A 144,179-nucleotide genomic window follows, 5' to 3' on the forward strand; every position below is an offset into this window, starting at 1 on the left:
GAGTTAATGACTTGCTTCTAAGAGATGCCACTTCCAAGATTAGGTTGTAAAAGTCAGTGACTTCTGTTTTGCTCACATTCTGTGTCTCTCTTGTTTGCTCATTCTGGAAGCCAGCTGCTGTGTTCTGAGCCACCCCATGGAGAGCCCACAAGGACAGCCTCCAGGCAACAGACTGCAAGGAATTGAGGCCTTCACTCCAATAGCCAGCGAGGAACAGAATCCTGCCAACACCCATATGAGCTTGGAAGTGGATCCACTCTCAACTGAACACTGGGGCTTCTGCAATTTTCTCCTAGTAAGTAAACCAGAGCCAGAGGACCCAGAGAAGCCACAAGGAATTGTGAGATAGTAAATGCTATTCTGTTAAGCCACTAAGTTTTGGAATAATTTTTTATGCAGCAATAAATAATATATCTAAGCTGAAATCTCAGCTTCATTCCTTTGGAGTAGTATGATTGTTTATAGGTTATTCAAGCTTTTTATACCTTCATTGAATAATCTGTAGGCTTTGGAATAAAAGTAGTACTTACCTTATAAGGATATTGTTAGAACCAGGTCAAAATAGAAGCAGCACAATGCATGTTAATTTTCATTTACACTATCTCAGGAACTGTGTGGAATTACAGGGACTACTGCCTGCAAGGTGATTGGCAATGGGGTCTTCCAAGCGGAGACTGAGTTATTTCTTCAATGACAGCATCTAATGAAACTATCAGTTGGATCTGATGTTATGCAAATGACTAATTCAGATAATTTGGGGGGATAAAAGAGCTATACTGCAATTGAGTACTCAGTTTTCCTATTTTGCACCAATGATTTAAATAATTACAAAACCAAATATTTAAATATTTAGCACCAAAATATTTAAAGTATAATTGTGAAATCTGATAAACATATTAAGCTCTTAAGGTGTTGGCATCTCATTTTGAATATAGGCTGAAGTCAGAGGTCAGTATTAGTGGTAATTACAAAATGTATAGAAAGGCACTTCATATTCTCCCCCTCTTGTTAGTTTTGTACCATGGACTAGTTGGTATCTAAGAGCTGTGAATTAGGATTGATCTTTTTCACAAAAGCAAATGAAATAACCATATTGAATTTATCAGATTTTCTTCTTACTCTAACACATTATTTAAATATTAGCTATTACATATTTGTGTCTATAATTACTATCCAGTAAGTATTAAATCAAATCTGATGTTCTTGCAAATCGAACTATATGATCCATATGATCCAAGTATATTTGTACCTTCAATTTTTTTTTCTGGCCATTTGTCTTTTTCTTTTAATCATACCTTTTCTTTGGAATTGTAAAAAGAGCAAAGTCATACATTTGAGTAAAGTGCAGATGGCCAAGACTAAGAAAACATTCAGGCTAGGGTCCCTCCAACATAATTTAATTTGGAGGTTCGAGAGTTCCAGAAATCTTTCTGCTGGGATGGAAAGGCATTTTAGGAGGACGTGATTGACTGGCAGCCCTTGCCGAAGTAATTTGTATTCTCTTCCAGCCAACTGCAATAACATCAACTTCAAGTGATAAGGATACTGCTAAATTTGCTTTAATTAATGTCAGGTTCCTGAGTAATAAATCACCATTAATTCTTGAGTTAGTTTTTTGGAAATGGCTTAGTCTTTTTGGCTGTCACTGAAATTTGGCTGGGAAAGTCTTCCACTTATGGAGGCCTATCTGCTCAATCATTTTCTTTACTGTTCTTAGCTTTTCAAGGTGAGGATTTCATCCGGGTTGAAGGTCCATGAGATTACTCTCATTTTCTTTTGCAATTTTCATAAACCTATATGTTAAAGTGATTCTTAAAAAAAAATCCCAAAGGGTAGAATTTCATAACCTAATGTGGATTTCAAAAAAGGAAAACATCTATACGATAGAAAATAACTGAACTTCTGAATTCATGTTTCAATGTTTTCTGGAGGTGACACGTAGGATACACAAAGCCTGTGTTTTCCTTCTCTCTTCTCCCTATAATTTAGAGATGCATATCTGAGTTGCATATTTTCTAAAAAAGAATGTGTGTGTGTGTGTGTGTGTAAGTTCTCCTAGCTATAATTCAACTTTGAGCTGGTTGGTCTCATCTAGCCAAACCTTGCAAAGAATCCCCTTCTCAACTAAGAATCCATCTTGTGCAATAGCTTCTTGCTTCTGAGGCTTCCTAGAGTTCCATTTTCAGTTCAATTTTTACTTGTATTTCTTGCATCCATTGGGTGATTTTATTCTTCTTTGTTGTGTACACTGTCACAGGCACGCGGGAAATATACAAAGGTAAAAGGAGTCTGGGCTGATCCTATGAATGTTTGATATGTTGTGTAATTATTCCCCCTTGATACATAACCACAGGCCATTTCAAATTTTGTTAAATTTGAAAGAGACCAAGTAGCATATTGATTAGTTAATCCATGGACATCGTAAATTCTGAAGTCTTAATTGGCATATCTTGTATTGGTTCTTCAAATTCTCAGAGAAATGTGTCTGAACCAGGGTAAGAAAGAAACTACTTTCTTAATGCATTACATTGCGATTCAGTGAATATGCTAAGCTACCACATTAGGAACCTGGCCAAGCTCTTTAGTCAATTTTCAATTAATTTTATGTGCAGGGAGGGGCAGGGGGTGCTGAAAGAGAATCGTGCTGAGAATTAGAGAGCCTGACACTGACATCTGACACTTACCACAGACGATTTACTGAACCTCATTTTCATATCCATTGATTCAGTGAGAGCTGGATGGTTGGGCTAGGGAGTTCCTCATGTCCTTTCCACCACTAACTCTATGAATAATTCTTAATGTCCACCTATAACCAGTCTATTGCTTATCAATTTCTTTATTTCACAGGGAGCAGGAACAAAGTAAGGGTATAAAAATTCAGATTTGTTGTTGTTGTTGTTGTTCTTACAACTTCTGGCATATAAGGTTAGGCTTGGAAAAAAAAATAAACCATTTACAAAAATAGAGAAGGAAATTATCTGTAGATTTGTGAACATACACAGCATCATCTAGTTTAGCATATAAAATTTGAACTGGATTAAAAAGACAAAATCTTTGATAAACAAATGCATATTTTTCTTTCAACTTTTCTTTGGCTACAAAAATTTCTGAGTACTTTTCTCCCCAATCATCACTTATAGTTCTTATGAAGCAACTAGCTTCTTAAAAGCTTTCAGTTTACTCATTTCTCAACAGTGATTATAAGAACCTCATTTGCACTCAATCAAAAAGTATGTCTATTTAAATGTCTTGTTATACTTTTGTGATTTTCTAGCTTCACCTCAGCAATGATTTTCTGGCATAAGAGTGGAAACCACTGGAAAATATAAGACTCAGCAGAATTGTGTAGCATTGTATAAGATAGCATAGGTATGGGTTGTTTCAATGGACTTCTCTTTATCCCATTAGTAAGGAAGGGATTTCCATTCTAGGGCTAAGGTGATGGCCAAATACAAAATACCTAGCAATGGACAGATGGGATAGACATCAATTTATTAGTCACATATACTCACAGTCCAGGAGAGGAGGAGACTGCATGCCAGGGGGAGTATATCCCCAGAAATAGAGTGAACAACCAGGGGCTGTAGGAATAGGCTTAGTAATATCAAGAGGGCATGATGTCCCGGTTCCCACAAGAGGCTGTGATTGGCTTGTCTGAATAATTCCACATGCTAGCTGGGAACTGAAACCCAGTCCTCAGTAATAGGCAGAAATTGTGTCTGGTCCCCTCACTAAGGAGAGTTATTCAGCTATCTAGCTTTATTCACAGGAGCAATGGGAGGAGGGGAATTTGGAATTAGACCATTTGAGACCCTCCATTTTTAGCAGATGTCAAGCAGACAATAATATTGAATTTTAGTTTTAGTTCTAAGGACACACGGATATATGAGGTTATATACTTAAAAAAACAATTTTTATCCTATAGCAAAATTATGACAATTAAGAGAATCATATTTAAATAAACTATGAGAACATTATCAGTGAGAAATAAAGACTAATTTTTTTGGAATAATATGTCAGAAGATGTATTCAAGCTTTAATAAATAACCTCCTGGAGAACATTTTTTGTTTGGATACAAAGAGCTGGGTGAATTTTAGAATCTTCCAATTTTAAGCTTTTATCATCTCTTACCACCTGATTGTTAGTTTGTCTTTCTCAGGGATTTCATTAATAAATATCGTTTTTCTGGTTTTAATTTCCCTTTTGGTTGTAAAGTGTCTCTGCATAGGTAAACTAAGCTTTTTCTGCGCCTTACATGATTGAGGTTGACTTTTCTGGTATTTATTTTCCTTGGCTTTCACAGTGCAAATTTGAATTTATGATTTTAGACTTGCTGAGCTCTTTTGTATATAAGAAAATGCTCTGCAAACAATTCAATAGATTAATTTATATGTAATTTATAAATTGCAACACACTTTTAATGAGAAGAAACTCTTCAGAATAATAATATTAAGGATGAACCTAATGCTATTGAAAGGTTGTTTTTCAATAAACGCTAGTGCAATTTACAATCTTCTATGGTAGGAGATGTATTTACCGTGACCAACTCCTTTCCATTTTCCTGGTACTTGTTTTGGCACTGAAAATGTTGCATCCTAGGAAGCCCTTCAGTTCTGGGTAAACCAAGATGGTTGGTCACTCTAGTCTTATTTCCTTTAGAACTTGTATTTCAGCAGGTCAGAAATAGATACAAGGTGACTGACATGTATCTTTTTAAAAGGATAGTATTTCTTGCTATATGTCTGGCACTTAAAAGATTTCTGGGTGTGCAGCAGGTTTTCCAGAAATATTTGATGGCAGAATGATTGAGAATATAGTCTACTCAGTCAATGTCTAATTAACTCAGAAGGAGAAGGTGCATCACATTGGAATATCACATTTATCTGTTAGGAACCATCTCTTCTAATTCATGTGAGATAAAATCAGTTCTCTGATTGGAGGATACCTGGCGAACTGTGCTGAATCAGTCGAAAGGAACGCGTGTTCCAAAATGTGGATGCCAGTCAGTTTGTAATGAGTATCATTGAAAATCCCAAGTTAAAAAGTCAGATGCTTGTTTATCATCTTACTGAAAGCATCTTTAGTAACGTACTCAAACCTCTAAAATTATCAACTTCACCAAAGCCTTTTGAAAATTGTACATGACCTTTGATGGGATAGGAGAGGCGCAGCGGGAAACCTGCACTTGAGAAAGGACTCTGAGGCTACCTGCGGCGCTCTGTCCAGCAGAGGGCGGTAGTACACCTCTGCAAAGACCACGGCACACACTGGGATGCGCTAGAATGGTCAGCAAGATGCCTAAGGCCTGTCTGCAAGCGCTGAAAACGAAGAGCAGTGGGGAACTCTTCCATGCAGGAAAGCACTGAGGTCACTTGATACAAGCAAAATGCTGTCGTGCACGAGTTGCGGTTTCCCAGTGCGAAGTCTTAATTCACTCACAGGTATATGAAGTCTCAGAATTTTACTTTAACCTAAAATAAAACAAAAACAATAAATTATCATTCCTGAGGGCCAATGCACTAACCACAAAGCCCATTAAAAATAAAATAAAATAAAACCCACTAAGTACTCAAAACCAAGACAAAACACAAATATATAAAGTCTAAAGATGTATCTAAAAAAAATCTTAATTTTTTTGTCTGGCTTCTGATAATATCGAACCCATGAAGTGCCTTAAAGTTTCCCAAACTTACACTGACATTCTTTTAAACAAATAGGCTTGTTGAGATCTTTAGGAATCTATTAGTTTTGTGTTTCCTGCAAAACTCCTGAGGGACAGAGTAGTTAAGTGATTTATTTAAGGACACCTAGCTCGATGGAATAGAGCCAGCTACTTTGAAAACAAGTCTATTTCTGTCTGCACTCACCTATGGCACTCTCCAATTACATATCACATATTAAATAACATTATATTTATCATTAATGATTACACGTGCTTTTAACTGAAGACACATATTTCTTACAAATACTAAGATGCTTTCACCAAGACTAAACTTGACAGATAATCTGATTTGTGTCCTAAAATGTCAACTTGCCCCGTAAATAATAATTCAGAAAAAAAAAAAATGAGCGAAGTGTTACCTTCCAAAGAGCAGGAAATGTTCTGGGTGCAAAAAAGAAACACTATTTCTAGATGTTATTAGGCAATTCTTTGGTACTTTAAGAAAGGACACAGAGAATCTTTGGAAATGAGAAGATAATGGTGAAATGAGGGAGGTTCTGTGCTCGCCAGTGACATTTAATTTTCTTAGCTGAGGATGAAGAGGAAGATGAGGTCTCTGGGGACCGCTCCTAACATGCTCGGGGTGGTGTGACATTGTCGAATGCTTTTTCTGACTTCCATTTTTCAGGGTAGTGACAGCTGTTTGGCTTCTCCCCCTGGAACCTGCAGTCATTTGCTACCCTATAGTGAAATCTGGGTGATCACAGTTAGGGAAAAATAGGTTCCGTGATTTGGCATTTACATCCTGCACTAGCGTTCTTGGGCTATATTATTAAAAAAAAAAAAAAAAAAAAAGACTCTCAGGAGATCCCCTTTCTCTAGCTTGGAAGCTACATGGCAAATCTATAGCAAGGCTATTTGAAGTATATATGTACTTGTAAATGACATGTGGTCCACTCTCCATCAGGAACAGATCTTGTTCAAGCCCAGTCATCTAATGTGAGCTGCTTGGCTTGGCTATCAGGAGCTTAATTAACTGCATGCGCTGTTTGGATTTGTTTGTGTCCAAATGTGTTTAACGGTGATTTTTTTTTTTAAATTGAGACTTCACAACCGCAATAAAGATGATTACTTCAGAATGACCAATCTATAATTTACAATAAACTATGTTTAGTTCATTCTACTATATTTATAAAGCATATCTATGCATACATGTATGAAATGCCCTGAAGCCTTGCTCAGCTTTAACTAAAATGAGATCCTTGTGTTCCCTACTAATCTTTTCTAGCTATGAACAGTTTAGGGGAAAAGTTATCTTCAATTTTTGACCCCAATCCTCTTATTGTGCCATTATTTGCAATTTCTTTTAAAATCGTAGGTTGATTTCCATCTGTGTTCTCTGTCTTTATGTGGATCTGCCTCAGCGTAGTCACTTCCTCGAGTCAAGACAGATGTGCTAATTGGAAGAATTCTCAGTCTCTCTCTGTTTGCAACCATTTAGAGTTCAGACTTGAAATTACCAGCCTTTTTCCGCAGAATTTCCACAGCTTGTATTTCTGTTCTTATTTACTACTATACATAGCCCCGCAAGGGCTGGATATGTGAAACTGCTCCATGTCGGTAAATATGTCTGTTGTAACTCTTGATTACATTATTCCTCTTCATCTCTACTCTAGTAGCCCCTTCAAGTTGGAATTCAGTATCCCTTTGATGTTAGCACATCGTACACTGTACTCGTCCCCTCACCGCGCTTATCAAACTGTCTTCAAATTGTCTATTTATTATCTATTTCCCCAGATGTTACGATCTATTACAATATTTAATATTAAACGAATTTATTACACTAATGCACTAATTATCTCATTATTAAATAGATAACAAATAGGCAATTTATTGTCTATTTCCCCAGATTGTAAGATCTGGGAACAGGAATAGCGTTACCTTTATTTGTTTATTCACGCAGCCAATGAGTTGTTTACTCCTACCTTCATGCCACTAGTGTTTGTTGAGCATCTTCTATGTGCTAGCCATGTCACACCCACATGTTCATGGACAGACACCATGCACATACTCAAACACACTTAGGATTAAAGCAGATATTTTCCTTGCAATCATTATGTAATTATTGAGCTTATAGGCTAATGAGCCAGGCTGAGGTTAATCAAATAATCAAACAGACAACATGAATTATAATTAAATGGAAGAAAGAAGGAGAGGTAGATGATACCAGGAGATTAATAAAATCTAGCTGGAGTGCAGTAGGTGAAGTGACTTCTGAGTTGAAACTTAAAAGACGACTAAGAGTTAACTAGAAGGAAAGGTGGGAAACAGTATTGCAGGCTACAAAGCTGCAGGACGGAAAGGGTAAGTCTGAGAAATGGAAAATAGAAATGTCTATTATCCACTGTGGTTGGATAATAGACAGTGAAGAAGAGACGGGTAGCAGATGAAGCTGGATAAATGGGTATGGAACAAATTATACAGGGTCTCGGAAGCCATATTAGGAGTGTTAGTTTTTATTTTAGGAGCAGGGGAAATCCACTGGACCCTTTTAAGCAGGAGAACCACAAGATCCTGTATGAAATTGTTCTGGCTGCAGTGCAGAAAATGGATTGGATAGGATCAAAGTGAATGTCGAGATTTACCAAAGTGTCTCCTATGGCAGTCCAGCAATAGACGACAGTTTAAACTGACATGGTGGTGGTAGAGAGGGTAGAAATTGCCACGTGGTGGGATGAAACTGAAGTGAACAAAATCTTCCCAGAAGTGACTGGTAATGAGTGCTGGGCATTATTTAGAATTTTCCCGCTGTGTCTTGTTTGCAATTTTATCTCCGGTATCTGACATATGCTGGTGGTTGTGGTTAGTGCTTAATAAGTTTTTTCTTTTTTCAAGAAAAGACAGAGGAGAGTGAGAAAAGAAAGCAAAAAGGAAATACATAATCTTACCAAGCGTTTAGTGGAAATAAAAATATCTCTAGAGAGTTTTCACCACCGTTCAAAATTCAGAAATCCTTTGCTGGTGTTTGATAGAAAGTAGCTCTCAAATTGAGTGCAAAAGTTGATTACTTGTTTATTTATATAGTGGCTACTTCCAGTGTTGGGTTGACGAGGATGCTGAGGCCTAGCCTGAGCTTCATAGAACAGAGAGCTCTGCTCCTTTAACACTGTCTGTCATTGGCAGGCAGTATAGAAGAAGGGATGAAATAAGCCCCACATATTGCTGCTTCTACAGATCACACTATAGCTACTTCCTGTGTTGCTTCATAATGGAAATGGTCACTGAAGGTTTTTTCTGTTTGCCTATTTTATATCTAGTTGTACTTGTGTTGCTCAGATCACACACGTGCATGCACACACACACACATTTTGCTGTTGTTTTGTTTTCACTAGAATTGTCATTAGTAAAAAGAACATGATAGTTCAGTTTATGTGAATAGACCATCTTTTGACCACATTAAATGTTGCACTCATTCTGTATAATGGATTCAAAAGACAGATGGTGCACTCATTATTTCCATGAGAAAAGGATAAATTGGGACAGATTTAAGGACGTATAAACCTATACCATTCTCCAAAAGCACCATTTTATGATTCAGATCAATGTCTGCTTGTCCCACATCCATCCCCTGCTATTGAGCCACTGCCCCTGTTTCCAGAAGCTTTGCTCTTTCCACCTTCTCAGTTAGTACCTGCCTCTCATGTTAGAATCTTCTACTTCACCAATGATCTGACCTTAACTTCTCTTCCTACAATATATAGATTCTCAGACTTCAAAGATCCTCCTATAAACGCTGGAAACATTTTTTTTCTTTAATTCGTACTCTGTAATTTGTGTCTTCAGGGATCTCTAAAGAATTAAGTGTGTATTTAGCTCCAAAAAGTTCAGAAGTTCAGACTGCCATCTGAACCTTTGAGTATGTTCTATCAACATAGCTAACACACAGAGTTAATTTCCTCTGTCATTAGAGATGACATTAATTGCTCCCAAATTCCCACATGCAAGAAGACTAAGTGGGAGCCTGCAAAGCTAATCCCCATCAGTCTCTAGATACCAAAACTCAACAGGAAATCCTAGGAGAAAACATTAAGCCCTTGGCAGGCTTAATTTACCCCCCCGGCAACAATGTTGAGGGTTAATTGATGATATTCCCAGTAAGAACATGGTACCATACTTACCATACTGCCTCTGCCTAGTACTATATTGTGACTTCATGGCCCAGAAGAATTAGTGTGCACGAATATTAATTTGAATAAGAAGCAACAGAAAATACTGTGAAATAAAATAAAAACTGTGTTAGTAACTTTTGGTGCTTATCCCAAGCTGGTTATCCTCATCTTCCTGACAGAATGGGGAAATTGTACTTCTCTGACTTTTAAATTAAGCTTCACTATGCAACCAGTTTCTGGAGAAGTCTTGAGAGAAGCAATGGTATGTGTTGTGTTGTCGCTTTCACTCTAGAGCATTTAGTCGATGCTGTGAGCATTCCCTTTTCCTGCTGCACTGACCAAGAAAGTGCATGCTACAGATGATACAGCTATAGTATGGTGGAAACTAGCTCATCTGGGACCACTGAGCGAACACATGGACAGCAGATACTGGAGCGTCACCAGAAACTCACAGCAGAATTTACATGAGCAAGAAATAAATGTGGACTATGTTACACCACTGAGGTTTGGGGTTTGCTACTTGATATGGTTTGGCTTTGTGTCCCCACCAAAATCTTGCCTTGAATTATAATAATTCCCATATGTCAAGGATAGGACCAGGTGGAGATAATTGAATCACAAGGGCAGTTCTTCCCATGCTGTTCTTATGAAACTGAGTGAATTCTCACAAGATCTGATGGTTTTATAGGGGGCTTCCCCCTTCCCTAACCTCTCGTTCTTCTCTCTCCTGCAGCCTTGTGAGGATGTTTTTGCTTCCCCTTCTGCCATGATTGTAAGTTTCCTGAAGCCTCCCCAGCCCTGCAGAACTGTGAGTAAATTAAACCTCTTTCCTTTATAAACTACCCAGTCTCAGGTATGTCCTTATAGTAGCATTAGGATGGACTAATACACTACTATAGTATACCTGGTCCATCCTGATTAATGCAGTGCCCTTAGGGAATTTTTTAATTTTTTTAAATCAGGTGCAATAGTGCTACCAGGTTTTTGATGATTATACTAAGAACTTTATGGGAAGCCAGAATAAATGATGATAACTTACATCTGTTCTCTGGTCATGGCTTGGTTCTGTGTCAATGAGTTTAGGGTTGGAATGAACTATCTCATGTGTCAGGTTGATGCCAAATCTATTGCATTGATTTTTTCTTGGACTTTATTGAGGTATAATCCACATACAGTAAAATTCACCATTTGTTAAACATGTAGCTTTATAAATCTTGATGAATGTAGATATTTGTATAACCACTACTATTATGAAGATATACATAGAATATTTTCATCACTCCAAAAATTTCCCCTGTAATTCTTTGTAACACATTCTCTTCCCCCATGCCAAACTCCCTGACAATCATGTCTTGGATCTATACCCCTTTAAATGTGCTTTTCTCAGACATTCATGTCACTGGAATCAGACAGTATATAAGCTTTTTGTGTGGCGCTCTATTCAGTTAGCTCAATGTTTTCGAGATTCATCCATGTTATCGCATCAATTGTTCATCTAGTTTTGCTTCTGAGTAGTACTTTGTTTTACAGTTGTCACAGTTTGTTTATCCATTCACTCTATCACGAATGATGAACATTTGTGTTATTTTCAGTTTGAGGTAATTATGAGTAAAAATGCTGTGAGCACTCACTCACATAGAGGCTTTTGTGGGGAGATGGGCTTCGTTACTCTTAGGTAAATACTTAGGGGAGATTTTTCAAAACTATGTTTCAAAGTGATAACATTTGCATTTGCATTACTACTAGAAAAACGTATGAGTTCTAGGCATTCCACATGTTTACCAGTACATTGTATTTTCAGCTTTTAAAGTTTTATCCATCTAGTATAAGTGTGGTAGTATCTTACTTTGATTTTAATTGGCGTTTCCCTAATGACTTATGGTATTGAGTATCTTTTCATGTGCTTACTTACCACCTGGATTTCTTCCTTAGTGAGCTGTTTATTCAAGTCCTTGGTTAATTTTTAAAAATTTGGTTTTGTGTCTTCTCTTATTATTCAGTTATAGTCATTCTAGATATTTTAGTTTATATGTTCTAAACATAACTCCCTTTTAATGAGTGTAAACACGGCATCATTTTAAAAATTAGATAAACTCAAGAACACCGAAGGTTAGAACACTGAAGCACAGTGGTACAGTACAGGGATCATTTTATCCTTTTCCCTCCCTGGAGCCTTGGAGAGAAGAACAATGCGTAGGGACAATATATGTAGCCTCATGCTTTTTATATACAAAAGGTGGAATTTTTCCATTTTCCATTTTCTTTCTTTTCTATATCTTGATCACCATGTTAACATAGCATGCAACCACATGCTTCAAATCTTCAAGACGTTGTCTGAATTCAGGGTAGCTTAAAGATGCTTTATAAGTACTTTTTTGCATAAAAGTATGATTAAAAGATTTCAGCATATTCTCTTACTATGGCATATTTATGTTATTCTGAGATGAAGAGTTTACTAAAAGTATATTTGAACATGATAAATCTTTTAAAATCTACCTAAGGAAATAGAAAGAATTGGGTATATTCCAGAAATTTTGCCTGTGATAATAATTGTCATTGATAGTTTTCCTTAGAGTCAAAGTGGTTCATCACTAAAACAACTTTCTATGGTAATGAGGAAGCAGATCATTTAAGTTCGGTAGATAGAAACCCAGTTAACCAAAATAAGATATAATTCTAAACAAAAATGAGTTCTTGTTGAGATTCAGGATGGCCTTTATTTCAGGTCTAAAATATTTAAAGTGATTGGAGAATGGACAATGGCAGCTTTGAAATTTACTAAATTGTGTAGCTTAATAAGGTGTCTACAACCTTGAAATAACAACTTTTGTTCATGTACTTTCTGATATGTTTTACTAAAACAGACAGTATTAATAGCTCATAGATCTGTGCCTAATATGTTGCTTTAACTCATAAGTGGATTGGATGTTTCTGAACTAATAACAGAACCATTGTTTGAGTGTTCCATGTTGGTCCTAATGGTAATAAAGGTGAATCATTGTTATTTATTCTCTTTGTATAACTAAGTGTTTTTTTCTGCAATTTTACTTTATTTATGGATATCATATGTATTTCTCTGTCAAACCCTGTTATGAACGAATTCAGTTTTGCCTAAATGAGCAGATTTATGTCTGTTTTTGAATAACAGGTAAGTAAATGGGAGAGCCTGCACTAAGCCAGACTCTTTTCTTATCACTTGCTATGTGAGTAGAGCCTGGGCCATTGAAAATTATGTACACCCTGAGGAAATGTTCAATAAACTCATTATTCTGAACTAAAATGAAATAAAACATTTTTATGATATTTTCAGAGCACAAGTTTTAGCCGAAGAAATCAAAGTTATGATTTAGGTGAATTTTAGTGTTTCAGTGTAATTTCTAATAGACCCATCTAGAAATGTGTGAGATAGAATAGTGGTTTCCAACCAAGAACAATTTCCTGATCCCAGGGACATTTGGGAGTTTCTAGAGGCATGTTTTGTTGATGCAACTTGGGGAACGCTACTGGCTTCTAGGGAGAAGAGGCCAGGGATGCTGTTAAACACAATACAATGAACAGCAAATCCTCCCACAAGAAATAATGATCCAGCCCCAAACATCAATCACATCGTGCCTGAGAAACCTTGGTCTAGAAGAGCTATCAATGAAGACAATGAGATAAGTTAAAGTGATAACTTAAAAAAAAAAAAGACACAAAGTTAAGGTAAGAAGAATATTTAAAATATATGCTTAGAGCACCAAATGTAATACCACAAATTATTTAACTCTTCAAATCTGAAGATGAATAACTCGCTGTAGCGAATGGAATGGTGGTCTCCACATAAGACATATCTACCTGGAACCTGGGAATGTGATCTTTGGAAAAAGGATCTTTGCCGGGATAATTAAGTCAAGAATATCAAGATGAGATCATCTGGAATCATCCTAGTTGGCCCTAAATTCAATGCAAAGCATCCTGATACCTAGGAGTGGAGAAAACACAGGGTAGAGATCACGTAAAGACAGAGTGGAAATTGGAGTTACGTGGCTACAAGCCAAGAATCTGGAAGAGACAAAGAAGAATTCTCCCACGGAGTCTTTGAAAAGTGCTTGGTTCTGTTTACACCTTGACTTCACACTCTCGCCTCCACAACTATGAAAGAATGATTTTCTGTGATCTTGAGCCACCAGTTTGTAATTTGTTATGACAGCCCTCGAAAACTAATACACCTGCTAATTATTTCTGCTCAAAAGAACTCGGGAAAAACAAAAGAAAAAAAAAAGTAAGAGAACACTTCAGGGCCACAGGAGGTTGAAAGAGTTGAAAAGATCAGGATATATATGTCTGTACCTTTAACTTTGTCGGCAGAATGGGCCGAAAGGACTTCTCAGCCAAATCAGTCTCCAAGGGAGCTCTCTACTGGAAATGATGTTCAGCCAGATCGAACTGGCTGTGAGGGGTGAACTCTATATAAATGCTTATCCAAAAGCCAAGACCAGAACCAAAATATATCTAAAAGGTCGAGGCCAGAGAAGTGAAGTTTCTTATGATATTTATCTTGTTTCATCTTGAATGTGAAGAACAGTATGGTATGTAGCACACTTAGAAGTAAGCCCTGTCATGAGAGGAGAATTTAAGGATCACTCTTTACTTGTTTTTCTCCATTCAGAACATTAGAAACATGAATCTGGTGTAGAAAACTTTCTAAATCCAAGTTTTATTCATTCAGCAAATATTCATTGGGTCTATAGTTCTAGATGTCTGTCCATCAAACCCTGACAGCAGGTTCTTCAGCTTTGGGTTTTATGAAGAGGACAAATGGATTTGTTAGTAGTGACTGATTCACAATTTGCCATAATTTCTTGGACATGATATGGGCAGATATGGGCATCAGAGTTCAGCTTTCTACTTTCTCTGGGGTAAAAAGCTGGCAGCCATCTTTAACCAGCATTATTGTAGAGAACAGTATTTTTAAAAAATTATTCATTGCCTTAGAAAGTCTGCCTTGGAATGTGTGTTTCTTTTTTTAAAGACCTTGTTACTAATTAGACTTACTGTTCATATGCACTTACTCCAAATGCAGTGGTTAAGTATTTATAGTTTCACTTGATTTTTATGGAGGATTTGTTTTTCTTCACTAGTTCTTAGAGTACCGTGTGAGGCTATGTGATACTCAGTGCTGCATATACTTCACTTCATGGCTGTAGGATCAGCATTGACATCTCTGGAGTAGTTTGTGAAGGGTCCTTAAAGAACCCGTAAGTTACCTGATAGCTGATAGAACAGAGGTCTTACATCTATGGAGCTGATGTTTTGCATGCATTTATCTTTCCTCTGAAAAATAGGTACTACTTATTTTTCTCCATTCTTGGTGAAGAAGAAGTGCTATGACCTCATATCACCTAAAAATAAAGTAGCAGAAGTTACTCCCTGCTCAGAATGTAATTACCAAACAGATTCACTGTTGGTTAGAAACTTGAGTGCCATGTTTCCTGTGTAACATCATTACCTGTCTCCTGAGCAGTGGCATATTGGCCTTCTCAGTTTAGTGGCAACTTGGGCAGGAACGGTACAGTGTAGTCACTTCATAGCCAAAGGTTTTCATGTGAGATGCAAAAAGATGATTTTGTTTAAGGTTTGTGATTTAGGAAGGCTTCACTATCTTTCTTGACATCTTCTTTGAAATACTAGGAAGATATTCTATTATCTCTACTTTTAAAAAACACATTGATCTAGTTATTTAAAAAATAAAAACAATATTTTAAGACTTTTTCTAAAGTTATTTATTAGGCTTACAGCATTACTGCCTCTTACAGTTGAATATTTTAAGCTTGTTACCCAAGGGATGTTTTTCTTTTACAAGCTGAAAGTTGCCCATATTCACCATTAAGTTTAAATGATCCAGGGATTAATCATTTATCTATCGCTTTTTCTTTTATTTTTTTTCCTGATGCCTGCTTTGGACTTACTTTTCTCTCTCTCTCTCTCTCTCTCTCTCTCTCTCTCTCTCTCTGTGTGTGTGTGTGTGTGTGTGTGTGTGTGTGTGAGCGTGTGTGTCCTCAACATTACCTTCAAGGAGCAGAGAAAGAAAGTAGCTGAAAGACAAATCAGGTAATTTTACCATTCTATTTCACTTTTTAAAGAAGTGGAAAAGGAGACGAATTTAATGGCTAAAGTACAAATTTATCTCTTCATTAAGTTACCAAAAGCTTAGCCCTGTTCATCAATACTAACACCCAGGTTGACAGTAGTTTAAAATGGCCCAATGTGCATTTTAATTTTGAATAGCTGCTTTTTAGGGTTAAGGGGCTCTGTTGGAAGGCCCTGGTGGATTTGTGAGAAAGTTGGAAAATCATTTCACAATAATAAGATGGTGGAAAGGCAACACTGTTGTCCCACTTTAAGAATCCCTTCCAAGTTACTAAAATGTGCTTTGAAATCATTCATAAAACAAAAATAATAGCTGATGAATCATCCTATTCATGACTGTTACATGTATCTGCCATAATATCCCTTTTCAGTAATTCATCTATTTCTTTCTGATTCAATAGTCATAGTTTTAACACAAAGATTAATCTGATTCATTTGGAAGAGGGAGAAATGACTGGATTTCATTTACAAGTGCTAATTAGAAAAAGAGTAGAATTTTAAAACCATATTCAGTCCTCCTGTGTAGCACTGAGAAGGGGGGTCTTTATGGAAATTGGTTACAAGGAAAGTAGAGCTTTGGCATTTGTCCTATTTTTATGTATTTGCAAAGATGCACTTGCTTTATAGCTTTATCAGGATGCCATATAAAGCATTACAAATAGGCATCTCTCATTTCTTCTTCTAGGGCTTGTACATGGTCTTATTTTGCAGCCAGTATTTTACAGATGGTATTTCACCTGTACAGTGCAACTCTGAGAAGCAGTGTCCCGTATACTTAGCCCATCATCCTCAATTAACAGATGCAGCCAGATTTCTGAATAAATGATTACAAGTAAGAGAATTCTCAAAATTTCTGTTACTCATTAGTTTAAGCCAAAACTGTAAAAGATGTGAACCATTTCAATAGAAACTTTTCCAGAATAAATCATATTCCTCTGTGTTTTTGAAAATAAAGAATGCAATCTTAATTCTAATTTGTATTGTGGACTTAGAGGAGACTTTTATCCTAGTCAAACAGCAAAGCAGAGCACTCCCCTGGGAGTCTGAGCTGTAGAGAATTCTATGTCTAGATGCCCATAGAAAGACTATGCATTTTGACTTTCATTCCATACTCAACAAATATTTATTGGGCATTGGTGTGCTAGAGATGATGCTGATCTACAAAGGCTACAAGGCTACAAAGACACTAACTCTGCTTTAAAAAGTTACAAGTCAGTAGAGGATAAAGACAAATAAATGCCTGGCATATAATTACCATTTGGAAAATGCTTCTAATAGAGGTGTGAACAGAGTTCTCCTGGGAGAGTCAAGAAACAATTTTCAAATTTTCTTTTATAAAAAATGTATTTATTGCCTCTTCTGATTGTAAACATGCATGTAAGGAGTTAAGCTAATATTTAAAAAGTGTTATAAGAAAATAAGAACATTTGTGAGTTCATTACTGAAAAATAATCACAAATTCCATTTTGGTCTAGTTTCTTCTGAATTTTTATGGAGATTGCTGCATATAGTGGAGTGTGTGTGTGGTTTGTGTGTGTGTCTGTGTGTTGTGCATATATTTTCACTAGATTGTCTGCCACAAGGCACACCCCTAGTCTGCATAGCCACCCTGCCCACTTTGCAATTTTCTGCTTTCTGTCTCTATTGGCTGGGAAATCGGAAAACCAAACTTGTTTGGATGGTGTCTAAAAGAAGAGCAAATTACACTGAGTGCAAGTCTGAGGGCCTCTTCTCGGAGAAAAGAGCATGAGCTTTAGCACATGGTTTCTATTTTCAATCCTCAGAGGCCTTTTTTCCCCTTGCTTCCTGGGTTTCAGCTGTGTTCCTGGTACTTGAGGTTATTGGAGAGATGACCTCTCCATAAGAGAGCCGCTTTTTTCTAAATGTAGTTCCTGACTTTTAGAAACTAATGAGAATTTGGCAATGCCCGGCTATCAATAGCTTGTCACCATTAAGCAGTGAGCAAAAGCGGCCTCAATTTTAAGCCTCTACTTTACCCCAGGAGGAGCCTGCCAATCTGCGCATAAAAGACACGTGGCAATTGGAACCCAATGCTAGTTATATTTGTCCTGCGTGAGCCTTCACCTAGGGTTGCCAGATAAAATATAGGACACCCAGCTAATATGAATTTAAATAAACAATGGGTGATTTTAAAATATAAGTATGTTTTTTGAGTATTCAAAAAATTCATTCAGTATTTGAGATATACTTGTACTAAAAAAGTATGCCTTGTTTATCTGAAATTCAAATTTATCCAAGTGTTCTATATTTTTATTTACTAAATTTGACAATTTCACCCCATCTTTTCCAGGTATCAAATCACCATAATCAAACTCTTCTCCCTCTTTTACTTCTTTTCTCTTTACTCACAAGGCTGGCCAGAGAGGCTCAGTTCAGTTGAATAGAATTCACTTCCCACTTGGCTGTGATCCAGACAGTTTAAACAGAAGGCATGTTTGGTAATGGAATAATCTAGTTTAAATAAATGAAATACCTTAACACAAATGCAAAACCTCATTCTAAGACAATTAAATTGAGGTCAAATATATACATGTGTATGGATGGATAGATAGATAGAATCATTATGATTTTATAAGAAAAATTTAATTCCACCTTAAGTTTATAATCTAAATCATAAGGATTTGAATAGATAGTTTTGGAAGTTTCCAATAAAGGTTAAATTTCAAAATCATGAGGAAATTTACCCAGAAAATAACTTTTTTGAATGCTTTACTAATGATTCTAAAACTGTAGTCAAGGGAATTTATGTATTAATTCCTTTAAAGCTATTGTGAGCACTAAGCCAAGTACATTGAGATGATTGATCTACCTTTCTTCCCCATGATGACAATGATTTTACTGCTTTTTAGAAAACTCTTGTATAGAATTGGAGAATTTAGAGGGTTTTTTTTTCTATTCAATGTATAAAATTCTGAGTTATTCTCTTATCTTAAAGTCAAAGAAGGCATAGATTATAATAGAGTTTGTCCTGGATTAGAATTCAACTTCTGATCCTTATTTTTGAGACTGTACAGAAATCCCTTAAATGCTCTGAGCTCTGGTTCTAGCATCTGAACAAAAGAGTAGTGATACCTGAGGATTTATGAAGATTAAATGAGGTAACATACGCAAAAATATCTGGCCTGACACAGTGGGTACCCAATAAATGTCACTGTAGTTCTTTTGGAGTGTAATTGCTGTTAGACATTAAGATATCTGGCAATTAGAGCAACATACATATGAGCAGTTGATTCTTGCTTGTGGCAAATCCTATACTGTATCATTTACAGTTCCCTCCTTTCCTCCTTTTCTTCCAAGGCATGTTAAGTTACTCTACAGTTCTTAATCTTATAATGTTCCTTTCACTTCTTGCCAAATTCCCAAAGCTGTATATAAAGGATGGTTTTCTCTTCAGTCTCTAATCTCGTAAGTTACCTGATAGCTAATAGAACAGAGGTCTTGCATCCATGGAGCTGATGTTTTACATGCATTTATCTTTCCTCTGAAAAATAGGTATTGCTTATTTTTCTCCATTCTTGTGAAGGAAAAGTATTATGACCTCATATCACCTAAAAATAAACTTTGGCCAATTCTACACAGGCTTTATGTAAGTTCATCTTGAATGAAAGATAAAGTGACTAAATTAAGTAAAATTTCCTGTAAATGTTAAATAAAAGATATGTATAAGCATGGATTGAAATATAGTAGGAGCAACTAACTTAAACAACAACAACAACAAAAAATGCACTTCAAAACGTTACAAAGGTCACCCGTTGCCCTATTTGGAAAATTCTGGGGTTATACTGGAGTAACACCAAATTAATATTTTAAAATGTGTTGCATAAATGTTAATATATAACTATCAACTTGAAACAAAAAAAAGATAAAATAGGTAGATGTACAGCAGCCCTTTTTGCTATTGTTTGAATTTGTCTTCCCCAAAACTCATGTTGAAATTTAATCCCTAACGTGGCAGTGTTGGGAGCTGAAATCTTGTGGGTGGTGTTTGGGTTCTGGGGCTAAATTTCTCATGAATGATTTGGTGTTGTTCTCATGTTAGTGAATGAGTTCTTGCTCTGGCTAGACTAGATTAGTTCCTGTGGGAATGAATTAGTTCCTGTGAGAGTGGGTTGTTAAAAAAGCAAAGATGTCCCTTGGGCTTTGCTGCTTTGTATGTCTTTGCTTCCACTTTGATCTATATCAAGTTATGATGCAGCGCTAAGCCCTCACTAGAACCCAGGGCTTTACATTTGAACTTCCCAGTCTGCAAAACTGTGAGCTAACTGAACCTCCTTTCTTTATAAATTATTCAGACTCAGGTACTCTATTACAGCAACACAAAATGGATGAAGACGCTAAGCCTCCCAGCAACCACTTCTTCTCTGCAATGCAGAGACCACCTGAGATGTATTATGCAGCAAACAGTAGCTTCTGTCACTGAAGTTCTCACCAGCATGTCTGTTCTATTTGAGCAGTCTCAAATCATGGACCTATACATTATAAAGTGTCTTGTGCAGTTTGCTTCATATTTACTTTTAAAATAGCAAAACTCCGGAATTTTATAGTGCATGACTCTCTGTACTGCTATAGCAAAATACCAGATACTGAGTAATTTATAACAACAGAAATTTATATTCTCACATTTTTGTAGGCTGGAAAGCCCAAGATCAAGTTGCCAGCAGAGTTGGTGTCTGCTGAGGGCTTTTTCCATCTATGGCATCATCTCACAGTGGCAGCCTCACATGGTAGAAGGGGAAGAACAACAGTAGCTTCTGTCTGCCTCAGGACTTAATCACCTGTATTAGTCCATTTTCATGCTGCTGAAAAAGACATACCCCAAACTGGGTAAATTATAAAGAAAAAGAGATTTAATGGACTCACAATTCCACATGGCTGGAGAGGCCTCACAATCATGATGGAAGGTAAAAGGCACATCTTTTTTTTTTTTTTTTTTTTTTTTTTTTTGTCTTTTTGTTTTTTTCCTTTTTGTGGAGAACGGGATCTTGCTATATTGCCCAGGCAGGTCTCGAACTGCTGCGCTCAAGCTATTCTCTCACCTCTGCCTCCCTAAGAGCTGGGATTACAGGTGTGAGCCACAGCGCCCGGTGAAAGGCACATCTTACATGGCAGCAGGGAAGAGAAGAATGAGAACTAAGCAAAATGGGTTTCCCCTTATAAAAACCATTAGACCTTGTGAGACATGGTCACTACCATGAGAACAGTATGGCGGAAATGTTCCCATGATTCAGTCATTTCCCAGCAGGTCCCTCCCACAACATGTGGGAATTATGGGAGCTACAATTCAAGATGAGATTTGGGTGAGGACGCAGCCAAACCATATCACTTTCTAAAGATCCCACTTAATACAGTATTATCACACTGATGTTGAAATTCCTATATGAAGTTGGGAGGAGACACAAATATCAAATTATAGTATCTTTTCATTCACCTTTTAAAAATTATTTTAAAGTTATGGGCTAAATGTACAGAATGTGCAGCTTTGTTACATAGGTATATGTGTGTCGTGGTAGTTTGCTGCACCTATCAACTGTCATCCAAGTTTTAACTCCCACATGCATTAACTATTTGTCCTAATGCTATCATTCCCCTTACCCTTTATCCCCTAACAGGCCCCAGTGTGTCGTTCCCCTCGCTGTGTCCATGTGTTCCCATTGTTCAACTTCCACTTATGAATGAGAACATGTGGTGTTTGGTTTTACATTCCTGTGTTAGTTTGTTGAGGATGATGGCTTCTAGCTTCATCCATGTCCCAGCCAAGGACATGCTCTCATTCCTTTTTATGGCTTCATTGTATTCCATGATGTATGTATACAACATTTTCTTTGTCCAGTCTATCACTGATGGGCATTTGGGTTTGTTCCATGTCTTTGCTATTAAAAATAGTGCTGCAATAAACATACATGTACATATGTTTTACAGTAGAATGATTTATATTCCTTTGGGTATGTACCCAGTAATGAGATATATAGGTCAAGTGGTATTTCTGGTTCTAGATCCTTGAGGAATTGCCACATTGTCTTCCACAATGGTCAAACTAATTTACATTACCATGAACAATGTAAAAGTGTTGCTATTTCTCCATAGTCTTGATAGCATTTACTGTTTCTTGACTTTTTAATAATCACCATTCTGACTGGCATAAGATGATATCTCATTGTGGTTTCGACTGCATTTCTCTAATGATCAATGATATTGAGGTTTTTTTTTCCATGTTTGCTGGCTGCATAAATGTCTTCTTTTGCGAAACGTTTGTTCATATTCCTTGCTTCTACCTCTAGTAGCAAGCAGCAAAGACTAACAAGTGCCCCTGGAGATGTTAGAATAGTCGGGTAGGGAAACTACAAAACACTTGACTTCCTACAGTTAAACAGAAGGATAGTTTAGGAAAAATAAATGCAGGATATTAATATCCATGAGACTATCTTACTGGTAGGTGGAGTCCACAACACTTGGACTTATTATAAACACTTATTATGTCATATGTTTATTCATTGACGTATCCAGAAACATTTACTGAACATCTGCTAGATGCTAGACACTGTGCTATCCTCTGGGGACACATTAGAAATAAGGTAGACATGATCTCTCATTTCCCTGGATGGAATTTGCAGTCTAGCTCTTGCATATCTCCAAGGAAACTTCACTATTTTAAAATCATCTTTTCGTTAATTTAAGGCAATGAAATCCAAGGATTTAAAAATAAAAACCTTGCAAATCTGTGTAATAGCTAGGCATAGATACTACTTTTAGTGTGTAGAAATACTGATTGTTGCTATTGTTTCCTAAAATATTGTAGAGAAAAGGTGCAGCTCCTTTTCTATTCTTGACTATAGAATGTTGCGCTTCTCCAAATGGGATGCTCATCTTCTCAATTTTATGTCACCATTTCAGCATCCAGGAATGAATAGGACACCTGGCCAGCAAGCCAGATGAACTAATTCCACCCAGAAATCAATGGATAGCAGATAATGCAGCCAAATGATCCTCACATCCTAAAGGTTGATGTTAGATGTTTCAAATTCAGGAGAGATAGGTCAAATAATCTTTCAGCTTCAGACTCTCAGAAGGAAAAATTGCTATTCCATTTTATGATAAATATGTTTGCTTAAAGTACCACCCACAGTGTGAAATATAGCTTGGTCCTGTAGACCCTCTTTAATGGTATTATGTACATGTCAACACCTGCCATGTCAGGCATTAATAATGAGTCAAATAAAATAAATGGTCATTAGCACTTAAGATGCGTTAGATTTTGCTAGGCAATAAAAATTTTTTTCAGTTCTGCTAAGGGAGAAGTAGATAGTATAGAGTATTGTTCAGACTCTCAAAAAAAGTATAGTCTTGTTGGGAAGGCAAAATTAAAACACATGAAAGAAGACAAACACAAAATATAAAGTGTATAATGAAATGCCAAAGCACTGGCAAGTGGTAAAGGGAATCAGGGAACATCACTGATGATTGTGATAGTCCCAGAAGGCTTTACAAACTAAACTGCACTTATACTGAGTCTTGATGGCTCAGGTGGTGAGGGTGTCATGGGTGACAGTAAACAGGATTTTGCAGGTAGTATAAACAAAGGTGTAGGTAGTGGCATGGACTTTCTATGTTTCTAGGACAATAAGCAGACTGGTCTCACTGGAGGGAGAAATGAAATAAGATCACTAGAAGAGTGGATGTTTTAGGGAGGATTTGAAAGCTAAATAGTGTTTCATTGTGGGTAACGATTAATAAACCATAGAAGATTCTGGTGCAGAGGAAGCGTATGCTTTAATTAGTGGCTAGAGAAGAACTAATCTGAAAAGGGTATGAGGGCCTGAAGTGAGAAAGATGAGTTAGGGAGGCCATCAGTTTACCCAGCCACTGGCCAATGATGTCATCGCTCTGCATATGAAACTTTGGGCTTATTTATAAGGGATTTGTCAGCATGAAAGGATAAGGGTGTTAGTTAGAAAAGAGTGAGAAGTCCGGAGACTGGGCAATACAGGGAGAGTGATTAGTTTGGAAAGTCTGAGTTAGAAGGAGAAGACAATAGGCAGAATGTCATCTGCTATTTGGAAGAAACTGGTAACATAATGCTCTGTGCTGGAAAGATTATCTTGGAAATTCTGTTAATAAGCAATAATTAGAGAGTCTTAAAATAAATTATTAACAGGGCCCTGACTCTGAATGACCTACACCACCCTGATGAAATGTACACATTACAGAGCAATGTTTAGAGAAAAGAAAAATATTAAGGTCAATGTAAACCCCTATATCCACAAACAGGTCATTATCTGAGATCATCTCTAGATCAAAATGTGAAAAATGCACTATGTTCAAATTAGTATGCAAAATAAAGCATCAGCGTGGAGTGAATTTATGTGATTATTTCATGAATAATTCATTAGTACAAGCAGTACAATTAGCTGCTTATAATATAATGATATAACTATTGCATTCATGTACAGTATGCCTGACTCAAACTGTAGTAATAGCAAGAGATATTTTGAAAGCAAAAGAAAGCCCCAAATGTGTCAAATACAAAAGCACACAATGATATGTGTTGCCAGTGAGAAAAAAATAGTAAGAGGACAGAACAAGTTTATGCCTAGAATTTGCTTTTAAAAAGGGTGTGATTGCTTACCTGAGCATTTTATCAAACATCAAATAAAATTGCTTTGCTCAGCATTGTAATCTAATTGATGTGTTTGCTAAATATATCCTGACACATTTAAAAATTACTATATAAAGAATGTAGATAAACAGTTAAATAGCTAGTTATGCTGAATGAAAAGCATTTTAACTATGAAAAAATCCTTTTCAGACTTTCAGTAGATAGAAGCTGTGGGTTAAACAGACACAAGATAATCAATTCATGGGCTGGATCAATAAGTAATGGTATCTGCAGTCTGATTCAACAGAGCCTTTACTTTTCAGAATAGAAGTTCAACTCACTTTAAGTCCTGCTTTAATCATTCTTATGATGAAATTACATCTGTCTTGGAATTCCATTGTGCTGGCTTAGGCTAAGCTTTCCTATTGAATGGACATTCTGTGGCATTCCGTGGGGGTTTCCTTAGAACTTAATTATTCTGCTCTTGTTTAAGAGATGCCATGCTTTTACCTGTAAGAATTCAGGAGAGTAATACCTTTGGATTTGGCTTTAGGTAACTTCTAGCTGATTTTGCTTCAGCACTAATTAATGGACAACAGTAAAATATGTAAATTAAAAATGATAAACTAGAGTGATCATTTTTAAAAGATATACTCAAAATAATACAATGTTCTTATCACTGTTCTTGTAATCCTTCTTAGCAAAGCAAGCCATTTTATGAAGGGAAGCAGTGTTGCAGTGAGGTTTGAGGGACTGCTTTAAGTGAAATCATGCATCTCAAGCAGGAATGCATGCTTATACTGTTTCCCACACTAGCAGCTTCAAGTTACTGATATTTCCCAGTTATAATAACCAGTGATAAATTGTTGGGTATCTCCTGCACATTCTGTGACAATATAATACAGGAGTGAAATGACATCAAATGAGTATTGATGTAACAGGGCTCATCTTATGCTTTTAGCATGTATAGTCTCTCTTAATTCCCATAAATACCCTCTATAAGAGACTTTCATTCTCTGGCAATACAGTGGGACACACATCCTCTAAAATCAATCTACTGAGGAACAAATAACATATTGAAGAAAATATACACATGTGTGCAAAACACAGCCATGCTTATGTTGTGGAGTTGGCAAGAAAGGTCAAGCTAAGCCAAAACATGAGTCTAGAGCAAAGAGTGCTGGCTGAACTAGAGGTGATTTCCAGAATTATCTGAACAGGAGCTTTGATATTGATAGACTACATGTGTTAGGAAGAGATAAAACCTATGGCCCCCAAAGAAAGATAACTGGGTTAGAACTTCAAAGGAAACTATGATTCCAAAAGTATAACCGTTTAAATGGTTAGTAAGAAAAAAATAAAAACAAATAAGTATCTCTTTTAAGGTTATCATCAAAGAAAATTGGCTTTGTTCTTTGTCTTGATGAAGGAAAAAAATAAACACCAAAAGCAAATGTAAACTAATATATTTAGCAAAGTTGCAAGACACAAAATCAACACACAAAAATCAGTTGTATTTTTATATACTAACAATAAATAATCCAAAATTAAACTGAAAATAAATTCTTTTTATAAAACTGTTAAATACTATAAAATACTTGGTGATAAATTTAACAGAGGAGATATAAGACTTGTATACTGAGAACTATAAAATATTTTGGCAAGAAATTAAAGAAGACATAAATAAGTGGAAAGCCATCTGTGTTCATGAATTAAAAGACGATATTGTTAAGATGGCAATACTACTTAAAATAATCTACAGATTCAATACAATACCTATCAAAGTCCCAATGGCATTTTTTTTCTGAAAAAAAGCAAATGGAATTGTAAAGTGCCCTGGATAACCAAAATAATAATAATAAAAGAACAAAGAGTACTTACATTTATTGATTTTAAAACTTATTACAAAATTTTAATAATAAAAACATGGCAGTGGCACAAAGTCGAACTCATAGAATAATGGAATAAAATTGAGATTCCAGAAAAAAATCTACACATCCATGCCCAATTACTTTTCAACAAGGGTGTCAAAACCATTCAATGGGGAAATATAGTTTCTTCAATAAATTGTGTTGGAACAACCAGATATCCACATACCAAAGAATAAAGCTGTTCCTTGATTTCATACATATAAATATTAATTCAAAGCTGATTAATGACCTAAATAGAATAAAAAAACTATCAAACTCTTAGAAGAAAACTTTAGAAGGTTAATCTTCATAATCTTAGGCTTAACAATGTATTGTTAGATATGACAGTGAAAGCACAAGCAACAAAGCAAAAATAGAAATAGATTAGACTTCATCAAAACTAAAAATCCCTTTGTGCATCAGAACACACTACAAAGAGTGAAAATACTACCTACAAAATGGGAGCAAATCATGTATCTAATAAGGATCTATAGGCAGAATTTATAAAGAACTCTTTCAACGCAACAACAAAATGATAAACAACTCCTTTTAAAAAACGAGGAGAGGCTAAAATGGCCAACAGAAACAACTGCAGTTAGAGGCTCCCACCAAGAAGAACAAAAATGGCAAGAGAATCCTGCACTGACAACTGAGGTATCCAGGTTCTCTCAATGGGACTGACTAAGCAGCTGGCCCAACCCATGAAGAGTAAGGAAAAGCAGTGTGGGGCGATGGTCCACTCGGGAGCCACATGGAACAAGGGGAGTCATTGAATGATTGTGCTACCCCGCCTGGGAAACCACACTTTTCCATGGATCTGTGCAACCCGCTGATCAGGAGATCCCCCCACGAGCCCATGCCACCAGGACCTTGGGTCCCAAGAACAGAGACGTGCAGATTCTCAATGGCTGCATGGCTGGAGATTACTTAAGATGACAGAGGTCCCAAAGGGATGGGCGGCCGCCATCACTTCAGCTGCTTGGTGCTTAAGACCACTGAACTCCCAAGGGTTGCGAGCAAGGGGGTTGAGGGGATGGGACGTGGTCACTATGACTGCAGCTGCCTAAGACAACCGAGTGACCAGGGGCCGGGTGGCTGCCGTCACTGCAGCTGTAGTCTGCTGTTTTCCCCTGCAGGTGTGCGTTTTGACCCAGGAGGAATTCCACACAATGCAGCACAGCAGCTGTGGCAGATTGTGGTAACACTGCCTCTTTAGGCTGGACCTTGAACCATGCCTCCTCACCAGGCAGGGCCTCCCTGTGAGTGTATCAGCAACTCCAGCCAGGGATTTATGGACAGAACTCTGATCTTCCTGGTACAGAGCCTCTGGGAGGAGGGGTGGCCACAGTCCCTACAGGTCAGCCAACTTACTCTTTTCCCCTGCTGACTCTCAGGAATCCAGGCAGTCTGGACGACAGGGATTTTCCCTCAGTACAGCGCACCGCCCTTTACCAAGGAGCAGCCAGACTGCTTCTTTAAGTGGGTCGCTGATCCCATGCCTCTTGACTGGGGGAGGTCCCCCAACACAGGTCACCAGACATCTTACTCAGGAGTGTTCCCGCTGGCATCGGGTTGGTGTTCTTCTGGGACAGAGCTCCCAGAGGAAGGGGCAGGTAGCCATCTTTGCTATTCTGCCTCCACTGGTGACATCTCCAGGAATGATGGGAGGGACCCAGGCGAATAGGCTCTGGAGTGAAGTCCCAGCAAATGCCAGCAGCATTATGGAAGAGGGCCTGGCTACTAAAAGAAAAACAAACAGAAAGCAATAATAACAGTGTCAACAAAATGTCTTATAAAAACTCCATCCAAAGATCAGTAGCTTCAAAGATCGAAGCTAAACTCACGAAAATGAGAAAAAAAAATCAACAAAAAATGCTGAAAACTCAAAAACCCAGAGTGCCTCTTCTCCTCCAAGTGATCACAACACCTCCAGAGCAAGGACACAGAACTAGGATGAGGCTAAAATGGATGAACTGACAGAAGTAGGCTTCAGAAAGTAGCTAATAATGAAATTCTCTGAGCTAAGGGAGCATCTTCTAACTCAATGCTCTATTACATAATTCTGTAAGTGAATACTTAATAAGCTTCCATATATATATATATATATATATATGATATATTTAAAATATACATATCATCAGATATATATATATACACACACGAATATATATGTGTATATATATTTGCGTGTGTGTGTGTGTATATTTATATGTGTGTGTGTGTGCGCGTGTGTGTATATATATATATATATATATATATATATATATATATATGGAGGAGTTTATTAAGTATTCACTTACATAATCACAAGGTCCTGCAATAGGCTATCTGCAAACTTGAGAGTCAAGGAGAGCCAGTCCAAGTCTCAAAACAGAAGGACTTGGAGTTCAATGTTTGAGGGCAGGAAGTATCCAGCACAAGAGAAAGACGAAGGCTGGGAGGCTAGGCCAGTCTTGCCTCTTCACGTTTGTCTGCCTGCTTTATATTCACTGGCAGCTGATTAGATGGTGCCCACCTGACTAAGGGGGTGTCTGCCTTCCCCAATCCACTGACTTAAATGTTAATCTCCTTTGGCAACACCCTCACAGACACACCCAGGATCAATACTCTGCATCCTTCAATCCAGTCAAGTTGACATTCAGTATTAATCATCACAGAGAGGACTATACATGACCTGATGGAGCTGAAAAACACAACATGAGAACTTCACAATGCAACTGCAAGCATCAATAGCTGAATAGACCAAGTGGAGGAAATAATTTCAGAGCATGAAGACTGTCTTGGTGAAATAAAACAGGCAGACAAGATTAGAGAAAGACAGATTAAAAAAAAACCCCACAAAACTCCCAGTACTATAGGATTATGTAAAAAGACCAAACTATGACTGATTGGGGTACCTAAAAGAGACAGGGAGAATGGAGGGATCAAGTTGGAAAACATACTTTGGGATATCATTCTGAAGAAGTTTCCTGACCTAGAAATACAGGACAACATTTAAATTCATAAAATGCAGAGAACCTCAGTAAGATATTCCATGAGAAGATCAATCCCCAAACACATAATCATCTGATCTTCAAGGTAAAAATGAAGAAAAAAAATGTTACGGGCAGCCAGAGTGAAGGATCAGGTCACCTACAAAGGGAAGCCGATCAGAATAACAGCAGACCTCTCAGCAGAAACTCTACAAGCCAGAAAAGATTGGGGAGCCAATATTCAACATTCTTAAAGAAAAAAAAATTCAACCCAGAATTTCATATCTGGCCAAACTAAGCTTCATAAATGAAGGAGAAATAAAATCCTTTTTAGACAAGCAAATGCTGAGGAAATTCGTTACCACCAGGTCTGTTTGCAAGAGCTCCTGAAGGAAGCACTAAATATGGAAAGAACAAACTGTTACCAGACACTACAAAACACACTGAAGTACACAGACCAATGACACTATGAAGCAACTACATCAACAAGTCTGCAAAATAACCCCTAGCATCATGATGACAGGATCAAATTCACACATAACAATATTAACCTTAAGTGTAAATGGGCTAAGTGCCACAATTAAAAATCACAGAATGGCAAGCTGGATAAAGAGTCAAGACCCATTGGTGTGCTATATTCAAGACACCCATCTCACATGCAAAGACACTTATAGGCTCAAAATAAAGGGATGGAGGAAACTCTACCAAGCAAATGGAAAGCAGAAAAAGCAGGGGTTGCAATCCTAGTTTCTGGCAAAACAGACTTTAAACAAAGATCAAATAAGACGAAGGGCATTACATGATGATAAAAGATTCAATTCAACAAGAAGAGCTAACTATCCTAAATATATATGCGCCCAGCACAGGAGCACCCAGATTCCTAAAACAAGTTCTTGGAGACCTACAAAAATACTTAGACTCCCACACAATAACAGTGGGAGACTTTAACATCTCGCTGTCGGTATTTGACACATGATTGAGACAGAAATTAATAAAGATATTCAGGACTTCAATTCAGCTCTGGATCGAGTGGACCTGATAGATATCTACATAACTATCTACCCCCCAAAAACCAGAATATACATTTTTCTTGGTGCTACATGGCACTTACTCTAAAATCAATCACATAAATCAATCACATAATTGGAAGTAAAATACTCCTCAGCAAATGCAAAGAACCAAAATCAAAACAGTCTCTCAGATCATGATGCAATTAAATTTGAACTCAAGATTAGGAAACTCACACAAAATCACACAACTACAAGAAAATTTAACAACCTGCTCCTGAATTCCTCCTGAATAAAATGAAGGCAGAAATCAGTAAGTTTTTTTTTTTTAAACCAATAGGAACAGAGATAATGTATCAGAATATAGCTAAAGCAGTGTGAAGAGGGACATTTATGTCATTTAATGCCCATATAAAAAAGTAGAGAGATCTCAAGTTGACATCCTAACATCACAACTAAAAGAACTAAAGAACCAAGAGCAAACAAATCCCAAAGCTAGCAGAAGACAAGAAATAACCAAAATCAGAGCAGAACTGAAAGAGATAAAAACAAGAAAAATCTTTTAAAAAAATCAATGAATCCAAAAGCTGATTTTCTGAAAAAATAAAATAAAATACATAGACCACCAGATAGACTAATAAAGAAGAAAATAGAAAAGAATCAAATAGACACTATAAAAAAGATAAAGGGGATATCACCACTGACACCACGGAAACAAGCAAACATCAGAGAATACTACAAACACCTCTATAGAAGCCAACTAGAAAATCTAGAAGAAATGGATAAATTCCTGGACACATACACCCTTACAAGATTGAACAAGGAAAGAGTTAAATCCCTGAATAAACGAATAACAAGTTCTGAAATTGAGACAGTAATAAATCTTAACAACAACAACAACAACAACAACAACACCCAGGACCAGATAGATTTTACAGCTGAATTCTACCAGAGGTACAAAGAGAAGCTGGTACCATTTATTCTAAAACTATTCCAAACAATTGAAATGGAGAGACTTTTCCCTAACTGATTTTATGAGGCCAGTATATCCTGGTACCAAAACCTCACAGAGATTAAAAAAAAAAAAAAAAAAAAAAAAAAGCAAGCAAACAAAAACTTCAGGCCAATATCTCTGATGAACATCACTGCAAAAATCGTCAATAAAATACTGGCAAACCAAATTCAGCAGGACATCAAAAAGTTTAGCCATCATAATCAAGTTGGTTTCATCCCTGGGATGCAAGGCTGGTTCAATATACACAAATCAATAAATGTAATTCATCATATAAACAGAAGTAAAGGAAAAAACTACACATTATCTCAATAGACACAGAAAGGCCCTTGATAAAATTCAACATTCCCTTCATGTTAAAAATTCTCAAGAAACTAGGTATTGATGGAACATACTTTAAAATAATGAGTCAATTTATGACAAACCCACAGCCAATATTATACTGAATGGGCAGGAGCTGGAAACAAAATCAGCACAAGGATGCGCTCTGTCAACACTCTTATTCAACATAGTATCACAAGTTTTGGCCAGGACATTCAGGCAAGAGAAAGAAATAAAAAGTATTCAAATAGAAAGAGCAGAAGTCAAACTGTCTCTGTTTGCAGATGACATGATCTTATATCTAGAAAACCCCAATTGTCTCTGCCCAAACTCTTCTAAAGTTGATAAGCTACTTCAACCAAGTATCAAAATACAAAATCAATATGCAAAAATTACAGGCATTCCTACACACCAAGAATAGACAAGCAGAAAGCCAAATCATGCATGAATTCCCATTCACAATTGTTATAAAGGAAATAAAATACTTAGGAATATAGCTAACAAGGGAAGTGAAGGGCTGCTTCAAGGAGAAATACAAACCATTTCTCAAGGACATTGGCGAGGACACCAACAAATGGAAAAACATTCCATGCTCATAAATAGGAAGAATCAATATCATGAAAATGACCACACTGCCCAAAGTAATTTATAGATTCAATGTTACTCCTATTAAATTATCATCAACATTCTTCACTGAATTAGAAAAAGGTACTTCAAAATTCATACAGCACCAGAAAAAGAGACTGTACAGCCAAGACAATTCTAATAAAAAAGAACACAGCTGGAGGCATCATGCTACCTGACTTCAACAATAATACAAAGCCACATTAACTGAAACAGCATGGTACTGGCCCAAAAGCAGACACATAGACCAATGGAACATAATGAAGAGCTCAGAAATAATACTGCATGTCTACAACCATCTGAACTTTGATGAACTGACAAAAACAACCATCGGGGAAAGAATTCTTTATTTAATAAATGATTCTGGGAGAATTTGCTAGTCATGTGCAGAAAATTAAAACTGGACGCCTTCCTTACATCTTATACAAAAAATAACTCAAGATGTATTAAATACTTAAATGTAAAACTCAAAACTATAAAAACTCTAGAAGGAAATTCAGGCAATATTCAGGACATAGGCATGGGCAAAGATTTCATGATGAAAATGTCAAAAGCAATTGCAAACAAATGCAAACACTGACAAATGGGATCTAATTAAACTAAAGAGCTCTGTACAACACCAATAACACAACTATCATCATAGTGACCACACAACCTACAAAATGGAAGAATATTTTTGCAATCTATTCATTTGATGTTGGTCTAGTATTCCGAATCTACAAGAAACTTAAAGAAATTTATAAGAACAAACAAACAAACCCATTAAAAAGTGGGTAAAGGACATGAACAGACACTTCTCAAAATAAGACATTTACGTGGCCAACAAACATATGGAAAAAAAGTTGAACATCATTGATCATTAAAGAAATGCAAATCAAAACCACAATGAGATACCATCTCATGTCAGTCAGAATGGTGATTATTAAAAAGTCAAGAAATAATAGATACTGGCAAGGCTATAGAGAAATAGAAACACTTTCACACTGTTGATGGGAATGTAAACTAGCTCCACCACCGTGGAAGACAGTGTGGTGATTCCTCAAAGACATAGAATCAGAAATACTGTTTGACCCAGCAATCCTGTTACTGAGTATATATCCAAAGGAATATAAATCATTCTGTTATAAAGTCGCCTGCATGTTTATGTTCATTGCAGCACTATTCACAATAGCAAAGACATGGAATCAACCCGAATGTCCATCAGTAATAGACTGGATAAAGAAAATGTGGTACATATGCCATGGAATACTATGCAGCCATAAAGAGGAAGGAGGTCATGTCCTTTGCAGGGACATGGATGAAGCTGGAAGCCATTATCCTCAGCAAGCTAATGCAGGAACAGGAAACCAAGGACCATATGTTCTCATTTATAAGTGGGAGCTGAATAATGAAAACACATGGATATACAGAGGACAACAGCACACACTGGGGCCTGTTGAGGAGGGATAAGGGGAGGGAAAACATCAGGAAAAATAGCTGATGCATGCTGGGCTTAATACCTGGGTGATGGGCTGATAGGTGGAGCAAACCACCATGGCTCATGTTTACCTGTGTAACAAGCCTGCAGGTCCTTCACATGAATCCCGGAACTTAAAATAAAATAAAAAATGAAAAAACAACTTAAATGGACATTCCTCCAGAGAAGATATCCAGATGGCCAGTAAGCACATGGAAAGATTCTCGACATCATTATTTATTAAGGAAATGCAAATCAAAACCACAATGAGATACCACTTCATGTCTGCTAGAATGGCTATACACAAACAAAATAAAATGGAAAATAACCACTGTTGACAAGGATGTGGAGAGATTGGAGCCCTCATACATTGCTGCTAGGGATGGAGAATGGCACAACCCATATTGGAAAAGAGTTTTTGGGTTCCTTAAAAAGTTAAACAGGCCAGGCGCAGTGGCTCACGCCTGCAATTTCAGCACTTTGGGAGGCTAAGGCAGGCAGATCACAAAGTCAGGAGTTTGAGACCAGCCTGACCAACATGGTGAAACCCTGTATCTACTAAAAAGTGTTAGCCAAGTGTGGTGGCAGTGCCTGTAATTCCAGCTACTCAGGATGCTGAAGCAGGAGAATCACTTGAATCTGGGAGGCGGAGGGTTCAATGAACCAAGATCATGCCATTGCATTTCAGCCTGGGCAACAGAGCAAGACTCTGTCTCAAAAAAAAAAAGAAAAAAAAAGAAAAAAAAAAAAAAGAAAAATTGATTTACTACATGATCACAGTTCCATTCTTAGGTATATACCTAAAAGAACTGAAAACAGGTATTCAAACAAAGACTTGGACATGAATGTTCACAGCAGTGCTATTCACAGTAGTCAAGAATAAAAAACCCAAATATCAGTCAATGGATGAATGGCCGAACAAAATGTAATATGTGCATACAATGGAAATTAGAAGCTAGACATCAAAAATCACATTTTGTATAAGCCTATTTGTATAACAAATCCAGAATAGGTAAGTGTATAAAGAGAGAAAGAGCACATCTGTGTTTGTCAGGGGATAGGTAGTTAACTAATCGGAATTAACTGTTGAGTGTGTGTGTTAGTCCGTTCTTATGCTGTAATAAAGACATACTTGAGACTGGGTTATTCATAAAGGAAGGAGGTTTAATTGACTCAGTTCTTCATGGCTGACTAGGCCTCGGGAAACTTACAATGATGGCAGAAGTAGAAGCAAATGTGTCCTTCACATGATGGCAGCAAGCAGAAGTACCAAGCCAAAGGAGGAAAAGCCCCTTATGAGACCATCAGATCTCCTGAAAACTCACTCACTGTGATAAGAACAGCATGAGGGTGACTTCCCTCATGATTAATTTACCTTTCTCTTGGTCCCTCACATGGCACATGGGGATTATGGGAACTGTAATTAAAGATGAGATTTGGGTGGGGACACAGCTAAACCATATCAGTGGGTATGGGATTTTATTTTGGGGTGATGAAAACATTTTGAAACTAGATAGAGGTGATGGTTGCATAACATTGTGAAGGTAATAAATGCTACTGAATGTACAGTTTAAAATGGCTAATTTCATGTTACGTAAATTTACCTCATTTTTAAAAACAAAACGAAAAATATCTCCACTGGAATTTATCAACATTAAAAGGGCCTAATATGGGATTGTGCTCTAAATTCATATCACCCCCTGACTGGTAGTGCTAGCTGATGAATGCTATAAGAAAATGCATGTATTTTCTGGAAGAATACACTCTCAGTCTAGGACTCAGAATAGCCTCACAGAAAAAGTTTCATCAAGCCTAAACTCACAACAACAACAAAAATAACAAAACAATGGAAAACAACACACTGAGGCCAAGAAATAGGATAAATGACAAAGAATACACAGAAAAAAATCAGATCCATAAATACTTCAGATGTTGAAATTATTGAATTTAGAGTACAAAAGTTAAGAATGCTCAGTATTTTAAAAGCAAGAAAGAAAGGCATCAAATATATGAGGAAGGCATAAGGGACTGTAGAGATTGATCATCCAGAATTGCTAAACAATTTTAAAAACAGAACTTCCAGAAGTAAAAAATATAATTAATTGAGATTAAATACTCAGTGGTAGAGAGTATCAGACACAGCTGAGGAGAGAATTTAGAATTGTGAAATAAAGCAGAAGAAATGACTCAATATAACATGGGTAAATATTTGGAAAACATGGAATAGAAGTTAAGAGACATTAGAGTAAAGTTAGAAAGAAGGTCTGGCTTGTTGGTTAGAATTTCACAAGAGAATATAGAGAATGAAGAAAAGTCAACATAGAAAAAAAATGGCTAAAGGCTTTCCAATATTGGTGGCAGACTAGAACACATCAGAAGATCTCAGTGAAATCTAAGTAGACAGCAACAAAAAAAGCATACACCTGAACACACCTTAGTGAAATTGCAGTTCACCAAAAACGAAGCAAACCTGAAATAACTACAAAGGAATGACAACAGCTGTTCACGGAAGTCAGAAAATGATGAAAAAATGTCTTCCAAAAGCCGAGAGAAAATGAATATCAAATAATTATTTACTAGGTGAAACTAATTGAAATAAAGCTATTATCAGATAAACAAAAGCTAAGTTTTTAGGAGCAAATTTTTTTTTTTAATTGCATTTTAGGTTTGGGGGTGCATGTGATAAACATGCAAGATTGTTGCATAGGTACACACATGGCAGTGTGGTTTGCTGCCTTCCGTCCCCTCACCTGTATCTGTCATTTCTGCCCATGCTATCTCTTCCCACCTCCCCACCCCCCTGCCCCTCCCCCATTTCCCCCCAACGGACCCCAGTGTGTAGTGCTCCCCTCCCTGTGTCCATGTGTTCTCATTGTTCAACACCCGCCTATGAGTGAGAATATACGGTGTTTGATTTTCTGCTCTTGTGTCAGTTTGCTGAGAATGATGGTTTCCAGGTTCATCCATGTCCCTACAAAGGACGTGAACTCATCGTTTTTGATGGCTGCGTAATATTCCATGGTGTATATGTACCACATTTTCCCTATCCAGTCTATTATCGTTGGGCATTTGGGTTGGTTCCAGGTCTTTGCTATTGTAAACAGTGCTGCAATGAACATTCGTGTGCACGTGTCCTTGTAGTAGAATGATTTATAATCCTTTGGATATATACCCAGTAATGGGATTGCTGGGTCAAATGGGATTTCTATTTTTAGGTCCTTGAGGAATCGCCACACTGTCTTCCACAATGGTTGAATTAATTTACATTCCCACCAACAGTGTAAAAGTGTTCCTATTTCTCCACATCCTCTCCAGCATCTGTTGTTTCCTGATTTTTTAATGATCGCCATTCTAACTGGTGTGAGATGGTATCTCAATGTGGTTTTGATTTGCATTTCTCTGATGACCAGTGATGATGAGCATTTTTTCATATGTTTGTTGGCCTCCCGTATGTCTTCTTTTGTAAAGTATCTTTTCATATCCTTCGCCCATTTTTGAATGGGCTTGTTTGTTTTTTTCTTGTAGATCTGCTTTAGTTCTTTGTAAATTCTGGATATCAACCCCTTGTCAGATGGGTAGGCTGCAAAAATTTTTTCCCATTCTGTTGGTTGCCGATTCACTCTACTGACTGTTTCTTTTGCCGTGCAGAAGCTGTGGAGTTTGATTAGGTCCCATTTGTCTATTTTGACTTTTGTTGCCGTTGCTTTTGGCATTTTGGTCATGAAGTCCTTGCCTACACCTATGTCCTGAATGGTTTTGCCTAGATTTTCTTCTAGGGTTTTTATGGTGTTAGGTCTGATGTTTAAGTCTTTAATCCATCTGGAGTTAATTTTGGTGTAAGGTGTCAGGAAGGGGTCCTGTTTCTGCTTTCTGCACATGGCTAGCCAGTTTTCCCAACACCATTTATTAAACAGGGAGTCCTTTCCCCATTGCTTGTTTTTGTCAGGTTTGTCGAAGATCAGATGGTTGTGGGTATGTTGTATTTCCTCTGAGGCCTCTGAGGAGCAAATTTTTACTAAAGGCTATTGTAAAGAATGTACTTCAGGAATAAAAGAAAATATACTGGAACAATATACAAGAAGAAATGTGATTTTTTAAAAAGCCCAATAATGTAGAAAATACTGTACTTATTTAGGCCCAAAAACTGAAGTTTGTAGTATTTTCCCAAATCTACAACTAGTAATTGAGAGAGTTGGTATTAATATCCTAGTCTATATGACTCAAAGCATGTATTCTCTTATATATGTAATACCTGACCCAGCTGCATTGGTCTGCTTGGGCTGCCATAACAAAATATAATAGACTGGGTGTCTTAAACAACAAAAGTTTATTTTTTCGTGATTCTAGAGATGGGGAAGTCCAAGATCAAGGTGCTGGCTGATTCCATTTTATGTGAAGCCTCTGTTCTTGGCTTGCTGATGACCCCTTGTTGCTGTGTTTTATACTGGGGATTAGAGTTTCAATGCATGAAATTAGAGTGGAAATATTTTAATCCATAGCATCATCCTTTTATATTTTTTAAATTCCTGAAAGTTAGTTATAAACCTGATGATTGAATTCACTCGATTTCTTACATATTTGAAGGGGAAATTTTGTGCAAATTATTTCTAACTCTCCATACCAAATTCCTTTGCAACCCATGTTTTCCCTACTGTGTCTTAGAAAGCTAACCCCTGCAAGTGGATCTTTTTACTGGCAGATTACAGATGATATTTTGCCACAGGATGAACTGGCAGGAGATGACTGAGTTGCAAGGAAGGAAAGCCAGGGTATTTCTTATCTGCTGCCCTGCTGCTTCAGCACCACATCTTGGGCAGCTGCCGCATTTCTTCAAAACTACACCTTCCTCTGAGCTTCCAGTTCTCGCTGGGTTCTGGTAACATTATTTCTTCTCATTGTCCCTTCAACCCAAGAGGTGGAAATGTTGCTAGTCCCTGGGTAAATTATTTATTTGTTCCTGAAACATTGCCTATACCTTTTTAAAGTCCTACCACAAACATATCTTCACTTGAACCATATTATGGGTGAATTCCATTTCTTACTGGGACCCAGGACCTAACAGACCTTGCTTATATATTGCATTTAAATTAAATCTCAGGCTTATGGAATTTACATGCCCTTCTATATTTGTATTTCAGAAAATGTATGTGTACGTAGACATCTATGTCATTTAGGGAGAGGAAGATGAAAAAGATAAAGTAGAATGTCAGAAGGAATGAAAGAGACCTTGCAAAACTACATAAAGAAATTGTCCCACATGCCTTTAGAAAAACCTCACATTGCCAGAGGTGTCTGGCAAAGAAACCACACAGAAAAAAAAAATGTCCTTTTAAATTCTTATGCATAAATTGAACATCATTACCCAAGTATTGTCCATTCCTTTAATGGAAAGGTTATAGGAGGGGATTGTTCATTTGCTTTATGATTTCTTTTCTTTAAGGGACATTAGAGTAAAGTTAGAAAGAAGGTCTGGCTTGTTGGTTAGAATTTCACAAGAGAATATAGAGAATTTTTCCCCTTTGGAATGAGAATAAGTAGACATTTTCAATACTTTAGTTTAAAATAGGTCATTTTCCTTTCATATTGTTGAAAAAGTCTTACTTCTCTAAATTGGGTGATTGGGTATATTCCGGGAGTTTCTCTATGGAGTGTAGCTGAGTTTCAAAATCAATGTCATTCTCGATGTTTGAAATGTATGGTGGAAATCTGTTGGGATTGCTTTGTAAATGCAGAGGTAGGTCAGGTGAAGCCCAAAGGCAGTAGGCCAGAGTGGGCCCCAGGAATACCTCCAGCAGAGAAGCGATTCAAATGGACAATGAGCAGGTGCAGGCAGGTTCAGATGCCGTGATATAAAGGTCAAGAAAGGGTATCTGAAGAGAGGAGAAAAAAGACGGAGAAGGAACTTGTCTGTGGTGGCAGGCCTTGTAGCTGGGACTAGCAATCTGAGAGAAAGTCTTTTTTTCACATACTAGATGAATTAACCAAGAGTATAGGAAAGTGCCTAAGGAAGAAAGGCTCTGAACTTCTGCTAATTCAGTGAAAATAATTTTCTCCTATTCAAATAATATAGGTAGAGTATATGCCTAAATTCTCCAGTGGAATTTTAGATGCCCCACCAATGTGTGCCACTGTGAATAGCCAAAGTCAGAGAGAACAGTGAGTCAGGGAGGGAGGAAATTGGTTTTCACTGAGATAAGTTCTTTGTCCCCTGGGTCTCTAAGGGGTTGATTACCTAAAAGCAAAGCCAAATTTAAAAGCAGGGCCTTCCTGGGTAGAGTGTTCCAAGCCTGGCTTATTCTCTGTTAAACACCTTGAAAATGAAAAGCATGGCTTTGTCACTTGGTATTCCCAATACCCAGAACAAATTTTGTCCTCTAATAGGTAAACAGTGAATGTTTGTTGACTGATTGCAAAAACATTCACAGGCCTGATTGCTTCTTTCCTTGTACTCCCAGACTCACCTTAGCAATAATGGACACAAGGAGACTGGGCCTTGCCTGGACCACCCACCCGGCTTAGGCCATGCCAGCTTCTCTGCTACAGTGTGTGGTTGCTCAAGTTTAGCTACATGGCCACGTAAGAGTCCTTCCTGGAGGAGGATGCGGCAAACTTTCCAGCTAGAGTTTGACCTGAGGAAAGATTTCAAAACTTGTCCCTGCAATGCTTTAACAGCATTAAAGTCAAATGGAAGCTTTTCATGCAGTGAAATCCACAGCAGCTCTCTGTGGTATGTAGGGCTCCCAGCCAGATATACCTGAAAGCAAGCGCTTGCCTTGCTCTCTCTCTGCCACAGAACGATGATACGAGGACAACAAAGGGAAATACCAGGGAATGTCAAGTCAAACAAATCGTAGCTCTTCTCTGGCGGCTTCTTTGACCTTGTTCTGAGGTAAGTCACACCAGCAGGAGGGGCATTCAGGATAAGCATGTTTGTTATTTGAGGCTTCTCTCTGCTCCAAAAGGAACTCTAAATCTTCCTTATGAAGGCACTGACATTTAGTTTGGCACATTTTCAGATACTAGAAAAAGAACCATGACTTGACAAAAAAAAAAAAAAAAGTTTAGTTAATGTAAAGTGAAGAGGCAATTATTTCAAGCCATTTAGAGAATAATTTGAACATAAATGTACAAATACATAAGTTTTTAGGTACTGGGATTTCTTTATTTTCCTGTCAGTAAATACCACATACATCAAGGAAAATAATTACAACTTTTTCAAGTCTTCTAAAATGGAGTAAGTTTTCCTTTTTTGTTTTTTCCTTTGTGGTACCCAGGGCTTTTGTTTGTATATTATTACCATGTATGGTTTCTGTTTCAAGGTCTAAGAGCATCATATGAAGCTATGACATCTGAAGTTGAAGGCAGTAGTTTTTTTCAGACAATCTATGGCATCCATTTAAGAATAGATATAAGTCTTAAATTTGGCACATGTGTATCTGATAAACCTCACTGTATATGTTCCAAGTTCCAGTTAAATCCCGTTTGAGGGAGCAAACCTATTGGTTGATTTGAGGGGGGTTTTATACTCTTTCATGTGACAAAATAACCCAGAGGTTCTCATAACCTAATTGTAAGGGATCCAGAAAGGCTGAGGAGATACAAAAACATTTTCCAAAATAGACATGCAGTTTGTACTTGTTGATATACTTGCTGAATATTCTGCCTTCTTCTTTGTTTTCAAAGGGGCACCTAATTCTACGTTTTCTCCCTTTTCTTTCTTCTCCAACTGGTACATTCTGTAACTTGTATTGTCTTGGCATTTTGAGCAAAATTCCTTCTCTCCAAGTCTTTGATATCATTTTACTCATGAATGAAATCATGAGTTCATGAATGAAATCAAAAGTGGAAAGTTCATTTTTGTAATTCCAGCTGGGAGACACCTTATCACCCAAGTATCAGTTATTCAAAGTCAGATTTAAAAAAAAAAAGGCCTGATGTCAGAAACATTAGTATGTCATGCCCAAGTCATATGGAGTCTCTCGAACTCAAAGGGGAAAAGAAAAAGCAGCCTGCTTTTAGACCTTCTGCTTTTCTTATTAACTTTGACCTTAGCTATTTCTCAATCATCTGCTTACACATCCATTTTATACACTAGAGGTGTAGAAAATTTCATAAGAAAAGCAAGCAGCATAAAAATGACTTTTTAAAGAAAGTTCAGTAACCTCCATATAGATCGAATATGACATGTTCAAGTCACTGACTTCATTTATTAAATGCACTTCCCTGATGTGTTAAATAACTCTTTCTCCTAAGTGCAAAGGGTTTGTGTGGCTCCTCCTGCCCCTTTTCTTCCCATCTCCACGATTTATGATGTTCTCCTGACAGGCTTCATATGCCTAGGGCCCATTAGGTAGGAAGGTAGTTTTGCCTTTGGGTGAGTCTTGCAGTCATCTCTAGGTGAGCATACTGTTTGGCAGCCTCCCTGGAAGTTGATGGAGGAACAAACAAAAAAGAGAATCACCTGGAATAGAGGTTTTAGGGAGAGATGGCCCTTGCTTGTGAAATAAGCTTTAGAGTTTTGTTTCTGTGTGAGTTTTTTTTTTCTTTTTAAGACAGTGTTTCACTCTTGTTGCCTAGGCTGGAGTGCAGTAGTACAATCTCAGCTCACTGCAACCTCTAAGTCCCGAGTTCAAGTAATTGTCCTGCCTCTGCCTCCTGAGTAGCTGAGATTACAGGTTCCCGCTACCACACTTGGCTATGATTTTTGGTGTTTTTAGTAGAGACAGGGTTTCTTCATGTTGGCCAGGCTGGTCTTGAACTCCTGACCTCAGGCAATCCACCCGCCTCAGCCTCCCAAAGTGCAATGATTATAGGTGTGAGTCACGGTGACTGGCCAACTTTCATTATTACTATTTTTGTTGTATAAAACCACAATGTTCTCTTTTTTAAGAGAATGTGGAACTGGGAAAAAGATGATATTAAAAAGCTGGCTCAACTGTTTGAAAAAGATTTGGGGAAAAGTGGAGCTGCCTAAGTTGTAAATTGGGGCCACCTGTCAGAACCCTGGGGACTGAAAAGTACATCTTGAATTAAAATATGGTCTTGTGGCTGTGAATCCGTAAAGGATGTTTATAGATGTGAAATGTTCTAATGTTGTCTGCCAACAACTGCTAATATTGGATGAGTATCAGGTATGTGTGTATAAAATAGACCTCCACACACACAGAATACTGAAGCTGCAAGGACGCATCAACTGTAAGTTAAGTATCTGAATAATTCAAGGTGCCTATCTTTTCTAAACTTCTCTCCCGGAGAGTTTGATGTCTGAAAATACTTGGGAACACTACCACCACTTCACTGAGAATTATTAATTTTAGGGCTGATATTTAAGATGGAAATACTCAGATAGATTAAGATTTAGTCTGCAAGTATTTTGCATGAATTCCTTTAAAATGGGTTTGCAAATTTTTCAGTCTTTTCTCTTTCCTTTGAATGGATTTTATTACTAGATTGAGAGCTGCCAACCGCTAGGCCCAGTGAAATGTGGAAATCACTCATCTTCCTACCTTGTAATAAGCTGAGGTTTCTGAACACCTTTTAGTTAAAATAATAATAATAGTTCTTAAAAACATAAAAATACTGGTTACCGATTGTTACCTGTCCTGAAGCCTAGTTGCTGACACATTGTTGCGATCAAAGAGCTCAGATCAAATCTAAATTTGGTGTTAGAAGTCCATAGCTGTATTAATCATCTGAAATAAAAATGTCACAGTTATGACTCTTTGGAAACTGCTGCACTTAACTTCCAAACTGTTGCTTTTTAAAAGGCTAATTCGGGGTTGGGTACATTAATGTCAACGTCCTATAAAACTGCCAGCTAAAAAAAATGTCAGCAGAGACATTTTTTTCTAGCCGATGTCAGCACAAAAGGGTGCCTCAGTTGTTTCATCTCCAAACAGCTGCATGCTTTCACTGACATTTGGTGACCTTTCTTTGTGCACCCAGCCTAACCTCTTAGGTTATTTCCTGGCCTCCCTTCTGTGACCTTTGACCAAGGCCAACCCTTAGCTGGAGAATGTGACATTTTGTTCTCCTCTGGCTGACATGTGATGCTCTCATTATTCAAAGGTATGTGAAAATAATGACCGCTAGTGACCTTTGAGTTTCCTTTCATTTATTGGTTGTTTTTGGTGCTTGTTCAGCATGTACTCGCCTAGGTGAAGGGGGGTGAGAGTGAGGATTGGGGTAGCCTAAGATGGCCCATATCTTATTTTATTTCATTTCTAATCTCTTCCCTTTCAGACACACTACCTTACTGTTTATGACTAAACTTTACTGTTTTCTGTATATTGATCAAGGGATAAATTTGACCTGTGAATAATGGGTCTTTTTGAAATTTAAGAAATTTGGTTTAGTGAGTGAAGCTGCTTGTTTGTTTCTATCTTCTTTCTACCAACGACATGTCTGTATTTCTGAATCTAATTTTCCATCTAGTAATGACAACTCTTATATTTGGGATATGAATAACATATAATGGTTATAATACGTGACAAATAAAAAATTAGTCATTCATAGTTTATTTATATAATTGAATTGAATATTTGAAAGAGTTTCTTTCAAAAAAATTTGCATATTTCATCACATATTTTTAATAAACTTGGTTCTGCTTACAAATTTAATGTTACATTAATTTAAATATGCGTGCATATTAATATAGAAATGTGGACAGCGGGTACTAACTATGAAGAAGGAAAATTAAGTTTAAGCACTGATAAAATAATGGCTGCAAAATACTTAAGTTAGAGTTGGCATTTCAGAAACAAATTAGAGGACATTTATCCATAAGAAGTTAGAGATATTTAAAATTCGATTTCTCTGAAAATATTTCACTAATTTGTGACATCTGTGACAAAGCACATTTTCATTTGAAAAATGATAAAGCAAGGAATTATCATGCCCTTTATTTAACATGTATCTGGATGTATTTCGCTCACAGTCAATTCTCTTCTCTAAGATAGCTACCTTTAGAATAGATCCAGCTGCTGTAGGAAACTGAGGATAAGAGATTAGATTGCTTGGCCAAAATGTAAGCATGATCATTAACTCTGGGATTTCATAACTTTCCAAGACAAGCTGTTTAGGTGCTGATGATGAGTGACTTGAGAATTATTATAGGCACAGTAACAATTACAGTCTTCAGCAAAACACAGGACCCTTTCAGATAAAGAAAAGGCCATCACTCCTGAACTATGGTATCCTCTAATTTAATCTCCAAATATTTGAAGAAACTGTAATTATACCATTTTACCAAATTGTTATTTATTTTTTAGTACAGAAAAAAAATAAGACCTTTAATCCCATGCCACATTTTCTACTTACAATTCAGTCCATTGTTGAAGCCCGGATTTAAGAAACTTTGACAGAGTGTGTTACTTTCCTACAAAAGCCCTAACAGACAACCATCACTTCTCATTTCTGATTTTATGTGATTAATTTCAAAAAGGACACAAGAGAGGTAGATGCTTTAAGAAACAGGTTGTCTCAAGCCTGAACAATGCCTGCCAATCAACCACCCCTGAGGCAGGGTGCCATTTTTCTGGAGAAAGCATGCTTTTATTTCTAATTTGCAAAAGGGTGGCATATGGGCTCTGCATTCAAAAAATATTTGATGGTTACTTGATAAAGAGAACTCCACTAGACACATGGAGATAATATGAATCAGACATGGATCTGGCCTTCAAGGAAGATGCAATCTGGTAGAAGAAAAAATCTTTATAACACACTGAAACTTCTAAGTGCCACAGGGGAAAAAAAAAAAAACAGTTCTATAGTTCCATAAATAATAAATAACTCCAACTTAAATCAACATGTTTTACCTATTTTTATAGCTCTATTTAAAGCATTCTAAAATTTCAGTCACGGATAAGTTTTCAATGTATCTGTAAAACTCATTTCTCATGTTGTTGTCCTTGTGGCTAATTAGTATACATTGCTTTATCATCCACCAATCATCCAAGCAGATTTTACAAATAATTAGATTTAGGACCATTAACTACTCTAGGCTGAAAGTTGAAGCTAATGCTAAAGCCAAATTTCATATTTCTCAAAAAACGACAATGCATTTCAACTCCTAGATTAGGGTTTTGTTTTGTTTTTTGCTACGGAGAAAACTGTAGATATAATAATTAGAATATGAGATTAAGCTCATTTAAGTAATGTAACCAAGAACACAAAGGAAAAAAAAGTAGAGTAACAGAAAGGCTACCTGTGTACTCCTGAGTTTTATCAATAAACATATTCTGCATGAATATTTGCTTCATAAAATTTTTTTTCTTCTCTACCTAATACTGAAAATTTATTCTTTTATTCCTTTTTCTCTTTGTAACCAATGATATGCTTCAAAGACTTAGAGGGAAACTTTAAAAATTACCCTGAAGAATATTTCCTGTGTGATTTGCTGTGTGTAAACATGATCTCTCTGAGCTGTAGTGGCTACTTTGTTTCCATTCAAATAGGTTTAATTTAATAAAGGAGCAGTTGAAAATATTTCCTGGGTACTGTACTGAACTGAAGAGAGGGTATTGCAATGATTAATAAACAGAGATATATGAAGGGTAGATGTGCTGCCAGGGTAAAAATATTCAGTGAAAGGAAGCTTTAACAAAAAAAAACAGCAAAGGCAAATAATTGATCAATATTTTAATATCTACATACCTTACATTGGAGGGGATATCTTCATTCTGTTATTTTGTAGGGTTTTAAAAATAAATGATTAAATTAGCTTTAAAAATGTCTTGAGTTTCCAATTTGGAAATTCTTGGTGCATTTATCTTCTTTGTTCATTTGTTATTTCATTATTTTTGGAAGCAATGTTAGAAACTTGTTTTCGCTCTTAGCTCATTTTGTTCTCTGTAAAGATTCTAACTTGTGGGGCATTTAATCACTATTAAAGACATGTTTTCGCTTGTTCAAAAAATTTTTCACCTAAGAATAAAATATGACTTGCCACATAAATGTCACCCTTCATGGACAAAGTGCTTTAAAGTGATAACGGGTAACCAAGTTATAAATGTTTAAAAATCGAGTCTGGCAGGAGGCATAAGTTTCCCTCTCCAAATCTCAATAACCTAAAATTGAAGAGAGCCAAGGTCTGCTTCCTGCTTTGTGATACTGCCTTATTGTCATTTAGATGCCTTTAACCACAAAGGCCCCACGCTCCATGTGGTAGATTCCCAAACAGTCATAAATCTACCTCTTGACCAAGTATGGCTTTTCTGCATGTGTTGCGTTAAGCAACAGAAATGTGCACACAAGTACAGTAGGAAAGAATTATTCTTATCTGGGTTCCCCTAACGGAATCCCCAGGTCTTTTGATACCTAAGGCCCCAAACGTGGCAATGATTTTCTAGATTAGTATAAATTCCAAAAGTAACACACCAAACTCTAAGAGTAGAAAAGATATAGAAAATTTCAGTTTTGTGCAGTTTTTAAAAAAAATAATGTTTCATGGGTTGTCTGATTATATATGATAAAATAAATTTCCCTATGGTACTTTATGTAACAGCAACTTTTCTCCTTTTCACCTCCAGAGTGAGACATACTGTAATTCTGGCTGATTTCACTGAAATGTCCTGTTGTTTCTTGAGAAAGAGTCTAGATATCACCAATACTTCTGCATCATTGTTAATTTAAAGGGACATATACTTCTTTTCTCTCCTGGAATGAGGATTTATTTTTATTTTTTTAACCTAAAATATTTAATTGTTAATGGTTGCTTTGTTTTGTATCCATTAATTCCAATATAGAGTATTATTTGACTTTGGGATCACAGAATAAATGATTTATAACTGAAGCTGGAGAGGAACAAATAGATTAATTTTCTAAAGCATTTCCAGTCAAAATGACAATCTTATAAGCTATCAAAATTCACCATATTTTGTTAATAGATTTCTGTTTGTATTTTAAAATAAATAAGAACATATTTTGACTATCAGATTTTTATCCTCTCAGAGTCAACTGATTCCTTATTTTATTGATATGAGTGAGCATATATTCCCTTAAGAGTGTATTTTGAAATATTATTTTTTTAAGTTAACGGTAAAATTCTTTTGATACTGTACTGGAGGCTTTTGTTTCCAAAGATCAATAAATTACTCCATAGGACATAACAACTCAGTGTGTATTCTCAAATGAAATTGAAATACCCTCCATATACATAAAATCTGCAAAGGAATTTATTTCAGTGGGATGATAGTTAATTTATAGTGTTAAGTTCAAAAAGGCAGCAGAAGATAACAACCCAATTTAAGTAAAGATGTAGCACATATAAGCTGGAGGAAAATAAATGTCAAATAGGAAACCATATCTGAAATTCAGATCATATTTAGATGCACAAAAAACTGTTAAGAACAGTAGGGGGGTGATCATATTCCAATTAAATTTCCTTTACTCGCATCAACCAGTCTTGGTTTCGAGTCAATCATATGATTTACAGGGCTCTTGAAAGAGTAAAAAGGAGGCAGCCCATGAAAGGGAGAGGGAACTGATAACGTAACATTTCTATGAAGGCCATGAATTACAAAGTTTGGGCTTAAGGTGGACTTGGGGTAGGTTAAAAGAAAGTCATTTAAAAAAATACATTTTGTTCTTTTTGTGTGAGTGAAATCATTCGCTGGAGATTTTTTTTTCCCCGAAGAAAAGGAAAAGTCAGATAAAGTATTCAAAGTTTCATGCAATTTTTTAAGAGACTGTAACCAGAATTAGAGATTTCCTAAGGCTTGGAGTTGTTCGTCAGGGGTTTTCTGTGAACAGGATCAGGGTGGGCATAGCAGGACATGCATTTATTGCAGTCCAGCACAAATGTCAATATATATTTTTGGTTAGGGGAAGCTCAAAGAAGCTGTCTGCATCAAATTGCCTCTGGGTTTAATTTTGAGGAAATAGTACTGTTACTAGGTAGGCGAACAATGCGGAGAAGTAAGAAAGCATCACAAATGTGGACCTGGAAAAGAAGTAGGTTTTGATATGTGCTTTTTTTCAAAACCTAAAGGATAACACATAATCTGAAGCAGATTATAACCTGGGGACCTGGGGACTGGTCTGATGAGTTATTTGTTGTTCCCAAAGGCCCTTGACATGTGTGCAAGATTGGACTCTTACCAGTTTTATAAAACCGTGATGGCTTATAGTTGACTCTGTAAATATTGAAAGTGCACAGCAGACTCATATGTTCACAGATTCTTGGAAAATTTGGGGTTGCTCTGGTGTCTTTAATTTCTTCTTCAAAATGATGGCTAACAAAACCATGTAAGTTGTATTAACAGACATTTAAGATACTAGGAATCTTTTATTGTAAGCTCTTCTATAATTTTCTTGCACTCACAATTAAGACAATCACAAAAAAGAAGACAACTGAATATCTTTGTTAGAGTGGCATTGTCACAGCCTTAGGTGACTTCCAATGTATTTGCTTATGCAATAATATATCTTTTGATATTCTAAAAGTATTTGTTTATGCAATAATATTTTTTGATATTGTAAAATATTTCTATCATAATGAAGCATAAGATGACATTGGGGACAGAGAGTTATAAATAAATCACTAGAGTTATGCTGTAAATATGTATATAAGATCTTTTCATAATGCAGATTACATAAATTTGAATTAAGTGACTTTTAAGAACATTGATTATTGATCTAATAAACTATTAGAGCCATTAGGGCCTTTTGTGTAAATAACTATTTTCAAAATGCATGTAGCTTTATAATCAAAATTCTTATGAAAAACACTTATGATCTCTTGCATGCTGAATAGCCACTTTTCAACATAAATGCCTTGGCCAAAAATGCATTTTAAAATTGAGAACCATTTTTAATTATACAACTAACAGAAAAAAAAGCCCTTCTGGAGTTATTCAGCATGCACTTCAGCACTATATTGCTTTAAAATGGTCAAGACACACTCTGTTTTAAATCCGTGTAAATATATCTTACATACATTTTTAAGCCATTTTATGTTTTACTGATTACAATATATACTCTGCATATGTGTGTATATATATATATATATGTATATATATACATATATATAAAGAAAATCAAGAAAAAGGTAGCTGAATATCTTTATTCAGTATATATACTGAATATATATATATACTAAATATATATATATATTCTTTTTATTGTTGTGCTAATTCCTATTTTTGAACATTTAGAGTTCTCAAGGAGCCCTATGTAGCAATGGCTGCATTCATAAAAACACATGCATCATAGAAATATATCATCATTGAAACAAAATATATTAAGTCTATAAATGAAAATTGAATCTGATTCTTTGTAGCTCTTCGTGACATCTCATCTTAGTGTGTCAGAGAAAATCAGAAAATGAAGTTCCATTTACAAAATTTTCAATAAGGCCTATTTATGAATTAATGACATATCTTTGTCTAGACTGTAAGCTCCTTAAGGACAGGAATGACAATTTATTTATTGTTAAGTTCCAGCAGTGTTCTGCTTGATAAATTTGTGGTGAATTCATGCACTAAAAGGAAGAAAATATTTTCTCTATGCAAAGGAAAGGATTTCAGGTATCAGAAAGAAAATACATTTTTTTCAAGGAAAGATATTACATACAATGTGTCTTAGAATCATAGACTTTCAGAGTTGGAAGATACTCCTGAAAGTAAAAGTGATTATATACGCACATTCAATGCCATATTCACTCAATTTCTATAAATTAGAGAAGTTTGGAGATTCCCTTTTTTTTTCAGCTTGATTCTGTTGGGCTAGTAGACAGAAATGATACACCAAGGTATGGCACTTTTGCATGCTGAGCACTTTGTGTTGAAGGAAGTTGTGGCCTTAGAAGCTGCCTCAGAATTAAGGTTTCTTTCACCCACCCCCTTAGTTTCTTCCTCCAAGCACAGGCAGGAGCTATCTCTGAAGTTTTCTCATCTGACTGAGGGAAGTTCTTCCAAAAAACACAATCACCTTAAATCCTCTGTTCTGCAATCTCATTAATCAGGGAAGTTTAATCATGGCAAAAAAACTAAGATCATGACCACACCTACCCAAACAGGCTTTTTGTCTATTCTTATGAGTACTGTTACCTGAGAAAGTTTATCTGCATACTAAATCAACCTTTGTTCACAATGCATTCCTGCCCCTTACCTTTCTGTAAACTATATCCATGCACCCAGAGCCCAGAGAAAAATTATCCCAGGCTATTGTCTGTTCTTTAGACCCATTAATCTCCTCTAGAAATCATTTTCCATTCTACTACAATTGCTTATATCTATCACTTTCCACTTTCCTGTAAAGAGGACCTTTTAATCTGCAACTATCCAGCCCTTGAGTTTTATACCTTATATGACTCCCATGCACTTGTACATTATAAATTTGTTTAACTTTTCTCCTTTTAATCTTTCTATTGCCAGTTTACTTTGGCAGATTCAATTATCAAACTTGCAGAGGGAAAGTTTGAGCTTCCCTCCAATTTTCTCCCTCTCTACTAATTTGCTACTTTTCATCATTTAGTGTAAAGGAAAGAGCTATTTTTCTTGTTTACCTTATTTGGCACCAAGTACATAGATAATTTTTACAAATTAACATTACTTGGGCATTGAAAGGGAAATTGTTCCTTTATACCATGTCTCCCTTGTTTTGAGCACTGTGTTAATGAGGACGAAACAAAGTATTCTTTCTCTGTAGCCACTCTTTGGCCTCTTAACACTTTTCAGTGTTCTCAGTGAGAAATCAGGAGAGAACAGAAAAATCTAGTACCACTGAAAAAGCAAGTCACTGCATAGCCCTGCTCTCAGCATTTTATATACCTCACTGTTTTATAGGAAAAGCAGTATGATAATTCCTTGCAGTTCAGTCCTGAGCACTGCAGTGCTACTATTATGGGGTGCATAATGTCAGACTTGGCCTTTTTAGGTGTCCCATCGCTCCATCCTAGTTCCCATTCAATAAATGTTGATGAATATACAGAATGTTAAGGGTGGGGAATTACTATTATAAAATGATCCTAAATAATCACAAATACATCCACGTAGGACAATTTCCACACGCCAACACCCCAAGTTTAAACATGTTTTGAATGTCAGGTGAACTCCGAAAGATGCTTACCTTCCTTTGAAGCCAAGATAAACACTCTGTATTTTGTAAATATTTGCACTGGTATGAGAGTCTTTCTAGAATTTAAACCAGCCCTGGTCCCCCAGCTGGCACAAACCCAGGAGTGGGAAGCATGACTGAGGCAAGCTTGCTCACCACCAATTCTTCTCAGGTTGCTGAGCTCCATAATTACTGAAGAATCAACATTCAGTGTCCATTGTCAGGGTCTCTCTTGCAATTCCTCGGCCATGTGCTATTTTAGTGCCATTTCTCTCTTCCACTTGCTTTACATAGAAGCTGATGTTTTTGTTGTTGTTGCTATTGCTTTTGTTGCTGTTGTCTTTATTAGGCATCGTTTTCTTTCAATAGTCGAATGCTAAAAATAATTTTAAGCCTCTAAGTATCTGAAGTATATTAGATGCTTGATAGAAAATGGGATCTATAACACTGGAGAAAATATCACTTAGTAAGAGCCCAATAGATAGGAATTGCCCTTTAAAAAAGGGATCTAATAGGCAAACACAAAGCATTGCTGCATAGTAGCCCAAAGTAATTTCTTAGCCCAGTGGACTTCAGTAAGACAAACACATCTTAAAAATCATATCGAAGAGGCCATGTGTGTGTTGGGGACTAGACTCTTAAAGGTAAATCTGGTTTTCACTCAGTAGGCCCTAATGGTACAGCTAGACCAGTATTTACAGCTGAACTTCACTGAGATTGCCCACAGCCCAGGCAGTCCTACTTCTTGAATATTTCAAATTATCTGCAGGTCTAAAAGGATTTTTGAAATGAGTGCTTGCCTGTTGTTAAATAATACTATACTAAATACTCACTAGCTCTTTCTTCCTAAAATTTCCCAGCCACACTGGGAAATAAGCAAGCAGGATTCATTATCCCCACCTGAGCTATGAAGAAATAAGATTTAGAGAGATTAGAAAGATTTTGTTTTTGTGTTTTTCCCACTCTAGTAAACCATTATTCCTCACTGTCTGGTGAGAAATTTACAGGTGCATAGCAATGAGCTCACTCCCTGTAGTAGAGCTCTATTTTGTTTACGGGTAAAGCCCAAATGACTCTTCTGAGGCATAGGCACTCTTCTGCACATTAAAAACAAATACCCTGTCTGTGCTGGTGACATCCCTCCTATTCTATGTATGCTTGGGTGAGAGGAGGCAAGAGGGAAGAGCTCAGAGGAGGGGACTGTGTTCTGTCCTCACCAGTTGGGGCTCTGCCTAGGCTCTCTCACTTCTTGGAAACTTGGTCTCCTCATCTGTAAAGTGAGGATATTGCTGATACGGTTTGGATGTCTGTCCTCTCCAAATCTCATGTAGAAATGTGATCTCCAATGTTAGAGGTGGGGCCTAGTGGGAGGTATTTGGGTCATGGGAGTGGATCCCTCAAGAATGACCTGATGCCCTACCCATGGCAATGAGTGAGTCTCACGCCATTAGTTCACTCAAGATCTGATTGTTTAAAGCAGTCTGGCACCTCCTCCTCTCTCTTGCTCCCTCTCTTGCTGCACGACACACCTACTGCCTTTTCAACTTATTCTTCTGCCATAAGTAGAAGCTTCCTGGGGCTTCACCAGAAGCCAATATGCTATTGCCAGGCACATATGGCCTGCAGAACTATAAGCTAAATAAACCTCTTGTTGTCATAAATTACCCAGCCTCAGGTATTCCTTTATAGCAATGCAAAACACACTAACGTAATATAAAACACCCTAAGGAATGGCATTGGTTGATGCCCCACACACCCAAATGCACCATGCTTTTTGGCTTCTGTGACTAATGCCTTCTTGTTTCTTTTAAAGCCTTCTCTGGGAAAGCAAGAAAGCTGTTTCACCAAGAAATAGATAGTGGGTACTACCTTAAAGGGTTACTCCTCAGAAATGTTTGCATTAAAATTAATACTGGGAAGGTGAAAATTTTTTTGCCATCATCAATATGTGTATGGTAAGGAAGAACATTTTTGTAGAGTAACATGGAAGGTGTGTTGGTCACTTAGATGTGCCATCCAGACCCTCCTGTAGGGAGAGATGTGGTGTCCAGCTTCAGGGCAGGTGGTCAGCAGACAGCCTCCAACCAGTGCCCCCTTGAGGTGGGGGGCCTCAGCTGCAGAGTGCAGCCTCCTTCTTCTTAGGTGCCACCCACTCCAGGGCACCTGCATCCACTGATAAGCAAAAGTGTGTGTGAGGGAACATCAAGACCCTGCTACACGGGGGAACCCGACAGGTAATTCCCTCTTTAGAGCTCCCTTTTGGGATGTCTAGCACTGTGGTTCACCTTTATCATTGTAGGTCAGCTTCTCTCCTACCTACCAATAATGGAAGCCCAGGTGGAGCTGGGAGAGCAGGAAACTGGAAAGAGGTGCTACAGAGAAAGAAAAGGCATCTCATTGTTTTCAAAAGCTTCATTTAATGCAGAAGAATGGGGAAACACATGTACAAAGGACCACAGTAAGAAACAGATAAAGCAGGAAAACAAGGACTCATGGATGTTTTCTCAGGAAAGTACCTAATTGTGGAAGTCCCGAGAGACAATGATGTTGTAATGGCTGAGATCCTTCCTGGAGGACTTTGGGAAGTGTCAAGCTCAGAATAGTCTCAGGCTCACTTCCTGTCGTATCGTTTCTGTTTAGGACTCTCCTGAGGAAGGTGCTCAGTTCCACTGAGTCAAATAGTACATTTATGGCCACAGTCCTGACTTCAAAATGACTCCCAGATTTCAGTTTTTCTGCAGATCCTTTCAGGAAATTTTGCAGGCTATGCTTGGCTTTCTGTCCCCTTACATGCATCTGTCATACCAAAAACAGGTAACTTATGTCAGGACAAGGTTAATAAGAGGAATTTGATTTCTTAGGTTTTACAGAGCACATCATGCTATCTGTTCTTGTTTAAGAGTCACAGAATATGAAATGGTACAGTAAAAGGAGTGGTTGATGTCAGTGCTACACCCTGGATGGCCCACAGGAAGATCAGATCTTGGTGTCAGAAGTCATAGAAATGCCACATGGCCTCTTAATGAATGCAGGGTGGGGTATTATCCCTAAGAAATGCTGGTCATCAGAACAAAGGGAGTTTACTATTGTGCAAATGATTGTTGTTTAAAGGATGACTCAATTTTGGTGATTATACTAGTATCATCCAAAAATGGAGCTTTTGAGTTTGCTCCAGATTTTGATAAATTGATTCTTACTGAAGAGGACTAAAATCTCTATGTCAGCAATCAGTGTCTTAACACATTATCTTCTTATCTACAGGCAGCTTAAACCAGTGTTTTAAGTGAAGGGCTGGAGGCCAAGAATTTTGAGACTGGGAATAGCGTAGTAGAAAAAGCATGGGTAGTGGGATACCATTTAAACTTGAATTCCTCTTTGGCACCTATCCAGCCTGAACATGGAGCCACTTCTAAGGTCCTTCTGAGCCCCAGTTTCTAATTCTGCAAAAGAGGAACAATCATTTTTGCCTGGCGGAATTATTGTGAAGTTTACTTTAGATCCTGGATGCTATGCACAGGATGTATGATGATTACAAAAAGCCTTTTCTTACAGCTTCTTGGTGAGGTAGTATGAGTACATATTGCACAAGAGCTCATTATCTGAATCTAACTTACCTTTTTTTTAAAATAAGAAATTGATAATTAAATGCTTGCGACTTTTTTTGTCATTATGACATAGCAGAAAAATACTTAAGAATTGAAGTAACATGGCATTCATCATCAATCTCATTTTGAGTGGGTAGACTCACAAATAGAACTTCTTTTCCTGCTTATGAAATTGATACAGCTATATTCATATTCCTTAAGAATCATGACTTATCTTTTATATTTTTATGTATATTTCATGCTTTATATTTTCAAATATAAATACAGTTAATATACAATCTTCTTTTGCCTTTGAATTTCGTTTCTAGAGACATGTTTCTATTTCCCAATTTTTTTGCTTATCTATAATAAAATTCACCATCCTCTTAAAAATGTGTTATGTCAATGTGCAACCTCAGTATTTTTAATTCTCTGAACACACCCTCTGAGAGAGTGGTAAGAATTCCACGGTGAAACTCTCTACTTTGGGGCACTCATTCCAAATACACATAGACCAAAAGACAACACTTTTCTCACTTCCGTTATGATTTCCCAATAAGCCTCCTGAAAAGCTTCTACAGTTAAATTGATTATGCATGAAATAGAATTTATAAACTTGAATAATCACATTTTTAACATTTTTGTACTGAAATGATATGTCACGTACTGTTACAGGATTATCATCTCCTTTCAAAAATGATCATGCTGTTATAAAGCCATTATCAAGATAGTAAATAAGACCAACATCTTTACTGGCTTTGGAGATCCACTTGGGTTCATATATTTACCCCACAATAAATTGCTTGTATAAATTTGGGAAAATTGTTTGCCATTTTTGAGCCTCAGCTTCCTCATCTGTTAAGATTGGGTTAGTAATGATACTACTTCATGATAATGTTATGAGATGATGAGAGAAAGCACACATGGCAAGTAGTATAGCCTCAACACATAGGAATTGGTCAATTCACAACTACAGTTGTGGCAAATTACCAATTTCCTCATCTTTACAACTGGATGATCACACCACTATAATAGGGTCATGATAAGGACAAAGTGGCAGTTACTGCACGGTGCTATGAGGATGCACAGGAGAGTAGCTCTTCTGAAGAGAAGGCTTTCTAGAAAAATTCTGTCTCATCTGAAATGTGAAAGATGTATAATTTTAGCCAAGCCAAGAAGGTGGACAAATATGTCTTAAAAGAAATGATCAAACTTGTTCAGAATATTCTTTATCGTTTCATCATACCAGTGATGGCATCTCTTGTCATATACATGCATTTAGGTCATAAACTACATTTTATTTAGCATTGAGCATCTACAGTATCCCCCGCCTTTATAGGAATAAGCAACAAAAGATAAGTTGAACTACATTGAAATTAAAAACTTTTGTACTGCAAATGATATTCTCAAGAAAGTGAAACAACCCATAGAATGGAGAAAACATTTGTAAATAATATATGTATAAGGGATTGATATATACACTGTTATAATTGTTACAATAAATCCAATTAGATAATAGAAAGCAAATAATTCAACTTTCAAATGAACAAAGGATTTGAATAGACATTTATCCAAAGAAAATATAGAAATGGCTAACTAGAACATTTTTAAAATGCTCAACATTGTTAGTCATTAAGAATGTGAAAATTGGCCTCGCATGATGGCTCACGCCTATAATCCCAACATTTTGAGAGGTGGAGTTGGGTGGATCACTTGAGATTAGGTGTTTGAGACCAGCCTGGTCAATGTGGTGAAACCTCATCTCTACCAAAAATATAAAAAACTAGCCAGGTGTGGTGGCATCCACCTGTAATCCCAGCCAGTCAGGAGGCTGAAGCAGGAGAATCTTGAATCCAAGAGGTAGAGGTTTCAGTAAGCCAAAATCACGCCACTGTATTCCAGCCTGGGTGACAGAGACTCTGGTCTCAAAAAAAAAAAAAAAAGAAAAAAAAAAAAAACAAACAAATGTGAAAATTAAAACTATGATGAGAAAGCACTCTACACCTACTAGGATGGTTATGTTTTAAAAAGAAAGAAAGATAAGAACAATAAGAAGTGTTGAAGATATAGAAAAATTGAAACCCTCACACATTGCTGGAAGAAATGAAAAATGGTACAGCCACTTTGGAAAACAGTTTGGATGTACCTCATAAAGTTACACACAGAGGCATAAAGATATCTTGTTTAACTTCACTATGACCTAGAAATTTCATTTCTGGGCATATGTCAAGAGAATGAAAATATACATCCACACAATAAACATGTGAAAAATGTTCATAGCAGCATATTCATAATTTCCATGATGTGGAAATAGCCCAAATGTCCATCAACTGATGAAAATAGGCTACGACCATACAACAGAATATTATTTGGCATTTAAAAGGAATGAAGTACTGACATGTGCTGTAACAAGGGTGAACCTTGAAAACATTAAGCTAAGTGAAAGGAGCAAATTACCAAAGATTAGATTTATGTGATTCCATTTATATGAAAGTTCAGAATAGTCATATCTATAGTGACAGAATGTTGATTGGGGTAACTAGGGCTGGAAGGGTAGAAGAGGGAAAATTGGATTAACTGTTAATGAACAGGGAATTTTGGGGGAGAATGATGAAATGTTTTAAACCTAGATTATGACGATAGTTACAGAACTCCCAGAATGCATTAAAACCATTCCATTCAGTGAATTTCCTGGTATATAAATTATGTTTCAATTAAGTGTATTAAAAAAACAAAAACTTGCAGGCATCTATGCACCATTGTCAGAAGATGATGGAAATCCAAAGCTCATTGCATTTCTGGGGTCTTTTTGAAGCTACAGGTATTCTCAAAAAGGCATGTATATATGTATTTGAAACATCCTGATGTATAAAACTAACTACTTTTCAACTTAAGTGAAACTAGATTGAGATAAACTCAAAATAAAGTCTGTCAAAGTGACTTGATACCATTAAAAATTATTTGACATTCACTATTTATCATGCTAAATTTTTACAGCCTCTTCTGAATTGCTCTCTAGGCACGTAGGATTGTGGAACTATTACTGTGGCTAGTACTTAAGTATTAAGGCATAATGTCTAGCACATACAGTAATAAACAATGTCTGATTTATCTGTTTTCCATCTAACTGATAGTAATACATACACTTTCATTAACATAATAAAATATTTCACAATGATTTTAATGCACTAGCTAGACACAGAAACCAAATTTGATTTTGTGTCCAGTGCCCATTTGCCCATTTAAACCTGGCCTGAAAACTTATCCTTTCCTACTGCTTGGATTAAATCTCAAGAATTCACACAATGATAATTCATCCAGACACTCTGAGTTACAAATAAGATCTCATTTTGTCAACTGAAATATCTAGTAAAGAGTCATAATCAGAACTCCAGACCCATGCCTGTTTAATTCTCTTTTCTGACAGCTCAATTCTGCATTATGTCTGAAAGCCCATAGCAGGAAGGGAATGGGCAGATACACCCCCTTCTTGCCCATCCAGGAGGGAATGAATCAGCGACCCAAAACAGGGACTTTGAAATTACTCAGCCAAGGGATTAAGAGGAGACTGGAATTCTGCTCACACTCTGCTCACCAACCCATGTGTCCTTCCACGTCCACCAGGAAGAAGAGATACCATTCAAATCTACACATGCTCATCATCTGTTCACAAGTCTTTTGCCCATGGAGTGGGGCTGCATCTACTTAAAGAATGCACCATTTATTTATTTTAAACTAGCAAAATTTTAACATCGTAAAGATAGAGCTGCCCTGTACCATTTCTCAGCTTAAAAAATTACCAAATCTTAGTGATGCCTTTTCATTTCAAATGAAGTTGTAGGGGTGATGGGAATTTTTTCCTCCCACTCTGCAGTTTCACATCTGCTAAAATAAACTGACAATAGAATTAAAAGAGGAAAGGTATTTATTAACATATAAGTGTTCATGGGAACCATACAAAATATGAGACTCAAAAAAAGGCAAGATGGTAGCAACTTAAATACTCTCTTTATAGGGGAGAGAGAAATGGGATATGTAGGCAACTTTAAGGGGTAGTAAGTGACTTTTAGGGAGACTGACTGGGTCAAATGAACAGCCAATGACCTAGAACAAAGTTTCTCTGATCTCTAAAGGAGTACCAACAAATTGCAGAAAAGTAAGGGACAGGACTCCATAGTGAGCAAAGGTTGTCTTCTTATGTAGGTAAATCTCCCAGGTAATTTCTCAGAGCTAGTCTCAGAAGAATAGATGAAAAGTCTGTCTGGGCATGGTGACAGCATTTTCTCTCCTCCAAGCTTAATCTTTTTTGGTTATTTGATGAGATGCCTAGTGAGGGGTTTTAAGATGGTTGCATTTCTTTTGGAAGAAGTTTTGACAGCCAGACAAGAGAACTTCCAGAGAGAACCTCTCCCTGTGCTTGGTGAGGAGGAGAAACAAGAGATTAGAAAGTCCTTGTTTCTGAGTCTGCTTCTAAGACCTTTTCATTTCCGATAGTTCGAGGTGCTCAGCATGCTGCAGTGCCATACTTCGGGGTACTGTTCTCTGGGACCCAACAAAGGCATCATTCTATGGACTCCTAAAGGTCTTAAGCACACTGCCTGTAAATCTACCTTAGTGACTGCTTCATATGGTGCCTTCCGGCTACATAAACTCTCCGCTCCACAATGCTCGCCACTTGTCTAAACCATACCTGTCTTTTCAGTTTCACCTTTCTTGTGAGATCCTGCCTTGAATGGCCTGGTGTAGCCATTTCTTAATCTACTGAGAATCCAAAGCATTCAGTACCAGTTCACTGGATACTTTTCTAGTGATATGTTATATTCCTTCCCTCCTTTTCTCTCCCTTCACCTTTCTCTCTCCCTCCCTGTCTCTTTCTCTCTTGTTCTTTTTTTCCTTTTTGTCTTTCTTCCTAATCTTTTATTTCCAACGATGCGCCTGGTTTAGACAGTCAAGTGGCACAACTCCTTTAAGTAAAGAGAATAGTGCCTTATTCCAGCCTTCTTACCCACTAGTCCTGTGCCACAGGAGAATCACTTTTTATTGCTTTGCCTGTCTCTTCTGCCCTTTATCTTCATGTTTCTAAATAAAATGCATCTGTTATTTTAGAATTTTTTCAGTGTTGTAAATTGTCTTTTTACTTCCTTCCAGCAAAGGCTAGGATTTAGCTGCCTTACACCAATGCTAACACACACACTTCATCCTTCCACAGTAGTTCCCCGATACATCTTGAAGTCAAGATTTGGTGTTTGCATTGTTATGTTTAAGTTAGATTTTTGTCCATATCGAGTCTTGTAAAAAACATGGTAATATTTATTTTCTTGTATAACTTTTTATTTTTCCTAAATTTAATAATTTCCTCATTTATTTGTTTGTGTCTGTCATGAATGTGTCTATAATCTAAACCCTATAAATGAGGTCATTCAGACTGGTTTTATGGTTTTCTTGGTGATACCCCTCCTGGAACCATCTGTTTTCTATTCTCATCTGAACTGATTGCTCTGCTAGCCTCAGTGTAGTTATTTTCCTGGGACTTTCCTTTATCTTCATTCCGGAAATTCCCTTAGCTTTTCTTCCATGTTGGATCCCAGTTCCTGAATCATTTGTCTTTTTTGATTTGGAGCCTTTGATTGGGAACACAGACACCAGTATCCTCCCAGGAAAGTGGGAATGGGTGGAGGGATGGATGACTGTTTTGAAATTTTGTTGCTTATCTAAAGATATCTTTATTTTACCCACATAGTTGATTTATGATTTGGTTTGACATAGAATTTTATGTTGTTAATCATGTTCCCTCAAATTTCACAAGTTTTCTCCGCTGAATTCTAAGCTTCCAGGGAGGCTTTCTGTAATTCCAAAGCCATTTTAATGCTAGTCTTTCTCTGCAAGCTTTTAAGATACTCTCATTGTCTTAGGCTTTCCCACTGAGGGTTCTTCCATTCATTGCAATGCCTGCAAGTACATTCTTTAGAATTTGTGCTGCAAACTTTTATCAAGTTCTCACTACATGCAGGAACTATCTTAGAACTCATGTCTGGAGTGTTATCAAATTTTCTTTTATTATTTCCTATTCTCTACCCTTCATTTTCTGTCTTCTTAATTCATAGTACTCCTATTATCTGTCTGTTGGATATCAGATTTGATTCTCTAATTTTCTTACTTTTTCTCACCTATTTTTAATTTCAATTTCTTTTGAATAGTTATCCTCTTATTCAAGAGATGTACTGAATTATCTTCTGTTCTTGTTTAAAGAATGCAACTTCTTAACTATCTGATTATATTAATTAAAGTTTTAAAGTTTTTTTTTAATCTTGTTTCACATAAGTTCTTTTTTCTGTTTTGGATTTTACATTTTATAATAGCAGCATGTCTCAAATGACTGGATGTTACTCCACTTTAGAGTATGGCTCTGAGAACTGGTAGTAAGCTGTAAGAGACAAGCCTTGTTGTCTGCAATTATTTTATCTAGGACTAATAAATTCTGTGAAAGCTGGTCCTCCCTTCTCCTGCCAGCCACGATATAAAGCTAGCATCCTTCAATCTGAATCTTCAGGGGAAGGAAAGAGAATGAGTGGACCAGATGTCTCACTATTTAGAATGAAAATGGTCACCCAGTGTCTTCATTTTCAGTGCTGGCTTCCCTTCCAAGGTCAGTGTGTCTTATGTCCACTTACGGAAATCTTGATGATAACGTCTTTCTTCCAGAGTCAAGGACGGACAGCTGCTCAGCTGTGTGGGATGACAGAAGGCATCTGAGGATATAACTGCTCCCTACAAGGTTTCATTCCATTCATTTGGGTCAGTGGCCTCCCACACTGCTCTTTCTGAGCTACCTGGTGCTTCGAGTCTCAATGTTTTCAAGGTTTTGTGGTCTGTTCTTGGCTTCTTTTCATTAGGCATATACATTCCCAGGAAGTTCAAATCCATGTGAGTTATCACTTGGTGATGACTCATCTGCTGTTTTGTCTGCTCTTTGTCTCTATGTTCGTATCATTTGGGGTATTTTGGGAGATAAGTATATATGTTCAATTGGGTGCATTTAATTTCAAGTCTATTTTACTGTTTCTTTCTAGCCATTTTTCCTTTGGTCAAAACATTTTCTTTCCCCTCATTTTATTCTTCCCAGTCTCCAAGTACCCAAAATAATGATCATGGCCTGCCAACAGTTTGTGAAGCAGGCAGCAAAGTCATGGCAGAACTGATTTTCAGGACAGAGGAACTGAGGAAGGTGACCTGACCTCAGCCTGGACTATAGCTATTGAGGGAGACTGTGTAGGGGGTTGCTGGGCTAGGCTGGGGGCAAGAGTCAGCCAGACCAGCCCAGACTGGAATTGCTCCAGACTACTTGGAAAGAAAAATACAAGCATTGTAGGGATCACTTGGACCTGGTCAGAAGATTCTCAGAAACCCTAAGGACATCCTGTAATGACTGAGGTCACCAACAAAAAGGCAAGAATGATTTCAGTCTGCTGCATTCGTATTATAGCTCAATGGTTTTCTTGAGTTGGGCCCCTAGGAAACTTGCTTAATTCTCTGAAACTTAATTTGTTCAACTGCAAAATGGTGTCACTAGCCATACCTTCCTCCTAGAGTTGGGGAGATTAATCCTTTAATATATTAAATGACTAATATAGCTTCATGTAATGACTCAAGAAAAAAACGACTCAAGAAAAAAATGGGCCAGGCATAGTGGCTCATGCCTGTAATCCCAGCACTTTGGGAAGCCAAAGCCAGGGGATCACCTGAGGTCAGGAGATCGAGACCAGCCTGACCAACATGGAGAAACCCCATCTCTACTAAAAACACAAAATTAGCCTGGTGTGGTGACATGTGCCTGTAATCTTAGCTACTCGGGAGGCTGAGGCAGGAGAACCACTTGAACCCAGAGGCAGAGGTTGTGGTGAGCCAAGATCTTGTCATTGCACTCCAGCCTGTGCAACAAGAGAGAAACTTCATCTCAAAACAAACAAACAAAAAAGACTCAAGAAAAAAAAAATGGTGGGAGGACTAGTCTAATCATGCTTCATGTGTGACACATGGTAGGTCCTGTTAATGAACCTTTGTTAACTAGCTGAGTTTAATACGTTTAGAGCTAATCATTCTGAATTGAATTTTATAATCAGTTTTCTATGTTTGGCAAGAAAACTAACAAAAAACTGTTTTAGTTGTTGCTTTTAGCTGGAATAATTAGCCACATAGCACTTCAATTGAAAAGATATATACTTCCAAATCTCTTTCAATAACACCGCCAGGTAGACAAATCATGACTGATTAACCAAGAGCTATGCTTTGTTTTGTCCAGTAACAACTCTGCCTCAGGCACGTTGGCACAGTCTTCCAGGGACTCTGACTGATCAGCAAAGAACCAAATGGCTGGTAATTTCTAATTTATAAACACTGCTTGACGTAGGCAGTTGGGCATTCTGCCACACTGCTATGGCCCGAAATGGCCCAACCACTTTTCAGTGCGCTAAAAGCAATTTCAAGTGACTTAATAACTTTTTACCTAGCCCTCTGTTGGGGTCCACAGACACCATTGGATGGAGATGGCCACCAAGTGGCCTCAGGACAAGGGGCTCAGGTTACTGCTTCACAGGGTTTCCAGCTGAACAATGAGTATATTGTGAAGGTCCCATCTGTCAAAGTAATCAAAGTATAAAGAGGGAAATAATACAATTAGACCTTTAAGACACATACATTTATCTTTGGTTTTTCAAAACTGATCTCAATTTGGCAAGGCTTCCCTTGGCGAAGAAGTCAGAGATTGGCATTCTTTGATACAAACTGAAACCTTGCCTAAAATAAATCTCTGAGTACAAAGGAGAGAATACGGAGAAGCAACTAGTACTATTGAACCAGGCATAGAAAAAATCCTGTATATAAACTAAGTGTTCCAATAAGACAGATAAATAACTAGCTTAGGTCAAGTACTACTTTCTTTTTTTAATGAAACATATCCATCTGCTAATGGCATGGAAGGTCATACACAGGAGAAAAAAAACCGAGATAAGTCCCGATGATAAAAGGATGCTCTCCCCTCTGGTTGCTGTGACCTCTAGCAGTGTCACTGCAGGACTCCTGGTTCCCTCATCAGTTTCTTTCTGTACTCAGGGGTTCATACAGGACTCACTCTCTCACTTTGAGCCTCCTTGGCAGCTACAGTCACGTTCTAGACCCCTGCTCTTTGAAACTGGTGGGATGCTCCTCCTTTCAGATGCTTTCCCTCTGCTCACCGCAAAGTCATTCCTCACCTCTGCCATCAACCATCTATGCAGCAGTTAGACACAAGCCCCACTGCTTCAGAACAGCCATTCTCCCTTAGTGATTTGAGCCCAGACAGCTACATTCAGACTAACCATCTTTGTACCCTGCCTGGAGCCACATGATACTGGTTGCGATTTCCCCACAAAAGTTATTATCCTTCCTGAAGGAGAATGTTGCCTCCTCTCCTATCTTTCCCATTCCCTTAGACCAAGCTGTGCAAGACTCATTATCCAGGTGCTATGGCCTCTTCTTGCTTCTCTGATGAATGAATTATTGGTAATTCGGGGCATTTACAACCTTGTCTGGATCTGAAAGGGCATCAAATCGAAGGCAGGCAGACACCCAGACATCCCTTAACAACTCTGAATGCCATTAGACTGGTGTCCTTCCTCCTGCAAGGTGCCTTAGAGCAAGGGCTCATCACTTGTCTAGACAAAAATCCTGATCTGTTTAATGAGTCCATCCTTACAAGAACCTGAGATACAAGCAAGAGCATCACCCCAGGACCAGGCCTAAGAAATGTGTGTTTATAAACTGAATGAAATTCCTAGGCCATATTTTGTCCTGCCAACACAAGGGCATAATGCTGGACTGAATATTGGTGAAATGTCCCTGAAGATGATCAGAGATAGCAGAAATTTTTGGGGTCCACTGTTGATTACTCCTAACTCGTCCTTCATTTTTCTACCTTGATGATAGAAACAATCTCCTTGGGAAAGAGAAGTGCTTGCCCAGTCCCAGTCACATCTGTGAGCTTTGGGCATCTAAAAACTTGGTTGATATTTACTATAGTCCCAGTCTACTGTACCATACATAATAGAGACACCAAGGCTTCTCATTTTAAAGGAGGAATCCCTTTCCAGCATTGATGTTTTGAGCAAATAATACTGGGGAAAGTCAATTGACTAATGTTAGAGCTGGACTTTTAATGATCAATACCACCTTTGGCCACCTAGACTGCTGCTTTTTACGAGAGCTGAAGCAGACCTAGAAATTCAGACTTCGAGGGATTGGATTGGGTTTCAAGGCATTTCAAGTCCTCATCAGGTAGGAGCAGCCAACCAGGAAAGCATCACATATATCAGGGTGGAATACCCAGGACAAGGGGATTACTCCAATTTTACACATTTTCTGTCCCTACAACTTCAAGCCATGGGTGGATGAAATGACCCAATGAAGCCAGCTCATCATTGAGCTCCTTCCCCAACCCTTTAACTGGTTCACTCATACATCATGGTGCAAAGAGCATTGAATCAAATTGTAAATATCCAACTCATCTCAACTATTTGCCTAACACTCTCAGGTTTGCCACTTGACCTATTATTTCCAGTTCTTCAGTCTTCTGGCTGTTCCAGCTCCCCAAATTTGGCTTTTAATCCTCTTGCTATTTAGCACTCCATTTGAACCTCATTAACTGGTTTTTAACCTCAAACCCCTGCTATACTCTTGGGATCACAACAGGACTGATTCTCTACATGTTTTGGCTTTCCAGAATAGTGACGCTCACTCACACTACACCATTATGGCAAGGTCAGCTCCCTTAGCGCCTTTTCAAATTTTTGTTAAAAGTAAAAATGTGATTATCCATTAAATGCCTGTAGAAACATTGCCATATAAAATATTTTAACTGATTTTTTTTAACTTTTGAGCTATGTGTATCCCCCCTCCAATCCAGGTACACAATGCTGTAAGCCAACCTAACTCATTTTTGAAGATTTCCATTTGATGTGCTGCCATTATGGCCTCCTATCTCTATATCCACAGCTACATCCTCATGTTATTGATGCTGAGCTAAGCAATCCATTAAAATATATAAACATACTCACAAAAAATTAATCCTCCTCCTTTCATCCCTAATTCCTTCTTGCAAATGGATTGTCTGCCATATCTGTGTTTGGATTTGATTCTGATTCTTGGCCATTATTTTTCCTGGATTCAGTTGAAGTCACTTCTTCCCATTTCTGCCATTTTCTCCCACCTGACTATCCAGCCACCTTTACATAGCAATATGTTCTGAGACAATCTTTGGAGTTAATACCAAAAATTCTGTATTTGCTTTAGAGGACAGAACTAAAATAGATAAAGTAGAAGTGTAACAAAAATGTGTCTTAATATAAGGAAAAGCTAGCCATGTGTGGTATCTGGCAATAAAGCTGGCTATCTCAAAAGTGATGAACTCAAAGGCAATTCATATACTTAAGTCAAGGTTAAATGACTAACATAAGAAAATATTATTTTTCGGAAAGAGATGTGCTAGAGAGCACCAAAGAGCCTTTCTGTTTCTAATATTATAGAAAAATAATACATTCAAATAACATTAAACTCAGTTTTGTCTGAGAAATCAAAGGCTGGGAGTAAACGGTGACTCTCACATCCCCAAGTGAGATGAAGGAACAGATTCCCTGCAAAGGATATGCTAACAGGTTGAAACTGGTTCTGCCAGCACAGGGAGCCAACCAAGAAAACAGGATTGTTGAGGAGAAAGGGATAATCCCATAAATGCCTCTGCCATATACAGCTGCTGAACACCATTCCCCCGACTCCTCAAATCAACTCTAAGCTTTGAAGGGGGAGTTCGCCTTGTATCCTTATACCTGGGAAATGTATAGAAATAAAGAATGGGGTCGGACACAAGCTTGAGAAATTTAAAGGTGACAGAAGTCACTAAAGCTGCGTTTCTGACAACAGAGCAAGACGAGACAAGTCATAGAAAGAAAGCTACATTTAACAATAACAGGCTCAGTTTCCCCATGGGGCAAATGAAGCTGTTCTTGAGCCATCCTGAAAGAACCTTCATCCAGGAGGGTTGCCTGAATTGCAACCTTAAAACTGACAATCTCTATGTGATGGAATGCTAGGATCTAGGGCCTGAGGGAGGAATTAGGAAGCCGACCCTGGAAGAAGCATTCAAGTATCGGCTAATACTCAGCCAATTAATGCATACCACTATATGTGGAGGCCCTTGTGTGTTTTGAGGATACATAGAATGGATTGCTTGGAATGATGGGGAGTTTGGGGAACTATCATTGGGGCTTTAGATTAGAACCAGACTTGCAGGTCAGTCTAAATTGTATGATCTAAATCAATACGTGACTTCAGCATAGGTATTAGACTGAGAAAGATCATGATGTCAGATGATTGGGAAATATATTGTTTCTTGGTCCCACTTATTTTCCCATTTTGAAGGAGATTTTTCCCAAATTAAATTAAACCAATGTCTATTGAGGTTTATTTCCTCTTATTTTTCATATTCTTTCCTTTATCCTTGTACTCAGCTTTTTGCTTTCCATGTTTTTTTTTATTCACCTGCATGAAGTCAGATTTAATCTTGTCTTCAGTGCTCAATGCTAATGTTACATTGCTAATATCATTCCTACTTCCTGATATCATTAGACACAAGACACTGATATATTTTATCAGAGTCCCTATTTCAATTCTTATCCACCAAACTCGAACTTTCTGTCTGATGTGATCCTCACATCCTTAGAAATACATCTGATTTGATCATCAAATCATTTTACTTAAGACTTTCAAAATTCAGTTAAAAAATCAATTCATTTGTGATGCATACAATATTTCTATAGATTCAAAGTCATTATTCTAAAGGAAAAATTCCAAATTAATTTTTGAAAACTATATCCATCCTAAAAAATTCCACTGTGCCTCACCGTACTTCCAAATTCTGTTGAATTCTTGTTTAAGCTGAGGCTCTTTCTCGAGATAGGGCTGGGTTTTGCAGAAGCTGTCCACTCTATCAAATGTCTCAGCATTTCAAAATGTTAATTGTAACAGTAATTAGTTGGAAATGTTTTTGGCAACTTTCTAGCTCTGAAAGTGTTTTCTAATAATAATTATTGGTGATATTAATAAACAATCATGGGAAGAATGAACAACTACAGGTATAAAACTATATTTCTCAATACACATTACTATTGTCTCTTAAGACTATTTTGCATATTTTCATTTGTTTACTTAATGCCAAAATCCTGGAACTGCTCTTGTGGGTCATATACAAAGAAAGTGCCTCTGGTTTCTGAGGTCTTTCCTGATTCATCAGAATGTATTAGGAAAGAAAAGTGACTGTCTTGGCAAAGAGCCGCAGTAGTTTGCTGCATTTGTTTGTTTTCATTAACACAACTCATATTTGACATAAAAACACATTTTATACAGTACTATTTAGTCCCTTCATTTTACATAGTATAGCAACTTAAATGCATTTTAAAAATAAGTATATGTAGAAAGGTTTTATTTTTGTTTTCTGACTTTAAGAGTTGTGTGTGTGTGTGTGTGTGTGTGCATGTTTGTGTGTTTTTTAAGACTTCCTTTAAGTCTGTTCAATTGATCTCATATTTTTGTTTGTGTAGCTTAAACTCACTAATTATTTTCTTCTTTAATGTTAAAATAGTTCAAATAAAATGCAAAAGCAGGAAATTGCACCTGATGCTTGAAAGTTGCCATTCCCAACAGCACTGCATCTTTTTTCATGCCCATACTGGCTTTTCTCCCGGCCCATCCATTCCTTAATGTAAGTGTTGTAAATTGCTCTAAAGTGCCGTAAAGCATAATAAACATAAATCAACATTTCTTGGTTAAAAACTTAGAAATTCTGATCCACCCCAGGTTGGTTATAGGTGTCCTGAATCCATCATGTGCCTTGGTTATTTCATCTTACCAGAAGTCACTTCTGGGCACAAGAATGCCTCCCTTTTTGTTTTTCTCTCTGACCCTTGTCCTCTGGACACTTGCAGTGACACATCAGGATGGATTGTGGGGAAGATTTCATCCAGCAGCCTTAGAAAAGCCCCATTCTTTTTCCTTTTGGCCTCTGATCCTGGCAACTTTGGAGGAGTGGAGTGACATTCTCAGACAAAGTCAGACCGCAGGCTGGCAATATGTCAGGCTCATCTGAGGCAAATTCCAGTTTGTCATGGGGAAAAAAATGTTCATTTTCTTCTGGGATTCAATGAATTAAGCAAAAGCCCACTCTTTTCCTTCTGGTTTTTGCAAATGTGTCATCTGATCTAAATGGAACACCTGCAGGCAGCTTAATGACAAAAATGACACGTTTGAATTCTGCTATCTTTGGAATTTTTTAATATGATCATATGCTGCACCCTTGAGTAGAAAACCACATCCTTCTCCTGGAAATGACAGCTTGCCCCCACAGCCAACTGATGCTATTTATGTGGCATTGTTGTTATTTATTCCCCTCTCAAAGGGAATGATTGAAGAGCTTTGTGGTTTCTCCCAAGACATTGTAGAGCTATATAGTATGAAATCTGCAAGCTCAGGTGATCATCTTTCTTGAGAAGATTTTCACAGGTGGCTTTTTGGAAATTGCATGAAAAGGTTGGTAGGACATTAGGCAAAGTGATTTTATTAAGCTTATTGACTCACAGTTCATTTTTTCATACTAATTGTGATCCAGAGCACACAGAAGGCAGACTTCCTTCTCCCTAAAACCTCACTCAGCTCTAGCGGAAAGCAGGTTCTCCCTGGATATTAAGAAGCAGTTTTTACCTGAGGAAGACATAACTACCTAGACTGCGTTTCATGGGAATGGGATGCAGAGAATGAGACAGACTCCAATCCCCCAGTTATCTCCCTCCTACCTGTTCCAGTCTCAAACACTGTCATTGGCATGCATTCCTTAGGATTTGGAAAACTTCTAAATCAATAGGAAAATAAGCGATCCTTAAATATATAAAATGATGCTCAGCTGTACTCATATGGGCAATATAAATAGAAAAGATCCTCAGATATCATTTTTTTACTAATGATCTTGGCCAAACAAAATTTAATACAAGAAGGTTTTGTTACATCATCATTGGTGGTACAAACCTGATGGAGGGGCATTAGAAATAGCTATCAAACTTACAAATGAAATTGCTCTTGCATTTCAGCAGTTCCAATATTGGGCCTTGATCCTATAAAAAATATGCACACATGTGTGATAAATATATAAAATTATTTATTACAGAGCTCTGAAATATCAAACATTCAAAGCAACTTAGATTTCTTCACCAAGGGACTGGTTAAATTAACCATGGTATATCCACACAATGGACTATTATACAGTAGTATAAAAGAAAGAGGCAGCTCTTTACATACTGGAAATGACTCTAGAATGTATCTTTAAAAGGAAAAATAAAGACATAAAACTACATATGTGTTAATATATGTATACACAAAAGAGGCAAAAATATATATTTTCTTGCTTTCTATTTGCATAGATATACTTAAAATATACGTTAAAAACTAGTAACAGAGGTTACCTGTGGGGACTGATGAGAGGAACCAAACTGATAAGATTTGAGAGAAGAGTAAGAATTCTCAGTGTATACTGCTTTGATTTTTGAGCTATGTGAATGTCTAACTGTTCAAAACATTTAAAAAATTATGTCATATTTATTTATTTTGTAAAGTATTTTATTGTAGTAAAACAAGTACAGCAAAATTTGCCTCTGTAACTATTTTTAAGTTGACAATTAAGTGACATTAATTACATCCACAATGTATAATTCTCACAACTTTCTATTTCCAAAAATTTTCACCAACCTAAACAGAAACTCTGTACTCATTAAGCAATAAGTTTCTGTTCTCCACTCTTCCCATCCCCTAGTAAACACTGATGTACTTTCTGTTTCTATTAATCTGCCTACTTTAGAGAGATTTCATATCAGTGGAATCATACAATAGTTGTCATTTTGTGTCTGGCTAATTTCATTTAGCATAATGTCTTCAAGGTTCATCCATGTTGTAGCATGTATCAGGACTTCGTTCCTTTTTGTGACTAATATTTTATGGTATGTACATAAAATATTTTGTTTATCTGTTCATCTGTAGATGGACATTAGGGTTGTTTCCACCTTTTGACTATTAGGAATAATATTTCAATACACATTAGCATATGATTACCTGTTTGAGCCTCTGCTTTCAATTATTTTGGTTATTTTCTTAGGAGTGATTTGCTGGGACACATGGTAATTCCATATATAGCTTTCTGAGGAACTTCCAAATCATTTTCCATAGTAGCTACCCCATTTTACATTTCTACCAGCAATATACAAGGGTTCTAATTTCTCTACACCCTCACCAAACTTGTTATTTTCTGCTATTTTGATTATAGCCATCCTAATGGGTGTGGAGTAATATCTCATTGGGTGGACCTACACAAAATGTTTACATTCATAAGAAAGCTATTCATAAATGTCTTCTATTAAAATGTAATAGACCAAAATTGATGACTCCTGCCTGTAATTCCAGCATTTTGGGAGGCTGAGATGGGAGGATCACTAAAGCTCAGGAATATAAGACCAGCCTCCACCTCCACAAAAAATACAAAAATTAGCCAGGTGTGATGGTGTGCACCTGTGGTCCCAGCTACTTGGGAGGCTGAGGTAGGAGAATTACTTGAACCTAGGTGGTGGAGGTTGCATTGAGCCAAAATTGTACCACTGCACTCCATCCTGGGTGATAAAGTGAGACCCTGTCTCCAAAAAAGAGGTAATACCATGAAGACCATGAAGAAACACCACCTCAAATTTGTTACTAAATCAACAAGTTGGCTGACATTTAGCAAACCCCAAGTTGCTAAGGGGCTGGCCCTGGGCAGGCCCTGTCCTCTGAGTGTACGTAAAAGTCACTCGTAATTACAGTTCTTGTTAGTGAATGTCTATCAAATGCTAGCTACTTTATGCCATTATTTTCCCCTGAAATTTCTCTGAGGGAAATATTTTTGTCCCTATTTTATAGATGAGGAAGCTGAAGGCCAAAGTCAAACTGCTGGTAAATGGTAACGCCAGGTTTTCAGTCAAACTTGTCTTTACCTCTGGACCTTTCTCCACCCAAAACAAGGCCTTTAGGCTCAAGTCTTCTCCTTTCTTTCTGATTTGATACTGTGGCATCTCAGCTCATTTGCACCATTTTCTCTGAAATTTCAGGCTTACGAGACACCACCAAAAAACACAGATTTTTCTATCAGCTTGGCAGCTGGAGCTTTCTCCTTTCTCTGAGACCTGCAGCCAAATGGCAGGTTCCTTCAAAGAAGGAAATAAGCTGTAATGCACAAGAGATAGGCTGACTGCTCTGCTAATCTGAACTGGGATCTGGCAGGAGAAAGGTGAGCAGATCCAATGGTCAGAGCTTTCCATCCATGACCTGACAAGTGGAATGAAGACACTGTGCCCAGACTTAGTCATACCTTACTCATCTGCAAATAGCTGCTGCCAAAATGCTGTATGAAGCGCTTAGTCCACCTAAGAGAGTCTACTGAAAAGCTCACCAGTTACCTCTTCACCAGCTCTATGTGTGAGTGGGGTTGTTAGCCAGACCTGTCTGCACACATGAAAATATGAAGTCCTGGGAAATTCACGATCTTGCCATCTGAGCTGAATTCTTTTCCCATACAAAAACAAAACAGTTCTTTCACCACTTCGATGCAACACAGAGAAGATTTTAATGTAATATATTACAATAAGATATGTGTGTGTGTGTGTATATATATATATATATATATATATATATATATATATATGTTGCATTTTAGGTTTTGGGGTACATGTGAAGAACGTGCAAGATTGTTGCATAGGTACACACATGGCAGTGCGATGTGCTGCCTTCCTCCCCTTCACCTATATCTGGCATTTCTCCCCATGCTATCTCTCCCCATCTCCCCACCCCCCGTCCCTCCCCCATTTCCCCCCAACAGACCCCAGTGTGTAGTGCTCCCCTCTCTGTGTCCATGTGTTCTCATTGTTCAACACCCACCTATGAGTGAGAACATGTGGCGTTTGCTTTTCTGCTTTTGTGTCAGTTTGCTGAGAATGATGGTTTCCAGGTTCATCCGTGTCCACACAAAGAACATGAACTCATTGTTTTTAATGGCTGCATAATATTCCATGGTGTATATTTACCACATTTTCCCTGTCCAGTCTACAATAGGATATATTACAATGGCAACATTTCACCTGGAGAGCAGTGTGTCAAAACTAAAGATCAATTACTCCAAGATGAATTTGCATCCTTTGAATGGTGATGTAAAAATAATCTTAATTTTTTTTGGCCCAATTTATGAGAAAATATCTCTCTCTCTCTCTCTCTCTCTCTCTCTCTCTCTCTATATATATATATATATATATATATATCTGAAAACTACTCATTCAAGGAAAATGCCACAATTATGTTGTATTACTCTGTTCTCACACTGCTAATAAAGACATACCCAAGAGTAGGTAATTTGTGTAGGAAAGGGGTTTAATTAGCTCACAGTTTGGCATGGCTGGGGAGGCCTCAATACACTTACAACCATGGTGGAAGGGGAAGCAAACATGTTCTTCTTCACATGATGGCAGGAAGGAGAAGAATGGGCACCCAGAGAAGGGAGAAGCCCCTTATAAAATCATCAGTTCTCATGAGAACTAACTCACTGTGGTGAGAACAGGATGGGAGAAACCACCCCATAATTCAATTATCTCTACCTGGTCCCTCCCACAACATGTGTTGATTATGGGAACTATAATTCAAGATGAGATTTGGGTGGGGACACAGACAAACTATGTCATCTCTCTTGGTAGACTGTTGATTTGAACTCAAAGGGAAGGTCACAAGGAAGTGATAGCTGGAGCCTATTGGGAAGATCTAGAATATGTGTTCCTCTCTGCTTTGCCCTTTATTCTACTTGGAGCAGTGTGACTATTCACCCAACCCAGGACTCTGCAGGACTCTGCCCTTGCCTCTTTTTTTTTTTTTTTTAGGTTTAATTAGTTTTAAAATTTTATTATAAGTAGTAAAAATAAAATGTGAAATTCTTTTCACTGTAAACTTTCAACAGAGAAAATATGAACTCCTCTTACTTCTCCCCAATCTTTCCTTCCACATAGATTTTTCTTTCTCTCTCTCTCTCCTTCTCTCTCCTTCTTTCTCTCTTTTTGACAGTCTCGCTTTGTTGCTAGGCTGAAGTGTAGTGGTCACATCTCGACTCTGCAGCCTCCGCCTCCAGGATTCAAGTGATTTTCCTACCTCAGCCTCCCAAGTAGCTGGGACTACAGGCACGCACCAACACACACAGCTAATTTTTGTATTTTTAGTAGAGACAGGGTTTCACCATGTTGGCCAGGATGGTCTTGATCTCTTGACCTTGTGATCCACCTGCCTTGGGCTCCTAAAGTGCTGGGATTACAGGTGTGAGCCACCACACCATGCCTGAATATTTTGTATTACTAAATCCTTATGTATTCTTCGAAGTCTTTTAATAAACACATTAATATATTACAACTCAGCTTTTTAATCAGAAAACATCTATTTGACAAATATTTTTTGAGCAATTACTATTTAGAAGGCTTTGGGTTAGGCGCAGATGATATGGAAAGATTAAGTCATAATATATTGAAGACTTTTGCCAGGATGTTTGCCAGGAGTTCATTTTTGGTACTGTATTTAATCTGCACAACAACCCTGAAAAAAATGTACTACTATATCAATGAGAAAGCTGAAACTCGGAGAAGCTAAGTAATTTCCCAAAGGTCGCTTAGGTGATAGAATGTAGAGCCCAGATTCAAACTGAGGGCTGGCTGTCTCGATTACTTTAGTCTTAACAACACAGCACAGCAAGTACTAAAATAATTGTCAGCCTTTTGTCCACTGTGTAAGACCCTCTTCTCAGGACTTCACGTAGATTGGCTCATTTAATGTTCATGGCAACCTGAATGCAGACGATTATGCTCATTGTACAGATGAAGATACTGAGGCACAGTGAGGTTAATTACCGTACCAAGATTATGCTAGCTATAAGTGTCAGAGCTGCTGGGACTGGAATGCTGACAGTCTGGTTCCATAGCTGCCTCTCCTGACTCCTATATTATGCTGTCTATTCCAATGTTATGTGCATAGATGAAGACTCACGCTTGAGTACTCTGCAGCTCTTCATCTCGTTTGCTTAGAGTTTTTAACAACATTGAAAAACACTTAGTTATAATGTAATAAAAATACAGAATTGCATATATAATAATAGTGTAATTATATTAACTATATATGGCAAAAAAAATTTGTGAGAAATTAATTGGTTTTGGTTCTTCCTGACATAGAGTATTTTTTTTTTTTTTTGCTATTTCAATAAAGTCACCCATTTTCTGTGTTTCCATATTTCACTGGATACTTTCATATCTCTTTGTTCTACTTGTCACAGTGTGACTGTCCCCCCAACCCAGGACTCTCTCTTACTTCTTTTTTCTCAGGTTTAATTATTTTTAAAATTTTATCATGACTATAATAAGATTATTATGGGCATAATAATAATGGGAGGGTCCAAAGTAGAAGTGGCCTGACAGTCCACATGCTCACCTCCACCCCAGCCTCCTAGAAGAGACTGTGCTAAGTGGGGGTGTGGAGGGATGACTGGGAGGCAAGAGTTTTTGGAGTGAAAAAGTGGAAACGGGAGAATTAGCAATGGAGAGGTTAGGAGCTTCTCCTATCACTGTGAAGTGGTTGAGACTATTTTTCCCCCTTCAGTTCCCTCAGTTAATAGAGACCAATGTTCTTCTACATGGTGACAGCCAGCTTACTAATAATAGAACTTTTGGAGGAATAGTGCAAGTGTGTGGTGCTCTCTCACAGCTTTTTGGGGGAAATGATAGAATATTAAAAAATCATGGACTGAGAGCCCATATCAAAGGTTACTACACCTGGGTTTAAAAAGTTGGAGAGTTGTGGTGACCAGTGTGGGATGCAGAAGCATGTTCTTTTTCAGAATTCAACTGCAGAAAACCACACACGAGTCTTGAAAGACGTCCTGTGTACTCGATCTCCTTCCAAGATAGGAGTTAATAATTACTGATATTTTCCTACAACTCAGCTGGTAAGGACTTCAATTTAATTTGATCTAAAAACAAGAAGGAATGTGACATTCCACATAGAGAAAAGGCACAGGAAAATCCCAACGACTGTCTTCGGATAGTAGAATGGTGGGTGATTTTTTTTCTTTATAATTTTATATATTTTTAAGTTTTCTATGATTCTCTCTTTCTACTTACAAAATCATAAAACCAATTACTTTATTTAAACTCTTATTAGTTATATCACTTCCCCATCCATCTGGCTTAGTTATGCTTTATTTTCATCTAGACATTTTTACACTGCAAATGTTTGTTACAAGTAGGACAGCTATGATTTTTCTCTAGAATCCAATCCTAGAATTTGCATTTAGATATATGTAAATTAAAACAATTTAGGCCAACATCATTCTATATCCTACTTTTAAAAGAATTTTTGAAAACTAAAGGGGTTTCATCAGTTCGTTCTGTGCCATCCTTTAAATTCAGGATCAGGAACATAACAGGCAGCATGGGCCAAGACAGAGTCATGAAGAAATGAAGCCACACCTTGAACAATGTTCCTCCAAATGGTGATTTTTGGCAACGAATTCAAACTTAAAAAATGGGGGTGGGCCAAATGTACAGGCCTAGAAGAGAACCCCATGAGCTGCTTTCAGAATAACAGCAACCACCTTGCAGTTTCTGCTTGAGCGAGCCACTGGTTTGCAGTTGCAGTTGTTCACTTCAATTAGATGTGAACTGATACCAAAAATAGATACTATGTCAGGTTACTTTATTCCAGACTATAGCAAGTGTACTATAATCCTACATAAAAACTAGTACTATTTAAGGACCATCTTGAGACATATCTATCCTTAAACAGTGCCCCAAGGCTTTAACATCACGGGTGTTAATTTCAGGTACAACTCCTAGGTATTCCCTGTGTTTGTCTCATATATGTGAGACTCTCAGAGGAATTCCAGTTGCTTGATAGCATTTTTTTTCTGTGTCTCCTAGTCCCACCTGTAATTTGCATTTTTTTTTTTTTTTTTTTTAAGAACTCACTGTTTTCCCTTAAGCCATTCCACTGTGCTTTTGAGTTTATTGTCCCATTGTAACCTGGGCTGAGTAAACGCAGCCTGGGTCCTAACACAAAGTCTTGCGTGATTTCTTTGAACCTGTTTGCCAGCCTCCCTCATGTTTCTCGGCACCCCTTAGAGGTATGTTCGGATAAATGCTTGCTACTTATGGCTTTAGATCTGAACCGCCTGTCTCAGCCCATCCCTGCTAACATATGTGCTCTCTGGTCATCATCTCCTCCTAACCCATCTCTCCAAGCAGTGGGAGAAGAGTCCATCCTCTTACCATCTTCCTTACTCTCTGACAAATCAACTTTTTGCGTCTCCATTCTTCACCACTCATAAAGTTCCATAAACATTTATTGAGTAACCAACCACCTTATGTTGTCACTATTTCAGGTACACAGAGGTGAATAAAATGAGACGATTGCCCATAAGGAATCTACTTTAGTGAGTGTATTTGTGGCCTAGGGCTGCAGTAACAAAATGGATGACTTAGAACAATATAAATGTGTTGTCTCATAGTTTTGATGGTTAAAAGTCTGAAAGCAAAAACAAGGCTTCAGTTGGGTTTGTTTTCTCTAAAGGCTGTGAGGGAGAATCTATTCCAGCCCTCTCTCATAGCTTCTGGTAGCCTCAGGCACTCTCTGGCTTGCAGACTGTGTTCTTCCTGCACACTGGGCCTTTACAACATCTTCCTTGTATGAGTGTCTGTGTCCAAATTTCCAGTTAAGGGCCCACCCTACACCACTATGACCTCATCTTAACTAATTACATCAGCAACATCCCTATTTCCAAATAAGGTCATATTCTGAGGTTCTGGGGGTTAACCTCAAAATAGGAACTTTGGGGCAACTCGCTTCAACTCAAAACAGTAGGTGAAAATGCATACACATGTAATTAACTGGAATAAAATATGAAAAACTGAATACTCATGACAAGCACTAACTGCTAGCGAAGCACAAAGAAGGAGTGTTACTTTGTGATTGGGGTAGACATGGCAAAATGAAGCTCTCATTTGAACAGCACTGTCAAGGATTCTCCTGGTGTTGCTGCCACAGAGCAGAGTGTCCGGCTGTTGGCGAGCATGTGAAAGCCTTGCCTTACTCTGGACTCTTTAAGGCACACCTTTAACCCACATCTGAGTTCACCGCAGAGGAAATGGTCTCCCTTCAGCATGAGCCATACATCTAATATCCGAGTTTCAGAGTCTACTGTACTTATCAGATTTATTAGATAAAATCACCTGAGGGCGGAAGTACCAATAAGTATGAGTAATTAAAACACTGAGCAGCAATATTATTAAAGGTATATTAAAATCAATGACATCCATTTGAAAAGATATATTTCACACCCTGTCCTCCACAGTGGGAGACGTGGCTGAGCAGAAACAGGTCAAGCAGGGAGTGTTGTTAATGAAAGTCCTCATGGAAAAGGCTGCCTGAGACAAAATGAGTTAAAATCTTTATTGTGTCTTGACAGCCCACATGAATCTATGATGATGATAAATGTTCTCATTTAGAACTTTTTCTTTTCCCGAGATATTTTACGTGTTATCTCCAATTTGCTTTGAATTTCTCAAAAGACATATGTTCACAGAAGAAAGTCTCTGCTTGCTTTTCATTAAGTAAGATCTTATCAGGCTGTTTGCATGTGGCATCACGTTTGAACTATTAATCTTATGACAGGATATTAAAAAGGGGGGAGGGGAATTCCTTAACAGGTTGAGGGCCATTACACTTGAGAAACAGCCCTCAGCACCCAGGAACAAGAACCAGCCCAGGAATTGCAACTGTGATGACTGATAAGACTTTCCTGAAGCTAATAGTCTAGGCAAAAAGGCTGCTTCTTAGGAGGGCGTACACTGGACAGAGGAAGTTAAAATGACTTGTGCGCTGCTGGGCTGGCTGTGGTGCTGCTGGATCACTGACCTGCAGGATCAGGCGAGGCAGTGGGGAATGATTGTTAATCAGATTTGTGTCAAGCCATTGTTAACTCTCAGTGACATTGAAGCTTCTCTGAAATTGAGGCACAAACTCATGGGGTGAAACACAGATCTAGAGTAAAAGGAAGAATTCTCTATCCCTACTATGTCAAGTGTATAAAGTATGGAAACACAATCACGTGAGTGTACACTCAAACACACAGACAAAGACAGACACAAAAACAACACTCTAAGAAGCCAATAGGAAACTAGCTTAAGAGAAAGCTTTGGGGAGAAGTAAGGTCTTGGTGACTTTCTAGGCCATAAGACTAGAATAAGACTTTGATGTTTGTCCCGACAGTAGTGAGAATCTTTGATAGATTTTAAGCAAAGAAAATACACAATCAGAGTTGCATTTTTCAAAGGCTATCCATACCATGCTCCTTCCAACTAGCATGAGAAATGGCTCCAAATTTTCCTTAATATTATTCCGAATTGCTCTACGAAGTAAATGTCAAGCATTTTATTTCCATTTCCCTAAAATAGAGGATGGGTTGCTGGGGAAAAACGCCTAAGCCAGTCATAAAGCATTTCCAAAGGGAGGACACAGTGAATAAAAATGTTCATTCCTGTCTTGTTGAACAAGCTCTCATGGCAGCTCCAGGGGGGTGGGATAGTAAAATTTATGCTTTTACCAGGACAGCTCTAGAATATGACATCAGCATGGGATGGAAAGCAGCCCTGGGAAACTGAGCATAGTGTAGTTGCCTGCTACCCTTCACTTAGCTGAATAGTTTGTCTCTGTTGTGCCTAGGAGGTTTGCACCTCATGGGGTGGGAGGTGGTGCAATCAGGTAAGAATGCTCTTTACTTACTTCTTTGTCAGAAAAAGGATGACTGTAGTGTGTGGGCTGGAGTGGAGTGGAACTGAGTTTAAAATTTGCAGTAACATGAAATTAAAGACTAGGTATTAACAATGGCTTTGCACTCTGAGTTTCCATGGGCTGAGAGGGACAGCTGGACAGCTAGAGGGATTACAGAGGGACTTGGCAGGAAGAGCAGTGCAAGCTACCTTACTGCCTCGAAGAACACAGACGTCTGTAGTAGCATATCAGACACCAGTAACACAGGATTTATCTCAGTATTCATTTTTTCTGATTCTCAATTTTCTTATCAATGAAATAGATGCAATAATAGATGCCTCATAAAGTTCTTGTGAAGATTAAATGAGATGAAAACTGCAAAATGCTAGAGGAGTGCTTGCAGGAACTCTATACATGAAAAATTGTTGTTATTACTGATAAATGAAAATAAAGGATGCATTAGTGACTTAAGAAATTGTTGCAGAAAATATTTTTATTAGTTGTTGTACAGATAAAGAAAATGATTCTCATGTAAAGGAAATTTTCTATTTAAACTTTGTATTTAAATTTAAATGTTCTATTTAAAATGAAAAAAAAAATTATTATGTTTCTGCCCTTTATAGTGAGAAATAATAAGTTACATTAGTGGAAGAATAAATAAAAAATATTCCCTTACCTACGATAACTGATGAGTGTGGAGGCCACACCTAAGAATTTGTGATCATTGTTTAAGGAAAGTTGACAATGTGAAGACCTTGAACATTGCCTTAGTTTTGCAAAAGACCTTGTGAGGCCTTCCTGGTTAGGTCAAGAAAAGTCCCCAGAGAAGGTCTTAAGAAGGAAGAAAATGTTGACTAGGCCACTGCCTCCAGTGAGGGGACGGAAGGCAGCAAACCACACTGCCATGTGTGTACCTATGCAACAATCTTGCATGTTCATCACATATACCCCAAAACCTAAAATGCAATAAAAAAAATTTTGAAATTTAAAAAAAAAAAAAAGAAGGAAGAAAGAGGACAAGAAAACTGAACATAACCTAAGCCAAAATTTCTACATGGAAATATCCTCATAGAACAAGACAAAACACTATGAGGGGCAGCAGGGTAGACTGCTCTGTGTGATGGTCTTGGTTGCATACTCTCTTCACTTAGGTCAAACAAAACCCAAAAATCTCTTTGTAAACACCTCTCATTTTTATTGTCTATGTGGAGAAGTTCAGAGCCTTCGTTTGGTCTAAGTGACTTCCTAACCACTTTACAGCCTGTTCAAGTCCACTTTATAATATAGCACATGTTGGAAATGGAACTGGTGCTTATGACTCCTAGAAGTAAGAATTTTAATGAAGATTCTAAAAACTTTATCTTGGCCCTGTGATGGTGCAGATTGAAAAAATGTTCAATTCCTGACACGTCTCTACTGAACTTTGTTGCTGTTGTTTTTATTTTTCCTTTTGATAAGAAATTAAAGACTAATGTCCTCTTTACAAAAGAAAATGCCACTTTATTCCTTGCAGACACCTTCTCTCTTAGTAAAACAACTCTGATTTTTATAGCTGGGCATCTTGCCACCCAGTTAAAGATACATTTTTATTGCAGCTAAATAAGGCCAAGTGACTATGCTCTTGCCAATAAGATGTAAACTGAAGTGTAGCATGGTACTTTTGGAAAGTCTCTTTAAAAAGCATAATCTCTTTTGTATTTTTCCCTTTGTCTTCCTGTTACTTGAAATGTGCATTTAATGGCAGGCACTTCTGTAAGGGTTTTGGACCACGAAGTGTCTTTGATGGAAACTAAGGAAAGAAGAGCAACAGAATTAAAGGTTTTGGGATTCCAGATGCTGTAAAACTACTATGCCCATCTTGAACTACAGTGTTAATTATAGTAAAGGTCACACTTCTGTAGAAAAAAAAAGAGTCCCTTGACATGATGGCTCAAACAAGTTAGGAAGACTGTGCTTCTCAAAATCAGCTGGGGATTCAGACTTGCTGAGCCCACTGCCATCCTCAATGCATGGCTTCCAGATTGCTTTAGCTTTTATCATTTGAAGCCAGTAGGAAGCAAACAGTACATCAAAGCACATATTCAACGAACGAAACCATCCATCACTTCTGCTCACATCATTTTGGTAACTTCATAGTCTTCTTGGTCACGCTTGAATGCTGGAGAATCTAAGTGATATAGTCCAACTGGACAATCAGTTACTATGTCCAAGAACTTTATTTAGATAGAAAGTTAGAATGCTTACTCTTGACCAAAGCTGTAAGTCTTCACATTTTATCCATCTGATAAAAAAAAAAAAATCTGCTTTTCTCTTGTTTAGCTTACTACATGTTGGGCCTTTATTATTTATAGTTGAACATAATCTTCATTGATATACCTCTTTGTTTTTTCAATGAGCCTCATCTGTAAATCATTAATTGAATTATTAGCTAAGTGCTAAATAATCTTCCAGCTGTAAAATTCTAAGAATAATTAAAAGTTCCTTTCTTACCATACTTAGTGAGCAACTTAAAGGTTAAAAAACAAACCCAAAGAGATTATTTTCTGCAAAGAGACTTTTGTTGTGGTAGAGCATCCACTTCTAGAAGGTCCATCATAAACTGTCATCTAGTGAAAGTGATGAGAAAGTTAGAGTGGTTGGGAGTCAATCTTATCAGGACCTGGAACAGGTGAAGCCCTCACCAGTGAAAAATCTTGAGAGATGCAGCCACTAAGATTTCCTACAACAAAGAATAGCAGCAGTTAGAAAAGCAGGTTGGAGAGTTTGTTTTGTTCAGCAATAAGTCATTCTCTTACCTATCCCAGAAAAATTTACTCCTGTAGGATAAAAGATTTATAATAGTTGAAATAGTTTTATCTTTGCCAGAGACTGACAACTTAAGCCAAAAAGACTTAAGTATGGCATGTATCTAGAGTTATATTTGCTTGAAGAGAGAGAGCAAGTTGTTTGGGTAAGAGCTTGATTCCTGGTTCAAATAATGTCAACAGATCCATTTCTTGGTTCTGCTTCTGAGTTGGCTCCATTTATAGGTGAGCCAGATTTAGGCCCCAAGCAACACAAAAGAGAGAGTTTGCTTCCCCATTCAGAGTCCCAGAATTATGCCTCATTGTTCTGATTGCACAGACTTGTCATACAACCCTGACATTAAAACCCAAACACGATGACCAGGAAGTGGAACAAGCAGGTTGACTTAACCTTGGTCGCACACCAAACCCCTGTAGATTGAGAGAGAGATAGCTTCATGCTGAGTGCATAAGCTGAATGTGGGGAAGTCAGGACACTGTGTTCTAAAAACAGAGAATAGATAATGAGTGAAACCTCCATATATTCCCTTTGTTTTGTCCAAACTGTGAAACCTCAAAGGGAGACAGTTCAAGGTCTTCTTTAATTAATGTATCCATATTCAAGTCTAAAATCTCTGAGTGATGTGCAACCAGTGAGATTAGGATGCAGGTTCCCATGGTTCACTGACCCATGGCTAATGAGGAAGTTTAACCATCCCTACATATCCGGTGTGCAATGGGGAGAAAGGACTCAGTACCTGTAACCAAAACACACAGAGAAAGGATGAGGGTGGGGGCTGGGAAACAATGCACACTGAATCCTACTTCACAGTATGCACCTATCCCATGGGCAGGAAAAGCAATGACTCACTACCCTGGATAGACAAAATCCTCTGGTCAGTCAGTGTGTCTGACCTTGGCTCTGTCCTCGTAAATTATTGCCCTTTGCCATTTTTTTTTTCCCATAGCTCCTGCTTTTGGTCTGTGGAGTATCCCCTCTGAGTATTACCCTACTTAAGAGACAGGTAGTGAGGATGTCCTTTGGGGGGGCTGTGCCTCTTTTGAAGCCCGCTTCATTCTGGTATATGTCAGGAGCCTGAGAATTATTTTAGATGTTGACCAGAAACCTTTGGTGACTTATCTCCTCATCTCAGAAATTTCACATTCTAGGTTCAAGATTTTGTAATACCACATTCCAGAAGTTAATTTTAATACATTTAGTGCTCTTTTACTTGAAAATAATAAAAAAAGTTCAAATCAATCTGGCTTAAGCAAAAGGCTGATTTTTTTGGATGTAGGTAACCCAGAAGTCCAGGGATAGCACTGGTTTCAGGTAGAACTTGGTTTCAGCTGTGCACCACGCACAGCCTATTGATCTGCTTCCTCCAGGTCTATTTCATTCTCAGACTCCCTATTGTGGTCACTGGTGTCTTCCAGCTCATATCAGAGAAAGGCTTTTTAGGTTTTGCTTCTCTGAATCAAATTAAGGTAATTTTGCTACCAGGAAAGTAAACCTATTCTAGATAGCATGAAACAAAGAAACAAACAAACAAACTCATCCTACAAATCTGGTTAATGTGAGAGCAGAATGGTGGAACTAGCTCATGTTTCCTCACATTCCACATTTGAGATGAAACCTATAAATCTAGATTCCCTGAGATAGAAAACATATAGTTTAGTCTAGCTCTAAACAGCTGAGCAGAGGGTACAGTGCAGGAAAAATATTGCCTGAATAACTTGTATTTATGGCTTTGTTCCTGTGAATACTTTTTGTTCCTGAGAATTGGAAGAAAGAAAATGTACATCGGAGCAGTAAACAACATGGTGTCTGAAATGACAGTAGCTGGGTAGCACCTCTCTGACGTGCTCTGATGGTTAATTTGATAGGTCAATGTGGCCAGGCCACGATACCCAGAAATTTGGTCAAATACTCATCCAGATGTTGTTTGAAGGTATTATTTTTAGATGACATTAACATTTGAGTCAGTAGATGGTCAGTGAAGCAAAGAATCATCTGTAATGTGGATGGGCCTCATCCTATTAACTGAAGGCCTTAAGAGGAAGATACTGAGTGAGGTCCCTCTAGGAAGAGGGAATTCCTCCCCTAGACTGTATTTAAACATGAAATGTAACATCAGTTTTTCCCTAGGTCTCCAGCCTGCTGGTCAACCCTTGCAGATTTTTTTGGACTTGCCTGACTCTATAGTCATGTGAGCCAATTCCTTAAAATAAATATCTCTCAGCCAAGGTGAGGGATCTCGAGGCCAAAAAATCAAGACCATCCTGGCCAACATGGTGAAACCCTGTCTCTAATAAAATACAAAAAAATTAACTGGGCATGGTGGTGCGCACCTGCAGTCCCAGCTACTTGGAAGACTGAGGCAGGGGAATCCCTTGAACCTGGGAGGCGGAGGTTGCAGTGAGCTGAGACTGCACCACTGCACTCCAGCCTAGGGACAGAGTAAGACTCCGTCTCAAAAAATAAAAGTAAAAATAATACCACCCACCTTAGCCTCCCAAAGTTCTGGGATTATAGGTAAGAACCACCATGCCCGACCAGGAATTAGTGTGATGTATTTGAGAAAAAGGTCATGCCAGAGCACCCTAACCAAGGGAAAGCATGGCACAAGATAGTGTCAGAGATGTAGGCAGAGGCATACTATGTAGGATTCTGTTAAAGGATTTGGTGAATATGCTAGCCCATTCTTGCATTACTATAAAGAAATACCTAAGACTGGGTAATTTCTTAACAAAAAAAGAAAGAGAAAGAAAGAAAGAAAAAGGAAGAAAGAAAGAAAGAAGAAAGAAAGAAAGAAAGAAAGAAAGAAAGAAAGAAAGAAAAAGAAAGAAAGAAGGAAGGAAAAGTTTTAATTGGCTTACAATTCTGCAGGCTGTATATGCATGGTGCCTGCATCTGCCTGGCTTCTTGGGAGGCCTCAGGGAGCTTTTACTCTTCGTAGAAAGTGAAACAGAAGCAGGTGTCATTGCAAAAGCAGGAATAAGAGAGAGAAGGAAGAGGTCTCACATTCTTTTAAACAATGAGATCTGTGTCAATGAGAACTCACATGTTACGAAGAGGATGGCACCAAGTCATTCATAAGGGATCAGCCCCCATGATCCAAACACCTCCCACCAGAACACTGGTGATTACATTTCAATGTAATCTCCAACACTGGGGATTACATTTCAATGTGAGATTGCAGGGGACAAATACCCAAACTGTATCAGAGGGCCCATTGTTTTCCCCCCATGAAATGTTCCTTGGTAGATGAAAATTTAATATTAAGAATCTACTCACCACACAAACTGTTGATCATCCTCTTCTGGCTAAGGAATCTTTATTAAGAATCCTCCATTCAGGCCTTGTCCCTGACAGCAGTCTTAAAGTTCCCCCAGAATACTTCCTACCAGACCATCAATTTGTCACAGCCAGTGTGCCTGCAGAATTTCAGCAGTTAGCAAAAATTATTTGAGCTTACATACAAATATCTGGATTTGCTGATCATTTCCAAGTACATTTTGCCATGGGTATGTGAAAATAACCAAGGAATATCCATAGGCATAAAAGGAAATAAGTTATGTTGTCTCCTAGCCAACAATTTAGTATTAGATTTTTATCACTACTCAATGAAAAAATATAGGTGCTCCCTACCTTTCCCCATCGCAACACAGCTAGGTTTGAAAAAGATCTATTTTAGGCCTCTTTACTTCACAACAGGAGAAAGTCTGTATTTCTCAACACTTATAAAGCTGCAGGAAAAAGAGCTGGAAATAAAAGGGAAAATTGCTTTGGTCATTTTGCAGCATTATTCAATTTGAAAAGAATAAATGTTACAATCTTATATTTAAAGTCCAAATAAAAAGAAATGTATCCTATGCTGTCTGGGAAGACAGGCCAGAAATGAGAAGCCTAGATAATTAGCAATTTGGGAATCATGGTCAGAAAATAGCAAATTAAACAAAAAGTATTATGGGGCAAAAACAACACCATGACAAACTAAGGCTGGCTTGATCCTTGATAAATATCTAATCTCTCTCTCTCTCTCTCTCTCTCTCTCTCTCTCTCTCTCTAGCTCTATCCATATCTGAATTCTCCCTTCCCCACATTTCCACTCATTTTCATTAATTTGTTGCTTACTCTTTCTGTGTTTCTTTTAGCAAAAATAAGCAAATACATAGATATCCTTATTACCTTATCTTTCTTACAAAAAAATTGGAAGTATAGTAAGTACTCTGTTTTGTTCTACATATCTTTGTAAAAAAACTTTGCGCCAGTCGATTTCTTTCTCTCTTTCTCTGCGATCTCACAGTACCTTGCTTTACAGCTCTACAGTGTACTCAGTCTCCCGTAAATGGTTATTTGGGCTGTTTTCGATATATTGCTATTATAAACAACGATGCATGTGTAGCTTAGGTTTTGTTATTTGTGGGAGTGTATCTTCAGATATATTCCTACAAGTAGATTGTTGCATCAAAGGATAAATATGTGTGGAGTTTTGTTGGACACAGCCACACAGCCAACTCCCTTCCATAGGAATTGTATCATTTTGCACGCCCACCGGCGATTTGTAAGTGTCTTTTTCTCCAGAGCCTCACCGACAGTGTGGATTCTTAAGCTTTTTAATTGGTGCCAATCAAGCTAATAGGTAAGAAATCGTATCACACGGTAGCTTTAATTAGCATTTCCTTGAATATGAATCAAATTGAATACTTTCCCATGTTTTTAAAATGCCATTTTTCTGTCAGATTTTGATATTTCTCCCTTTGATAGTAAAGAATTCTTTATTCATTTAGGAAATCAGCCCTCAATCCATGACACCTCAACATTTTGTCACAGTGTTATTTTCTTTATATTTCACTATGGTTTTTTGTTATGCAATTTGTTTCTTTTCAGTAAAATTTACCAATCTTTTTTGTTATTATTATTGCAACTGAATTTTGAGACTCATTACAAAGGCTTTCACCACTTCACGCTAATGAAAAACATACCCATGTTTTCCTCTTGTACATATCTCTCTCATTGTTTATACTTATATGTCAGATCCATCTGGAGGTTTTTTCTGATGAATGATGTGAAGTACAAATCCAATTTTATCTTTTTTTCCCCAAAGGATTATCCAGCTGTGCCAAATTCATTCATTAAATGTCTACGTCTGCCTCAGTGATTTGAAGTCTTAGCTCTGCTAAGTTTCCATATACACTTCAGCTTGTTCCCAGGCTCTCTATTGTGTTTCATTGGTTTATCTGTCTATTACATGCCAGTATCACATTTTAAAAATAGAACTTAATAGTGTATTTTAATGTCTAGTAAGGCTAATTTCCCTTTATTCCTCTTGTTCTTAAGGGATTTTCAAGCTATTCTTGCATGTTTATTTTTTTCATTCAGTTTTCCAAACAACGTATCTTATTCCAGAAAAATAAGCAAACAAACAAACATGTTATTTGTATTGTAATTGCACTAAATTTATGCATGAAAGTGTCATTTTTATGCAAGAAAATTGTCATCTTTATGAAGTTGCATAATCTTATCCAAGGACAGACACCTCCTTCCATTTGGTAAGTCTTTATCAGAAGTGCTTTCAAGTTTTCATCATACATGTTTTGCCCATTTCTTGTTAAGTTTATTTCTAAGTATTGGAAGGGAAGGGAAGAATTATAAGAGATTTTTCCTAACATTTTCCAGTGATTTATTCCCTCTATACATAGAAATTATTGATTTTTATGTAAATGTCAGATCTTGTTGCCATACTTAAGTGTTGTTTGTGTTAGTTTTACTTTAGATCTTCCTTGTTTATATTCGAAACTTAATTAAGATTCTCTCTGATACATAATATATTATCAAATTTCATAAAACTTTTATGGATGTTGGAAAAAAAGGCATGTTCAATTTTTAAAGTAGAAAGTTCAATATATCCATGAACTGGTGCTCAAAAATTCTGCTAGTCAAATTTTCTATGTTAGTTATATTTTATCACAACATCTGTTGATATTTGTTCATGCTTTCCAACTGAAAAAGTTATATTTTTAAAAATTTTCCCTTGTTTTCAAATAGCTTTTGCCTTACTACTTTGAATCTATGTTATTTGGCAAGTGATAATTTGTCTGTACTGTATCTTCTTTTGTATTGCAATCATTAATTTAATTATGTTGTTCATATTTTCCTCAAATTAAGGTTTTTGTTTTGCTTTATTTTTTTGTTTCTACAAAGACATTTTTGCTCTTTTTAGTTTCAGTTTCCTTTTTTGTTTTACATTTATTTCTTCTAAGGAGACTCTTATTTTTGTGACTGTCATGTAATTTTACTATATGTTTTCAAATGTCATAGAGACCACAAAACCTTCCTCTCAAAATATATCTAGTGATGTGTACCCCATCATCAGCCAACAAGAGGTCAGAGTGCCCCATATTTTCACAAGTCCATAATTTTTTTCCCAAATGAAGGCTGTTAAATGGATTCGCATTGGGGCTTTTAAAAAATGTTCTTTTCTTAGATTCAGGGAGTACATGTGCAAGTGTATGTGATTACACTGCATGATGCTGAGAATGGGGTGTGGATCCTATTATACAGCTAGTGAGTTTAGTACCCATAAGGTGGTTTTTCAACCCACACCTCCTTCCTTCCCTCTCCACCCTAGTAGTCTACACTGTGTATTTTCTCTCATCTTTATGTCTCTGAGTATCCAGTGTTTAGTTCCTATTTTGTTTTCCACTTCTGCAAATTGCTCGTTTAGATACTTACTTGTATTTCCTTATTAACTTGTAGTTCTCCAAATATTCTGGATGCTAGTCATTTGTTGGTTATATTCATTGGGGATTTTTGTTATTTATTTATTTACTTTTTACCATGTTTTTGTTTCCATTTTAGCTTATAAATGGTATCCTATAATGGATAAAATTATAGTTTAATGCAAATAGGTTATTAATCTTTGCTTCAATGATGTGTGCTTTTTTGTGTGTCTATTTAAAAAATCCTTCTGTGAGTCTTAACCAGAGCAATCAGGCAAGAGAAAGAAATAAAATCATTCAAATAGGAAAATAAGTCAAAATATCTCTCTTTGCTGACTATATAATTCTATACCTAGAAAACACAGACTCCAGCAAAAGGCTCTTAGAACTAATAAATGATGTCAATGAAGTTTTAGAACACAAAATTAATGTACAAAAGTCGTTAGCATTTCTGTTACACTAATAACATTCAAGCTGAGAGCCAAATCAGGAACACAACTTCATTTACCAGATAGCCATGTACAAAAAAAAATACCTAGAAATATATCTAACCAAGGAGGTGAAAGATCTTAATAAGGAGAACTACAAAGCACTGCTAAAATATCATAGATAACATAAAAGGAAAAACATTTCATGCTCATGGATTGGAAGAATCAATATTGTTAAAATAGCCATATTGTCCAAAGCAATCTATAGATTCAATGTTATTCCTATCAAGCTACCAATGCCATTTTTCACAGAACTAGAAAAAACTATACTAAAATTCATGTAGAATCAAAAAAGAGTCTGAAAATCCAAAGCAATCCTAAGCAAAAAGAACGAAGTTGGAAACATACACAAATGAAACAGAAAAGAGAATCCAGAAATAAAGCCACACATGTACAGCCATCTGATCTTCAACAAAATCAACAAAAATAACCAATGGGGAAAGGACTTCCTATTCAATAAATTGTACAGGAATAGCTGGCTAGCCATATGCAGGAGAATGAAACTGGACTTCTACCTCTTACAATATACTAAAAGTCACTCAAGATGGATGAAATACTTAAATGTTAAGACCTCAAACTATAAGAATCCTGGAAGAAAATCTGGGAAATACCATTCTGGATATTAGCTTTGGGAAAGAATTTATGATTAAGTCCCCAAAAGTAATTATGAGACCCAATCTCTACAAAAAGTAAAAAGAATTAGCTAGGCATAGTAGTGCATGCCTGTGTTCCCAGCTACTTGGGAGGCTGAGGTGGGAGGATAACTTGAGCCCAGGAAGTTGAGGCTGTGGTGAGTCATGTTTGCACCATTGTATTCCAGAATGGGCTACAAAGTGAAACCCCCATTCCAAAAAAAAAAAAAAAAAAAAGCAATTGAAAATTGTGATCTAGTTAAACTGAAGACTTCTGTTCTGCATGGCAAAAGAAAGTATCAACATAATAAACAGACAATCTACAGAATAGGAGAACATATTCACAAACTATACATCCAACAAAGATCTGATATCCGGAATCTATAAGGAACTTAATTCAACAAGCAAAATAAGAAATAACTCTGTTAAAAAATGGGCAAAAGGCATGAGTAGATACTTCTTAAAAGAAGACATGAAAGCAGCCAACAGAGATATGAAACGTTTAATCATCAAAGAAATGCAAATCAAAAATGACAATGATATACCATCTCTCACTAGTCAGAATGGCTCTTATTAAAATGTCAAAAAAGAACATGTTGAGGGTGTGGAGAAAGGGGAACACTTATACATTATTGATGGAAATGTCAATGCAACCACTGTGAAAGGCAGTTTGGGGGTTTCTCAAAGAACTTAAAACAGATCAACCATTTGACCCAACAATCTCATTAATGGGTACATATTCAAGATAAAATAATTGTTCTACCAAAGACGCATGTACTCGTATGTTCATCACTGCACTATTCACAGTAGCAAAGACATGGACTCAATTCAGGTGCCCATCAATGGTGTGCTAAAAGAAAAACTTTAGCCAAATTAAATTCAAAATGTTTTAATTGAGCAAAGAATGATTCTTGAATCAAGCAGCTTCCTGAGCCACAGTAGGCTCAGAGATTCCAGCGCAGCCACGTGGTGGAAGATTTATGGAAAGGAAAAGAAAAGTGATGTACAGAACATGGAAGTGAGACACAGAAACAGACAGATTGATTACAGCTCAGCATTTGCCTTATTTGAACACAGTTCGAAGCGTTGGCCACCTTTGGCCAAAAGTTGCTGATTGGCACGGGAGTAGGTTATAGTCTATTTATAATTCCATTTAGGTTACAGTTCATGATGTACAGAGAAACATTTAGGCTAAACTTAAAATATGTATGGAGGCAGTTTTAGGCTAAACTTGATTTAACAGGTGATTGAATATGGAAAATGTGATATACATACATCATGGAATACTATACAGCCATAAAAAAGAAAGAAATCATGCAGCAACATGGGTGCAGCTGGAGGCCATTTTCCTAAGTGAATTAATGTAGGAACAGAAAACCAAATACTGCATATTCTCACTTATAAATGGAAGCTAAATATTGGGTACTCATGGACATAAAGATGGCAACAGTACACACTGGGGACTACTGGAGAGGTAAAGGAGGAAGTGAAGCAAGATTTGAAAAACTGTTAGGTACTATGCTCACTACCTGGTGATGGAATCATTCATAGTCTAAACTCAGCATCATACAATATACCCATGTAGAAGACCTGCACATGCACCCCCAAATCTAAAAGTTGAGAGTATTTTTAAAACTTATAAATAATATAAAATATTTATAGAAAATAGAAGCATAAAACACTTCTTTGAGGTGTTTTTCCTTGTTTCTTTCCTTTTTTTTGGTTCTCTTTGAAGTTTTAAACATAATCTCCATGATTGTCTACTGAGATTTTACAGTGTTTCTTTTCACTTTTAAGTTTTGGATACATCTGGAATTGACTTTTTCACATGATGTAAGGTAGACATAGAATTTAATGCTTTTCTCTACGAATAACCAGTTTTCCTAATATATATTGAATAGTCCATACTTTCCATACTGTTCTAAAATGACATTCTGCTTTATTTCAAATTTCCTTTACTTATGGTTTTATTTATGAACGTTCTATCCTGTTGTATTGGCCTCTTTGACTTTACCCATCTTAAAATTATGGGGCAGTACATTTTATTGCTTTATAATAAAGATATCTGGTGGAAAACTTTTGTCAGTTTTCTGGCTGTTCTTTGCATTTCATGTAAATTTTATAATAAGCTTGTCAGGACATAAAAATCCTTGTTAGGATTTTTACAGTCATCCTTTGGTATTGGCAGAGATTGGTTCCAGGAATCCCTGAGGGTACCAACATTCATAAATGCTCAAGTCCCTTATATAAAAAGGTATAGTAGTATTTGTGTATAACCTATGTACATCCTTCCATATGCTTTCAAATATCTCTAGATTATCGATAGTGCCTAACACAATGTAAATACCACATAAATAGTTATTTTGCTCTATGTTTAGGGAATAATGATGAGAAAAAAAGTTTGTGCATGCTTAGTACATATGCAACCATCCATTGTTTTCCAAATATCTTACATCCACAGTTGGTTGAATGCATGGATGCAGAACCTATGGACCACAGAGGGCCAACTGTATTTAAAATGCTTTCTATTTATGTATTAATTTCTTGTAGAATTAATATTGAGTCACACTATCCATGAATACAGCCTACCACTCCATCTATTTCACTTGTCTTTAGTGTTATTTCCCCATAGCTTGGATATGTGTTCTTATTTGTGCTTTGTTCTTATTATAGCCAATTATCTTTCAGATAAATTTTAAGAGCATGAAAAATGTCTTTTATATCTACAAGCATATTTAACATTTTTGGTGCTCTTCTCCTCTTTGGGTGGATTTGGTTTTCCATCTGTTATCAGTTTCCTTCAGCCTGAAGAATTTTAACATTTCTTGTAATGGATGTTTGTTGGCAATAAATAAAGTTGTTCATGATATTACCTTATTATACTTCGCACGTGTATACAATTTTTTGTGATTTTCTTTCTTGCATTGCTGATATTGACAACTTGTGTTTTCTCTTAATTTTCTTGATTAGTTTAGCTAGAAGTTTGTTAACTCGATTGATTTTTGTGAAGAACCAAATTTTGCTTTTAATGACTTACTCTGTTATAGTCCTTTTCTGTATCTTTGACTTCTGTTGTTTTCTTTATTACTTCCTTCATTACTCTTATCTGTTTTCTTTGCTCTACTTTTTTTAACCTTAAAATGAAAGCTTATATAAATTATACCTTTCTTCTTTACTCATGTATAGGCATTAAAATCATAAATTTACCTCTAAGTATTGTTGGTTTCATATCACAAAGTTTTTATGTTGTGTTTGCATTATCATCCAGTTCAGAATCTTTTCTCATTTCACTTAGGATTTTTCTTCTGACCATGATTTATTTAGAATTCCTTTTGCTTGTTTCTTTTGAAAATGTCTTTATTTACTCCCATTTTGGGAGACTATTTTTACTGGATATGGTAATCAATAGTAATTTTTTTTTTCCTTTCAGCAATTTAAAAATGTCAATTCATTGTGTTTTATTCTGCATGGTTTCTGATGAGAAACAATGGATTTTTTTTTCTCCCTCTTGTAACCTGTCTCTTTTTCTCTGACTGCTTTTAAGATTTTCTCTTCATAATTATTTTTTATAAATTTGACTGCAATATGTTTTGTGGCTTTTCTTGTGTTTCTCTTCTTTAAATGTATTGACCTTGGATCTGTATGTGGATAGCTTTCATTAAATACAAAGAATATCTGACTCAGTATTTCTTTGAATCCATTTTCTGGCTTCTGTGTTCTTCACAGGAGCCAATGACATGATTGTTAAACTGTTTCATACTATCTTACAGAGCAGTTAAGCTCTACTTTGATTGTTTGCTTTATCCTACTTTTTATTTTTTAGAATTAGGGGGTGGCATGTAACTCTGTTACTCAGGCTGGGGTGCACTGGTGCAATCATATCTCACTGCAGCCATGAAATCCTGGGCTCAAACAATCCTCCCACCTTAGCCTCCCATGTAGCTGGAACTACAGGTGTGAACCACCACTTATCCTGTGTTTTTCTATTTGCTTGGATTAGTATCCATTGGCATATCGTCAAATTCTCTGATCTTTTCTCTTGCCATTTATATCCTGTTTTTTAGACTAGGAATATTTTTTCTTCCTCTATTTCATCTTTCAGCTTTTGATGTTCTATTTCTTAATAATATAATTTCCCTTCCCCATCTAACCCCCACCCCACGAATCCTAGCTGCTGGTAGCCGTCATTCTGCTCTCTGCTTTTATGTGTTCTTTCTTTTTTTAAAGCTTTCACATATAAGTGAGAGTATGCAGTGTTTATCTCTCCATGCCAGGCTTATTTCACTTAGCATAATGTTGTCCAGGTTCATCTATTCTGTTATAATGACATAATCTTTCTCTTTTTTAAAATATTGACTAGTATTCCATTGTGTATATACACCACATTTTAAAATCAATTCATCAGTTGATTGATGCCTAGGTTGATTCTATAAGTTGACTATTGTGAGTAGTGCTGCAATAAACATGGAAGTACAGAAATATCTCTGACATAGTGATTTCAAATCCTGTGGATGTGTACCCAGAAGTGGGATTGCGGGATTATACTGAAGCAGAATAGTTCCCTTGACCCCTATGCAGGGCTTGTGAAGGGGTGGCTCGCTTACTCAGTCCACAGCACTCAAACTCCTTGTGGGAGGGGGAGCACGCGGGTGAGCAGGTAGAGGAGCCGGGAGAGTTCCTTTGGGTGCTGGCAGGAATGAACCCCACACCAGCCTGTGGCAGCATCTAGGGGTGCTCCATGACCCCTGGAGCCTCAGAGAAAGAGTGTTACAGAGCATTCCTTTAGCTTTGTCGTCCATGGATGACTTAAGTGTTAAACAGCTTAGTGGAGGGTCAGTGTGACAGCCTCCTTCACCTGCACCCAGGTCCTTGTCCAGTGTCCAGGAGGATTGAGGTTGTGCAAACATATTGGAGGGTGGAATGCAAATAATTTTATTGAGCAGTGGAAGTGGCTCTAATTGGGATGAGGAGCTGGAAAGGGGATGGAGTGGCCAGCTGGTCTTTCCCTGGAGTTTGGCCATCCCTGGCAGAACTCCTTTCCGACCATAGTCTCCAAAGTCCAGTTGCTTCTTCTCCTCTCAACGTTCAAACTCTTCTCTCTTTTAAATTTTATTAAAAGGCAAATTTAACCAGCTTAATACATGAGCTTCTTGGGATTGCTACTGGATGCCCAGTATATTGAGTGAACTCACTTAACTCTGGATGTTTGGAACCTGAATATCTTCCAGTCTTCTGGTCTATGGGCTTCAATAGTTGTGCAGTTTATTATTACTCAATGCTTTGTCTTTCTCTAGGAGTTGTTTGTTCTGCCTTGTAAAGCACAATGGGACTCCTTTGAGTCTCTAGCAAATGCTAAGATTTCTGGGCATCTTTCTGTGAATAATTGTCTTCTTTTCATTTAGCCCCACATACTCTAGTCAGCTAATCCTCCCCAAGTTCTGATCAATGCTTCTTCAGCTCAAGGAAATTACTGTTATTCAATGCTTTCCTCTTCTATATGCCAGTCTGGAACATCCTCCAAGCAGAAACCTAAGGAAATGATCAGGTTCATCTCATTTGTTTCCTTTCTTTTAGAAATCAAAGTCTTGCAATTCTTTTCCAAAGTCTAGAAATAGTTTTTTTCCATATTTTTTTTTCATTTTTAATATTGTTTACATGAGAAGCACTAGTCCAGTACTAGCTACTCCAACATGGCTAGAAGTGGGATTTCTCTGGATGGCACTTTACTCTTCAAAGACATCAAAATTATTACAGCTAGAGAAAAAAAATCTCATGGGTTATCAATAGATCAATCCACCTCAACCTCATAGGACTTGAATTTCATTTTCCAAGTATTCAATAAATGGCTATTCAGGCTATACTTGATCGCCTCTAGTGATGATGAGATCACTATTTCCAAGGTAGGCACACATTTCAGGATGGCAGGATAGTCTTCCTTGCCATGTTCAGAAGTCCATCTCTCCATAACTCATCCTTATCTTATCTCTTGATTCTGTGTATGGAAGAGTCTACTCACTCTTCCTCTAACTAATCCTACAAATAATGGACAGTGGCATCATGTTCCCACAGAGAACATTCTTCTTCAGAATAAGCATGCCCAGTTTTTCAACTTATTCAACAAGAGTGAACAAGTGAGGTAAAAAGACAACTGCCACCATTGCACTCCAGCCTGGGTAACAAGAGCGAAACTCTGCCTCAAAAAAAAAAAAAAAAAAAAAAGCAACTGCTTTATTCTCCTCCCTGCCCTTAAGTATATCCCCTAAGATGTCTGATATCTCAGGAGAAAATTCCTTTTGAAGTCCTCATGTACCCTTAGCTTGAATCAGACATGCTTAATTTGATCATTTGATCGAAGGATCACTCAGCTGTTGTAAAATGTCTGTGTAGTTAGCATCTTCAGCATCTCCTAGGGCTATACCAAAAGAGCCTCTTCCTTGTTTTATGACACAGAAAACGCCAGTCCTTACCATGCCTGCCTTCAAATGGAACTACAGAACTAGGAGATAATTGCTTCATTTACTGGGAAGTGGGAACTAGAAGAGGGGAAAGTATAATTATATTGAAGTACATGCTTCTATTTCCTAATTGATAACTTTAAGAATAGGATTGCACATAACATTTCAGGCACCATATTGTCAGTTAACACATCTGAAGATTAGGAGTACGTTATGGTCCTAATATTATTTGTTGTTCAACATTCTTTTTTATTGAGACTGAGTTTCGCTCTTTTGCCCAGGCTAGAGTGAAGTGGCATGATCTCGGCTCACCGCAACCTCCACCTCCCAGGTTCAAGCGATTCTTCTGCCTCAGCCTCCTGATTAGCTGGGATTATAGCACCCATCACCACGCTGGGCCAATTTTTATTTTTAGTAGAGATGGGGTTTTGCCGTGTTAGCCAGGCTGGTCTTGAACTCCTGACCTCAGGTGATCCACCTGCCTTGGCCTCCCAAAGTGCTGGGATTACAGGCATGAGCCACCATCCCTGGCCAACTTTTTATACTAAAATTAAGCTTTCAGTACTTTGCTTTTACTCCAAAGTCAGGAGTAATTTTACTTAATAAATCTTTTATAGTGAAGTTAAATAAAAGTCCTGAAAAACATGTTCACCTGCACCTTTTCATTCTTATTAAGAATGAAATGTTTGGGGGCAGTGGGCATCATAGACTAAACCTGACAGTTTGTTTTAATTGGTTTCTGATTCATTTCTTTAGGCTATGCCTTATTCCTCTCAGTCTCCACGTCTGTACTAATCTGCACAGCAGCATTAACAGAACATTGCAAAACATAATTCTCACTCATTAAAAAATGCAGATGCTAAATGTCACACATTTACATTTTGAAACAGTGATTTCTTTCAATCTACTTTTTCTTATTTAATTTTTAAAAAATGATTTCCCAAGGGCCATAGTGTAAGAAAACCTTGATAAGTAACTTTACCTCAAGCATTTTTTAATCACATAGAGAGATAACAGTTCCACCAAAGTGTCTCCTTATTAGCATGTAATGTCTCGTATGGTGTGATGGGTTCTGCAGCTGAGGAATAGCTATAAACATTTTTTTGTTGCCCAAGACAAAATGGTTGATGATTAATACTTGCTTTCACTTAACAGGCTTTTTATTTGCCCAATTAAACTTGTCTCATAAACTCTCTCATTTTAATATAATAATGAGGCTCTAGGGTTAGATCTGATGCTGGAGTCAGATATTTAGCTGTTCACCTTTACTACCCGCAGAGAGGAAATGTTTTTCAGTAGCTTGTGATAAAAAATGGAAGGGAATAATAGATTTGAAGTGTCTGATATTTTACAATCAGTTACTTTTCCTTGTCACTTCAAGACATCGTGGAAAAAAGAAAAGGAACTGACCAGAAAATAGGCCTGGAAATTGGTTTCAAAAAGAGGAATTGGACTGATTCTGCACTGCAGGCTTTGCCAGTCGATGAACTAGGATATGAACAGCAAGGAGTAACCTGCAACTTCTATCATTAGTGTTAGGCACGCTGCTCGAGTAAAGAGACCACCAGGCAGGCCTTGTGTGGGCAATGAGGTCGTTCTTATTACGCACTTGGGTGCAAGCAGGCCAAGTCCAAAAAAGGATTAAGAAAAGGGGAGTAGGAAAGGAGACTGGTTATATAGGTTGGGGCAAAGGTCAGTTAAAGATGGTAATCTATTTTAGGGAGAGGAAGACCATCACAGGATGCATGGTCACGAGGGCAGGGTCATCTACTACAAATAGGCATGATCATAAGGGTGGGGGGAATCAGTTGCAAGCAGAGGGGACGGTGAGGTAAATTACATAGTTACAGGGGTAGGGGTCATGAGAAACCTAATATCTAGGGGGGAAATTTTTGCAAGGCCAAGCAGGAACAATGGTTGAAGGTTGCAAGGGGCGAGCAATCAAATGAGGCAGGAACTAGTTGTTTCACTTTTCTTTATGGCCAACTGGTTACTTCAGACTTTCTGACTCCTGGAGACCATCCAGAGGTGCATATGTGGGTCACCAAGGCTATAATGGCCAGGCCTGACAATTAGTCTTCACCTTATTTCTAACGCAACTTCTATCATTAGTCTTTACCTTATTTCTAACACAACTGTCATTAGTCTTTACCTTATTTCTCATAATAGGTGACTGGGGACCCATAGGCATTTGTCATCACCAAATAGGGGTCAAGAGCTCTCTAAGTTTAGCTAATTTTCATTAATTTCTCTGACTTCACTCCACTGCCAACATTCTTTTTTTTATATTTGCCAAACTACACTGCACTCCTACTGTTAGCAAAACCCAAAACTAGCTGCTAGAAATGCGAAAATAAATGTCAGGTTCCCTGCCTTAAAAGGAATTCACAGATAAGACTATAAAATAGGCAATTCAAAAATAGTTTGATAAGGCTTACAACCATGATTGGCCAAGTCCATACCTAAATTTTAGTGGGTCAGAGAGAATTTTCTGGAAGAGGTAACATGTGAACTAAACTTAGCATATAAGAGGTTAGATAGACAATGCAGGTATAGAAGATATGAAAGTGTTCGGAATGAGAGAGAATAGAGGCTTCAGGTAGCATAGTGTGGAAGTCTGAAGGAGCATGATGGCCCCAGGTAATGATAATTGGTTTAGTGTGTTGGGGATATTAGGCATTTTTATGTTAGCCCCTATTTCTATTATTAGTGTTAATCAGTTGCCCAAATGAGAGACCCCTCTTTGCATATGCCTTAGTATTACAGCCTCAGGCATGGCTTTGAAATACTTTTCTTCTCTCTATCCTCACTGTCACTGCCTTGGGTATCCCCTGCACTATTGTAAGAACCTGGAAATCAAGCCTTCATGTTGTCTTCTCTCCATTCCCACCTCCATTGGAAGAACAGATAATATCATTTTCTGGCTGTATAAAAAAAAATAAGTACCAGGAATTTTGTATTGACTACAGGAAGATTTAAAACCCTTTACCTTGTCATACAAGTCTTGATCTAACTGAGCCCAGCTCACCTTACCAAGCTACATTCTAATCACTCCCATATCATACAGGTTATTCTGTAACCCACTACATATTGTTAAAATTCTACTTTAAGGTCTTTCCTGAGATTTGAACACACATTTTTTTCTTCTTTTTTTAGGCAAATACCTACTCATCATCCATCAGAATCCAGCTTAAATGCAATTTTGCTGTAAATCTCTTCATGGCTTTACTGATAAAATTAGTCTATCATTTCTTTTCTGTTAGCACATTGTAAATAATTCTATTAAACATCTTATGGTATGTGGCAATTATGTCTTCATATCTATAAATAGATTGTGAAGTCTAAGCATATCCATTTTGTGACTGTTGTTGCTAAATGCTAGAGACTGTAGTGAGTTGAATGATGGCCCCCCAAAAGATATGTCCCTGTAATGATATTGGGAACCTGTGAATGCTACCTTATTTGGAGAAAGGTCTTTGTAGTTGTAATTAAATTAAACATTTTTTCATAAGAAGATCATTCTGGATTATCCATAAAGGCCCTAAATCCAATGACAGGTGTTTTTATAAAAGTGAGACTGTGAGATACTTGACACAGAACAGGACCAGGCAATGGGACCCTGGAGGCAGAAATTAGAATGTGGTCCCTGTCAAGGAATGGCAGCAGCTGCCAGAATCCAGAAGAGGCAAAAAACGGATTTTGCACTAGAGCTTCCAGGGGAAGTGTGGCCCAGGTAACAACTTGATTTGAGATTTCTTACTACCAGAACTGTAAAATAATAAATGTCTGCTTTTTTTTTTGAGATGGAATCTCGCTCTGTCACCCAGGGTGGAGTGCAGTGATGCAGTCTCAGCTCACTGCAAACTCCGCCTACTTGGTTCAAGTGATTGTCCTGCCTCAGCCTCCTGAGTAGCTGGGATTACAGGTGTGTGCCACGACGTCCAGCTAATTTTTGTATTTTTAGTAGACATAGGGTTTCACTAGGTTGGTGAAAAATTCAAAGTGCTGTAATTACAGGTGTGAGCACCGTGCTCAGTCAAATTTCTGTAATTTTAAGTCATGCAGTTTGTGGTAATTTGTTACAGATGTTACAGGAAACTCATAGAGACACCAAAAAGTGGTGACTATTACTATTATTAGCATTAATAGAATACAAATACATCAGCATATAAAATTTATACATTACATTTCAGGTTCCTTTTTGTGCCATAAATATAAATAACAACATTCACCTATATCATTAATTCATTAATTTATTCATGTACAAGTATTTATGGTTTGATCATTTTCTATGTGCTAAGTACTATGCTTAAGACCTTGAATACATTATGTACTTGAATATTCACAGTAACATTCTTAGGGAGAAATAATTACTACAGCTTTGCAGATGACTTGAAAGAGACTTATAAGTTTTAAGAAATTTGTTCAAAATCATAAGGAAGGGTCAGAGGCAAGATTTAAACCAGATTTTACTGAGCCTAAAGTCTATCCTTAACCCTGATGATCCACAACCATATTATTTTAAAACGTGCAGCCAGGGTATATGACAATGTAAACAGTATTTGTTTTAATGATTCTTCTTTTGCCGAAGTCCAAAGTTAGATGTCAATTAAAGACATATTCTTAAACATTCTCAGGTTAGATAAGACAAATAGTCTTCATTTCACTGTTTTTATTAATGGGACTAAGTTGCACAGTCTCATTTCTATGATAAATATTATTTATCTAAAACACCAAATTTAGAATTTAAAAATAATATAGGATTTTACTCTAATAGTTTACTATTAGTGAAACAGGAGAGTTCCCTGACCCCCCTCACAGGATGTGCAACAGGGGTGTGGCTCATGTGTTCAGCTGTTATACACTCAAACTCCTTACTGAAGATGGAGCATGCAGATGGGCAGGTGCAGGAACTTGGGCCAATGCTTTGGGGGTCCAACCCTACAGTAGCATCTAGGGGTGGGTGCCTCCAAATCCCAAAGCCCAAATTGGCATGGCACGTGTTGCAGTCCACTCCTTTAGCTTTGCCATCTGCAGTTGGCTTAAATGTTAATCAGCTCAATGCCCTTTTGGTACCCAGGTCCTTGCCTGGTGTTGAGGAAGAATCAGGTCACACAAGGACTTGAAGGACGAATGCAGGGGTTTTATTGAGTTATGGAGGTGGCTCTCAGTGGGATGGATGGGGAGCTGGAAAGGAGATGGAGTGGGAAGATGATCTTTCCTGGAGTTTGGTTATTCAGCAGCCGATCTCCTCTTTGACCACCCCCAGCCAAACTCTTCTTGGCATTAAAATGTTCCTTCTCTTCTATCTGCCACACTGTTCTGCCATACTTCTGCTCTTCTGTTTGTCTCTGCCTTGTATGCTTCTGGAGCCTGGGGTTTGGGGTTTGTATGGGTACAGGATAGGGGGTGCATGGTGGGTCAAAAGACAACTTTTGGGTACAAAAACAGGAATGCCTGTTCCCATTTAGGGCCATGGGTTTCCAGGCTTGAGTGTGGGGCCTTTGCTGGGGAACTGCTGTCTTCTATCCAGTATTTTCCTGTTTTTTTTTTTTTTTTTCCATATCATTAGTAAGAGTTTAATTGCAAACATATACTTTAATCAAAGTAATAATAGGATTCAACCAAGGTAAAGAGGAAAATTTCAGCTTCTACTCAAAAATACAACTCTATTCTGTAAGAAAATAATTTTGTCATCAACTGCCTTAATCTTTTCTTGGATTACTTTAATTACATTTTGTTAATTCTATTCTTAGTTTCTTCAGAGACTGACAGGCACAGTTTTGTTGTCATATTTTATTTAAGTGGATCAGGTTTGTAGACAACTTGGTTTCAGAAACACCAAGAGGATTATTTTCTGTATCAAATAAAGGATGATAATCTGTTTTTAAAGCTTATAGCAGAATAGTTCTGAAAGCAGTAATGGAGTCCAGGAAGAGATGAGGTAGAGATGGCAAAAGGCCATTGATTTCCCAGAAGTTTCCTTCCAAAATTTAGACCTTGTACAAATATACAAATACCATCAACCATAAGTAATTAACATTACTTTAGACTGAGCTATATTTAAGCTAGGTCATTTGTTAGTTTGCTTATTTAAGATCAGTATTTCATAAATAAAATCATGTTTATGCTAAGACAAAAACTAAATCCATACTACTAATACAGGGCTGCAAATATCTAGAAAGCCACTTTGTCTCAATTTTTCAGGAAATAACAGATATAAAAAAGATTATTTGTATGGCATGAGCCTCACACGTATCAGAGCTTAACCATGAATGTCTGCCAATTTGGTGCTGTGAAAGAGCACTGTACTGACTTGGGAGATATAGGTGCTAATCCTCTTTCATTACTAATTGCAGAAACCTCAGATAGTCACTTGTCTCCCTGGGTTTTAAATTTTATTACAAAGACAGTGAATAGGGCAAGATGCTCCTAAAGTCCATTCTAACTTTAAAAGTTTACCATTTCAATTCCTAAAGAAGGGAATTAGGTATAATATTTTTATTTTGTTTCATCCAAGATCAATGATACCCATTTACAATGCAACTTCTAAGGCTCCATTAGTTTCATATTGTTTCATAGAACTTCAGGCTTTGTCTTACATGGTTGTTTTAGACAATTATAGGTTTAACATATACTTTGGAGGTTGAATTGACAAGATTTTATGGTAACACAAATATGGAAGTAAAGGAGAAAAAATTGCTAAAGATGAAATGCTTGTTCCTGGCATAAACTATTGAGTGGTTACTAAAATCAGAAATACTGAAAGTAAAGTAGATTGGAAGGAAAGGTAAAAAATTTAGTTTTGGACAACTCAAATCTGGGATGCTTCTAAGAATCAAATGTATATGCCAGTAAATATTCAAGTTGAGAGTTTAGAAGGGAGGTCAGGCAGGGAGATATGAATATTTAAGCAATTAGCATATAAATGATATTTCAAACCAGAAATACAGTTGAGATTGATGAAGGAGAGAGTATAGATTGTGAAGATGAGGGCTTGAAGACTAAGCCCTATGAAACTCCCACATTTAGATTTCTAGGAGAGAAGTGAAATAGCAAAGCACCAGAGAAATAGCCAGAAAAGCAGGAGAAAATGGAGATCATGTGGTGGAATAGAAGCCATTGCCAGAGAAGTGTTCAGCAAGAAAGAAGCACCCAACTGTATCGAATGCTCATGAAAAGATGAGGTCAAGATGGACTAGTAAATTTACTCTCTCACATACTTCTGATTCAAGCACATGCACAGACAAAATACAAAATGGAAATCAATTACACAATCATGCTCTGTTACAAGGTAAACAAATATTTCTATGTACATAAAGAGAAGCCAACACAAAATGATGAGTGGGACTAAAGCTATGAGTAGGCAGCTGGGCTAAAGTCTAAGTGTTTATATAAAATGCTTAAGGGTTTAGGAGGCTGGGGTGGTCTTCAAAGATGTTGCTCATTATCATTATTTGAGGCTGTGGCTTATATTGAGCATTTAATCTAGGGTTGTACAAGCACACAGCCATAGTCAGGTGACTAAGACCTAAACTGATATCTTACAATGGGGAAGAAAGCCCAGTCTACCTTGGAAAATCTGACTCCATTCTGACTTTCAGGAACTAGGTGAACCTCTAAATATTGCAGTGGTAAGTCTTCCAATCTCTCTTCCATTACATTGACTCCTTGGTGATATAGTCCATGCTTATTTTTTTAAAATACCACCCACATCCTGATGATTCCTAAGTTTATATTTTTAGCTTGGGTCTCTCTTTGGACCTTCAGATTCACACATCCAGTTGATATCTCCAGTTGGATGTTCCAAAAGCGTAATCCTAATTTTACTCCCCACACCTTGCTCCTCTCATAGTTTTCCCTACTCCAGTTAATGACAATCCTTTCCATTGCTGAGACTAAAAACTTTGGTGTAATTGTTGGCACTTGTCTTTCTCTCATCTCACATTCAATCTGTCAGCAAAGCTTGACAACTTCACCTTCAAAACATATCTAAAATGTGAACACCTCTCATTAGCTCCACAATTATGATGGCTCAAGATGCCATTATCTCTCACCTGAATTGCTGAAATTTCTTAATCCTCCTCCTTCCCCCCACCTTTGTACTACTGCTCTGTTACTGTCTAATCTCAACATGGCAGCTTGGGAGAGACTTTGAAATATGTCAGTCATTTTATATCACATCTTGACTCAAAATGTTTTTAAAAGTTTCTACATATCCAGAGTAAATGTCAGTCTTTATAATGCACTACAAAATCTGCTGTCTCTCTGACTTCTTTTGGTAAATTCTCTCCTTGCTCACTCTACCACAGCCTCACTAGATTCCAGTGTTCCTTGAACACAAACATGCATGCTTCCATTGCAGAAATTGCATTTGCTTCTCTCCCTAATTAAAATGTTCTTGCCTTAAGGAGACACAGGGCTTGCACCCTCACTCCCTGTAACCTTTTATCAAACTCACCCTTCAGTGACATCTTTTCTGCTCATCCTATTAGAAATGGTAAACTGTCACAGATGTGCCCACTTCCTTTTCTTGTCATATTTTCCTCCATAGCAAATTCCATCATTTGACTTATTAACTATTATACATATGTATTTCTATCTTATCTGTCTCTCCATCACCAGAAAATTGACTTCATAAGAAGGTTATGTGAACCTGATGCAATGGAAGCGTGACTGGCCACTTGAGCTAAATGGAGGGCAGTTGTGGCTGCCACACAGAATTTTTCCTGAAGGTCTCCTCCTCTAAATGGTCTCACCAGTTTTGTGGGACACTTAGCAGTGTTTCTGAGTAAGTACTGGCCACTTTCAAATCAGACAACTGAACATTTATTCCAGGTTCTAAAACCCATCTCCAGGCCTTAGTTAGGAAGAATTTCATAGCAGTTGAGCATATACCTGGTGCATGCATTAGTAAGTCTTGGACATCGAGTCCAGTCTTTCAGTTCAAAATCTCTGTTCACATATAGTACGTTTTCCATTGGAATTTCCATTATAATTTCCGGCTTTGGGACAAAAGCTATTCCATTCCATTAACATGTTCTCCATGAATCTCCAAGTTGGTCAGAGACCCAGTCCCTTTACCTGTGTGTGACTCCTCATCTTCCTGGGTTGGTTAATTAGAAATCAGTTTCAGTCCACTTTTCAGTGGCCTCCAAACCCAAAAGGGAATGAATATGTTGGGGAAGGGGCACATGAGTACCTGTTTATGGAGCCAGGAGAGTCATCTCTCCTTATAAATATTTTCCAAAAGTAGCACCCTTTAACTAAAATATATTGTAATACACTAGAATATGCCTTGTTCTGGCTATGATACAAATATGTTAATGAAAGCAGTGTGAAAGCAAAAACCAGGCAAACCAGGTAGTCATAGGGCAGGCAGTTCCTACAGATTTTCTGTCCCTTCCCATTACCACTGAGGGAGCCTTGCTTTGTCCCAGAAGTGGAGGAAGAGGATGTCTTAACATACTTGCCCTTGGTAGCTGTGCCACAGCAAAATGTCTTTACCCCTTTTCTTTCTTCATCTAGAAGGACTTTCTTCCTTGTATTCCCAAATAAAATTCTGCTAATTTACCAAAAAAAAAAAAAAAATTAAATGCCTTAAACTTTCCTAATATCTCCAGATCAAAGTTGCCTTATTTCTTCTGAGTTCAAATATTCCTTGTCCTTCTGTGTTAATATGTTTTCTTTTCATAGGATTTACTATCCTTATCAAACTGTTAATCTTTTCATATCAGGAACCAAGTCTCATCATCTTTGCTCTTAGCAAAACGTTTTGAGTAAAGACTTAACTAACTACCTGTTGAATTGAAATAGAATATATATTGTTGAGGTATATTGTTGAAAAACAATGCATTTCTTAGAGGTATAATGTATATTATTGAGATTTGTCATTCTCTCCTTCCAAGTGAAATAGGAGAGTTCCCTGACCCCCCACCGACAGGACATGCAACAGAGAGGTGGTTTGTGTGTTCAGCCGCCACATACTTAAACCCCTTATGGGAGAAGGAGCATGCAGATGGGCCAGTGCAGGAGCCAGGGTGAGCTTTTTCGGGCTGTGGCCCCATGGTAGCATCTAGAGATGTGTTCCTGTGACTCTCAAAGCCCCAGTGAGTGCTCTTTTAGCTCTGCCATACACAGATGGCTTAAGTGTTAACCAGCTCAGTGCCCTCTTGCTACGTAAGTTCTTGTCTGACATCCAGGAAGTATCAAGTGACATGGACAAATTGAAGGATGGTAAATGTGGGGCATTTTATTGCTAAATATAGCCGGTTCTCAGTGGATGGATGGGGAGCTGGAAATGGGATACAATGGGAAGATGATCTTCCCCAGGGTTTCAGCCATCCTAGGGATGATCTCCTCTCTGAATGTCCCCAGATGAACTCCTCTCAGGGTTCAGATACCCCTTTTCTTCTCTCCTTCTCTGCCACACCACTCTGCTGCTCTGCTGTTCTTTTGCTCATGGAACCTGGACTTTGGGGTTTATATTGGTACAGAATAGGAGAGTGTTAAAAGCCAAAAGGCAACTTTTGGGCATGAAAACAGGAGTGCCTGTTCCCATTTAGGACCATGGGTTTCCAGGCTTGAAAGTGGGTTTTTGCCAGGGAACTGTCCTCTTCTACCCAGTATTTCCATGTCTCCTCTCCATATCACAAGCAAACACCTCCTTGAAATTAGGTGTCCCATGTGATTTGCATCGCACAACAAAATGAGAGCAGAAATGGAGGGTGTCACTTGTGAGTTGAAGCATGAGAGTGGTGTGTATCTCCCCACACTCTCTTCCCTTCCTGTGGAAACCCCTGCAGATGTGGAGGTGTTTACAAACCTGGCAGCCTGCAATGCTGAGCCTCCACATGAGGACAGCTGCCTTGGAGAGTTGTTAAGTGATGTCACTGAAATTTTGGAGCTGTTTGTTCCCCAGCATAACCAAATTTATTGAGAGAGAGAGAGAGAGAGAGAGAGAGAGAGAGAGAGAGAGAGAGATTTGAATGCTAATCCTAGATTTGTCACTTCACAGTAATGTGACTATTGAGAAATTCAGAAAAATCTTATATCTTAGTTTCTTTGTTTGTAAAATGGAAGCTACTACTTCCTCTACCTTCCACATTTAACAGGTTATAGAAAATATCATAAGTATTGATCATATATAGATGCTTAATAAATAGTATCTATTTATCTATAATATTATATCATATATTTTTTACGTTAATGCACTTTCTGAGTCACCTAGCACAATGCCAAGAAAATATTATGGCCTGAGTAAAGTTGGCTAATAATCTGAATATCTGTAATAGAATACCTATAGACTATACAATGAGAGGCTTACAGAAGTACTCAAGAGACCATTTCTAAATTAACAAAGAATGCAAATGAAGTCTGGTATAAAGTTGACCCTGACCTTTAGAGAATTCAGAGGGCAATGTGTTCTTAAGTAATGAACTGTACTTGAATAATATCTTCAATGTGTTGGTTCCAGCCCTTCAGCATACATTGCATACCAGACCTCCTTGTTCTTACTGTCTTGTTCCTAGATGACTGTTCTGTAATTAACCTTGGAAAACTCCCACCGTTCATTTTTCCTCCTCTTGTACCCTTCCTAATATATCATTTTGCCAGTTCAGGGGTTTGGCTTCATTCAACTTGTAAGGTTTTGATTTCTCAGACTCATTACACACTGGCAACATGCCATAATCATCAACACTAGCCATTTCTATTTTATAGAAAATTAAGTATTCTACTTCATAACATTCATGGTTTTTTTTAACTTTTTTACTTCTATTACTCTGTTTGCCTAAGAAAGATATGAGGTTAAAAAAAAAACACTTGTTTAAAAACAGTATTTTGTTCTAAACGTCTAAATAATTTAAACTCAGTCATAAAGATTTAAAGGATAGTTTGTAACATGTTTGATGTCAGAGAAAATCATGGGCTTTGGAATGATAGGATAATCTGAATTTTAGCTTCTCCGCTTGATAGTTCTTTATTTAGGGTAAATCTAGCCTTTTATAACCTCACTGTCATGTGAAGTTCAGATAAGAATAACATTTACATCTTAGATTAGTAAGATTAGATGAAATAATATAAAAATCCATATAAAACCCATAGAAGTGCCTACATAATGATAGCACTGGATGAAAATATGGGTCCCATCATGGAAGTTACAGTTTACTTAGGAGATAAGTGAAATCATTTGAAATTGAAGAAGGAGTTCTATAAAACTCATCTTGAATAAGCTGCTTCATCCACAGAAAGGGCAATTAAAGTCTGATTCCTGTGATAAGAATTTTAGGTGCACCAGCAGGGCACAGGAGGAGAAGGGCAGTGAGTGTAGGAGTTGAGAATTTTAGTGCTTAGAGAACTTTAAAGAGAAACCAATGATATGATGCAGGATTTGAGATTTTATCTGAACTCTGAAGAATAGATACAACTTGGATAGATGGAGACATTAGGTGGGTGGTAGAAAGCACAGCTGAGCTGCCATGTTATGGCAATAGAATTTTTTTTTCATATATGGAAAAGAATAAGATGATCAACAGACTGGAGCTATGAGTTTGCTTTAGGAACCAGCATAAAAATTGGAGAGAAGGATTGCATTCATTTAGGGAGAATTTGAGATACACAGTTACTTTCATTTTACCTTAAAGGAAATTTGGAGCCATTTTTGAGTAGTAACATGACAAAGCAGTGCCTTAGTATGATTCTCTCTGGCTGCTGTGTTTGCAAGATGATACCAGATGTAGGACACATTGGGGCAGAACAGCTTGTTAGAGAGATTATGAGAGTAAGACTAATTTGGGAGATGGCGACTTGGAGTAGTGGCAAATGTGAATAGAGGATAAATGGTGACCTCCACAGCCATTCACAGGAAACACTTATAGGGTTTGGCAGTAGATTCCTAACAGGAAATTAAGATGAGGTAATAGTTATGAATGACCTAGATGAGTGTGCATCAAACTCAGAAAGTCCATCCCACTCACCAAGGAAATCTTTGAAAACGTCCTATTATGAAGCATTCATTGAAATTTGCATGATGAACTACAAGAAAATTGTATGTTATTATATCTTAAGGTGGCCTTCGTGTTGACTGGTTTATTGGGAGAGACAAAGTGTCAATGACAGTCTGCTTTGCCTGGTACCTAATAGACCTATGGACTCAAATGAAAAGATGTGGATCTCTTGGATTTTATGTGTTTATCCATTTTTGCATCATGGAGCTAGAGACTCAGAAGAAAACGTAGACAAGTTCCTGCTCTACTCTAAATGTGGAGATGGCTTCTGTCACCAGAAAGGGCTTATTCCATCATATCGATGATCATATAACCTGAAAATTCCTTTTGTGGTTGACTTTCAACCCTTGTGTGTGTCTGACCCTTCTTTTTTCCTTTTATCAATGATGGTTTATGCATTAACTCCTCCTTTGTTAACAACAAACTCTCATTTAGGTAATTCACCCCAATGGGAATTTAAAATGCCACAAAGTCAGGGGAAAAAATGAACTAAATTAAAAAATGTGCTAAGTGGGAACAAAATGTGTACATAAATTTACATCTTTTAGCCCAATAGTTAAAAAACTGCATCAAGAGCACAGATCTAGAGAGATCATTTAGTTCATTCAAATAACTTCAGCAAAGTTATCAACCCTGACTATGAAGGAGAATTTTACAGGAACTTCTGATAGATACCAATCTCAGGACCTCATCCTCAGAGATTCTGTTTAAAGATGTATAGAGGGATACCTTGAGATCAGGGCATTTTGAAATCTCCCTAGGAAATTGGAAAGTGCAACTAGGGTTGAGACATATTCTTCTGTACCCTGGCCTGGCTGCTCATTAGGATCAGATGGGGAGTCTTTTTAAAAAAAAATATGCCCAGTTTCAACTCCCAAAAGATTCTCATGTAAGTGGCCTTGGGTAAAATCTGAGCATTGATCTATTGGAAAGTTCTCCATGTGATTCTTCTGCAAAGCCAGTTTGAGAATCAGTGAGCTGTGGAGTAACTCCTAAACATCAAAATCCCCTGATGAGGTTGTTAACACAAAAGATTACTGGATCCCATTTCCACAGACTCTGCTTCAGTAGGTATGGGTGGAACCAGATAATTTCTGTATCTAACAAGTTCCCAGGTTTGGTTGCTGTTGCCAGTATGGGTACTCCATTTTGAGAACCACCAAAGTAAAACTCATCCATATTAAAAATATGTTGGCCGAGTGTGGTGTCTTATGACTGTAATCCCAGCACTTTGGGAGGCCAAGGCAGGTGGATCACAAGGTCAGGAGTTCAAGACCAGCCTGGCCAAGATGGTGAAACCCCGTCTCTACTAAAAATACAAAAATTAATTGGGCGTGGTGGTGGGCACTTGTAATTCCAGCTACTCAGGAGGCTGAGGCTGAGAATGGCTTGAATCCAGAAGGCAAAGGTTGCAGTGAGCTGAGATCACACCACTGCACTATAGGCTGGGTGACAGAGTGAGACTCCATCTCAAAAAAAAAAAAAAAAAAAATCTCCAAAGCAGATTAGTCTCCTTTGTACATATCTTTCAATACTTTAGTCTCACTTTAATAAAATCCAATTTATTTCCTTAACAAGGTCTTAGCTATTTGAAGTTGAGATGGCCAGTGAATCCGTATGAACACTACTAGTCACCAATTAATTCCTTCACATTTTATCCTTCCTCCCCCAAAATGGTAATTAATTTTCTGTAATTTCAGTTTAGAAGAAATGTAAGCAAATAACTGCTAAGCATTCAAAATTTGATTTTTGACTATTAAGGGTTAAGGTCCACTGACCCACAGTAATTAAAAAAAATATATAAAAACACAACAGAGTAGGGGGTGTGGATAAGATACCATTGTAGGTATCATAAAATAAAACTCAAGTTAAGGTCACGTTGACCCATAGTGTTAGAGAATGCCATCTACTAAGCACAAAGGAAAACAAATTGTCACATTTTTTTTTTCTGTCAGTGGTTGTAAATGAAAGAAGATATTTTGAAGAACAGGATTAATAAAACATTAAAATAACTAGGAAAAAAAAAGGCTGGTAATTAAATACATACTGTAATTCAAACGCAGCCAGAATAATGGCTCTTCTCTTCTGATTTTGCTTCTTTTCAATTACAGAAATAACAGTTCTTCCTGGATTAGCCCTCTCCTGTCTGTCATCTCCAACAGATACAAAGCCAGTTTTTAAAAGAACAAACGTACAAAAATTATTCATGCTTTCTGCCTCCATGTTTTTCTTTCCAACCTAGTTCCTCCAAAATGTAAAAGAGCAACCAAACCGTCAACTGGTACAATGACTTCTACACGTCAGGCCTTGGCCACACCATAGTCAGATTATTCTATCACAGGGTTTCTCAACCGTGGAATGTGGTCTCCAAGGGGAACAAGCCAGAGAGGGCTCAGGATCATTTGTGTACAGCAGTAGGCAAATGGAAATCTTTCCCCAAAGGGCACATTGGGATTGTTAGGCGAGGGCTGCTCAATCCATTAAAAGTTTAAACTGGAAAAAAAGAAAAAAAAACCTTTTGAAAAAACACAAAAAGCAACCTGTTCTAGATTTTAAGTATAAAAAAGGTTTATTCAGGGGACTGAAATGTTGACAGGGAATCAATTGGGAGGATATTTTCAATAAGGACAGTCTGACCGACACCTTTCATATTGTTAATGCATATACTAGGAGACATGAAATTTGAAGGGCAGGCATTGTGTTAAGTCAAACTTCTATCTAAAAATGCATGACATTTTGTAAATCAAGGTCAGTTATTAAATGAAGGTGCTCTGATCCCTAAATACTTTATTCTACCATCATGTTTAATTAATCACAAACACCACACATGGGGTTCTTTAGGGGGTGATGAGCAAAACCCATAAAAAATTAAGACAACAAATAACAGCTATCTTTAAAAAATAGGGAAGAAGTGCAAGGAAACTGAAGTAAAAAGTTTGCATGATTCTTTAAATAGATGATAGATACAATAATAATAATTTGGGAGCCCCATAATTCCACAGCATATTTACCTTTTCAAGTCTGTCATTTCTTCATGATTAAAACAATCATATCAAACAGGTAGAGTACATCAATATTCCAATTTCACAGATACATACACCGAGTCAAGGAAAAGTTAAGTGTCTATTAAGTCATCCAGCTTACTGGAAATGAAACTGAGACTAGAAAGCGTGTCTTCTAAATCCCACCTCTTCTCCAAAGGTGGTGTCAGGACATAGAAAGCAGGAGTTCAATTGTATGTGCTATTCTTCCCTATTTATTTTTCTCAAGAAGTAATTAAAAAAAAAAATTAGTGATAATGCATGTGAAATATTTTGCTAAATGCTAAATTGTGCAAACACTTTGCAAAAGAGTAGCAGTTTCTTAAAAAATTAACAAAGAATTACTATATGACCCAGCAATTCCACTCCTAGCCATGTACCCAGGAGAACTGAAAATATATTCTATGTAAAAACTTACAGTTAAATATTTGTAGCAGCTTTATTTAAAATAGACAAAAGTGGAAATAACCCCACCGAAATGTAGGTCGATGATTTATGTATAAGTAAAACATGTTGTATACATAACAATGAAATATTATTTGGCCAGAAAAAGAAATGAAGTTGCTTTTTTTATTAGTTGGTCATAAAAATAAATAAAGTGTTTTCTTCTTTTTTCTTTTTCTTTCTTTCTTTCTTTCTTTTTTTTTTGTAGCATATCCTGACCTTGAAAACCTTATGCGAAGTGAAAGAAGGCAGTTACAAAGAACCACATATTTTTGATACCATTTATATGACGTGTCTAGAACAGGCAAATCTATAGAAAGTAGGTTAGTGGCTGCCTGATACTGGAGTCTCTATGCAGGGATTGGAGGCTGTTGGCTAAAAAATAGTGTTTCTTTCTGTGATGACTTTTTAAAAGAAGTTCTCAAACTGATTGTTGTGCTATGCATATGCTAGAAGTTATTGAATGATACATTTTTCAATGGGTGACTTGTAGGTAAATTATGTCTCAATAAAATGGTTAAAAAACACACAAACATACTCTGTTTCAAATGGTGTCTAAGATCATCTCTGATTCCAAAAGAGATAAAAGAAACTCTCTTCCTTTACTTCCTTTACGTCTTCTTCTATTAGTCTTCCCAGTTTTTAGGATCCAGAATTCAAGTTCTTGTGATAGGTAATTTGCAAAGCATGAAGGAGTTTGATCCCCTTTGATTTACCTGAGATCTAAACCCAGGTGTAGTACTTTGATGGGCATTCTGCGTTTTCAACATCTCATTGACAGAAAGACCACCTGGAAGGACACAGTCCTTCTGTACAAAAGACACTGAGTATTCTTTTATTATTGTCATTTTTTTGTGCAGACTCTAACTCTGTCACTCAGGCTGGAGTGCAGTGGCACAATCCCAGCTCACTGCAACCTCTGCCTCCCTGTTTAAGTGATACTCCTCCCTCAGCCTCCCGAGTAGCTGGGATTACAGGCCACTTCACCCTGCTAATTTTTGTATTTTTAGTAGAGATGGGATTTCACCATGTTGGTCAGGCTAGTCTCAAATTCATGACCTTGTGATCCTCCTGCCTTGGCCCCCTAAAGTACTGGGATTATAGGCATGAGCCACTGTGTCTGGTTGACTTTGAGTATTCTTTAATCTTGTATCTATTTTTGTTTCTGTCTCTTACCTGGATTCTTGTGTTGCATCATCCACACTTCCACATAGCAATTCATGACTTCAACTCCAGGCCGTTACATTAGTGAGTTAGAAATACACTGTAGCCAGGAATGGTGCCTCATGTCTGTTATCCCGGCATTTTAGGAGGCTGAGGTGGGAGGATGGCCTGTGGCCAGGAGTTCAAGACCAGCCTGGGCAATATAGTGAGATCCTGTCTCTACAAAAAAATGAAAAACTTAGCCAGACATGTGACTGTTAAGTTTGCTCTGAATTAAGAGACCACCTAAACAGACTTTGTGTAAGCAACAAGACTATTTATTCGCTTGGGTGCTAGCAGGCTAGGTCCGAAAAGAAAGTCAGCAGAGGGTGGTAGGATAGGAGCTGGTTTTATAGGTTTGGGGTAAGCAGTAGAAAGTTACAGTTCAGGAGATTTTTGCAAGCTGATAGGGGAGTGTCACAGGGTCCTGTGTCACAAGGTTGGCTTATCAGTTGAGGCAGGAACAAGGCAGAATGTCACAAACTTGGTTAATCAGACACTGGAGGAGCTAGCTATTCTTCTTTTGAGATTTTCCTGTTTCCTCAGACTTTCTGGCTCTGGGAGGCCATCTGGAGGTGTATGTGTGGGTCATAGGGGTCACTATGGCTTGATTATGATGTAGTCCATGGAGCAGTCAGTTCAAAGGACTTTGCAGAGACCACACGCCTTAGTCCCAGCTACTAGAGAGGTTGAGGTAGAAGGACTGCTTAAGCTCAGGAAGTTGAGGCTGCATGAACCCTGATTAAACCACTGCAGCGCAGCCTGGGCACACAGCAAAATGCTGCTTCTAAACAAAAAATAAAATTTTAAAAAATGATTAAGTAAAGACAAATTTAAAAATAAACACTATAACCATTATTATTTACTTGGCTTCCCATCTTTTCTTTTTCTAGTTGTTAGAGATGGCTCTAAGTATCTCTGCAAACCACTTACCTAATCACTAGCTTAATACTGTTTTTGTATGTGCATGTAATTTGATGTTGGTTAGACTTAGTTTTCTCATCAGCTACATGGGGTTGTTGATGAGCTGTGAGCATAAATAATGGTGTGAACCCAGAAAATCTGAGACAGGTCACAGTTAATTTAGAAAGTTTATTTTGCCCGAGTTGATGACATGCCTATGACACAGCCTTGGGAAATCTTTATAACATGTGCCCAGGGTGGTCGGGGCACAGCTTGGTTCTATGCATTTTACGGAGATGTGAGACATCAGTCAATATATGTAAGATGTACATTGGTTCCATCTGGAAAGACAGGACAACTTGAAGCAAAGGCAGGAGGACTTGTGGAGATGGAGCCTCCGGGTCACAGATAGGTGACAGACACAAAACAATAGGTTGCATTCTTTTGAGTTCCTGATTAGCCTTTCCAAAGGAGGCCATCAGATATGCATACATCTCAGTGAGCAGAGGGATAACTTTGAAGACAATGGGAGGCAGGGTTTATCCTAAGTAGTTTCCAGCTTGAGTTTTTCTTAGTGATGTGGGAGTCCCAAGATATTTTCCTTTCACACAGCATACAGTTCCTGAAAAAATAGGCCGCATTGAAAACATGTAGACTATTAGCTTACAGGCATTATTTTGTGTAATAATCAGGCTGGTCACAGAAAGTCAGAACTTATAGATAATCAGGAAAAGAAAGAGTAAGAGGGTGAAACCAAAGCAAATTTATCAGCTCAATATGATTTGGATCAGCCTGATGATTTTGAAAAACTATGAGGAAAGAATCCCAAATTTAGTTTCAAATCATGCCCTCCACTCTGTGAAGCAGACATTTTTCTTACTGTCCTGAAAACGTTGATTGTGGGGACTTGTAAAGAAATAAATTATGACTTAAAGAAAGGTCAAAAATAATCTATTCCAGCTGTGGCTTGAGGAAACTAATTTGAATTTAAAAGAAAGCAAAATTCTTTTTTATTTTCCTCTTTCCGCTTAAGATTTTTAGTATTGTGGACTCCTAACAGATATCATTTCATGGCATCAAAAGAGAACTCAAAAGGAATATTCAAATGGTGGAAAATCTACCAATTGTTTGGAAAAGAAACCCTGATAAATTTATTGGAAAAGTAAATTATGTACGGTGGCTGCCAGGCCCAGACAAAGGTTGTTCTTCTCCAAACATGGCACCCAAATCCTTCCCTGCTCTGCTGCCTCATCCAACCTTTTCCCATGTAGTCACTTGTGATTTTTGGTTAGCACATAGCTTCATTGTTTTATCCAATAGCCCTCCACAGTTCACTGAAATCCTGCTACTTGGGAGTGTATACTTGGCTAGCAAGTAATGGAGAAGACATGGTTTCATTCCCTGCAAGACCCTAAAATCTGCTGTAGAAAATTCATCCTTCTTTCTAGCACTTGTTACTTCTTAGCATCTTATTTTATCACTGAAGCTTTGGGAATTTAGTAGAGTGCTCTCTTAACCCTTATTGTTCTTACTTTTCAGCTATTTTGGTAAGCTAACACTTTCCAGTTATATAATTGCTGATTTTTCTGAAATTTTTTCTTAGCATGGAAAGAATTGTATTGCAGATTATATGAAATAAACATATCTGACCAGCTCCCAACTACTCTCGTCAGATAAGCTTTCTTTTGAGCTCGTATTGTTTAAACCTTCTGCCGAATGTTCAGAATACTTCTTTTTAAAAGAGTTTTATGGAAGATAGGTTATTTGGTAACATAATACCACTAAAAGATGTGGGAATAAAATTATTTATTCTACAAAAAATACTTAAATTTTAATATGAGATTAGACTTGGCAAAGTCCTTTTTGTTGATTTCTTATGATGAGATAAAATCTTCAAGTATTTACTATATCTTATGCTATTTTCAATTATTTAGAGAAATTTTAATTTCATGCTGTGTCATTTTATACAGGGTTAGGCATCCCTAATTAGACTATATGTATAAGGTGTATATGGAACATAAATGAATTTTGTGTTTAGATGTAGGTTCCATCTCAAAGATACCTCGTTATTCATATGCAAATATTTCTTAGTCTGAAAATATCCAAAATCCAAAACACTTCTGGTCCTAAGCATGGTAGATAAAGGATACTCAATCTGTAATTGGTATTTCAGATTGAAACAAGTATATCTATTGGAAAGCTAAAGAAAGACTGAGATTTCTCTGTTTTTTTTTTTTTTTTTGTTTGTTTGTTTGTTTTTGGCTCTTTCTTCTAAGATAACATTCACCAACACAGATCATATACAGAGCCATAAACAGTCTTAATATTTCAAATCATTGAAACCTTATGGGTATGATTTCTAACTACAATAAAATCAATATAGAAATCTAAATGAGAAAACATTTCAAACATTCCCAAACATTTGGAGCCCTAAAAACATACCACCATGTAGGCCATGAATCAAAGGAGAAATCAAGAATTAACTACAAAGAATAAATTGAATATAAATGAAAATGAAATATATCAAAATTTAATACATACAGTTAAAGTATTGCTTGGAGTTTTTCCCATAACTTCTAGAAGAAATACGGAGCAAAACATTTACATGATTGGATAGGCAAAAATGTTTAGGACACAAAGAAACATGAGTCTTAAAAGAAAAAAATGATGAATTGGATTTAATTCAAATTAAAAACTTTTAGTCTTTAAAAGACACCATTTAGAAATTAAAAAGCAAGCCACAGATTGGGAGAAAATATTGACAATATTTATTTCTGACAAATAATTTATAACCTGAATACATTAAGAACTCCTGCAACTCAATAAGACAACTTTTAAAACAGCCAGAGGATTTGAACAGAAAGCTCAGAAAAGAAAATGTGCAAATGAACAAAAATGTGATAAGTTGCTTAATATCATTAGTCATTGGGAAAAGACAAATAATTGAAATAATAGGTAGTGGGGAGTGTTGCTGAAAATACAAAGCAACCTGAAAATATTCTTGCTACTATTGGAAAAAGTAAAATTTTGCAATCACTTTGGGAAAAAATTTGGCAGGTTCTTTTTATGAGGTTAAACATTCACTTATCATACAACTCAACAATTCTACTCCTAGGTATTTACCCAAGAGAAATGAAAGCATATATTCACATGAAGACTTAGCATGAATGTTCATAGCAACTGTGGTCGTAATAGCAAAAAACTAGAAACCAACAGTCTATCAAGAGATAAATATGTAAACAAATTGTAGTATGTCCATACAATGAAATAGTTCTTTGAAACATAAAAACACAAATCTGTAATATATGCAACAACATACGTGAATATAAAAAATATGCTGTGTAAGAGAAGCAGACCTAAAGGAATAGGTACTGTACTATTTCATTTATATACAATTTTACCAAAGGGAAAACAATTTATAATGATAAAGTATAGTGGGTCAGGTATGGTGGCTTATTGCCTGTAATCCCAGCACTTTGGGAGGCCAAGGTGGAAGGATCACTTGAAGTCAGGATTTCAAGACCAGCCTGGCCAACATGGTAAAACTCTACTAAAAATACAAAAATTAGCTGGACATGGTGGTGGGTGCCTGTAGTCCCAGCTACCCAGAGGCTAATGCAAGAGAATCTCTTGAACCTGGGAAGTGGAGGTTGTAGTAGCTGGGATGATGCCACTGCATTTCAGCCTGGGTGACAGAGCGAGACTTGGTCTCTCAAAAAAAAAAAAAAAAAAAAAAAAAAAAAAAAAAAAAAAAAAAGTAAAGAAAAGAAAAAAGAAAGCATATTGGTGATGGCCAAGGACCATGACTGAGGGTGTAAAGTTGAGTTCCTAGGAAAACGAAGTAACTTTTTGCTTTGGTGGTGGTCACTTGATGTACACATTTACCAAAAACCATTGAACTATATACTTAAAAGGGGTGCTTTTATATGAGAATTATGCCTCAATTGTTGATTTTTTTCAAAGCTGACAAAAAAAACCTCACCAAGATCAGCTTTATACTGATGAACTAAAGAATTAGGTTTTTCCCTTGTTTTACATTTTTTCTTCTCATTCCTAATTTTAAAAAAAATGTGCAAGTATTTCTTCTATAGTAGAAAAATATCAACATTCTTAAAATCTCATACAAATTTCCATGTAGGTTTTCTCTCTTGTGTTTCATCCTGCCTTGTTATTTCTTTGCTTTTTATAAAAATTGAAGCACTAAGGGTGTATCAAAAAGGATATCTCACTTATTCTCCAATTTTTAGGCCACATCCTTTTAAAGTAAAATATCCCTTGCATGGAAGGTCTTCTACATATTTTATAGCTAGAAAATTATGTGGGCTGAACTGCTCAGCAGAGCTATTGTTTATAATTACTCCGCTGCCTTATCTTGACCTTTATGTAGTAAAAGTTCAGCTTCTGCGGAACATAAAGAAGAATGTTTCATTTAGCATTTCCAGGGAACCGCCGACCCCTTCTGGTCTTAAAGACTCCTTAGCAAAGTTAACATTGGAGACTCCCAGTTTCTACAGGCAGTCTGATTAAGCAGGTTGTTGAAATGGTATAAGGGGTAATTGTGTGTACATTCATTTAAAAAGTAAAAAAGAATACCCTGGCATAAGGCCATGTTGCCCTCTACTACTTAGTAAAATTAATTAAATTGGCCTATTCCTAGGAGAGGTTTTCTGCTTGAGTTTGAATAGTTAGTGCAGGTAAGGTTTACAAAACTCTGTTTGGATAAGTGTTCAATTAGATTTTCCAATTTAGGCTGTGCTGAGCTGATACACATTTTTGAGCCATTCAGTGCATTTTGATTTTCTAATTTTCTGGGTCATGTTTTCCAGCACTATAGAGGCTAAAAGAACATACTTGATGAATGAGTGAAATCAAAAAGGAAACAAAGCATTTCTAATGTGTGGAGAGAACTCAAAGAAAATATTCACAGGCCTCTTCTTCATTGATCTTTTAGTGGCATTTCTTACTATTGTCATTCATGCACTTATTCATTCTTATGTGATCTGTTATTTTTTCATTTATTTTGTCATTTGTTTATTGAGTCCATACTGAGTACCCAGGCCTCCAAGATATAAGTATAATAACAGCTACCATTTTCGGAACTTCTTAGGTTTGTGGCATTGTGGGTACTGTGTTTCTAATATTAACCTTATTTTTGAAAGCAAGGTCTAATTATCCATTTTCCTAGATGAAGGCAATGAAACTAAACTAGGATTTGAACTTAAATATTACCAATTGGAAAATTCAAACCCATTTCACTAAACCACCCTGCCTTTCAAGTTATATTCTAGAGATAAACCCAAAAGGTTTAATAGTAATCAAGACAGCATGTGAAGCTGGAAAAAGCACAAGTTTAGGAGGTAAGAATTCTAATCCTAGCCTTGACAAACTAGACTTGGGATCATGGAGAGATACTTTATCTATAGGAGATGGATGTATAAATCCCTTATAAAACAGGAAGTGCATTAAGTTATTTTTTATAATTGCTTCTCTTCCAATTGTAAACATTTCTAATTCTGTCATTTTTGCCTTGTAAATTTTAAACTGACTTGAAATTTCAGTTTTCAGAGATTTTGCAATTAAAAAAAAATTGTTTTCTCCTTTCTCTCTTTTCTAACCAGCTCATCGGTTAAGCTCCAAAATGATTTAAAGAAAAAAAAAAAAAAAGAGGTATTGGGTACCTAATCTGGGGGGAAATCAGATATTGAACCATCAACTGATTCCAAATTATGTCAAGCAATTTGTGAGCTTGTGGCTCTGAAGCTCTAGTTTCTCACATTCCTTTTGGCATTGGTCCGTGAACATGACAACATAACGATGTTCTCAATTTGGTGATTTTTAAAATATTTTAATCTTAATGAATGAATACAGAATAAGTTGTGTTTGCTGAGCTCAAATCTCAAGTGTGAGAAAACTATATTTCAGCTGTATGTCCTGTTACACAGTGTTCTTGGAACTTCTCATATGTCATTCTGTCTGTTCATGTGCAATCTGATAACTAACTACAATTAGCAAATGAAATATTTATATATGCTGCCACATAGTCAGTCCATATGTGCAAAATATTGCCAGTTCCTCAGTAGCATTTAGCATCACCCACTGTTATGTTAGTTTCTTGAAATAGACCTTATGGTGCCTTACAAAGTATGTCCAAAACGCATGCAACTCCCTTGCTTTGCATGTTTATAGTAGAGCTGAAGTCAGCCTCAGTGAAATTTGTTCTCTAACAAAATTCAGCACCACCAACACAGTTATATCTTTTGTGTTACTCATATCCTTAACTTATAAGTCACTCCATGTCCTACAGAGCAGTGTACGTCCACATGGCCCAACTGGTTACTATTTTATTTTATAAAATTTCTAGTCATTGACCCAACAGAAATAATTGAAGGTCACACTGAGAATCTCAAAAGGGAAATTTAAACCATGAACAGAGACTCATTCTCTATAATCAGCACATGAGCAATAAGAAGAATTTGTTGACTTTTAAAAGTGGAAATTTATAAATGGAAAGAAAACACGCATTGGATTGACTTCTGAATTACACAAAAACAGTCAACAGTTGAAAGAATACAGGGCAGCTGCCCTCAGTGAAATATCCGTATGTGTAGGCTTTCTCTCCTCCTAAATCTGATCACATTACACTGAGTAGTGGAGAGTGCAAGGGAGTAAGAGTCCACATGCAAGCTTAGGTTTGTGTATAACCTTGTTTATCAAAAAAGTTCAAGAGATCCCAAATAAATCACAACTCAAGAGAGAGAAGGGAGAGTGAATGGGAAAGAGATGGAAAAGAGGGAAAGGTGAAGGGGAACATGAGGTGATTGATGTGCCCCTTGCGAGGGGTTCTGGTACTTGCGCTACTGAACTGATTGATACAGCCAATCGAAATTGCTGAAATGTAGTGAGTAGAGAAAGGTCCTGGTTATTAGACCAATATAAATAAGAATGTCTCTAACTAAACACGACTAAGGTCTAGTTACAGGGTATATTGTTGCCATTAATTTATGACCTGTATGATTTTAATAATACAAACCTTGTTAATAATGCAGTCTCTTGAAATGTACAATTCCACAGCTCTTTAGAACAACCTTGAAAAATAAGGTACTTTATGCTACAATGATGGCGTCATGTCACTACAGTTTGAAGGAGGGAGGGATGCATTATTTCCTGTCCTTTTATATTGTAATAGATTTGTGGTGGGATGGTTTAAGAGGCTCCTGCTGTCTCAAAGTGTTCCCTTCAAGTGCTGACCATGAACTGGGCTCAGAGATGATTTGGACACTTAACATTCTCAAGAACAAAAATTTCTTCCTATGTGTAGGTTTAGCAGAGGGAAGAAGATGGGAAGAAAAGATTATTTTATCATTCTGCTTTACTGCCATCAAGGCAAGCTTAGAGACAGGGGAAAGACTAAAAAACAGAGATTCCAATACTGAGCTTGCAGTGCCTAATTACATACCATATAAATTAATGGCACAAATGCCTACAAAGAAATAAAAATACACAGTGCTATTTAAGCAATGGTTTAAACAAATACAGCATATTTTCAGTTAGAAATGCTAACTTGGCCACTCACTGCCAAATCTCTTTGCAAGGCCTGTCGGCCACACTGTTTCCTCCACCGCCGTGACAGATTGGACTTAATTGAAAAGTTGCTAGCTTAGAGCTACTGTTGAAAACTTGTATCGTGAAAGAAAATCAGCCTAGTGATTGTCCTTCAGTCTATTTTTATATAGGCTCTTCATCCTGGTCATCATTTTTTTAGGACTTAATATGATTATTTCCCAAAGTCATAAAAAATATGTGACAGAGGGATACTCTATTTTAAAATGATCAAAGTCTCAGAGACCATTACTAGTCCTGATTTTTGTTTCTGGACATCAGTGAACTTTATGTGCCTTATTTATTACATGGGATGGTTTTTAAAGAGCCACTTGTAACCTAATTAGCTTGCTCTCAGAATGAAGTGAGATGAGCAAACTGGAATAAATAATCTATAGGAGAGAGAGAAAGAAACATGAAGGTAAATAAGGAAAAAGGTAGGACACCAAAGAGTTCATGAGTCTAACTGTCCCAGTTGGGAACACTGACTGCGATATTTCTTTAAGTCACGTTTCCTGCATTTCTCTCCAAAGCCTATTGCTGCATCTGACTTATGTCATCCTCATGGACAAAATCAGTTTCAGTGAGCTGTCATGTAATGATCTATCTTTCACAAAAATTATCGGGGGTTCTCTGTGTCCAGAGGTACAATGCAGGCAAGTTTTATGAGCCTTTTCAAAGGAAATAGAAAGAGTGGTTGCTACTCAGAAAGTAATAACTTGCTTGTACCTCAGTAAATACCAGTAGGTAGTTATCATGATGCCTGTGATCCTAAGGAGCCCCAATGCCTTGCTACTCAACATTGGCTCACAAATCAGCATTGTCAGGATTACCTGGGAGCTTGTTGCAGATGCAGATTATCAGGCCCTACTTAAATCTGCAATTTGGCAAGATCCTGCAGTGATTCGGTATGCTCTCAAAACCCCAGAGGCATCTCCCCAGTGAATATGTGTGGAATACCTGTGTGAATTTCCTTGAAGAAGTCTTTCAGTTTAGAAAGTATCCTCTACTTTTCTTATTCTCATTTTTAACCACATAGATCTGCAAAACAGATGGTTACATTTAGAATTTAAGGAAACAGGTCCAGGAACGGCAGCCTGATTTTTGACACTGGAATTTCCACCAACCAGGTGCTTAGTCCATTTGGAGATAGGAAACAACCCCCAAAGAGTGGGGACTAAGGACGCTGTGGGATGATGGCAAACTCAATTGCACACAGGTGCAGAGGACACATTAAGTAGCTATTGCGCTGACACGTATTAGCATCAGCTATGTAAGCATAATTATTGGTCAAGGGCAGATTGTTGTAAAACAGCTAATAAACAGGAAACATTAACTTCCCTCACACCGGGACTTTACAAAACCAATATTAGGCCTATGTGTTCTGTACATGTATTTTCTCTGGAGCCAATTAACCTCTTTATTGGAAAACAAGAACTTCGTTATTGTTGAACATGGCAGCTAATCCTTCACAGTAGATAACTTTCATTGAGCAAGAGTGGAATGAGTTGTGTTTACTTCACTGACTGATATTCCTATACAATTAAAAGAAAGATTAATTGTTTAATTTCCTCAACATTGGTGCTGGTGAAGGCTAGGAGATCCATAAAACTAAAAACTATAGTTTTTCATTTATCCAAGGCCAAGGGAGCAGTGGAAATTAATTTTGGTATGGTATATATCTTTTTATTATCCTGACCATGTAAGGAAGGTTGAGGGCTTGAGTATCTTTGTGGAATCAATTTTTATTATATTTCCTCCATATAACTTTGAAGGTTTAGAATGGGACAAGATATGAGCCTGTAGATCTGTCAAATCATTTTGATGTTTCAGACCTAGACTATTTGGCTGATACACAGTGCATGGAAGATGCCAACGGAGAAGAATAACAACGATATGAGCAATGATCACTTCAGCAGAGATAAAATGCTGAAGGTATACTTAATAATAATAACTTGTACCATTAAAGTGAGTCTACCTAAACTTGCAGGAAGAAAATTTATGAGCAAGAATAGTGCAAAACCATCAACCTTGCTGTATTTACATGGAAACCAAATATATGAGATCTGCAGTATAGGGTAACCGATCAAGAGGATAGGAGCTTTGTGGTGCGTGTGTGTGTGTGTGTGTGTGTGTGTGTGTGTGTTCACTGTGGTACTCTTGTTATTTTGCATTGATATTTCATCATCTGACCCATTCGCCTTGCTTTCTGCTGTCATTTGACTCCCTAATTCTATTGTTCCCCTTTTTCCTCTTTCTTGAACTTTCTTCTCCACATATCCAAGCCAAAGTCTATCCTTCCTTATTTCATTTCTTACAGTTGAAATCTCTTGTTTCCTTTATTTTTTAAAGTGACTTCAGTGCCTGAAGTTATAGAGATGCAACTGTCTAAGACTGGCTTCTAGGTCAGAAACACATCGTGAGCAACCTGTGCAACTTTAAATTGTAATACAAAATTTCCAATAGAAATGTTAAAAGGTAAAACAAATTAATTTTAATAATGTGTGTATTTAACCAAATGTGTCTAAATTATTATCATTTCAACATGTAATCAAAATTAGAATATGATTGAGATAGTTTATATTTTTGTGTGGGATTTAAAATCTGACATATATTTCACCCTTCATAGCACATTTCAATTCAGACTGGCCACATTTTAAATGTCTAACAGCCATGTGTGGCTAGGGGCTACCATATCATCAGATGATAAACCTTATATCATGAAGGACTGAATTTGTTTTCTTCCATGAATGCAAAATGCCATTTATAAACAGGGGAAGTATACTTTCTTTATTAGAACAAGCGAAGGCCCTTCTTCATCAAGGACAATAACATACGTAGGACTTTAGAGTATTTGTTGAACAATTATCAATTTGAAAAATACTGCTTTGATAGGTGTTTTAATGTTATTCTCTCTTGTTAAAAACCTAAACACCTTAACACAGACACAACTATATATTATTTTTCCTCATTCATTTTTAGTTGAAGGTTGCATGGAAGAGGACATAGATTTCCTTCTCCGGAAAGGCTCTTGCACACACCTCTTTTCATTTATAGTCCCCCAGAAAAATCAAAGGACTTGGATAATTACATTGATAAAATGCAGCTTTCACCATTTACATTGATGCTTTCTATTTTTTCTTTTATTACAGCTTTGGCTGTGCTTAGCATGTTATAGTCTCTTTAAAATATTCATGATGACTATACCCCATCCTCTTTCCAAAGCTTTCCTCTGCCTCCTGAGTAGAGATGTGTACAGCATGTCTTATTAGCCAGAAAAACCCACGGGATGTCCTGTCTTACAAGTGCTTTAAAAAAATCTCTTACATTGGTTCTGCCATTTCTAGCAACCTTTATCAAGAAGAATAACATAATTCTCAATGTCAACTTTGTGATCCAGATCACAGAGCAAGCTCTAAAATGGGTTTATCAAAGACAGCTCATATTATCTTCTGGGCATGAATTAGAAAAACTATAAAGGAATAGAAATGGCCCCAAGTTTAAGAAGACCTGAAATATGAAAACCCAAACCCGTTAAAGAGATGCTGTGGAGGGAGTTTCCTCTATAGCTAAAAATAATTTTTCTTTTCACCATTAGGATTGCTTTAAATCAAAATCTCTTCATCTTCCTTACATTTAAGTATTTGTTTATAAATCAATAAGTACTTGAAAGACTAAGGAAAAGAGAAAATGAAACCCGAAGCATTGGGAATCAGTGCCAAATTGAGATTAATAAAAAATGAAGATAAACTATCTTTAAATGTACCGAAAGTCAAGGGGAAAATAAGGTCTACCATTTAAACTTTCAATTGTGTTCATTTTCACCTTAATGTGTGCCTGAAGAAATTATGAAATAAAATTCTACAGTTATCTACACTCATTAATGGCCTTCTTAAAACTAATGTCCCTGAGTGCCCTACATGGTACCATGAAATACACACCCACACAGGCATATTTCCAGTTTCATTACAAACAACTCTACAATCCTCTTGTGAAATTATAGCCACTGATTAATGTTTACCTGAGGAGTGTAACTGTAAGTTTCTAGAGCTGCTGGAAAGCCAATTCTTACCCAAAACAGCTGTGAAACCAGACTGACTTTTAACCTCCCCTGTTGAATACAGGAACTCTTGGCACAATTACAGTGCAAGTAGCACAGAATCTATGGGGTTACCATTATAGAAACAGACTTGGCCAGCAGGAAATGTTTACATCCTGCATGAAACCCTGATGTTTGACATGAAACCAGAGCTGCTCACCATAGTTTTAGAAAACAAAAGTCTCCCTCTTTGAACTTGCCTCCTTGCCCAAACGAACAAATATTCCCATTTCCTTTCCATCAAATACCTCAATCTCAACTATTCCTTTCATTGAACTGTTTTTATACTCTGTAGATGCAGGAAATAAACAGCCCTGCAGTGCTCTGCCCGTAATGAAATACAAGCCACTTCCACCAAGGATAACACTCAGTAAGCAACACAACAAAGAAAGACAGACTCTGGGTTGCTCCTTGCAATTCCTCAAACACCTCCTAGGTAAGACAATCATATTTTAATAAAAATGTACTCAGCTTCATATTATGAAAGCAACACCACCAGATTTTTCTATAAATTTGAGCCGTAGAACTCAAGAGGTGATATTTACATGCTGACTTTCACCAGGTTCTCCTTCATCAAAGACAGCCGTGTGAAGCGGGGAAGATGAAGAAAACCTGGTCTGAGAGATTGAACTGGCTGAACCTAAGGATCTAGAGATATAAAGTCCTTTTACAACCTCCAGCAGCCCTCGGCAAAGTTACAGCACCAAAAAACCACCTGGTCACCCAGGTTCCTGCCAGTAACTGGGCAAAAGAGGGAGGCTAGTGAAACTCCCCAAAGGACTGTTAATTAGTTTAATGGGCAACCTACACCTGATGCCCTTGATTATTTCTCTCCCTCGTTAGCAAAAAATTAAAGGGACAGGAAAGATGAAGAGGGCACTGACTATTACCTTTCAATGTGGCCTATAAATGCATCTTTCTCTTTTTCTTAAAGCAAATTACCGGTATTGCTGTTTTCTTAGGTGAAACGCAGAGCCTCTCAGAGGTCAGACAATTTTGTAGTGACCTCAGCAGGCTACTATGATTAGACTATATTGGTTTGCTCCTTTCGTGTGTTAAGATGACCACGCAAATACAGGGACTTCTTAACTGCAGAAGGCCAAAAGGAAATCAGGCAGCCAAAAGGAAATTGTGCGTAATCATCCTTCTTCCAAATTTATTTGGATTTCATAAGTATATATGGGCAGAGAATGTTTGAAAGCCTTTGAGGCAATGTGCTGGGGGCAGGGTGGAAAGTGGGTTTTAGTGCTGGATCCATTCTTATTGTTTGGGGGTATCTTATAAATATATTTTATCTCTCTGTTCCTTCATCTACAGTGAGGGAATAAATATCACCTTCTCAGGACATTCAGGTACAGTGGGGAAGGGTCCAGGCTGCTCTAGACCAGTACCTGCACTTGAATATGAGGGAAGGAAACGGCTTCTCATTTGAAATCTTCAAATTCACCATTTTGGTTGTTTCTTCATTCAACTGAGATGATCATCTAATAAAAAAAATCATGACACTGTGTATTAATTTTCCATTGCAGTTGTAACAAAGTGCCACAGATGTTGTGGATGAAAACAATACAAATTAATTTTCTCGCCTTTCTGTAGGTGAGTTGTGTGACATAGACCAAATGGGGGTAAAATCAGTGTTGGCAGGGGCTGTGTATCTTCCTGGAGAATCTGTTTCCTCCCCTTTTTCAGCTTTTAGGGGCCACCCACAAGCCATGGCTCATGGCCCTCTTCCTTTGTCTTCAAAACCAGCAAGGTTGTACCTTCCTGACCATAGCCAAGACAGTTCTCTGATTTTAAGCACCCATGTGATCTCACGGATCTCACCTGGATAATCCAGAATATTCTCCTTATCTCAAAGACCATTACTTAATCACATCACATTGGCAGTCTCTTTTGCCCTGTAAGGTAACATATTCACAGGTTCCTGGGAATAGAATGTGGAAATCTTCGGTGGCTGCTGTTCTGCCAATCCTACTCTGGAAAGCAGTAGAATCTTATAAATGCTCATTATTTATTAGATCTTTGCAGTCTTAACCCTGCTTTTAGGCTACATATGGGCAATTCTAGAACTTTCCACTGTCCTCCAAATTGTTTCCTAGTGTCAAAGGTGATAATATCAAAGTAAATTGAATAGAAAATGAATTTAAATGCATCTAGTTTTTAGGTCAGATTATGTTCAAAATATATTTTTGAACAACTTCTTTTTTTTTTTTTTTTTTTTTTTTTGAGACGGAGTCTCTTGTTGCCCAGGCTGGAGTGCAATGCCACAATCTTGGCTCATTGCAACCTCTGCCTCCTGGGTTTAAGTGATTCTCCTGACTCAGCCTCCCAAGTAGCTGAGATTACAGGCACCTGCCACCACGCCCAGCTAATTTTGTATTTTTAGTAGAGACGGAGTTTCTCAACCTAAAATAGGCTGGTGGACCAACCTATTGTAAAATGTCAATTTGTTACAGAAAAATTAGGCCAAAGTGTTGAATAATATAACAACTAAGTTGCAGAAACTATACATTTCAAAAATAGTAAGTTCAATATTACATCTTAATCACCATTAAAATGTAGACATCAATATTTCTGTTCCTTTTAAATATTCCCAAGGTCATCAAAAATATCAATGACTCTCATATTCTGATCATTTTTCTCATTATAGCTACAGCTTTCTTTGACCCAAATTGTTTTCAATTTACACTACTCAGTTACACTCAACACCCACCAGAATCCTGCCAGAATACATTCTAGTCCTTTTTGATCTTTTTAGCGGAATGCTTTCTTCCTGCATTATTAAAGTTTAAATGCTAGAATTCCCAGGAGTCCATTTTAGGGTAATGTTATTTAGTTACACTAAATCCTTGCCTAATCACATCAGGTCCCACAGCTTTATCTAACATCTGTATTCTAACAAATGCCAAAGTTATATTTCCAGGCTCAACCTCTGCCAAAATCACATATGACATCTCTACCTAGATGCCTAAGAGCCATGTGAAACCTGCACTTTAAGTCTTACCCATCTCAGTAAATGGCAAAATGGCAACTATACTGTTTCTGTGGCCCACACTCTCCAGGGTTCCTTGATAATCTTCTGTCTCTCACAGGCAACATATATAAACTATGACAGCTCTCTTCTTTCCAAATGCATTCAGAATATGATTCCTTTTCACACTAGCAGACTCACTATTTTTCTAGCCCATGACACCATCATCTCTCACCTGGATTACTGCAATAGTTCCTAAATGCTCTTCTTGCTTCTATCCTTGCCTTCTCCTTTGTTCACAAACACCCTGTGACCTCCCACATCGCTCAGAATAAACTACAAAGTCCATATTATGGAAACAAAGCCCCACATGATCCAGCCTCTGTCTCACTGCTGTCCTCTTCTGCTGTTTACTCATGTGCCTACTGGGCTCCCAGCACTCTGGCCTCTTTGGATCCTTCAGACTTGCTATGATAAAGACCTTCCATTTGCCCCGGAAGATCCACTCTCCATGCTTCTTTTCTCTTTTCTGTGCCCTGAGAGGGAGAACAGTGTGGATTTTATCAGTGGGTGCCTTAGCCATCTGTTTTCAGCCAATAGCAGGCACTGTCAAGAAATCAGAGGGAGGACGAGAGTAAGACTAGCGTGTATATTCACTGTCTTCCTCCTTATAGGTTCTTTGCTGGCAGGACACATGCATCCTTTGTTTAAAGGGTTTACTCCTACAAGGTAGCCCTCTTACCACATTTTTCCCTGTTTCTAATTCCTACAATTACTCTCACCCCTTACCCTTTTGGGCCTAATATCAGTAATGGAGACCTGCTGTTATTAGTCCTAGGTACTGTATTTTTCCCAATGACTTTCTTATACTCTCTTTGTCCTTTATATAGAGTATTGATTAGACTCTACTCAAATTATTTTTCTGGGAGCCAGACTGATATTAATGCGAAGCACACTCCTGCTTCAAGACCTCAGGCATTTGTAGTCATTCTTTCTTTTTAAAAATAATTTGAACTTTATTTTATATAGATTCAGTGGGTACCTGTGCAGATATCTTACATGGGTATATTGCAAAATGCTGAGGTTTGGGGCATGATTGATCCCATGACCCAGGTACTGAGCATAGCACCCAATAGTTTTTCAACTCTTTCTTCTCTCCTACTTTCCCACCTCTAGTAGTTCTCAGTGTTGCATCTTGTATTTTTTTTAATTTTGGGAGGGAGTCTCACTCTGTCACCCAGGCTGGAGTACAGTAGTGTGATCTTGGCTCACTGCCGGGTTCAAGCGATTCTCCTGACTCAGCCTTCTGAGTAGCTGGGACTACAGGCTCACGCCGCCATGCCTGGCTATTGTTAGTAGAGATGGGGTTTCACCATATTGGTCAGGCTGGTCTACTGTCTACCAAACACCGTGCCTGGCTGGTCTGCCAACCACCATGCCTGACTCTACTTTATTGTTAGTAGAGATGGGGTTTCACCATATTGGCCAGGTTGCCCAGGCTGGAGTGCAGTGACACGATCTCGGCTCCCTGCAACCTCTACCTCCCAGACTCAAGCAATTCTCCCACCTCAGTCTCCTGAGTAGTTGGGATTACAGGCACACACACCACAATGCCTGTTTATTTGTTTTGTATTTTTAGTAGATGTGGGGTTTTGCCATGTTGGTCAGGCTGGTCTTGACCTCATGACCTCAAGTGATCCACCCACCTCAGCCTCCCACAGTGCTGGGCTTACAGGGGTGAGCCACCATGGCCGGCCTGTTTTAAGTTTTTTGAGAAGTCTCCAAACAGCTTTCCACAGTGGCTGAACTAATTTACATTCCCTCCAATGGTATATGAGAATTTTCTTTTCTCAGCAGCCCTGCCAGCACCTGCTGTTTTTTGACTTTTTGATAAGAGCCACTCTGACTGATGTCAGATGCTATTTTGATTCGCATTTCTCTGATGATTGGTGGTGTTGAACATTTGTTCATGTGTTTGTTGGTCACTTATATGTCTTCTTTTGAGAAGTATTTGTTCATGTCTTTTGCCTATTTTTAAATGGGATTATTTGTTTCTTGCTTGTTGAGTTGTTTACATTCTTTATAGATTCTGGATATTAGACCTTTTTCAGATGTGTAGTTGGCAAATATTCTCTCCCGCTCTGTAGGCTGTGTTTTACTCTATTGATAATATCTTTTGCTGTGTAGAAGCACTTTCATTTAATTAGTTACAATTTTTCAGTTTTTTTGTTGTTGTAATTGCTTTTTAGGACTTAGTCATATATTCTTTTCCAAAGTTCTTGTAGAATTTTTTATAGTTTGACGTCTAGCATTTAAATCGCTAATCCATCTTGAGTGAATTTTTATGCATTGTGAAAGGTAGAGTGTCGTTTCATTCTTTTGCATGCATCTAGACAGCTACCCCTGTACTATTCATTGAATGAGGAGTCTTTTCCCCTTTGCTTATTTTTGTTAACTTTGTCTGTCAAAGATCATATGACTGTAGGGGTGTGGCTTTACATCTGGGTTCTCTAGACTGTTTCCTTTGTTTATGCATCTGTTTTTGTACTACGACTAAGTTTTTTTGGTTACTGTAGCCTTATAGTATGGTTCGAAGTTGGGTAATGTGATGCCTCCAGCTATGTTCTTTTCGATTAGGATTGCTTTGACTGTTCAGGCTCTTTCATGGTTCCATATGAATTTTGGTATAATTTTTTCTAGTTTTGTAAAAAGTGATATTGATAGTTTGGTAGGAATAGCATTGAATCTGTAGATTGCTTTGGGCACCATGGCCATTTTAATGACATTGATTCTTCCAATCCATGAGCATGGAATGTTTTCCCATTTGTTTGTGTTATCTATAATTTATTTTAGCAGTGTTTTGTATTTTTTTTGTAGAGATCTTTCACCTCCTTGGTTAGATGCATTCCAGATATTTTATTTTATTTTTTATTTTTGCAGTTATGGTAAATGGGATTACATTCTTTTTTTTTTTTTTTTTTTTTTTTTTTTTTTTTTTTTGAGGCGGAGTTTCACTCTTGTTATCCAGGCTGGAGTGCAATGGCACGATCTCGGCTCACCGCAACCTCCGCCTCCTGGGTTCAGGCAATTCTCCTGCCTCAGCCTCCTGAGTAGCTGGGATTACAGGCACACGCCACCATGCCCAGCTAATTTTTAGTATTTTTAGTAGAGACGGGGTTTCACCATGTTGACCAGGATGGTCTCGATCTTGTGATCCACCCGCCTCGGCCTCCCAAAGTGCTGGGATTACAGGCTTGAGCCACCGCGCCCGGCCCTACATTCTTGATTTTGTGCTCAGGTTGAATGTTACTTATGTATAGAAATGCTACTAATTTTTGTACATTCATTTTGTATCCCGAAACTTTAATAAAGTACTTTATCAGTTCCGGAAGCCTTTTGGTGGAGTCTTTAGGGTTTTCTAGGTATAGAAGGTGGGGCCTTTAGGGTTTTCTATCATATAGTCAGTGAAAAGAGATAGTTTTTCTTTCTTTCCAATTTGGATGCCTTTTATTTCTTTTGTCTCATTGAATTGGTAGGATTTCTAGTGCTATGTTGAAAAGGAATAATGAGGGTAGGTATCCTTATCTTGTTCTCAAGAGGGATGGTTTCAGTTTTGCCCATTCAGTATGATGTTAGCTGTGGGTCTGTCATAGGTGGTTCCTATTATTTTGAGGTTTATTCCTTTAATGCCTAGTTTGTTAGGGGTTTTTCTCATGAAAGGATGTTGAATTTTATCTAAAGCTTTTTCCACAACTACGGAGATAAACATATGGTTTTTGCTTTAAGTTTTGTTTCTGTGGTAAGTCACATTTATTTATCTGCATATGTTGAACAAATTTTGCATACCAGGAGTGAAGCCTACTTGATCATAGTGAATTAAATTTTTGGTGATTGGGTTTGCTAGTATTTTGTTGAGGATTTTTGAATCTATGCTCATCAGGAATATTGACCTGTAGGTTTCTATTTTTTTTTTTTTTTTTTTTTTTTTTTTTTTTTTTTTTTTGCTGTGTCCTTTCTCGGTTTTGGGGTCAGGGTGATGCTGACTTTGTAGATTGAGTTAGAGAGGAGTCCCTCTGCCTCAATTTTTGGGTTAGTGTCAGTAAGATGGGTACTCCCTCTTCTTTGTCTGCCTGGCAGAATTCAGCTGTGAATCCATCTGGTCCAAAATTTTTTTTGGTTGGTTAGGTCTTTACTATTGATTAAATTTTGAAACTTGGTATTGTTCTGTTCAGAGTTTCAATTTCTTCCGGATTCCATCTTGGGAGATTGTGTGTTTCCAGAAATTTATCCATTTCCTCTAGATTTCCTTGTTTATAGAGGTGCAAATAGTATTCTCACAGAAACTATCGTATTTCTGTGAGATTGGTTGTGATGTCACCTTTGTTTTTTCTGATTGTGCTTATTTAAATCTCTCTTCTTCATTAATCTAGTTAGATGTCTATCAATCTTGTTTATCCTTTCAAAAAAACAACTTTTGATTTTGTGGATTCTTTGCATGAATTTCAGTGTTTCAGTTTCTCAGAGATTTTGGCATACTGTGTGTCTGTTTTCATTTATTTTATAAATTTTCATATTTCTGCCTTAATTTTGTTGCTTACCTAAACGTCATTCAAGAGCAAGTTGTTTATACATCAATTGTGTGGTTTTGAGGGATCATTTTGGTATTCATTTCTATTTTTATTCTGCTGTGGTCCAAATGTATGGTTGGCATTAATTCAATTTTTAAATTTTCTTCAGACCTACTTTATGGTTGAGCATGTGGTTGATCTTGGAGTATGTTCTGTGTTTGCACTCATTCTTTCCATGTCAGGCTCATTCATCCCACTGATAGTCCTATGGCCCATTTCCTCCTTCATATTCTGTCCAAATATCCCACACAAACTGTTTATTAAACAGTTTATTTTCAAGATTATGGAATAAAAGCAGAAGAGAGTAGACCAAAGAAGCAAGTACATTTTCAGGAGGTCAAACTACATTTCTCTCATTTTAATTATTAAAAGTTGCAAACAGACTAAGTGAGTAGAACCATCCAAAATTACTGTGTAGCTTAATAATAACTTGTAGTTTCAGGAACTGCTAAACATTTTCACCTTTTTTCAATTTCCCATTAATTTTTTTTTTTTTTTTTTTTTTTTTTTTTTTTTTCCCATTAATTTTTTAAGTAGAATCACTGAAAAACCATCAATTAAAATATGTGTGCCTTTGGATGAGAATCACCGAAGGCTGTATATTTTAAAAATCTGTTTAGTTTTTAATATGAATGTTACTAGTGCAGTTTAATTCCCCCCAAAATTTTCAAGTATCTGCTATATATTGAACACTGATTCATATTCTAAAGATACATAAATAAAGAAATATTCTGGTTCTTTTCCTGAAGAAATTTACAGTCTAATAAAGGAAACATGCATTTTACAAGAAGTGATTATTATCAAAGGTGTTTTGCTAGAGTGCCCATAAAAGACTGTGGGAATCTGAAGAAGGGAAAGGATAATATCTCATGGAGGATAATTAAACTAAAAGGGGATCAATAAAAGTTGTAAAGGGAATCACATTGGACTTGAACTCTGGAAATCAGTTTTTAAATAATAGTTTGGTAAGAAGCATCACAGGGATAAAGAAAACATCGGGGCAAAGACGGGTTTTGAGGACATAGTGGAAAAAGATCAAAAAGTGAATAGTTAGAGAACAATTCATGACATTGATACACATTATGGATAGGATGAAAAGTTAAGACAATCACTTGTTTTCTATATGTAAAATTATAAAGAATGAATACAACCTGACAGATTTGAAAAAGATTTCAGAATTAGATTTGACAACATACACTGACTGAATTTGTGTGGAGAGAATGGAAGAAGTCAAATTGGCTCCTAAACTTCTAGTTTGAGAAAATAAATGCGTGAATCGTAACCCAATATTGAATAAAGTAAGGATATCAGGTTTCAAGAGTTAGATGATGGCTGCAGTTTGGAACACAATGTGGAGAGGAACCACTATAGCATTGCTTGTATAGGTAAATTCATACATGCAGCCAATTCATGCAATGGATTAAACAAACCATAGAGAAGAAGTCAAGGAAAGGGAACTGAGTTTCTAGACCCGAAATAGATGAAGAACAATTATGTATGCATTTGGCCATTTAGTTATTGCCCTGTACCATTTTCGGAAGACAATTCATTTACACAATGAAGTGAATGGTGCTACTGGACTTGTTCAATGTAGGCATCCTGAGATTAGAAAAAATAAATAAGATAGAGTATCTCAAGAGAAGGGACAAGAGACTTAAGGTCACTGAGGAACACCAAATATCAGGAGTAGAAGACAAAAAAGAATCAAAATATATGAATGAGAATCGTCAGAAAGAAAAGATGTAAATTAGAAGTATTATGCTTGGAAATAGAAGAGGCTTGATTCTCAATTTTAAATTCTATGAAATGTCAAGTAAGATGCAGAATTCAAAAAATTATTTTTTTCCTGAAATTAAGGAATGATTGCTGGTACCAGGAAGATCCAAGATTAAGGCATAGATCAGAAGTCATAGTGCCGTAGGTTAAATAATAACTTATAAAAGATAACATGGAAGTAATGCATGGATATTATATCTACAAAGACATTGGTTTAATATTTTTGTTATTTTGGTGTACATTTTATCTCCCCTTCTAAATTTTTTGTTCTTTCTATTTAGAGATTATTTCTTTGGCTCTCATATGGCATTCAATTGTGTTCTACAGAAATTATACATTTGAAATTAATGAATAGACATTAAAGTTTTGCCCTTATTTACCTAACTCTACAAATTATATTTTACTGATTGACTTTTAATTTACATGACTGTTTAGCTCTAGTGGAGATATCTATCTCTGTGCTATTTCTAATAAATGGAGTTCTTTCTTTGAGAGCTGTATCTGTAAAGATTTTATATCTGCTCAACTCAAAAGTGCAAAAATATCTGTCACAAAAAACTGGGGAGTGCCCCATGCTCATTGTGAGAATAACAGCTTTATCTGTCTTTATAGCCCCAACACCTTGTGCAATTTCTGTTCCAGACAATGAATTACTATTGAGTGAATGAATGAAGATAGTCTGAATTATAGTTGATTTGAGTTGATTCTCAATAAATAAGCATGATTCAATTTGGCTTGATCAGTGCTTTTCAATCAATGCCATGATACACTACTTGTGGCACGAGCTATAGATAATTTGCTGCTAAGATAATTTTCAAAGCCTTGCCAATTATTTCATTTAAAACAATAGATTTGATTCATGGTGTATGAGTCTCACTTATATTCCAATTTTATTTCCTGAATGAAAGATAAATGGGGAGATTTAGAGCTGAATTTCTAAGAAGCATAAGAGATGCTGGTTACATGCAATTATGGTGGTGTTTCCCAGGCAGGGGCTTCATCCATCATAATAATGAGGTACATAGAAAAATCATAAAAAGTGTTGAGTCACTAGAGATAAGGGAGAGAAAGAAAAATGTCAGACAGAAAGGAGGTATTCCAGGTCATGGGAATGTTAGGAACACAGAGGCTTGAAGGAGCTTGGCATGAGCAAGGACATATGCTAGCCTTGTTCAGCAGGATGGAATGCTCTGAAGAGATGCAGTAGAGATATGAAACAAATAAGGTCTCCTTACTGTCATGCATGAGGTAAAATATTTGGAAATATGTTTTCCCTTCACCTGGATGAAAAGAATGGGATTTCTACTTAATGAGGGAGTCAGTGTGCTTTATTACCAAGACAAAAATATGATAGAAATAAAAAGTCATGCAATATAATTGTAGATTCTGGTTGAAAGAAGGCAATGCCACAGAAACATTTACTGGTCAGGTTTTTCAGACTGATCTTCAAAAAGTGAAATACCCATTTTCCTAACAGTGCATGAAATGCATACAATGTAAGTAAGTAATATCATTTTGTCTTTTGAGGTCATGTTAACCTTGAAGATAGAGCCAAGTACTCCCTAAGTTACTCATCAGTTACTTTGGACTTGGTGGCTATTTTGGCTTTAAGTTTTGTTTAGAACAAGCATTTGAAAGGCTTTTGAATTGCTATATTTGTTTATGTAAGGTCAGACTAACCTAGAGGTCTTCAAGTATTATAAAGTGGAAAAAAATTTAGATTAGTTCACTGTTGTGTGTTTGATTGTGCAAGGGATAAACCCTTCTTTGCCACCCTACAAGGTCATACTACTCTTAATGCTAAGTGCACTTTACTGAAATAGTAACCATTCAACTGAATGTGAAATGCACTTGATGCATAGACTTATCTAGAAAGTCGTATCACAAAACATTTTTTTTCAGTGTATAGAAGGGGAAAATGTAGACATTGAGAGTAGTGTCAAATCTTGAGAATTACTTTAAGACGTTACAGAAGAAAGCCCTCAGTTATAAAGTTTAATAATTCACTGACTCATGTCTAAACAATCAGCATATTTCTTGGTGAAGGGAAGACCACTGGTCTGAAAATTAACAATTAATTTTATATTAAGTTTGGCAGAATGGGAACGGCACAGTCAATAGTGCTAGCAAACAGCATGATTTATATATCACTTTTAATTAAACATGAATTCTTTAAAGTTATTATAAAAATGAACACATTGAATTTGGTTCCTTTATGATAAATATTTTAGTAGGGGTGTAATGGGTGAATTTTTATACATGTGTATTTTTAACATACTATGTGTACTACCTACTAAATGCCAATATGTGGATCAAAACAATGATTACAAAGATAAATGACCCAAAGGAAAATTTCAGAACAACTCACAATGGAGCCGAGATGAATTTGATATTTTAAGTGATCTTTCTCAAAGAACAGTGTGTTATTTGGAGGTAACCATTCATTTTTATTTTGGCATTAAGTGTTTTCCAGCTATTGAACTTGAAATTTGAACTAAAAACTTATGACTAAGTAAAATTCAGGGGGAGAGAAAATATTTCTATATGTTAAGCTCGGGGAAAAAATCTTGACTAGGAAGGCTGTTATTTTTCAAGAAATAAGCATTTTATTTTCCTTAGTAAAGGTCAGTTTAGAAGTCTTTAGAAGGATTTAAGATGATTGGCTTTAAATTGAGTAACTTCAATAAAATAGAGATACATGATCTCAAGTATTGCTTTTCTAGGAAGTACAGTGCAAGAAATGTTGTGGCAAAGGAAACATGAATGAGAACACAAATGTGAGGGAAACTCTTACCTCTAGAAATCCACTGACAAACTACAAAGTTGAACAATGCGGAAAAACAGAAATCATACTGTGAATATTTAACTTTAGAAGTATATGTATAATAACCCTCTAAATCTAAGTCATATTCTGTGAATTATTTGATGAATGTTTTATTTAAGAAATATTAGTAGACTGTTCATTAATTTCCAGGCACTGTGCTGGAAAACATCATAGTACAGGAATTTAAGAGAGATTTGATTCCTGATCACCTACAGCTTACAGACCACTGAGGGTGACAGAGATTCATAAAATCATACCAGCAAGTATATGATTACATCTGATGCCTATAGGCTCTCAAAAGAAAGAAGAGAGATTCTGACAAAGAAATTTGGATTTCACTGAGGATTCTGACAGTGTCTGAGCTTTGGTTTTAAGTTTGAGTTAAAACTAACTAGGGGAAAGGAGAACTCTCAAGTAATATTTGTTGAATAAATAAGAATAAATTCCAGATAGTTGTCCTGTGGCAATAGCTAGCATAATTCACCTGAAAAATTGAACAAAAGTCAGTGAGGTTAGAGCACAGAAGGCAGAGTTAAATTGGTTAAAAAAAAAAAAAAGGATACAGAGACAAATACATGTAGAGTTTGGTCTTTGAGGACTAAGAAGGTACTAGTCCATTTTCACACTGCTATAAAGAAATGCCGGAGACTGGGTAATTAATAAATGAAAGAGATTTAATTGACTCAGTTCCATGGCTGAGGAAGGCTCAGGAAATTTACAATCATGGTGGAATGGGAAGCAGGCACCTTCTTCACAAGGTGGTAGGAGAGAGAACCTGTGAAGGAGGAACCGTCAAACACATAAACCATCAGATCTAGAAGACCTTACTCATTATCATGAGGACAGCAAGGAGAAAACACCTTCATGATCCAATCACCTCCCTCCCTCTACATGGGGATTACAGATTCCTCCTTCCACACATGGGGATTATAATTCAAGATAAGATTTGGGTGGGGACACAGAGCCAAACAATATCAAAGAAGAAGCCATTAAAGGATTTAAGCTAAGTGAAATGATCAGTTTATGGTTTTTTGTCTTTTTTATTTTTTTAGACAGAGTCTTACTCTGTTGCTCAGGCTGGAGTGCAGTGGTATTATCTCAGCTCACTGTAACCTCCACCTCCAGGGTTCAAATGATTCTCCTGCCTCAGCCTACCAAATAGCTGGGATTACAGGCACCTGCCACTGCACCCAGCTAATTTTTTGTAATTTTAGTAGAGACAGAATTTTGCCATGTTGGCCAGGCTGATCTCAAACTCCTGAGCTTGTTATTTGCCCACCTTGACCTCCCAAAGTGCTGGGATTACAGGTGTGAGTCACTGCACTTGATCAGTTTATGTTTTTAAGAGCTCCCTCTAGCTATTGTGTAGAAGATGGATTCTGAAAGGATATGCATGGATATGAGTAGAAGAGGGCAGAGCCATTGCCTTGGAATGAAAATAGCTGCTTTAGCTTGCACATTAATAGTTGTAGAAATGAAGATTGAGACACATGGAAAGTTTCCAAGATAATTGGGAAAGAAAACTGAAAGTCTTTAGCAATTGTGCTGATCAAGTTTCTTGGTTGAGAATAACAGAAGCCAACCCAAGAAGATGAAAAATTTATTGGAAAGATATCAGAAAGCTAACAGAACTGATGGGAAATTGGAAAACTGATATTGGAAAACATGTGAGAACAAAAGAAGAGTGGCTAGCCAAAGACACAGCCAAAGTCATTCCAGAGGAGTAGGCTGGTAAGAACACCACACTGGGCTCTCAACGTCAAGATGACAACTGCGGACAATCAGAAACTGTTCTTGCATCTTTGCATCTTTACATCTCAAGAATCAAAGACCTAGCTGGACCATCCACTTTCCATGGCCTAATTTATGAGCCAGTGACTTGATGGCTCTGGAAGAAATGAGAGAAAATATTTGCTCCTGTTCAGTTTCTGTCCTTGGATAATGGGCCCTGTCTCCAACAGTGACCCAAACAATCAGGGAATCCCCCATTTGTAAGTATATTCACAGCATGCCTAACTATTGCAATGAGTGCACTAGACAGTGTTGGACTGGATGTGGCTGATAATGGAGAACTAGACAGGAGAGATGACTATGGCTCACTACTTCCTTAGATGAGAACCCTGAAAAAATGATCTGTTTCATTTAGGTTTACAGATTTTTTTTTGTGATGAAAAGGGGGAATCAAGAGGGTTTTTTTTTTTTTTTTTTTTTTTGGACAGGTAGGTGCCTTTGGGTAAGACTTGGATCTAAATTTTATTATCTTAGTCCCTTTGCCCCAAAGCATTCAAATATTGATATCTCTAAGGAGGGAACAGTATCTGCTGTTAGTTAAAATGACCAAAGTTGAGTCATTATTACTAATGAAGTATTTATCTTTTTCAGCTTAATCATTTAAAACACTTTTTCATAGATAAAATATTTTTCATAATATTCATAGTAGTTCAACATATAAATCAGTTTATTAAATGTAAAAAAAAGTGAGATAATTCTCATTCTGTCACTCTATAGAATACTTATTTTATAGTGCTTTAGGTAACAGACATGGATGAGAAACATTTTACTGCTGGTTATTACAGGCACCTATCGAAATCATCCAGAAAATTATGGATGTATCACTGAATTTTTGATTAGTAACTTAAAATTGTTTTTTGCATGTTAAAAGAACTTGAGTCTGTATTCATATAGTTCAGAGTGCCAGGCGTCCCCAAACTACGGCCCGCGGGCCACATGACGTTTATCTGGCCCCCCGCCGCACTTCAGGAAGGGGCACCTCCTTCATTGATGGTCAGTGAGAGGAGCACACTATGTGGTGGCCCTCCAACGGTCTGAGGGACAGTGAACTGGCTCCCTGTGTAAAAAGTTTGGGGACGCCTGATTCAGACCATGAAAGATATTATCTGCAAGTGAAGAATGACACTCCATGGGAATCAGTCTTAAATTGTATATTCTGAGGAAGCATCATTCTTAAAAAGGTGCTCTAGCTCCCAATTAGTTTAAAATATTAATTTACAGAGTGGTAGAAAATATTATTGGAATTAGTGTATAATTCAAAATAAATTATTTTTAAAGTTCTTTTTTAACCTCAGCTATAATTTGTATAACATGAAACACACCACTTAAAAAACAATGTTTAACTGAGAAAGAAAAAAATGTATATACATCTTGTATAACATGTTTTTAAATATTTACACATTGTATAATGGTTAGATCAAGCTAATTAATATAAGCATTACCTTACATATTTATTTTTTATGATAAAAGCACTTACAATCTACTCTTCTGGCAATTTTCAAGAAAACAATACATTGTTGTTAACTACTGTCAGCATGTTATACAAGACATGAACTTACTGTTTCTATCTAATTGAAATTTTATATCCTTTGACCAACACCTTCCCAACTGCCTTCTTTCCAGCCTCTGGTAAGCATCATTCTATTCACTGCTTCTGTGAGTTCATCTTTTTTAGATTCCACATGTAGGTGAGATCATGAGGTACTTTTCTTTCTGAGCCTGGTTTATTTCACTTAACATAATGTTCTCTAGATTCACTCATGTTGTTTCAAATTGCAGGATTTGCTTCTTTTTAAAGGCTGAATGGTGTTCCATACATACTACATGTTCTTTATCCATTTCTTTGTTGATGGACAGGTAGGTTGATTCCATATCTCAGCTATCCTGAATAATGTTGCAATGAACATGGGTGTGCACTTGTCAAACATACTGATTTCCTCTCCTTTGGATACACATGCACTAGTGGAATTGCTTGATCATACAGTAGTTCCATTTTTAACTTTTTGAGAGATCTCCATTGTTTTCATGATGGCTGTATTAATTTTTATTCCCACCAATAGTGTGCAACTGTTTCCCTTTCTCCACATCCTTGCCAATACTTGTTATTTTTCTTCTCATAATAGTGATTTTAACAGATATGATGTGATATCTCTTTGTTAATTTGCATTTCCCTGATGATTAGTGAGGCTGAGTATTTTTTAAATATACCTGTTGACTATTTGTACATCTTTTATTGAATGTCTATTCAAGTCCTTTGCCCACTTGAAGTAGTGTTGTTTGTTTTCTTGCTGCTGAGTTGTTTGAATTTCTTATATATTTTGGATATTAACCTTATCAGCTATGTAGTTTGCAAGT

The 144,179-nt window shown here is 37.1% G+C and overlaps 1 long non-coding RNA gene across 2 annotated transcripts; it reads left to right on the plus strand.

Annotated features, from left to right (window-relative positions):
* The first annotated feature begins 40,399 nt into the window (after window positions 1–40,399).
* On the plus strand, window positions 40,400–114,559 carry LOC141582057 (uncharacterized). 2 transcript variants are annotated; one of them, XR_012514902.1, is made up of 7 exons: window positions 40,400–40,766; window positions 41,054–41,111; window positions 88,279–88,314; window positions 88,651–88,793; window positions 89,290–89,323; window positions 92,881–92,921; window positions 112,657–114,559. It is a non-coding gene; the product is annotated as an uncharacterized LOC141582057 (long non-coding RNA). The 2 variants fall into 2 exon arrangements; XR_012514903.1 differs by lacking the exon at window positions 89,290–89,323.
* Window positions 114,560–144,179: the final 29,620 nt, after the last annotated feature.

The sequence above is a fragment of the Saimiri boliviensis genome, chromosome 18, assembly GCF_048565385.1.
Source record: "Saimiri boliviensis isolate mSaiBol1 chromosome 18, mSaiBol1.pri, whole genome shotgun sequence".
Taxonomy (NCBI): Eukaryota; Metazoa; Chordata; class Mammalia; order Primates; family Cebidae; genus Saimiri; species Saimiri boliviensis.